The sequence below is a fragment of the Chiloscyllium punctatum genome, chromosome 45 (genome assembly GCF_047496795.1).
Source record: "Chiloscyllium punctatum isolate Juve2018m chromosome 45, sChiPun1.3, whole genome shotgun sequence".
Lineage (NCBI taxonomy): Eukaryota > Metazoa > Chordata > Chondrichthyes > Orectolobiformes > Hemiscylliidae > Chiloscyllium > Chiloscyllium punctatum.
Window position 1 is genome coordinate 18,499,163 of NC_092783.1, and position 144,179 is coordinate 18,643,341.

The 144,179-nt window shown below is 45.4% G+C and overlaps 1 protein-coding gene across 3 annotated transcripts; it reads right to left on the reverse strand.

Annotated features, from left to right (window-relative positions):
- Positions 1-2,683: 2,683 nt before the first annotated feature.
- LOC140467195 (ras association domain-containing protein 8-like) lies at positions 2,684-119,647 on the reverse strand. Of its 3 annotated transcripts, XM_072563380.1 has the most exons (6): positions 119,597-119,647; positions 118,630-118,790; positions 52,643-52,902; positions 46,023-46,927; positions 26,771-26,897; positions 2,684-5,094 (listed from the first exon to the last, which is right to left on the reverse strand). In XM_072563380.1, the coding sequence occupies exons 3-6, from the start codon at positions 52,743-52,745 to the stop codon at positions 4,985-4,987; spliced, it is 1,245 nt and encodes a 414-aa protein (XP_072419481.1). In that variant the 5' UTR covers positions 52,746-52,902; positions 118,630-118,790; positions 119,597-119,647; the 3' UTR covers positions 2,684-4,984. The 3 variants fall into 3 exon arrangements, with proteins under 3 accessions (XP_072419481.1, XP_072419482.1, XP_072419480.1); XM_072563381.1 differs by lacking the exons at positions 118,630-118,790; positions 119,597-119,647 and adding an exon at positions 85,428-85,723 and having other exon boundaries at positions 46,134-46,927; XM_072563379.1 differs by lacking the exons at positions 118,630-118,790; positions 119,597-119,647 and adding an exon at positions 85,428-85,723.
- Between the last annotated feature and the right edge of the window lie 24,532 nt (positions 119,648-144,179).

Sequence of the window (144,179 nt, forward strand, 5' to 3'; positions counted from 1 at the left end):
TGGTAATCCCAGTAAATGGAGGTCCTCTTTTACGTTACTACATCGCTGCAGAGATTGAGGCTGGATCAGCAATGCTGTTCGCTGGTGCTCTATAATTGCTCATGTTGTTTCTTTAGCTGTCATTGAACGTGACTGCTGTCACAAACATCTACACCAGTGGCTCTCATCAGGCTCCCGCAGCAATTATGCAGCAATCTGTCAGTCAAGCATGTCTCAGCTGAATGCAGGCCACTTGTGCACTGCTAATGAGGGCTGCTCAAAGCTTTTCCTTCAAACTGAATGGCAGCAGCCTGCCCCTCAGCAAAGACCTTAAACAAGAGCTGCTTTTAAATGTGAGCCAACTGCAGAGGTGTTGAGACCTCTGCACCTTGACAGTTATTGTGCAAGTGAATGAGCTAGATCTCCAAATAATATCTCTGCAGACATTTTCTCATACTGTGAGTGTCATTATCTCAGTGCCCAATAGTCCTGGCATTGCACATGATTCATTCATTGAAATTTAGCCATGTATGCCCAGGTTGCTTGTAAGCACACATATGGTCACAGAGCTATCATTGAACATAGAACTCAGTTGTGGTTGAATACTCTGCTACATAATCTACTGATTGTTCGAAAAGTAAGGTGTGTACATTTATGAAAATACGGGAAGTTAAATGTACATTCAGTTCCCTTGCCAGATCAGATGATGTTTCTCAGTATGTCCAGCAAAAGTTTAATTAAGTCTTTGTTTTGGGGAGTTGAGTTCAGCCTTGGCACTTAGATTCTGCTTTCAGTGAGGGACCAGATGTCTGGTGATGGGTAGCATCAGGTAAGGGAATTGGACAGTCCCATTGGGTCTTTCAGGTACAGGGAATGTTGTCATGGTCAGGTTGGAGAGGAGCAATGCCAGAGTGACATAGAGAGTGTTTTGAAGTAGGAGCAGCCTGAGGCCTATGGGAGTGCCTGGGGACTAGATGAGGAGAACTGGAGTAAGAATCCAGCTGTAGAGATCTACAAGGAGTGTCCAGACAGATTATGGAGTCATCCTGAGTCAAGAAACTAGAGATAGTGTTTGTGATCTAAATAGCAAGGGAAAGTGTTTCATGTGTTTAAAGAGAGTTTGGCATTTAGAATACTAGGAGTATGATACTCTCAATTTTATTGTTCCAGAGTGTCTCAAGTCCTGTTTTAAAATCAAACCCATGTGTAAATAATGAGGACACAAATAAAGGGAAAAGCTCTGGAATCATAGCCCATCATCCTTATTGACGCAAGGTGTACTGACTATTCTTTAATGAGCAAAATTGAGAACTTGGCATTCTCAATTTTGTTTTTGGAGATTTTCAAGATCAATCAGCAAAATGGTTTTCTGATGTGCTTTGTAATTTTTTTTTAACATTTTAGGTGTACTGACTATTTTTTAATGAGCAAAATTGAGAACTTGGCATTCTCAATTTTGTTTTTGGAGATTTTCAAGATTAATCAGCAAAATGGTTTTCTGATGTGCTTTGTAATTTTTTTTAACATTTTAGCATACATGCACATACCATGTCATGTCATGTCTTTATGTTTATTAGCGGTCACAATATCACAGATTTACGCACAGAATCTGGATTCTATGCTTACTAGGCTTACTGTACACATTGCTGACTGTGTAAAGACACTGCACTGATTCCATTACAGAAAGAATGACGATAGATGAGGTATGTACCTTTATACTAGAACATCATATGTTGTGATGCCAAGTCTCAGGTTTAAAGGTACAGGCCTGACTGATCCACAGTCTATGCCATAATACAACATTGTACATTGTGAGAAACTTCATTCGTTTGAGCTAAGCTTTTACGTTAGTGTATTATAAGTTTAATACTGGTGGAGGAAAGATCACTGTGTTGGAACTTCTGTTCTTCCATACTGCATTATATACTGAATCTTCCTTACGGTTCAACTTGGATAAGTAATGCAGCATGAATTTACATAATATTTATTAGGACCAATCCCTAATATTCAATTAGTTTTTTCAGCTACAGCGCAACAACTCCTGGAGGATTGCACTGACGCTCTGAGACTGAATATTTCTATTGCACTGTTACAGGTACATGTGCCAGTCCAAAACAAAACTTCTGGGCTTTTCACTTTTCAAGGCAAGATCTAACATTGCTGGAGATCCTTGGAGACACTTTGGTTACTCTTTAGGGTGCCCGGGGGGGTATCTTTGAGGAAGTAAGATGCTCTTTGGGAGAGGTATGGCACTCTTTGGGAGACATCACACGTTTTTGGAGATTATTAAAGGTAGACATCAATGTGCATGAGAACTGAATAAATTCATTGAAACTGTCAAACTGTCAAAAGAACTTTCCTGATGAAGGGCTTTTGCCCGAAACGTTAATTTTCGTGCTCTTCAGGTGCTGCCTGACCTTCTGTGCTTTTCCAACACCACACTCTTAACTCTAATCTCCAGCATCTGCAGTACTCACTTTCACCCTGTCAAAAGCACTGTCAAGTTGTCAAAGAAACTATGAAATTCATTGGAATGTCAACCTGTCAAGGGAACTGACAAGTTGTCAGAAGAACTGTCAAGCTTACTGAATTAAGTAACTGAATGAAGTCAAATGTAGTAAATGCTTTTTGTTCAATGGGAGTGCTTCCTAAATGACAAATTCACGATCAACACTCTAGAACTTTAAAAACTATTTAGGTTCAGCATGGGTGCGGCAGTCTGCCCATATTGAATATGTGGTGAGTTGGCATAGTGGGTACAAAGGGTGTTGCCTGGGGAGGTCCTTGGTTGGCAGGAGATAGTACTAAGTTGGCATGGAAATATGAAGAGATACGGTTGGCTAAAGGGCTATGGGCAAGCAAGGAGGTCATGAAAGCCATGGAAGTGGGTGGGAAACATTAGGTGGCATGGGTGGGACATAGGGATTATGTGACGGGTGAGAGCTGGAAGAATATTTTTTTTTAATGCAGGGACAAACTATTGAAGCACTGAAGCTGGCATTTCAGACAACCTATTTCTACACACAATAACAGATTGCCTCCAAACTCTTGCTGGGGTGCCATCCCTGGCACCAGCAATAACCCTTCCCCCTGGTGCCCTGAACCAAAATCTGACAGTCCAGAGCAATTTTGAAATTTGTAACTTTTTCAACTCTGCACTTGCAACTAAAATAATGAAAATTCAGGCTTTGGCATGTGTGAGCTCACTGAATTCACCTTCTCTCCCAAATCCATACTGAGGACAGCCAAGAAATTCCCAACATTTGTTAGAGCAACAGCAATGAAAATCAGAAGGCAGGTGAATGGAATAGAACCATTTCACATGAAGAGATTTATGGATGTTTTATACATTCCTCAAAGTTTCATCACATCATCTCCTAGTTCCTCCCACACAACCTTTTTTTCTTCCAGTTTCATTGTTATTGTAACTAATGATGGTTATGGGGTAAATGATGAAGGGCTTTTGCCCGAAACGTCGATTTCGCTGCTCTTTGGATGCTGCCTGAACTGCTGTGCTCTTCCAGCACCACTAATCCAGAATAATGATAGTTATGTTCAAAGCATGTATTTTGATTAATCTGTCAAAGAACTGATGGATGGAATGGCCTCTTTCTGTGCTGTTATACGACTTACACATAAAGGAAGACTCCAGGACACTCTTAGAGTGTTTCTAAACGCACAGTTCAGGAAGACAGGCTAGGTTGATAGAACAGTAGCTTTAAGAATGAATTATACTGACATATGCTTCAATATTTCACAGTTAAGCAATCTGAAATGATCCAAATTGTTTTCATATATCAAAGAAATTGCTGGTAAAATGATCATGTTTGAGCTTTTTTGCTTCCTTTGGATGTTCATCTATGTATTTTTTGTGTCATTAGCACTGAGCTTTCAACTGCTCTTGTTATAGAATGGATTAACCTTTGGAGTTAATCATGAGAAAAATAAATGTTAACTAATTATTCAGTACATTTTAGCATTTGCGGTGTTTTTATATTGCCTATCCCCTGCACTGGTTTTACATTTCATGTGTTGACGAGATTTGAGCTGATTGCAATGATGTGCAGTGAATAAGAAAATTGAAGCCCTGTAAGTCTGAAAATGTGGCTTTCTGTCTGAGTACGTGATTTATATACATGCACAGGAACTTAGTAAACTGCAGGAGAACAGTGAACCTTCAGTTCCTGATACTAACACATCTCTGGGTATTCATGTACTACATGTATCCTGTTAGCCTCAGTTTCTGCATAACAATTATAAGAAAACAGTTAATAGACAGACTGTGTTAATGCAATAATGTAATGTTTGTCCTTTCATAAATACAACTTAGAGGACCCAATGGACTAACAAGGTACACACAGTTTCAGATGTAAATGCACTGTATAATTACTTAATAGTCAAATATACACCATGTGACCTGCTATCCCATATCTGTGCACTGTGCTCAATAGAGGCCCCTCTCTATATTTATAATCTTCTCTGTAACCCTCTGGACATCAGCATTCATCTAATTCTGACCCCATGAACTTCCTGATTCTAATTTCTCCACCATTGGTGGCCATGCTTTCAGCTTCTTTGGGCCAAATGCCTAAGTACATTTCATTTAATTAAAGTTATTTTATAAATACAAGTTATTGCTGTAGTTGACCCAGTACAGTGCACAATCTCTGTACTGTACTGGTGACAAATGCATTGTACCAGCTTCAATATTATAAGTGTTACATTCAGATTCATTCTCACGTCTTTCTGGATGTGATTGAACTGCACTTAGGGTCGTGCCCATGCTGTTGTGTGTCCAGGCCAGCAACATCCACTTACAAGATGCAACTGGATGCAGGTTACCTTCATGAGGCAGAAGTCTTAAAGCATGTCCCCTTCTAAAGTTTCCAATGCTTCAGTTATGCATCTTATTTGCCTGGAACCTATCAGCAGTATCAGAGCCAAATCTGCTATCACAGGCCATGCATGCGTTGGAGTGATCTGTTGGACTCATATGAGTCCAAAGTTATACGTAGATCCCTTCTTGGTTAAAACTGGAGACCATTAAATACTGGAGAACCTTGGCTTTGGCAGGGAGTATTTCATTTTCAGGAGAGTTTTGATGCAGCTGAGACTCTGTGGAAGGAGAAAACAAACATGGATGAATATACACGTTAACACTAATGTCAGGATAGAACAAACAATGACCAAAAGAGGGAAATGCCAGCATCTTTCTTGTCTAGTATCAGCAATTTAAATGGAAATAAACGTAGTGCCATGGGAGCTTACATTATTCTGAAGAAATGCAAGAAGCTCTGATGTCTTGGTCAATATTCAAAAGATATTGCTGTGAGTGGTAAACAAAGGCTGCCTGCTCTTTGGTAAATGTGTATTTTCCTGTCGAGCGTCTATGGAGTTTTGAACTAAAACAAAAACGCTGGAGATCATAGTGGGTCCGGCTGCACCCATGGAGAGAAAGCAGGCCCTTCTATGGACTTTCGCTGAACAAATTGCTACCAGGAAGATATCAAGCAGCATGGTGCTCTCTCCAGGGCTTTTGGGGCCTGTGTAATTAGGGAAAGTAACTATGTATTTTAAACAAAAATAAAAATTGCTGGAGAAACTCAGCAGGTCTGGCTGCACCTGTGGAGAGAAAGCAGAGTTAATATTTCAGAAGAGAGGACACTGGACTCGAAACATTAATTCTGTTTCTCTCTCCAAGATGCAGCCAGAGCTGCTGAGTTTCTCCACCAATCCCTGCTTTCCTTTCAGATTTCTAATGTGCACAGTTCATTGTTTTATTATACAATGGCATATCTTCCTACTGACGCTGGTGACTGTGAGCAACTACACACATGAGCTAATTCAGGCGTGTGCATGCGCACGGTTCCAAACTCTAACATCATCACATAGACTTTAGACATGAAATCATGTGTAAATGCAGCACTCTGCATGCTCACGGAAACATGCACATGTTTGAATTGGAGTTAAGCAGTGAGGTTGGGGACGCAGGACAGAAACCCCAGAGTGAGAAGAGAAGCTGGTAACAGAGGGAAGTAACAAGGAGAACCAGTTGCCATTGTAAGCAAACACTGCTGTAGAAAAATCATTAAAGAGCTGCACAGGTTCTGAACTAGGAAGTGTAAGTGAGAATAATTAGGTGAACATCAGATCAAACAAAGAAAACGTAACAGAGAGACAAGGAAGCAACGGATTAATAGATACATAAAATCGACAGAAAGAAGAGAAATAAAAAAAGAACATCTTAAAATCTCTGGCATCAGTTAAAACTGATTGAATGGGACTTAGAGCCTGAAGAGTCATATTGTCATTCAGCATGGAAACAAGTCCTTCAGTCCGATCAGTCCATGCCAACCATGTTCCCAAACTAAACTAGTTCCACCTACCTGCATTTAGCCCATATCCCTTCAAAATATTTCTATTCATGTGCTTATCCAAATGTCTTTTAAACATTGTAACTATACCTGCATCCATCTCACATGCATAAAATATCATTTTGAAGTCCAGAGGTTCATTAATTGCTTATCTGCCAGTATTTGTCTGTGGGACCTTGATATATGCAAATTAGCCACTGTACTTAGGTATTCAGCAATAGAGATTACAGCTCAAAAAAAATGTGAAGCACTTTGGAATGACCTGAGATGTGATAAGGTGCTACATGGATGCACTTCCTCTGAAAGTACATAATGGGCGTGTGCTCACTTTTCTCAAATCCAAATGCTAACCATGCGCATGTCACCATGAGAAAATTAGGCAGATCCAAGAGAGGGGATTGGGAGAAATTCAAAGATTATGGACATGGTAAAAAAAATGTAGCTAATGTGGTTCAAGAAGAGTGATCACATGAATCATCATAAATCTGTTATTAAAATATATGCAAAGACAAAAGGTTACACAGTTCAAGTAAGACAAAATATGTCACCTGTAATACAAAAATATTAACAAACATTATCACATTGCCTCTGCATTGAACTGTTACAGCTTCAATGTCATGCTCAATCCTCTGGAATGGCCTTACATCTTTTGAATTCAGAAGCAAGACTGCAACCACTATGCCAAAGTTTTACTCACAGTGTATTGCAATATAGAAAATGTTTATACTCTTCAGAAAGTCATTGCTTCAGAGCTAGCACCAGACGTTGAAGGTGACAGATTACTTCGGCTAGTGGACAATCATTAGTTGTCGAGGATTGATTGGTGAAACTTTTGATGAACTGCTGCCTGCAGGTTGATGTATGGAACTTCACACAGCCATCGATTTTGAAGCAAGGTGTCAATGAATCAAAGGAAGAGTGTGAATATACCATGAGTACATGCTGTTCTGACTCTTGAGTGAGTCCTTGAAGTGATGATAACTGTTTTGAAACTTTGAACTCAATTCGCTTGCAGATGACAGCTGCAACTTTGGAGCCACCTCTTACATGGAATCATTCAAACTGGTTGTCATGCAGAACAGGCCAGGTTATATTAATACACAGGTCAAGGGCCTTCTGAGCAACTCTCACCTTCCTCACCTCATTATCGGTGACCATGCTTCAGCTTTCTAGACAGTAATTTCGGATTTTCCTTTCTGCCCCTCCACCTCCTCCTCTAAGGCTCTGTTTAAAACCTACCTTTTCAACCATGCATGAAGTTATTGGGCCTCAGATCACTCTCTTTGGCTTGGTGTCATTTTTTTGGCTGATTTACACACCTAAGAAGTGCTTTGGGATTTTGAATATTGCAAAGCTGATTTGCAGTGTACCTTTAGGGTGGGAACACTTGCTCAGGTTCCAAGATCGAAAATGGTGAGTCTGATTATCGTAGGTGAGGAGCAAGTTTCCCAGGACAACATGTACATGAAAAATTATCCCCTGCCCCCAATTCCCTTTAAATATAGAGTCACTGGTATTAACATCACAGGGCATCGAGTAGACTAACATGCCAATGCTCGCCCTTCAATGAATTCTATATAAGAAGTGGATCAGAGTTGCAATTTAAACAGCAGCCAACTGTATCATAACCACTGGTTGTGCATTTGTAACTTATCAATGAACATGATGATTCTGAAAACCCCCTCCATTTTGGAGTAATTATGCTGTATTTGGAACAGATGGACATATCCAAATTTGTTGGTGGCTTTACTGTTTGAATTTGGGGGAGCAGTCTTCAGTGCTGGGCATCAGTGAAAGAGAAAGGGAGAGGTAGCGCTGTCTGCCGAAGTCTTGGCCAGTTTCGCCTCTGTAGCTACACAGAACACTGGGGTTCTTCAAAGCATAGAGCCAGTAATGACCGAAAGGCCAGGCTCCTGAGGGCAACCAATTCCAGGACTACTTTGGTAAGCTCTAGAGGACCTCCATGTCCACGCCGGCAGGGACTCCAGTGTTTGGGCTCATTTGTCAGCTCTCCTGGTGGCCATTCAAAATGCACTCACCCAATTTGTACTTCGAACACAGGATAGAGACACGGCTGTGATCTGCCAGTAGGTGGCAGACCTGCTCACCCATTGTCACGGTGACGAGGCGTTTCTCCAGCGTAATTTAATTTCCCGTACTTTGACATGGATAAGTCCTGCCCCAAAACAGAGCTTCATTTTCATGTTGGCCTGTACCTAATTTAAGCAAATTGAGTCTATGTAAAGCCCAGAATAATTGTTTAGATAGGGGACACTGTATTAATATACAGGCATTCTCTTCTTCATTCAAAAGGCTCCATCTAGGTTTCTAGGCTGCAGTGTCCATCTCTCCTGGCTGCAGAGCTCCTGGACAATTGTAACTCCATTACTGCCCAAAGAGTGTGCAATGCCTCAACAGGAAGTTTGAACAGTTTGCTGGGGTTCCTACAAGAGTGGGACTGGAGGATTCCTGCTGATCCAAGAAGGTGATCGTTCTGCTTTATTAACTTGAATGTTGCTTTTTGGAAGATGCCCTCCCTCACCTTCTCATCCCCTAATCTCTTCCACAATCTTTCTAGAATTATCAGGTGGCTATTTTTTGACCAGCATGGACATGATGGGCTGAAGAGCTTTTTTCTGCCCTGCAGGTTTCCAAGATTCTCATTGCTCTTCAGTTAATGATTTCAATTGTGTGTTGTCGGGGTGGGGGAGGGGGTTTACTCTGTGAAATTGACCCCACCCTAACTTCAACAGGATGATGTCATCTGTTGGAAGGAAACCAACACCATCGTGACCGAAAACCCATGCTTCATTATTCTACTGAAGTTGGGCTAGTGTGCAGGCAGTCTACAAATAGAAAGTACCAAAATTTGATGACCTTGCAAATTTTCCATATTCCCTTTTTTTAACTGGAGCTCCCATTTCAATACCTGTCACTTAAAATGTATACTCTAACGTACACCACATGAGCGTACAACCTACAAGCAGCAATAGACTATCTGATCCCTTGAATGTTTTCCACTATTCAAGAAGATCATGGCTGTTTAGATTATCATCTGAACTCCATTTTCATGCCTACCCTGATGCCCTCAGTTCCGTTGGTAGTCCAAGAACCTCTTTACCTCTGCCTTAAGACTATTCAATAACCCTGCCGCTGCGTGTCTGGAGGTTATATTAGTTGTACAGCCGAACAAAATAAATTCCAATGTGCACAACACGTGGTTTCACGTGGTTAAATATCCCAATGCACATCAGACCAACCTTATTAGGTGAATGATATTTAGACATTCCTGGAGATATTAAGGGGGAATAACCTAAAGCCTGGATCAAAGATGTGAGGTCTGCTCAGCAGAGACTGAGCCATTGAACATCTTCAAGGTGGAGTTTTAAAATGTGGTCTTTTAAAAAAAAAGGAGAGAGTTTGGAAGATTTAGGGTAGGAATTCCAGAGCTTAGGGCCTCAGCACTTGAAGGCATGGCCACCAATAGTGAAAAGATGAAAAGTAAGAGTGCACTACAATTGGCGCTAGTTTCATTTCCCAAATAATAATAATTGATTTGTAGTCATGAATAGCATGAGCGATAACTTTACCATGGAATATATTACATCCGAGTACAATGTAGATCCATACAGTGCAACAACCCATAGACTATGGCCATGTTTGATGTCTTGTCCCTGCCCCATTATCCAAAGATGCTGAGGTTATTTATAATACTCATGTTATCATATAATTCAGCACAGGAAAAGTAGGGACATGGAATAGTCAATATTAGTACAGTTAATATTAACTGAATTAACAATTTTGAAAGAAGTGCTTTAGTTAGGTGGACCCCCTTTTAGCATGATGGGATACTTGACCAAGGGCAGTCTACAAGCTTTAAGTTTCATAACTTGAGTAAATATGTTATCCAGGTCGAGAGCTGAGATAACAAGGGACATCTGCTGGGCTTGCATAATTCAGTTTGTTGATTAAATTATGGGCTGTAATGTTGTGGTTGATAATGAATGACCATTCCAAACATTGTAGTAAAACCAGGACATTATGAGCTATAAATATGCGCTGCACACTCCGTATCATTGAGGTGTTCTTTGAGTGACCAAGACCTTTTCCTTTGCTTGTACTCAAATAAAGGTCTTTGCTTGCTTAGTGCTATACATTTAAGAGGGGTCTTTTTTCCCCTCACAACAACAGGCAGTTTACTGAGTTTAGGGTTTTCCTAGTCTCTGTAGTTCAGTGCCAACTTTTGCTCATTTTCACAATGAGCTGCTGCTTTCTTTTTTCAGAGGGTCAGTCAGGATGGTGGACACTGTGGAGCTGAAGCTCAGAGAAGATTAGCCATGATCTTATTGAATGGTGGAGAAGGCTTGCCAAGCCAGATGGCCTACTCCTGTTCCGAGTTCTTATGTTCTTTTTAATCAAGTCCAGACCATAAACCTGAAGAAGAAAGGTTGAGCAAGTTGAGTTTGGATTCATTGGAGTTTAGAAAGATGAGAGGCCACCCTACTGAAATATCAGAGATTCTGAGAGAGCTGGACAGGGAGAATGCTGAGGTGACGTTTTCCTTCATAGCAGACTCTGGGACTAATTGGAACAGTTTCAAAATAAAGGGGAGGAGGAAGGCTGGAAAATAGAGTTGCGTCTATTAGTAGATCAGCCATTATTGAATGGTGGAGCAGGTTTGAGGGGATAAATAGTCTACTCCTTCTTATGTTTATGTCCCAGTTAATATTAAAGCATAATGATGCTATTGACCACATTTTATTGATCGTATGGATTTATTCTGGTGAAAACAGCAGCACTGGCTGGATTCAGTATGGATCTGGGACCTCCTTCATCTAGTTACATAGAATTACAACTCAAAAACAAATTGCTCCATGAAATACTCTGAATTTTGCTTAGCTCCCCGTATGTCTTTAGGTCCCTTTCATCCAGCTAGAAATGGTCTCAGCTTCAATTAGTGACATTCCACAGATTTATGCTCCTTTGTATAAAAGGCTTCTTCTGCTTTCACACCAATTGATGGGAAGTTGATAATATACAAGGCTATCCTGCAGCCAGCTATCCTGTCATGTGACAGAACCAGGAAGTATTATGGTGCAGACCAATGTGCCGGTTTTGGTCTCTCGGCATCTTAACATAATACCAGTCTCCTGTCTTTTCTCCAGAACCCCACATGTTAGTTCTATTTTAGCAATCATCCAATGCCCTTGAATGCCTTAATCAACCTGGCCTCCACCCAAGCTTCCAGGCAGTGTATTCCACAACCTAGAAACTCACTATGTGGAAAAAACCACCTTTCCTTACCTCACAATTTGCTTCTTTTGCAAAAACTTTAAAACTGGCACTCTCTATCTTATGAAAATGCTGTTCCTTTAACAAGATTATTTTGTCCTTGATTCCTTTTCAGAGGGGTCATAAAGGCAGAGGTTCTGATGTGTCTGGTTTGTGTGGGTTTTAGGGCTAATTTAATTATAACTAACAGGTACTGCCTCAGGAAAATGGTTTCCAAGTTTCTTTAAAAAAAACACTTGTACAATGAAAGGGGAGAGGCCAGTTCTCCCAACTCACCTTTTTTGTGGTTTGTTTTGGTTTTTTGCCGTCTGGCTGTTCAGAGCTACTGGTCAGTTTAAGCTGAGGAATCCAAAGAAACAGTCACAGGGGAAGGATGTACCATGTTAAATCTCTCTGCCCTGTCTCTCTCTCTCCTGTCAGAACCTGTGCCTGATTTTACCTTTTTGCCAAGGGGGTGTTTATGGGAATTTGCAGGCTTTTGGAACAGCACCATTAAGTTGGGATCGTCTGTTAGATAGGTTAAGTTATTCTATACTCTGTTCTCTTTTGTTTGTGTTTCAGTTGGTACTCTGTAAATAAATTCTGTTTTGTTTAAAACCAAAGGGTTTTGACCAGCTGCATCGTTCCTGGAATATCTACTTTACACCTGCTCAAAATAACTAGAGAAGTTAAGGTCTGGGCCTTCTTCTTGAAACGTTTTGAGGGGGTCTGGCCTGGTCCATAACACTCTCGAACAAAAGAGAATCTAACTAAATTCCCTTGTTATTTGATGCATTGCTGTTACAGACTTACCATCACATTCTAAAGAATCATCATTGACCAGAAATGAACAGCATCAGCCACATAAACACTTTTACTACAAGAGCAGGTCAAAGGCTGAAAGAAATGTGCTTACATTGAAGGTCTCACAAGAGATGGTGATGCAACTAAGATGTAGGTGTAATTAACTAGCTCATTAAATATTATGCAGTAACTGTATGGCTATATTTCCCCATCAGTAATATAGACTGATGTCAATAAGGAGGATAAGTATCAGTCATCTATTCAAGGCAGCTCAGATGGTTCTACTGGTGATGACCAGATGAGGGACAGATGATGGTGTAGTAGGAATGACAATTGACTAGTCATCCATTGGGGCAGGATTATACTCTGGGATTAAACAAAGACCTGCAGATTCTGAAGATCTGAAAGAAAAACAGATATTGCTGGGGAAATTCAGCAGGTCAGACAGCATCTGTGGAAACCTGCTGAGTTTCCCCAGCAATTTCTGTTTTTGTAACACACTGGCATACGAGTTCAAACCCAAACAACACTGTAACTGAGGAGTTTAAATTCCGTTAACGAACCTGGAAGTGAAGGCTAATTTCGGTAATGATGACCATGATAACTATCGATTTTTTAAATTTAAAAATCCATCAGGCTTGCTATGATTTTTTGGGGAGGAAGTCAGCCATCCTCACCCAGTAAGGCCACCTTCTGACTTCAAATGTGGTTACTCTTAACTGCTCTCTGAAATAGCACTGGCAAGCAAACCCATGTTAAGGACAATAAATTATGGACTAGCTAGTGAAATCCACAGCCCACAAAAGAAAAGAAAATTGGCTCTGATATCAATTTGCAACTTCTCCATTACTTGTAGATCTTCATTACAATATGGAGGGCAGAGTTTATTGTAGCAAATCAATTACAAACATTAAACTTCAAAGGAATTCAATTTCATGTGAAACGCTGTGGGATTTTTCCAGGAAATCTATTAAGATTCCATGCACACTATTTTATTTTCATTTTCTATCCTGCGCATTGTAGAAGCAGCATCGTAATCAAATTAAAAATGATGAAGATAGCATTAATCAAGTTGGAATTTGGCTGTGATTCTTTATCTTTGGATTTCAGCAGCAAGGTGGTTGCACTGTTCCTTTAAGAAGCCCACAGCCCAAGGAGAATATCTACTAACAGAACAATATATCATTGACCCTGTTCCTTTAAGAAGCCCACAGCCCAAGGAGAATATCTACTAACAGAACAATATATCATTGACCCTGCTGGCAACATGAATATTAGAATAGGGAGAAAGAACGACCAATCAAGGCGTGTAGCATGTAATCAGCTGAACAGAACTGTGATTGCATTTATTTTTCACACTAGGCCCTAAATCACGTTGGTAAGATTTTCCACACTCGATTTGACATGACCTGAAAGGAAAAGCATAGCGTGTTACAATTGTAACATGGTAATGTTGAGTTGTGTTGGAATAGGCTTGCGCTTTTCCTCTTCACTATTGGCATAATTTTCTTTCAACAGAAGTAGACTGAGTTGAATGGTTTCCCAAACTGCAACCCCTCAGCTTTGTTAAGTCTGCCCTGAAAGCTTCGTTTTACTCATTGATCGCAGTGTTTGTACTAAATGTGTCAGTAATGTGGTTACAAGTTACTGGTGCTAAACGTTGTGAATTTAGTGTCCGGACCTGGAATTCTATCCAAGTATCACAGCTTGGTACAGCAACTGCTCTGCGAGGACTGTCAGAAACTACTGAGAGTGGTGAACACAGCCCAGTCCATCATGCAAGCCAACCTTCCATCCACTGACTCCATCTACACTTCCTGCTGCCTTAGGAAGGCACCCAACATCATCAAAGACTCCTCCCACCCCAGTTCCAATCTCCTCCAACCTTTTCCATTGGGCATAAGACACAAAATCTTAAATACACGTACCAACAGAGTCAAGAACAGCTTCTTCCCCGCTGTTATTAGGCTTCAGAATGAACCTCTCAAATTTCAAATTTAATTCTGGATTAGTGGTGCTGGAAGAGCACAGCAGTTCAGGCAGCATCCAAGGAGCTTCGAAATCGACGTTTCAGGCAAAAGCCCTTCATCAGGAATCCTGATGAAGGGCTTTTGCCCGATACGTCGATTTCGAAGCTCCTTGGATGCTGCCGGAACTGCCGTGCTCTTCCAGCACCACTAATCCAGAATCTGGTTTAAAGCATCTGCAGTCATTGTTTTTACCTCTTTCAAATTTAATGTTGATCTCAATCTTTGTGCACCTTCTCTGCAGCCGTAACATTGTATTCCTCGCTCTGCTCTATTTCCCTATAGACTTCGTATAGTGTGATCTGCCTGTACTGCAAAACAAAACTTTTTACTGTACCTAGCTACATGTGACAATAATAAATCAGATCAAATCAAATCAAAACTAAACGTCAGTTATGTGTGCACATGTGCATGTTTTAGTTGTGATTAAGAGCAACTGATATTAATTGAGTAAAGGTTAGGGGCACGAGGGGGCTTTTGTAGCATTGTGGTAATGCCTCTACCTTGGGTCCAAAAGCTCTGGGTTGAACTTTGATCTGTCACAAAGAGACTTGTCATAACATGCCTGAGCGTTTTGATTAAAAATAATCATTTTCAAGTGATTACGGCGATGGATTTCACATCCATTGGGGTCTCCCTGCTTAGATTTAACGACAGTTGTAAGCATTCTGATTTAAGCGGTTATTATGGCATAGTGCTAGTGTTCTCATCTCCCAGGCCTAGACGTCTGGTTCAAATCCTACCTGCTCTGGAGGTATATCATTACATGTCCAAATGGGTCTCACTGGATCAGCAGTAGTGCCTACACTGGAAGACCCAGGTTCGAGTCCTACCTGCTCTGAAATTGTGTCATAACCTTATGCAAACAGATTGGTTTAAAATGTATACAAAAGCTAAGGGATGTGCTGCCACCTCTGGCTCGGTGATTCTGGGTTCAAATCTCGCTTGCTATGGAGGTACTTCCTTCATCCAAAATGATTGATTATTTTAGTTTCCCAAAGGGACAGTCTGTTTGCTGGCTTGAATGGGTTATTCAGCATAAACTTATAAACTGGCTCCTGTCTCAGACTTTGCCAGATGAAAGTTTAGCAGGATAACCCTTGTTGTTTTGATTTGGCTCTTAACCACCTGTGCAGATGACATTAGGTTAGACAGCAAGTTCTACAAACTCCAGACAGAAAATGAAGATAAAAATACAACACAGTTTACCACAGAATTCCTCTAAGAAGATGGCACTGTACTTGTGGCTGGGGCAGAATATCGGCTACGAAGAATCATGGGTTGTCTTTCCTGTGCATAGGATGTCACATGTCTGCCCTCATCAGAGTAAACAACACCTCACCGATAGTGGTTAGCAAACTCTGTGAGCTTGGATCTGTGATGACAGACAATCTGTCTTTAAGTGCAGCACTGTTAGATGTCTGGGGAAAACAGCTACCACCTTTTGCTGAGTGATGAACTGTGCCTGGAATAACATCCAGGCTGACTGTTAGGACCAGGGCAACTGTGCTTCAAGTAGCTTAAGGCATGACGGTGAAACATCGGTGACCCACAGCTATTGAGAAAGGAGGCTCAGCAAACCCTATCTCCGCTGTCTGTGCTTCATTCTCTGCACCTTATTAAAGGACAGCATTGCAAATATGGCAATGTCTCTCACAGATAAAACTACCACATACATGGCCATTCATCAGATAGTGGTCAAGTGCCAGTAACTGGGGTGGGGGCGGGCATAATTTTAAAGTCAAAGGCAGGAGGGTTAGAGGGAATTTAAGGAAAGACCTTTTCACCCAGAGGTTGGTGGGGGTTCTGGAATGCACTGCTTGAGAGAGTAGTTGAGATGGGAAACATCAAAACTTTTTTAAAAAAAAGTATTTGGATGAGAGCTTAAGTGTTGTAACATTGAAGGCTTTGGGCCTAGTATGGGAAAGTGAGACTAGTATAGGTAGTAGTGTCTTTTTTGGGGTACAGACTGGATTGGTCAAAAGACCTCTCCTGTACTATATGATTCTAGGGGCATTTCTGCAGGATGGAAGGCAGATACATTCCCAAGGATATTCTGTAGGAAGTAAGGAAGTAGCTGGAGCCAGAAGTTCAGTGGGATACCCCAAGCTCCACTTGACAGTGTGACATGAAGACACAAACATTGAACCTGGAAGAACCTAGCCGACCACACAGTAAAATGGTGAAGTTACGTGGACACCAAGCGAGAGACCATGAGATCACTGGCTACAGCAGCTTGTCAGCAGGCACCAGCACTGCCCACAGTGATACCTGATCACCACTAACAGTATACGCAGCAGAGCCCACCCCTCATCGATTAGGTTTCTGCACTTGACAGCAAAGCTGCATCATATGAGGTTGCACCAAGTCTGGCAGCTTGACTTGTTGCAGGACCATCACCTAACATTCAAAGAAGGATACCAAACAGTGAGACCACCAGTATTTTCCAAAGCTCCAGGCCCAAGCGGTCACAAAAAAAAATTAACTATTCTGATTTTTCTGAACACTCAGTTGCCCAAGTTCAAAGGACATCGAACAAGATTGGCAGCTCTCCAGTTCTGTAAAGCTTTCCTGAGAATTTCAGATTAGGTAAGTCTGAGTAAGTGAAGCAAAGGAGATTGGTCTTCCTGTTGGGCCTCTACAAAGTACCACACTTGGACCAATCCATGAACCCTTGCTGATTGGATGGGGCCCAGTTCTTGAGCCACTTTAGAATTTCGAAGTTCTATCAGGGCCTATTGTTATCTCAGATTCTCAAATGAAGGTAAAGTTGTCATTGAAATTACCTGGGAGAGGAAGTGACTTTTCAGTCAGCTCCTGAACAGGAACAGGGCGCTTCAGATATTCACTCTATTAATTTCCTTTACTTCCCAACCATGATACTCCTGCAGAGAAATCTGTGCAGCTTGAGCCATGTCACTGAGTTCTGCTACTTCCACTTATGGACCTGCATTCCCCAACACAACAGACAGACAAACACAGACACACACACTCCCCGAAGTCCTACTGGAGACAGATTTTGCAAAAATTCATTAGCCAAGCTCAGGCAACCCACTTCTAATTGTAATTTTTTTATTTTTCAGAGATGTGACCATCATCGGTTGAAGCCTTGAGAAGGTGGTGCTGAGCTGCTTCTTGAACCACGACAACCAACTGGGTTTGGAGACCCACAGAGGTTGTTGCTGTGGCCAATCCTCTACATCAGAGAGATTGAACGCAAACTCGCAGTACAGTTCAAGGAACATCTCTGGTCCATATGCACCAACCAACCCCACTTTCCTGTGGACATCCATTTCAACCCCCCTCCCATTACCCTGAGTACATACCCATTCTGGGCATCTTCCACCACCTACACAAGGCCACCCACAAACTGGAGGAAGAACAGCCCATCTTCCGCCTCGGGAGCCTACAACCACATGGCATGAACATTGAATTCACCAATTTCCATACCTCCCCTCCCCCCACCCCATCCCAGGTCCAACCCTCTGATTCAAGTCCACGCCCTTGACCTGACCTGCCTGTCCATCTTCCTTCCCACCTATCTGCTCCTCACTTCCCACTGACCTATTGCCATCACCTCTTACCTTCACACATCTACCTTTCCCCTAGCCCCACCCCTGCATTTATTTCTCAGCCCCCTCCCCCCTCTGCAGTCTTGAAGAAGGGTCCTACCTGAAACATCGACTCTCCTGCTCCTCAAATGCTGCCTGACCTGCTGTGCTTTTTCCAGTGCTATGCTTTATCAACTCTGGAATGCATTGCCAGAGAAAGTGATGGATGCAGATAGAGTTACAAAGTTTAAGTAACATGAAAAGGAAAGGTTTGGAGGGATATGAGCCAAATACAGGTGGGTGGGACTAGTTTAGTTTGGGAACATGGTCATTGTGGACTAGTTGGACCAAAGGATCTGTTTCCGTGCTGTATGACTCCATAACTTTATAAATGTTTACCCAAGTGTAACAAAATTACCTCCACAATCAGAACTCTGGAGTCAACCAAACTCTGTGTTCCCCTGTTAACCAATCCCCAATCTCCACATTTATCTGAACTATCTTCACACTCCCCCCACTCCATGTCCTAAACTCTTGACAGAAATGTTTTTTCAGGCATTGTCAAGATGAAATATTTTCCAGGCATTCTCAGGATGAAAGAGAATGATCTAGAAAGAAACCTTAGAAGATGGAAAACATAATGGTAAAAAATTCTGTCAGAACTTCAGGGATAAAAGGGCAATCAATGAAAGCAAAAAAAATAATAAAAGATTCAAATAGACTTGAAAGAACATGAGCAGAAGTTATTTAATATTCTGAATGAAAATGTTGTCTGAGAATTCCTGAAGGAGGTTTTGAGCAACGTGCTCTTTCATATAAATGGGCCTGAAGTTGAATTAATCGCTTCAATAGGAAAGAAGATAAAAGTCCTAGACTGCATGAAAGGGCTGAAAATATAACTTTAGACTAGTATTGTCTCTTCTTTACCATAAGACTCTCAGTATGCTTCAGGGGAAAATTCTAGAATTATTAAAGAAGCAATTAAATTCTGCAATGGAGGCAGCTGGGGTGTAGATCATGATGGATTGAAGAATTAAGATGGACCAAATGGCCTTCCTTATCATGTGACCAAGAGCTGAATCTTGCCATATTTTAGCAAAGCGTCATTTTCATTGAACTTCTTCAAAGCTTTCATTCCAAGTTATCTCCAACTCTGAACTCAAACTCACCTCATTGACTGTCTACCACACCTCTGTCACACTTCCCATCTGATGCTAGTCTGATTCTGCCACTTCCTTGCAGCTGGATGCACTCATCAGCACTGGGATATCTCAGATATACTGGCATCACTTGTTTTGGCATTGTCTTTGATCCTCAGCTCTATACCCAGTCAAGCGTTGGCAGTCCAGAGTTGCCCCTCACCACTAATGTAGTGACACAGCATTGACAAAACAATGCTACCTCATGCTCTCACGAGGAAGTTGAACAGTTCATCCACTTTACTAACACCTTCCACCCCAACCTCAAATTTACCTGGACCATCTCAGACTCCTCCCTCCCCTTCCTAGACCTCTCCATTTCTATCTCGGGCGACCGAATCAACACGGACATTCACTATAAACCAACCGACTCCCACAGCTACCTAGATTACACCTCCTCCCACCCCTGCCCCCTGTAAAAATGCCATCCCATATTCCCAATTCCTTCGCCTCTGCCGCATCTGCTCCCAGGAGGACCAATTCCAATACAGAACAACCCAGATGGCCTCCTTCTTCAAAGACCGCAATTTCCCCTCAGACGTGGTTGACGATGCTCTCCACCGCATCTCCTCCACTTCCCGCTCCTCCGCTCTTGAACCCCGCCCCTCCAATCGCTACCAGGACAGAACCCCACTGGTCCTCACCTACCATCCCACCAACCTCCAGATACATCGTATCATCCGAAGTCATTTCTGCCACCTCCAAACAGACCCCACCACCAGGGATATATTTCCCTCCCCTCCCCTATCAGCGTTCCAGAAAGACCATTCCTTCCACGACTCCCTCGTCAGGTCCACACCCCCCACCAACCCAACCTCCACTCCCGGTACCTTCCCCTGCAACCACAATAAATGCAAAACTTGCACCCACACCTCCCCCCAACGCCCCAAGGGATCCTTCCATATCTGCCACAAATTCACCTGCACCTCCACACACATCATTTACTGCATCTGCTGCACCCGATGTGGCCTCCTCTACTTTGGGGAGACAGGCTGCCTACTTGCAGAATGTTTCAGAGAACACCTCTGGGACACCCGCACCAACCAACCCAACCACCCCGTGGCTGAACACTTTACCACCTCCTCCCACTCCGCCAAGGTCATGCAGGTCCTTGGCCTCCTTCATCACCAGACCATGGCAACACGATGCCTGGAGGAAAAGCGCCTCATCTTCCACCTAGGAACCCTCCAACCACAAGGGATGAATGCAGATTTCTCCAGCTTCCTCATTTCCCCTCCCCCACCTTATCTCAGTCCCAACCCTTGGACTCAGCACCGCCTTCTTGACCTGCAATCTTCTTCCTGATCTCTCCGCCCTCACCCCCTCTCCGGCTTATCACCCTCACCTTAACCTCCTTCCACCTATCGCATTCCCAATGCCCCTCCCCCAAGTCCCTCCTCTCTACCTTTTATCTTAGCCTGCTTGGCACACCTCCTCTTTCCTGAAGAAGGGCTTATGCCCGAAACGTCGATTCTCCTGCTCTTTTGATGCTGCCTGACCTGCTGCGCTTTTCCAGCAACACATTTTTCAGCTCTGATCTCCAGCATCTGCAGTCCTCACTTTCTCCTAACATTTCTTATGGGATTGACACTCCCTTCTATACACACCTATCACTGTTGAAGCACCAGACCATACATCTGAGATGTCCTGAGCCACATCCTTTCTTATCACCCTCTCTAAGTCATTGCTGTTCCTTCCCTAATGTCCACTGTAGCCCAGCATCTTTTCGCTGTTTAATGTGGGACCATCACATACAGGGGCACCTTTGGTCACCTCAAATTCAGTTTTCTTTACAAATACTGAGTAGAAATCAAACAGATTACATTAGTCTCTTGGATCAGAAACAAACTCTGGGCATGTTGAGCACCAAGGTGTTTCCAGTCAGCAAGTGATCACTGCCCCCAGCTCTTATCTACTGGAACAAGGTGCCTCTAAGATCCTGTCTCGTTCACAGTGCCTGATGCTGCTGCGCTCCATCTTGCACAACACGATGTTCCTCCTGTTCAATCTCCTCATCCTCCTCCCTGGAGACTGCTCTCCACCCTCCTCCTATTTCTTCAGCTTCCATCACATCCTCTTCTTTACTGCCCTGTTATACAGAGACACTATGTCAGCATCATGAGGCACACTCTTTCTGGAGCGAACTTCAAGCAACCAACCCTCCCATCTCCCCACTTCAGATCCATCAACTGATCTACGCAGCTGAACCTTATCTTCAGGAGGCCTATCACCTGCTCCATGATGGCCCCGACTGACGAATGGACTGCACTGTATATCGGCCCGGCCTCGTTTGGGGGTGGGGTATGGTTTGTGTACCAGCCACCAGATATGGCTGCAGTTGTCTCCCAGTAACCAGCCTGGACCCTCCAACACAGCAGAAACATGAGACCTCTGATAGTTACAGGCATCATGGCAGCTCCTGGGGATCACGCACTCACCTCTGTAAAGTTGTTCTGATGATCACTTGCACGTTGATAGAATGCAGCCCTATCCTGTTGATGAACTCTGCTCTGTTATGCTGTGACCTTCTCAGCACGATGTGTGTACGGTCTATCACACCCTGACCCTGGGGGAAGCCAGCTAGAGTGTGGAATCCCACCACCCGGGATGCAGCACTGACCCCGTCACCGAGGATATGTGATGGGATGGTGTGATGTGGCATAAATCGATCACAGTCTCGATGTGTTTGTGGCTGGATGATTTACAGATCCCACACGGATCTCCAGTGGCTCCTTGGAAGGGGTTCATCCCATGAAAGCCACCTAAATGGTCACTGGGATCAGATGGTCACTCGCTCCTCGAGGTCACAGGTCTCAATCCAGCAGTTGGCACAGCGCTGTGACAGTATCCTGGTGAAAACAATGATGGCAGATGCTGGAAACCAGAGTCTAGATTAGAGCATCCGAGGAGCAGTTTTACTGCTGAACTGCTGTGCTTTTCCAGCACCACTCGAATCTAGACTGTGACAGTATCCCAGGTTATCCTCAGTCTGCGGAGACACTGTGTCTCATCCATCCAGAGGAAATGGCATCAAGGATGATGGACGCTGAGCCGTTGTTCCTCTGCATCATGGGGACACTTTAAACTGAGACTTAGAGAGGGACTGGGTGCAACTACTTGCAGGAAAATCAATCCAGAACAGCGAGAAACATTCTGAAGGGTAAGATTGCAGGGCTAACATGTTCCTGTGAATGTTAAGGCTGGTTCCAACAAGTGCAGGGAATCTGAATGCCAAGGGAAGTACAGGATTAGATTATGAAAAAAAAAGCTTACGGCAGATACTGAGGGTTCAACAGCAGATGCCCTTAAGGAGTATAGAAAATGTGAGGATTGTTTCAACAAAGAAATTTATGGGCAGCATGGTGGCTCAGTGGTTAGCACTGCTGCCTCACAGCGCCAGGGACCTGAGTTCAATTCCAGCCTCAGGTGACTGGCTGTGTGGAGTTTGCATGTGCTTTCTGTGTCTGTATGGATTTCCTCTGGGTGCTCCAGTTTCCTCACACAATCCAAAGATGTGCAGGTTAGGTGGATTAGTCATGCTAAATTGCCCATAGTGTTCAGGGGTGTGTTAGTTAGGTGCATTAATCAGAGGAAATGTAGAGTGGTAGGGGAATGTGTCTGAGTAAGTTACTCTTCAGAGGGTCGGTGTGGACTTGTTGGGCCAAATGGCCTGTAGAGATTCTATTGTATTCTAAAGTGAGAGAGTGAAAAGAGAACATGGAAGAACTGTGATGGGTGACAATAACGAAAATACAAAGGCATTTTTGAAGTATATTAGAGGTAAGAAAACAATCAGAGAAAGAGTAGGGCCCATTAGGCACCAAAATGGCCCTCTGTGCGTGAAGCCAGAAGACAACACTGGGGTTTAAGCGCGTACTTTGTGTCTGTATTCTCTCTTGAGAAGGACAATGTTAGATATAGAAATCAATGAGGGGGACTGTGGTATACTTGAATGAATTAGTATTGAGAGGGGGAAGATAGGAATGATTTTAGTCACAAAGAGATAGTAGGAGACTATAAGTGCTATATGAGCTCCACCTCACTCACTAAAAACACCCGGGTATATAGGAGAGTCTTTCATGTTTCCTACAGATCAGGGAGGGAAGGAATCAGTTCCATATCTTGCCCTTCGGAAATGCAGACATTGACTCTGCTCAGAGCTGAAAATGTGTTGCTGGAAAAGCGCAGCAGGTCAGGCAGCATCCAAGGAACAGGAGAATCGACGTTTCGGGCATAAGCCCTTCACCAACACCATAAACATCTGTTGGGAAACCTTACTTATATTTCTGATTTTGAGGTGCCGGTGTTGGACTGGGGTGTACAAAGTTAATAATCACACAACACCAGTTTATAGTCCAACAGGTTTATTGGGAAGCACTAGCTTTTGAAACGCTGCTCCTTCATCAAGTGGTTGCAGATTATAAGATCTTAAGACACAGGATGCATAACAAAAGTTTACAGTGTGATGCAACTGAAATTATATATTGAAAAAGATCTGGATTGTTTGTTAAGTCTCTCATATTTTAGAATGACTATGGTGGTTTCAGTTCTTTCATATGTAAGTCCCAGAAATTTTTTAAAGTTACATTCGCAAGTCAATTTTAACAACAGGTGCCATGTTGGCCCAGATGATGCACTGAAGGTGTGAGGTGCCCTGTGTGAGGCAGTCAGTGCACCAGTGTTCAGGCTGATTCTATTTCTAAAAAAAGGGATTTACAGAATCTCACATGGATTCATGCAGTTTTTGTGCAAAATAAAATGTAATTCCGCAAATACAAATTCACCCCACAAACGCGTGCGTGTGTGTGCGTGTGCATGTGCGTTGTCTATCCTATATGCTGCAGGCAAGGATGCCCTGAGGCATGTAAATTGGCAAGACCGAGCAGAGGCTATGGCAATAGATGAATGGACACTGCACAACAATCAACAGACAGGAGTATTCTCTCCCAGTTGGAGAACAGTTCAGTGGTCTGGGACATTCGACCTTGGACCTTCAGGTGACCATTCTCCTGGGCGGACTTCAGGACAGACAACAATGCAAAGTGGCCGAGCAGGGGCTGATAGCCAAGTTTGGTACCCATGGGGCTGGCCTTAACCAGGACTGTGGGTTCATGTCACACTATAGGTGACCCCACTGCACAACACACACATACACGTAAGGATGTGGAGTGAGTTTGTACTTGCAGAATTATATTTTATTTTGCTCAAAAACTGCATGAATCCATATAAGATTCTGTAAATCCTTTTTTTAGAAATAGAATCAGTCTGAACATTAGGACACAGACAGCCTCACACAGGGCACCTCACACCTTCAATGCATTAACTAGGCCAACATGGCACCTATTGTTGAAGTTGACTTGAGAATGTAACTTTAAAAAAGTTCTGGGATTTACATATGAAAGAACTGAAACCAACATAGTCATTCTAAAATATGACAGACTTTTTTTTCTCCTTTTTTGTGAAAGTCACATCATCTCTGCAGAGATGTATTGCCTTGTATGTCACGTGAATGTATTCATTAGGGATTAAGGGGACACAGTTTAATTTCAGAATATAGCTTAGTTGTTAACCAGTTTTATCAGCTGTTTAAATAATAAGTTATATTTATTATAAACAAATCATTTTTGAGTTTCTTTAATCATTTTGGTGGAGGTCTCTTTTATTCTGGATGGTAGTAATAATGGGAAACAGTTTGACCATTTGATTGATTGATTTATTGTTGCCACATGTTCCAAGAGACAGTGAAAAGTGTTGTTTTGTGTGTTATACAGGCAGATCATACCATACAAAGTGCGTCAGGGTAACAGAACAGATTGCAGAATACAGTGTTACAGCCACAGAGAAGGTGCAGAAAGAGAGAGAGAGAGAGAGAGAGATCAGAATTAATATTTGGGATGTCTGTTCAAAAGTCTGATAACAACGGGGAAGAAGTTGTTCTTGAATCTATTTATACATATGTACAAACCTATATCTTCTGCTCAACCTAAGAAGGTGGAAGTGAGTATAACCAGGGTGGGAGGGGTCTTTGATTATTTTCTTAGAATCCCTATAGTATGGAAACAGGTCCTTCAGCCCAACAAGTCCATACCGACCCTCCGAAGAGTATCCTACCCAAACCCATTCCCCTACATTGACCCCAGCCAGTGCACCCCTGAATATTATGAGCAATTTAGCACGACCAATTCACCTAACCTGCACATCTTAGGACTGTGGGAGGAAACTAGCACAGACACAGGGAGAAAGGGCAAACTCCACACAAGTCACCCGAGGCTAGAATCAAACCTGGGTCCCTGGTGCTGTGAGGCAGCAGTGAGCCACCGTGCCGCCCCAGTTATGTTGGTTGTTTTTCTGAGGCAGTGGAAAGTGTAGATGGAGTCAGTGGAAAAAGGCTGGTTTGCATGATTCCTGTCTGAAGGCTTTTACAGTCTTCGGCAGAGCAGTTGCAATACCAAGCTGTGATGCGTCCAGATACGATGCTTTCTATGTGCATCTATAAAAGTTGGTAAGAATCATTGTGGACATGACAAATTTCCTCAATTTCCGGAGAAAATAGAGATGTTGTTGTGCTTTCTTGACCATTGTGGTCCAGATTGTTGGGGATCATCATTCCCAGGAACTTAACATTTCAATGATAAAATTAAAATATTGACAATAATTTGCCTCATAAAAAGTGTGGCTTGATAATCAAGGCATTCCTCCTGTCAGAAACATGACAGATTTATCTTGTACCAAGTCCCCAATCCTGGGACATTATGCTCCTCCATGTGCTGATGATGGTTACCTTCAGTCGGTGCACTAGTGGCTTTTATTTTGGAGCTACAGCAGACTTTGAACTCTCGCTAGAAAAGGTCCGTGCCACTGAACAGTAATTGGGGAAAATGAACCCGCATAAACCAGACATACGCTGCACAATTCACGTTAAAAATAGATAGCAGAACGCCTGTTCAGTAAACAGATGGCCTAGTTAGAATAAAAGTAGGCAGCTTGCAACTCAAAACACGCCAAGTCACTCGCTAATCACAATGCTCCTCACACCCAGCACGGCTGCTTTGTTAAGATTGAGCAAGTGCTCTGTCACACCTTCACAGCAAGATAATGTAACCGTTGCTAAGGCTCCAAAGTTAGTTGCTCTGGTGAATTTAAAAAACTACAGCTTCTTTGTAACTGCTGTGTTTCTTCGCTCCAGTCGAAATTTCAACTTGAAAAATGGTGAAAAAGAGTTTACGCAGAATTTACAACAGGGCTGCAGTTCCCCTTTAATTGGGCTCACTGCTTTCTGGGATATTGCAATTATCTGGAAATGCTGGGCCCCTCTCTAATAGCACTAAAAGTAGGCAGTCCTTCCCTACATCCCAAGCAAGCCTGCAATTCAAGAAGGCAGCTCCCCAATACCTTCTCCAGGGGCATTTGCAGTAATTACTAGCCCAGAATGCAAAGCCAACATCCTGAAGGTTTTGTTTTGGATCACGGCTTTTGTCTTGCCTACTTATAAGTGTGATTTTTCTGATGGATTACATGGAAAGAGGAGTGTTACCTGTGGAGAGCAGTAACCTGTAGTTACTCACCAATAACCTGAGCAGGTCCTTCCTGGGCTGGGAGAATGGTGACCTTTGTCCCTGTCTGCTGAATGAACTGGAGCAGGTTTACCTGTCGTAGCTCTCTTGTCAAATCTTCCAGCTCACAATGTTTCCTCTGGATGGGGAAAAGATAAATAGCTTGTTTTACATCTATTCAAGTGGAAGGACGTGGTTATCCATAGTCCGACATCCAGTAGTGTTCAACTGTTCATGTGCTTGACTGTGTGAGCATGTTTAATATTGATGCTCACCGTGTTTGATTGATTAAGCTTGTGTGTAGAATCAGGCAAAAGTGAACAAACTCACATAACCAGTCACAGAACTAATGAGCATTACAATCAGCAGAAAAGTACTAAGATTTGGAGAGTTAATTTATGAAAACAAATTGTACAGGTGTGGGTCATACTCCCTTGAGTTTATCAAGGGTAGGGGGAGAGTAATGATTACGGCATTAGAGTTTTATAAGGATTGGGTGTGGTAGATATGGAGAACCTGCCTCTTCTTGTGGAGGAATAGATAGAATCTTCAAAGTAAAGCCAATACACTCAGGTGAGAAAACAAAAAGCACTCTTTCACATCAAGGAATATGGAGTAGCTATGCACACGAGAAACATTAGGAACTTACAAGCTTGAGATATATAGGTTTTTATTTTATTCAGTAAAGGTATTGTGGGATTGGTTGTAAAAAAAAACATACGGAGTTGAGATGCAGATTAATTAGGGTCTAATTGAATGGTGGGACATGCTTGAAGGGCTGGATTGTCTTTTCCTGATCCTACGTTACTATCTTCTTTCACTGATTTGACCCAATGGACAGTACTTAATGTTTCCTAGAGACCTGCAATGAAAGCTCATCCTTAGTCGTGCATTCCAGGCAGTTGGCATAACTAAGACTTGTCAGATTTTTTAAGAATGGCCATCTAAAGGCAATAGGGCTAAAACTATTGGTTTGAAACCAATGACAGAGAATGAATTGGCAACCTGTTTGACACCGTGGCCAAGTTTACATGGAACCGATGAAGACAAGAGGAGGCCTTTGAGTCTCCTCTGCCATTCAATATGATCATGACTGATTATTGAACTCAGTCCCCATTCCCATTTTCTCCTCATACCTTTTGATTACATTAGCCCTAAGAACTAAATCTAACCCTGTCTTAAAAATATCCAATGTTTTGGCCCCAACTGTTTTCTGTGGCAGAGAATCCCACAGGCTCATCAGGCGATGAGGTTTCTCCTCATCTCAGTCCGAAATGGCCAACCCCATACCCATGGACTGTGACCCCTGGTTCTGGACTCCCTGGTCATCGGGAACATCCTTTCTGTGCTCCCCCCAACAACTCATCTAGAATTTTACAGGTTTCTATGAGATTGTCCCTCATTCTTCTAAACTCCAATGAATGTATTTTCTAAGCAAGCCATAGCAAACAAACTGAATGGCAAAGGCTATCAGGATGGGCAGGAAAGTGGAATTGAGATCGCAGTCAAATCAGCCATGACCATATCAAATGGCAAGGCAGGTCAATGAGGGCAAGTGGCCTACTTTGGCTCTGAAATGTTCATGTGGGTCTTCTTCACTGGCCACTCTAGTGAGTTTACACTGGTGTTTGTCAGTTCACATGGAAGAACCACACAATTGCATCATGTGAGATACAAGCGTCCACTAATGTCAACGTAAAACCAGCTTAGTGCCGAGCTCTGACAATCTCTTTGTATGAAGCAAACCCAATGGCTACAGCCCAGAGAGATAACTGGGTGAAACTGATATTTTTGTTGAAGACAGTGACAGGAAATGGCAATTCCCAGGATTTGACCAGACACAAACAAAAAGGGCATTTCTACTGAATCATCACAGAGCCTGCCATTGGATTGTTAACCCTGCTTGGATTTACACCTGACAATTCATCACTTGGGCCTTCTAAGTATCTCATTCATTTGAATAGCCATTTATCCTGTCTCTAACATTTTTACAACTAAAAAGAAATGAAGTTTTGTTTTGTAACAGAAAGAAGCACCTGACAGTGTAAAGAAGATTCATTTTTGATTTCTGGCAATTTTTGAAAAGTCCTGGTGGGAAGTAATTGTGAGTTACTCACATCCATTTCAACAGTTCATTCCCTCCATATCAAATAACAAGAACAGATAAGGACTGTGAGGAAGGATTAAAATCAACTTTCTAATATATCATATTGCTGCGGATGATTGATACAGAAGACCTCTATCAACTCCTTCGACAAAGTTCAGTCCACAATATTAGCAATTGAATGTTACAGGAGAAATCCCAAATGTTACAGCAGAAATAGGTTTATGTATTGCTAACCCTGTACATTGCAAATTATCTTTTGATCATTTATGAACTTCCTGCTTTAAAACAGACAGCTTAAAACCTTACATGTGAGAAAGTATTATTTAAAATGAAGAAATATTATGGTGAAGGTGCAATAGTCATAAGTGTCAACTCTACATTTTTGAAGTCTGTAGACTGTAAGATAAAGATTACGAAGGTGAAGACATTTTGCTTTGAGGACTTACAACCTTCTCCAGTGCTTGATTCTGGATGAGGACAAGCCATTAAGCCCACTCACACCAATTAGGAGACCAAATACAGTCATCAACAACCTTATTTGGAATTGGTCTTCTTCACTTTTCTAGTTTTCAAGGACCTGCATGCTACAGACCAGCTCCAACAGAGACAATGATGGGGTCAGCTGTAAGTTAATATACAATGCGTTTTGCATTGGTATTGAAATGCTGAGCATAGAGGCCCTCGGCCATTATATGATTTTAACATAATTTAATTGAAGCAATATATCACCAATCTATGGGTACCCAGACATTCTATAACCTCTGAACTGTGAGATGTGTTCATTTTAGCATTTTTATGATGTGGAGGTGCTGGTGTTGGACTGGGGTGGCCAAAGTTAACACAACACTGGGTTATAGTCCAACAGATTTATTTGGAAGTAATAGCTTTCGGAGCATTGCTCCTTCATCAGGTAACTAGTGGGGCAGGATCATAATTTATAGCAAAAGATCAGAGTGTCGTGCAACTGATGTGATATATTGAACAAACCTAGACAGCAGTGTAACTCCCCACAGGAGCACTAACCTTGTGTTGGAAAATTTGACCAATAATGTTGCAAAGAGTAATGGTAATTCTTAGAATTCAGAATGCTTCAAAAACAGAAAAACACAGACAAAAAAAGAATGATGAAAAGGAGTAAATAACTCAAAAGTAAACAAGGCAGGAATATAAAAATTATTTGTGAATTCTTGAAATACTATATTAAAAGGAGGAGGGTAGCTAACAGAGATGAGGAGAAACTTCTTCACCCAGAGAGTGGTGGCTGTGTGGAATGCTCTGCCCCAGAGGGCAGTGGAGGCCCAGTCTCTGGATTCATTTAAGAAAGAGTTGGATAGAGCTCTCAAAGATAGTGGAATCAAGGGTTATGGAGATAAGGCAGGAACAGGATACTGATTAGGAATGATCAGCCATGATCATATTGAATGGCGATGCAGGCTCGAAGGGCTGAATGGCCCACTCCTGCACCTATTGTCTATTGTCTACAGTAAAGATTGATCCCTTCGAAACAGAGACATGATGAATTTGCAAGGGTACTGAAATCACAGAGATGTTGAACAGATATTTTGTTTCCATCTGCACAACAGCAGAAACAAATTACATAATGGAAGGCAAGGACAACTGAAGGCCTCAGAATAGTGAGGTACTTTAGGGGATTCATATCAGTAGAGAAAAGGTATTGAAGAAATCTAAGGAACTAAAAACCAAAACAAAGTCCCACAACTTGAGAGCCTTCATCCTAGGGTTTTAAAAACTGCAGACATTGTAGGTGGAACTGGTCATGACTTTTACAAAATTCCCTAAATTCTAGAATGGTCCCAGAAGGTTAGAAATGAGCTAATGTAACATCAGAATTCAAGAAAGGAAAGAATAAGAAATAGGTGCCACAAGTTGTTTATCCTGACACTAAATTAACAGGGAAGTACGGGAATCTATTCTTGACGGAATTTCAACATTGCGCTTGGAAATTCATAGTGTAATCGGAGTTGGACAGTATTCCAAAAGAGAAATTTGATGGAAACATGAGCAGGAAGGAGGACACAAAAAAACTGCAAATAGATGTGGATGGGCCTCTTAAGTAGTACCAAAATGCCAGATGGATTATAATGTGGGGAAACATAAGGTTACTCTCTGTGCTGTGAAAAGACATGGAACCTTTACAATATTGATGCTCTGAGCCATTTGTGTGCACTCATCTAAGGAACACAGGAAGTTGGCATGCAAGCAAGTACATCAGGCAATTAGGAAGCCAAATCACATGCTGCTCTTTCTTACAAAGGGATTGGAGTACAAGGAAGCCTTGCTACAATGTGCAGGAGAATCATAAGCCCATCATCAGGAATGTTATGGGGCAGGGAAGCAGGCTGAGAGATAAATAGGAGGTTGGGCTGGGGTTGGGGGAAGGTAGTTGGGAAGGTGATAGGTAGATGGAGGTGGGGGGGGTGGTGATAGTGATAAGTCAGAGGGGAGGGTGGAGCAGATAGATGGGAAGAAAGATGGACAGGTAGGACAGTTCAAGAAGGTGGTGTTGAGTTGGAGGGTTGCATCTGGGGTGAGATGGGAGGATGGGAGATGAGGAAAATGGTGAAGTTGACATTGATACCATGTGGCTGAAGGGTCCCAAGGCAGAAGATGAGGAGTTCTTCCTCCAGGTGTCGGGTGCCTTGGATTTGGTAAGGAGGAGGTGCAGCACTTGCATATCCTTGGCAGAGTGAGGGGGAAGTTGAAGTGATCAGCCACTGGGCAGTGGGGTTATTTGGTGCATGTGTTCCAGAGATGTCCCCTGAAACATTCCGTGAGTTGGTGTCCTGTCTCCTCAATGTAAAGGAGAACACATTGAGAGCAACTGACACAGTAGATGAGGCATTTAGATGTGCTGGAAAGTCTCTGCCATTTGTGGAAGGATCCCTTGGGACTTGGATGGAGGTGAGGGGGAGGTGTAGGCACAGGTTTTACACCTCTTGCGGTAGCATGGTAGGTGCCGGAAGTGGAAGGTGCATTGGTGGGGGCTGTGGACCTAACGAGGGAGTCACGAAGGGAACGGTCTGTGCGGAACACAGATAGGGGTGGGGAGGGAACTACATCTCTGGTAGTGGGTTCTGACTGTAGGTGGTGGACATGACAGAAGATATCTAAAGATTCGTGAGGTGAAAGATGAAGACCAGGGCGGGGTGGGGGGCTTGTGGGGTGGGGTTTGGTGATGGGGTGTCCTATCCTTGTTGCTGTTGGAGGGGTGTGCTTCAAGGGCAGAGGTGCGGGGTGGAGGAGATGCGCTGTGGGCATTGTTGATTATGTGTGAGGGGAAATTATGGGATGCTGCCTGACCTGCTGTGCTTTTCCAACACTAACTTTTCGATTCTGATCTCCAGCATCTGCCGTCCTCACTTTCTCCTACAATTGCGCAGGCTTTGGTCAGAGCAGAAATACAGAGTTGAGTCCAGTATTGATCTCCATATTTAAGGAAGATTTCCTTGTCTGGGAGGGGTGAAGCAAGGGGTGATTACACTGGTTCCTGGGATGAGAGCATTATTCTTTGATGACAGGCTAAGCAAACTGGGATAATATTCTCTGGAACTGAGAAGGACAAAAGTTGATCTCAATGAAATAAATAGAGCTTGAAGGCACTTGAGAAAGTGAGGACTGCAGATGCTGGTGATCAGAGCTGAAAATGTGTTGCTGAAAAGCGCAGCAGGTCAGGCAGCATCCAAGGAACAGGAGAATCGACGTTTCGGGCATCGAAGAATGGCTGATGTCCCGAATAGACAGGCAGGAATGGCTACTAAGCTGGTTAAGACATTTGGCTGAGTGCCAGAGACGTTTCTGGCAACCAAGTAAATTTTTGAGGTAAGTTAGCAGAACACCCAATGATCTGTATGCATCCTATGGTCTTTGTTTACTATGACCAGCCTGTACTTTTTTAGATTACATTACAGTGTGGAAACAGGCCCTTCGGCCCTACAAGTCCACACCGACCCACCAAAGTGCAACCCACCCATACCCCTACATTTACCCCTTACCTAACACTAGGGGCAATTTAGCATGGCCAATTCACCTGACCTGCACATCTTTGGACTGTGGGAGGAAACCGGAGCACCCGGAGGAAACCCACGCAGACACGGGGAGAACGTGCAAACTCCACACAGTCGGTCGCCTGAGGTGGGAATTGAACCCAGGTCTCAGGCGCTGTGAGGCAGCAGTGCTAACCACTGTGCCACCGTGCCGCCTACTTCTCGCAAACAAAAGCTTTTCACTGTAATTAGGTACATGTGACAACAATAAATCAAATTAAATAAAAGGATTTTTTCAGGAGAGATCTTTGAGACCAACATTTCAGAGAAACGTGGCCTGAAGTTATCTTCAGAGAAGACAGAGAACCATGAAAGAAGATCTACATAGAGAGCAAAGTTGGCCACTTCACTCCAATTGGGGTAGTATTTGATTCAAGCTAAACTTATAAAGTAAGATTGAGGGCTAAATATGAATTGAGTTGAAGCTAAGATAAAGTGAGCTAAATGAGGTGAGTTAAAGTTGAAGTTAAGATAGAGGAGGTAAGGAGGAAATGTTGCAATGAATGTTTTTATATTGCGTATTATAATGAGAGTTAAAATAATGAAGATTTGTTTAGTTAAATTCTGAGTCATTCCTTGCTTTTTGTCTGCCACACAAGGGAAGAACACCTGAGTAAAAGGTTTAATTACTCCTTTTCGGGCAACAATATCTTGTCCAAGTATCTCTTGCTTAGGAGAAAGTGAGGACTGCAGCTGCTGGAGATCAGAGTCAAAAAGTGCAGTGTCGAAAAAGCACAGCATGCAAGGAGGAGGAGAGTCAACGTTTTGGGCATAAGTTCTTCAGCCAGGGGGCTGAGAGATAAATGAGAGGGGCTTGGAGCTAGGAGAAGATAGCTTGGAAGGCAATAGATAGATGCAGGGTGGGGAGTGATGGTGATAGGTCAGAGTGGCAGGTGGAGTGGATAGGTGGGAAGGAAAATGGACAGGTAGGACAATTCAAGAGGGCGGTGCCAGGTTGGAGGGTTGGATCTGGAATGAGGTGGGGGGAGGGGAAATGAGGCAACTGATGAAATCAACATTGATGCCATGTGGTTGGAGTGTCCCGAGGCGGAAGATGAGGTAATCTTCCTCCAGACGTTGGGTGACTTGGATATGGCAATGGAGGAGGTCCAGGATCTGCATGTGGGAGGTAGAGTTCAAGTGGTCAGCCACAGGGCAGTGGGGTTATTGGGAGCGTGCGTCCCAGAGATGTTCTCTGAACTGTTCCACAAGTTGGTGTCCTGAGTCCCCAGTGTAGAGGAGACCACATCGATAGCAACAGACACAGTAGCTGAGGTATTTGGATGTGCAGGAAAATCTCTACAAGATGTAGAAGGACCCTTTGGGGCTTGGTGTCAATTTCAATCCGCACAGGGAGTTTTTAATATGTTACAGGTGCTTTACAAATGCAGGTTATTGCTATCCATTTGAATACAATGTAAATGCAGAGAGGAAAGAGCAAGCAAGGAATTGTACATTTTGAACATCTGGGTAAGAGAATTGAGGAAAGCTCTGACCAGGCTGATACTGATAGGAGACAAAAAGATTGATATGGGCTTTACAACTCAAATTGAAACCTCATTAGCATTTGCAGACTGCATGTTCATAAAGTGCACAATAACGCCCTGATTGCATTACCATTTAACCGAATGTTAAAATGGCCTCAATGACAGCACGTACACCATGAATAGAGACCATTAGAGTAATGAGCACCTGAGAATACAACACCTCTGAACTAATCAGCTGAGTCCGTTAATCTCCTTTGTAAACCATTCATCTTATCTGAAGTGCCTTAGGGTTAATTTTCACCTGCGAGGATATATTAAGGAAAGAGATTTGAAATCTTGTGGTAATTATAGATCTGTTGCTGGGCTCCTTGTAGAATGGCAGAAACCGCTAATGTGGTCCTTTGTTCTGAAAGACTGTATCAAAGAGGTCAGTGCCAAGCTATTTACCCTGACATCGGTGATACTTAGAGGAGCCAATGGGCGGCTGATTATTAATGTATTTTCAGGCAAGGAAGAAGCATTGAGATATACAAGAAAATGCAACTGCCAAAACTCCTGGTGGGGAAAAATAGTCTCGTTTTAGCACTACTAAAGTAAAGAGGAATTGAATTTGAAACGTTGGAACTTCTGTTATGAAAATCAAGTGAGATCATAGTTTAAGCTACTGCAGAAACAACGTTTTACCTCATCCTATCGGGATTCTCAGATAGTTCACAGCCTGTGAGTTACATCTGGTAAGGAGGGACTGCAGGCGTAATTAACAATTTAACAGCAACAGTGAAAAGTAATCATCCATTTTTTGACTGCAGGAGAAATATTGGCCAGAATGCAGGGAATACACTCCCAGCTCTTCATAGGAAGGTTCAATCTTTTATATCCACCTGAAAAAGCAGATAGTCTGCTGTTCAACATTTCATTTGGAACAGAATAATACAGCACTCCACTCATAATCATCGAAGTTTACCTGATCACCTCTGTAGTGTAGAGTAACTGACAAACCTCTGACTTAGATACCGACAGAGTGAGCAACTGAACACACGCTGAGTATTAACTCCAGGAAAGAAACAAGTGAAAGGCTACACAATCAGAGCCTGATTTTGACCTTCCTTGCCCAGTCGGAACTGACATTGACAATATAAATGAGATATTCTAGCACCTGCCACATAAAATCAATGGCACCTTTTTTAGGTTGAATACTTATTCCCATAACGTCTGTTATATAAAGTAGTGGCTTTGAAGGGGTTAATATTCATGTTAAATTGACTCTTCCATTCTGCTGATGTCACACTGTTATGATCCAGGACCAGATTGCCAAATTTATGCTACAATCTGGTTAGGAACCATTGCGTTTATTTTTAAATTAGACAAAGGATGGGATTCGGGGGATTTATTATGAGAATATGCCTCAAGATTTCATCGTTTTGAATAAACAACAATAAGCTTTACTTTACAATGTTAGAACAGTCACAATCTACAGTACATACGTAGCTAATTGCTAACACCCAAAAATAATATGCAGTAAATGTCGATGATAAACTGATTAAACACTAGGCACATCAAATAGCAAATGCAATGAACCCTCTTCAATGACCCCCCAAACTGTATTGAAAAATTGCAATAAAACTCTCCCCTTTTGCTGACAGAATTCAATATTGCCACCTATTAACAACTCTCAGCACTGAGCAGACTGCTGGCTTGCTCAATACAAACAGGACAAACCCTCCCAGAAGATTTCATCACACATCTCATCTTGTGGGTGGAGGCAAGGAGTTCTACTCTACTTTCGGAGGAGCAGATATTTTTGTTATCAGCCCCCTAAGGTCCGAGTAACTATGACTAACCAAATGTAGCTGTACTTCTTGCTGTCATTCAATAACCCTCCTTGCACTATCTAAGAACAGTGTCCCTTCTTTGGATATTCCTAGGTGGTGTGTTGTCTACCACTAAATATTGCATTGGTTGAAGACAGAGAAAAGACAAGAGAGAATTGGAGGCAGCGTACCACCTCAAACAACTCTCACCCAGTATCTGGGTATAAACCTTATCAAAAACAAGAAGATAGAAACATAGAAATTAGGAGCAGGAGTAGGCTATTCAGCCCTTTGAGCCTATCCGCCATTCAATGTGATCATGGATGACCATCCAACTCAGTCCTCTATTCCTGCCTTCTCCCCATACGCTTAAGTCCCTTTAGCCCCAAGAACTATACGGTGGGCGGCACGGTGGCACAGTGGTTAGCACTGCTGCCTCACAGCGCCGGAGACCCGGGTTCAATTCCCGCCTCAGGCGACTGACTGTGTGGAGTTTGCACATTCTCCCCGTGTCTGCGTGGGTTTCCTCCGGGTGCTCCGGTTCCTCCAACAGTCCAAAGATGTGCAGGTCAGGTGAATTGGCCATGCTAAATTGCCCGTAGTGTTAGGTAAGGGGTAGATGTAGGGGTATGGGTGGGTTACGCTTCGGCGGGGCGGTGTGGACTTGTTGGGCCGAAGGGCCTGTTTCCACACTGTAAGTAATCTAATCTAATCTAAACTATATCTATATCCTTCTTGAAAACATTCAGTGTTTTGGACCCAATTTCTTTCTGTGGCAGAGAATTCCACAGGCTGATCACTATCTGAGTGAAGAAATTTCTCTTCATCTCAATCCTACATGGCCTACCCTGCATCCTTAGCTGTGATCATGGGTTCTAGATTCCCATGGTCATTGGGAATATCCTTCCTGTGTCTATCCTGTTAGAATTTCATAGACTTAGGAGGAATGGTCACCTGGGAAAATACCAGTTTCTGACCAGTATTCAATCCTCAACCGATGTAACTAAGATGTGGAGGTGCCAGTGTTGGACTGTATTGGACAAGGTCAAAAATCACACAACACCAGAATATAATCCAACAGGTTGGCTTTCGGAGTGCTGCTCCTTCATCAGGTGCTGGTGAGAAAGGAAGACCTTTGACACAGACTTTATAAGGAAAAGGTCATACAACTCATGCAAACAAATGGCTCTTAAATCTTTATTCAGTTAGAATTGACGTGCAGGTTTCGATTGATTAATGTGCAAATCTGAGAATTTGCATTTGCAGATATATTGTATTTTGTTCAGAAAGCACACAATTCATAGACAGTCGGTCAATGTGGCATTTTATAAACTCCTACTTTGGAAATAAAACCAGACTGACTCCAGGTTAAGACACAGACAGAATCCAAACAAGACCTCGCACCTAAAAATACATTCTCTGACCGGAGGTGTCACCTTCTTTATAACACCTTACCTCAGGGCAGTGACTTGAAAGAAATTCTGGGATTTGCATATTAATTAATCAAAACCTGCACCTCCATTCTAACTGATTAAAGATTTAAGAGCCATCTTAGGTGTGTTAAATTTGTTTGCATGAGTTGTCTGACCCTTTGATCTTTTCCTTATAAATTCTGTGTCTGAGGTCCTCCTCTCTCACTAGCACCTGATGAAGGAGCAGTGCTATGAAGGCTAGTGTTTTCAAATAAACCCATTGGACTATGACCTGGTGTTGTGTGGTTTTTGACAATGTAACTAAAGCAGATTACCTGTCCACTCTCATACTGCATGAGTTTGCTGTTCACACTGTTTGTTGTGTTGTCGCTTCAGAAGTGTTTGATTGGCTGTAACATACTTTGAGACACAATGAGATGCTAAAAACCTTCCGATCTTATTTTCAGTTGCGATTCAAATGTACAATACTGGAGCATAGAAATAATGAATAAGATTGAGGTTCTTTAAGGCTGAATGTACTCACTTGAAAGTCTTTTGTCTTTAACAGATGTAGTAATCCATTTTTTAAATTCATTCATGAGGTGTGGGTGTTGCTCGCTGGGTCAACATTTATTGCTCATTGCTGGTTGCCCTTGAGAAAGTGGTGATGAGGTGCCTTCTTGAACTGCTGCAGTCTATGTGCTGTACGTAGACCCACAATAACAATAGGAAGGGCATTCTAGGATTTTGACCCAGTGACAATGAAGGAACAGCGATATATATCCAAGTCAGGATAGTAGTGTCTCAGAAGCTAACTTGCAAGGAGGTGGTGTTCCTAATCATCTATTGTCCTTGTCCTTCGAGATGGAAGTGGGTTTGAAAGGCATTGTCTCAGGATTTTTTGTGAATTTCTACAGTGTAGATAGTATACATTGCTACTACTGAGCATCGGTGGTGGAGGCAAGATGTGATGCCAATCAATTGATGCTGTCAAGACTCCACAGCGTTATCGCTACACACCTGTAAATAAAGGATTGGCCATTGGCTGGTGCATTCACCAAGGCAATGAGTCTACCAATCAGTGTCCAACAGCTGACTAATTAGCACCCTCTTGCAGTGTTTTCTTTGGGGTTTGTTATTCTTGCATTCCTGTCCTGATGAGTGCAAGATGAAAATCTTCAAAAAGGGAGGAAAGGACATAAAGGAGGAGAGGAGATAAAGGGAGGGAGGAGAGGAGAGAAATAGTGGGGAGGTGAGGGTGGGTGAAAGGATTATGGGAGTGAGGAAAGAAGAGATGGAGAGGGAGTAAGTGAGGCGAGTGTGAGTTGGGGTGGGTGAGACTGAGGATGAGGTGGGTGTGAAGTGAATGAGGAGAGGGTAATGAAGTGGGTGTGAGGAGAGTGTGAGGTAAATGAGGTTGGTGTGAGTGTGAGGTGGGTGTGATGTGAATAAGTTGAGTGTGAGCGGGAGGGCCCAGTGAAGGGAAGAAATGCTATTTTCAACAATCCAGTCAGTACAAAAGTCCTCAAAAGCTTTAGTGATAATAGAATTCAGGAGGTGATGTCTGTAAAGAATGATTGTTTTGATGACTGAAAAATGAAACATAACTTTATTTACATAGAAAGGGGCTATTACAGGAAACTTGTCATGTACAAACAGACTCATACAGAATGCAGCAATAAACGGTAGCTGACATTATACATCATTACCAAGAAACAATTGTGTGTTAATTTGAACTGTGTTGATCATACTGTGAAAGCAGCTGAAAAGTGTGGTGCTGGGAAAGCACAGCAGGTCAGGCAGCATTCAAGGAGGAGGAAGAGTTGACATTTCGGGCATAAGTCCTTCATCAGGAATGTGGGGGGGGTGGGGGGGGTGGGGGTGGCGGAAGGGGGCTGAGAGATAAATACAGGGGTGGGTGTAGAGCTGGGGGAAAGGTAGGCAGGAAAGCAATAGGTGGATGCAGGTGAGGGGTAATTGTGGTCAGTCGGAGGGGAGGGTGGAGCAGATAGGTGGGACGAAAGCTGGACAGGTAGGACAGTTCAAGAGGGTGGTGCCGAGTTGGAGAGTTGGATCTGGGATGAGGTGGGGGGAGGGGAGATGAAGAAACTGGTGAAATCAACATTGATGCCATGTGGTTGGAGGATCCCAAGGTGGAAGATGAGGCGTTCTTCCTCCAGGTATCAGGTGGCTTGGATTTGGTGTGAAAAAGGCCCAGGACTTGCACGTCCTTAGCAGAGTGGGAGGGGATGTAAAAGTGTTTGGCCACCGGACGGTGGGGCTGTTCAGTGCTTGTCTCCCAGAGATGTTCCCTGAACAGCTCCACGAGTGTGCATCGTGTCTCCCCGATGTAGAGAAGACCACACCAAGAGCAGCAGTCACAATAGATGAGGTGGGTCGATGTGCAGGAAAATCTCCACCAGACTTGAAATGATTCTTTAGGGCCTTGGACAGAGATAAGGGAGGAGGTGTGGGTGCAGGTTTTACACCTCATGCAATGGCAAGGGAAGGTGCCAGGAGTGGAAAGTGGGTGGACCTAACGAGGGAGTCACAGAGGGAATGGTCGCTGCGGAATGCAGAAAGAGTTGGGGAGGGAACTATATGTCTGGTGGTGGGGTCTGACTATAGATGGCAGAAATGGCGAGGGACAATGTGTTGTATCCGGAGATTTACAGGGTGGAAGGTGAGGACCAGGTGGTTCTATCCTTGTTGCGATTGGAGAGGTGGGGTTCAAGGGTGAGTTAAAGGAAGTGGAGGAGATGTGCTGGATGGCTTGGTTGATCATGTGGGAGGGGAATTTGCAGACCTTGAAATAGGAGGCCATCTGGATGTTCTGGAATGGAATTGCTCTTCCTGGGAGGTGGAGAAATTGGGAGTAAGGAGAAGGGGAGGGAGGAGGTGTAGTCCAGGGAGTTGGTGGGTTTGAAGTAGAAGTCCATGTTAAGTTGGTTGCTGAAGATGGAGACGGAGAGGCCCAGGAAGGCAAGGCAGGTGTCAGAGATGGTCCATGTGAATTTGAGGGGAGGGTGGAAGGTTTTGGTGAATCATTCAGCTTCCTTGTGGGAGCATGAGGTGGCGCCGATGCTGTCCTCAGTGTAGCAGAAGAAAAAGTGGGGAATGGTGCCGGTTTAACTACGGAAGATGGACTGTCCCACATACCCAATGACAAGGCAGGCATAGCTGGGGTCCATTTGGATGCCCATGGCTACCCCCCCCGGTCTGTAGAAAGTGGGAGGATTCGAAGGAGAAGTTATTGAGGGTGAGGACCAGTTCTGCCAATTGAATGTGTATCAGTGGAGGGGTGACTGGTTAGGTTGGCAGGAGAAGAAGAAATGGAGGGCTTGTAGGCCTTGGTCATGGGGGATAGACGTTTATAGGGACTGGATGACCATGGTGAAGATGAGGTGTTGGGGCCGGGAAATTGAAAAGTCATGGAGGAGGTAGAGGGCGTGGGTGACGTCCCGAATATATGTGAAGAGTTCATGGACCAAGGATACGGGACGGATCTGAGAAGTGAGGAGGTGCCATGAGTGGGCAGGCAGAGACAATCAGTTTACCAGGGCAGTCATTTTGCATAACTCCTGAGGTGATGAGTTTGTGGACGGTCTGGGAGGTGTTAGTTTGGTGATGGGAGGTGAGGTCGTGGTCGAGGGGGCGGTAGGAGGAGGTCTCAGCGAGTTGACACCAGCGGTGTAGAGATCAGTGCGCCAAACTACCACTGCGCCCTCCCACTTGTCCGCTGGTTCGATGGTAAGGTTGGGGTTGGAGCAGAGGGAGTGGAGAGCTGCACATTGTGTGGGTGAGAGGTTGGAGTGAGGGGGGGGGGGGGGGGGGGGGGTTGACAGGTTGAGGTGGTCTATGTCACGGTGGCATTCGGAGATAAAGAGTTTGAGGGATGGTAAAAGGCCAGCACGGGGTGTCCAGGAGGAAATCATACAGTGAAAGCCATTCGGTTTCTGGTAGTACCGGGTGAGATCTAGGAAAGCTGAACTTGTCTAGATTTAGTCTCTGAAATCATATTGCGGCATCTAAACCCTGGGGGGATAGTGAGGAAGACAGGGAACAAGGGTTGTGTGGTACAGCTCAGTGAGCACAGCTCGATGCAAGGCAAGCAAAATAAAATACCTAGTCCCTGTTTAGTTTAAATATGTTTCCACAAGGATACTTCCCATCAGCATGGGCTGGTCACTCAGTGGTTAGCTCTGCTGCCCCACAGCGTGTTTTCAAGTAACTCAGATTCGATTCTGGCCTCGGGCGACTGTCTGTGTGGAGTTTGCACGTTCTCCCCGTGTCTGTGAGGGTCCCCTCCGGGTGCTCTGGTTTCCTCCCATAGTCCACAAAATGTACACGTTAGGTGGTTTGGCCTTGCTAAATTATCCCCAGTCATAGAATCCCTACAATGTGGAAACACACCCTTTGGCCCAACAAGTCCACACCGACCCTCTGAAGAGTAACTCACCCAGACCCATTCCCCTACCCTACTACTCTACAGTTACCCCTGACTAATGCACATAACCTATACATCCCTGAACACTATGGGCAATTTAACATGGCCAATTCACCTAACCTGCACATCTTTGGAGTGTGGGAGGAAACCGGAGCACCCAGATGAAACCCATGCAGACATGGGGAGAATGTGCAAACTCCACACAGACAGTCATCTGAGGCTGGAATTGAACCCAAGTCCCTGGTGCTGTGAGGCAGCAGTGCTAACCACTGAGGCACCATGTGTAGGCTCAGTGGATTAGCTATGGGCTTCAGGATGCTCCAGGTTTGGTTGGCCACAGAAGCCAGCTACTGGTGCTGGCATGCTTGGTGCCAGTCTACAACCTGGATACATGGGGAAGGTGGGCAAGAGGAAAAGTATCTACCACTTGCTAGGTCCACAGAACGAAAGCGGACCAGAATTGTGGTGATCCTATATAACATGGGATAAGCCATGGGAGAGGGGCATTTCAACACAGCAAATTGAACAAGGAGCACACTAGTACCAAACCTTAAAGCTCTATCAAGCCAAACCAGAGAGGGCAGGGCAATTGCAGGTCAATCATTATTCCTGCCTCAACTCAGGTCAGGAAATGAAAATGGAAATAAGTGTTCCTGAGCAAGGGAGTGGGTGAGGATTATGACAAAGCTACAGATTGAAGTCCAGAGATCAGGACTGGGAAGGAACGTGAACAATAGCTGGAGGGTCAAGGTACAATGTGTGCTTCATGGTCAAAAGACCTATTGTCCACATTCATACTGTGAGTGATTGCAGATTGTTATGGAACGTCAATCCAATACACTCCCCCACCAACCCTCCCCCCCCAATAGAGCAAAGAGAGGGAATGGAAGAGGCGGAGAAGGATGGGAAAGAGGGAGGGAGTGTGGGAGAGAGAGAAAGGAAATCATAGACACCCCACAGTGTGGAAGCAGGTCATTCAGCCCATTGAGTCCAAACCAACCCTCCAAAGAGCTTCCCACCCAGACTCACCCCTCCCCAACCTATCCCTGTAACCCTGCATTTCCCCATGGCTAACCCACCTAATGGGAGGGAATCGGAGAAAGAGACGGGAATGGGGAACACACACAGACTGAAAGGTGGTGTTCAGACCACACCCAATCTAATGTAATGGCAGAGCATTCTTGATGGACTGAATGGCCTACTCCTGTTCCTAAGACCTTTGTTTTTATGTTCAAGACTTCGTGCAAGTATGTGCACTCATCAAGCATCTAGCAATGTAAAGCCATTTAGGTTTGTTGTTGTGTGAGTAGACTCCTCCCATAGCTCAGGAGAGGAACATTGTGCTGTGTGCTACTGGAATGTACAGGAGCTCTAGGCTGACTGTCGGAGCTGGTTAAATCCTCTCAGATAAGGCTGAACACTGTCGGGTTGCACTCCACCCTGACAGGCCTGGTATCCTGATCACCCTAAAACAGTGCCTCAATTGAGTAAGGAAAGAAAGGACAATAAAACCAGAAGAAGCGTTATCTTTTGTTTCCATTTTCCTTGAATACTTTTGCTTTTTATTCATCCAAATACTAGAGGGAGGGAGAGAAATAATTGGCTGTCTTCCTGTCAAGAATCAACCAATTGAACAACAAAAAGAGTCTGCCTACGTCTTGTTTCTGGGAAGAGAGTGTGCCATGAGGACAGGAATGTTGAAGGGTCAATGAGTAGGGTGGTTGGAGGCAGGAAGTCATGGGATGACGCCTTCCTGAATAACTCCAGAGTTGGCAACTGCAGGTATAGGGGCAACACTTGGCCTCCAGACTGAATACATGAAAATACATGACTATAGTATTGAACGGCAGAGCAGGCTAGAAGGGCCAAATGGCCCATTCCTGTTCCCATTTGTTCTTCTGTGTTTAGTATAGACCCAAAGGCTGGCATTTATTTAAATGTGGAACCCCACCACTAAGTCCCCATGATGACTGAACAATGCTCTGAATACCAAGCACATGATTGGCCCACTAACGTTGTGACAGGCACAGGATCCAAGGCTGCTCGCATTAGCAGTGGAATCAGTGTGTACATCGCACCACACACGAGTTCATGTTAATCTGTGACTGGGTCACACTGTGTGTGCTATCATGCTCTCTGAAATACACTCAACAGCTTTCCGGAATCAATATTGAGTTCAACAATTATAGGGCTTGAGGCACCTTCTCCCGTGACCTTACCCCAACCCCCACCCAACAGGCCTTGTTATCACATGGTCTGCTACTACACACAACCCATTGTTAGCCGCCAATTATCTCCATTAGCATCCATTCATTCTCCCAGGCTGACCGTTTCCAACCCTTTTCCGTCTAACTATTCTCTCTCTTTGGGTTCCATCCCCACTTATTTACTCATTGCCCCCAACTGCCACCCCATTTTCTCTCTAAAAAAAAAGCAACTTTTTCCTAGCTACCATCAGTTCTGAGGAAGGACTCGCTGAACCCGAAACGTTAACTCTGATTTCTCTCTACAGATGCTACCAGACCGGCTGAGTTTGTCCAGCAACTTCTGTTTTTGTCTCTGACACACAGTAAGAATCTGGTAACCCCGAGATAACATGCTAAAGGTTTTTCACACTTAAAACTCTCCCACATTGAACAAATCCTGTCCTTTGAGATTATTTTTCTGATGCTGATTGTTTTGGAATGTTAGGTTTGAACCAGAATGGAGCCACTGGTGATAGCTGACTGGACAAGAGGCAAACACAGAAGCCAATGCTCCCCCTATGGGTATTGCCAGGCACTGCACTGTACCACTGATCCCCCAAAGGAAATTTCCTCAAGATGCCTGTTCCCCCACTCCCTCTAAAATGTGAAACATGCTGACTCCTACCTTCCAATGAGATCACAGTGGGCTCACTGGTTAGCACTGCAGCCCCATAGTGCCAGGGACCTTCAGGTGACTATCTGTATAGAGTTTGCACATTCTCTGCGTGGGTTTCTGCTGGGTGCTCTGGTTTCCTCCCACAGTCCAAAGATGTACAGGTAAGATGGATTGGTCATGCTAAATTCCCCAATGTGTGCAGGCTAGGTGAGTTGGCCATGGCAAATGTGAGGTTATGGGGATATGGTAGGAGGAATGGGTCTTCGGAAGATCTGTGCAGACTCAATGGGCTGAATGGCCTGCTTCCACATTATAGGGATTTCATGATCAGTTCTGGTTAATAACAGGATTAGGGAGTGTGTGTGTGGTCAGAGATCAGCACAAATTGAAGGTGATCAGGTGAACAGCTGATGCACACGTCGGGCCCTGTGATCTCCTAGGCTGATTCTCATTTGCCGAAACAGGTTGAGGGGTACTATCCTAGGGGGCTTCCTCCCTTTATTGGTCCCATCTCTCAGGTCATTTATAGCTTTGTGTGTTTGGAAACAGAGAGTGGGAGATGGGATAGAAACATTTAGTCTGGGTGTTCCTGTCACTCGGGATGTGGCACAGGTTTATCAGGCCAGCTGATCATTTCCTGGTGTTATTGTAATGGGTACAGAGCCCAGCTCCCAATGCAGAGTTTCCTAATTCACTTCCTTGTTCTGGGTAGGGGCATTTGGTGTCATGAGTTGGACCCTCATTATTGGTGGAGCTGGTTGAGTCTGGAACTCAGTGGTGTGTGCGTGTGTGTGTGTGTGTGTGTGTGTGTGTGTAAGATAAAAGACCATCAAGAATCTTTGGGAGAGGATGGGATTAGCTTGGGACGTGTTTTCAGTTGCCCCTTTGATGTGGCACAGTCACATTGAGGGTACACCTATCTTGGGTACATGTGGACACAACATGTTTATTTGCCAAAAAGTCCAGCAAAAACAATATCCTTTCCACAGCTCTTTAGTCTCTCAGCAGTGACAAATTATTCATACAAACACAAAAATGTCACTGGGATTGTCCAAACTCCTCCTACAGACTGACCTGAATTTCATTTTCCACCCTCTCAATGACCTTCTCCACCAGCCTTACATCCTCCTCCAGTCGTACAGCTTTCTGAGATTTAACAGTTATTTCCTCTTTCAGTTCCTCTACCTTGATCCTGATGTCATGGCAGGATTTGGCCTCTTGCTGTTCCCTCTGAGACCTGACCACCTCCAGGTCGGCCGCCAGACCCTGGGCTTTCAGCAAGCAGTTCCTCAGTTTCTCCTCGCATTCCTCCAGCTTCTCCTTCATTTCTTTCAGCTGCTCCCGGAGTTCTCCCCCGTGGAGCTGCTCGGCCTTTAGTTCATTCTCCCAGAATTCCACCTCTTCTGCCTCAGCACTCCTCTCGTCTATCAGCTCCTGGATCCTGATGATCTCAGTGTGGGTGCTTGGTTCACGGTCTTCCTGCAGCTTTGCGATTTCTGCTTCACTCGCCTCCAGCTCAGCTTGAAGACTGGTCAGCTTCTCCTGCTGACGCTGGAGTAGCTGGTTCAGCTCCTCTCCCGGACGGTGGTCAGAGTTTGAGGCCTTCTTTTCAGGCTCGCTGTCTTTGCCTTTGACTTTTCCTTCCTTGCTCTTCCCGAACGACCCCAGCCACTCTCGAGCCCCTTCAGCAAAATTAAGGGACTTCCTCTTGGCTTCCTTCCCGTGACTGTTTTTGTCACTTTCATTCTGGAGTTTTGCTAACGGGGGAAGGCTCTGTCTGTGAACGTTCCTCTCTGGTCCTCTGTGTTTGTCTGATACAGGCCGCAGGTTGAGGGAAGGCCCAGTGCGATTTAGTATCAGCTGAACATCCTTAGTTTTCTGGCCCCATTTACTGAGGGATGGCAAGAGTTTCTCCTCTGGTGTGAAATGCCTTTCAATATCCTTCCACTTTTCCTTCAGAGTGTAGCGTCCAGTCCGGCCTGCAAATTAAATGGAGAAAGAGAGTTGCTAATGCCAAGTTTCTGTAATATGAGGAAAGTGAGATGCGGCTCACAGTTTTCAATACAATAGAAAGAAAGGAATCTGCATCTTTCACAATTTGCATTTATATAGCAGCTCAGTCGACCTAAGGCTGGATAGACCAGCTTGCAGGCAGTTTATCCACCCCCTGTAGGTTGGCATGAGGATGGTGGCTAGTCACCCTGTGATGTCTGAAGACAGCAACAGAGTTAACATTATGAGTCTGATATGACTCTTCTTCAGAACGGAGGAAGACCCAGTTCTGAAGCAGCCATGCCAGATTTAAAGTTTCACTCGGTTTCTCTCTCCACAGACACCACCAGGGTCCACTGAGTTTCTCTGTGCTCGTTTCAGATTTCCAGCATCAACAGCACAGTCTGTTCTGAGATAACACGCGTTTCTTCAACGCGAATTGACTTTAACGGGATTGAGGAATCTAGACCGTTATTTGTAGAATGTGAACCTTCCTTACCTGCATTGGCTGTAACACTATACTGGCCCCATTAGTCTAAATGGCATGGCTATTAAGCGATTTCTTATAACATGAAATTGTGTGAAACCTGAACTATTTGTGTTATATCAGGATCGACTGTATTTTGCCTTTACCCACCATGTTTACTCTCTCCTGCCAAGAACATGCCTTTGTTGGGAGGGGGATATTGGATGAGGTCTGTAAAATGCAGCCTCAGATCGCCAGTGTAAAACTCAAAGCTGACACTGTCTGAGATGCTATCTTTCAGATGGAAAGTTAACCACATCTGACCTCAGGTCTATCTTAGAAGCCCTATAGTATCAAACCAGGTCATTTGGCCCATCAGGTCCACACCAACCCTCCAAAGAGCATCCCACTAAACCCACCCATCCTTGTAACACTGCCATTCCCACGACTCCTCTTCTTAACCTAACCCATCCCCGGATACAATGGGCAACTTAATATGGACCATCCACCTAACCAGCACATCTTTGGACTGTGGGAGGAAACCAGAGCACCTGGATGAAATCCATGCAGATAGGCACTGGAAGCTTGGAGGTTGGCTAACGTGGTGCCACTATTTAAGAAAGATGGTAGGGAAAAACCAGGGAACTATAGACCAGGGAGAGCCTGACCTTGGTGGTAGGCAAGTTGTTGGAGGAAATCCTGTATTTGGAAAGGCATGGACTCATTAGAGAAAGTCAACATGGCTTTGTGCATGGGAAATCATGTCTCACAAACTTGATTGAGTTTTTTGAAGTGATAAAGAGGATTGATGAGGGCAGAGCGGTAGATGTGATCTATATGGACTTTAGTAAGACGTTTGACAAGGTTCCTCATGGGAGACTGGTTAGCAAGGTTAGATCTCATGGAATACCGGGAGAACTAGCCATTTGGATACAGAACTGTCTCAAAGGTAGAAGACAGAGGGTGGGGGTGGAGGGTTGTTTTTCACTGGAAGCCTGTGACCAGTTGAGTGCCACAAGGATCGGTGCTGCATCCACTAGTTTTCATCATTTATATAAATGATTTGGATGTGAGCAAAAGAGGTATAGTTAGTAAGTTTGCAGATGACACCAAAATTGGAGGTGTAGTGGACAGCAAAGAAGGTTACCTCAGAGCACAACAGGACCTTGATCAGATGGGTCAATGGGCTGAGGAGTGGCAGATGGAGTTTAATTTAGATAAATGTGAGGTGCCGCATTTTGAGAAAGCAAATCAGAGCAGATTTATACACTTAATGGCAATGTTCTGGGGAGTGTTGCTGAACATGGAGAATTTGGAGTGCAGGTTCATAGCTCCTTGAAAGTGGAGTCGCAGGTAGATAGGATAGTGAAGAAGGCAGTTGGTATGTTTTCCTTTATTGGTCAGAGTATTGAGTACAGGAGTTGGGAGGTCATGTTGCAGCTGTACAGGACATTGGTCAGGCCACTGTTGGAATATTGCATGCAATTCTTGTCTCCTTCCTATCGGAAAGATGTTGTGAAACTTGAAAGGGTTCAGAAAAGATTTACAGGGATATTGCCAAGTTTGGAGGATCTGAGCTATAGGGAGAATCTGAATAGTCTGGGGCTGTTTTCCCTGGAGCGTCGGAGACTGAAGGGTGACCTTATAGAGATTTATAAAATCATGAGGGGCATGGATAGGATAAATAGTCAAGGTCTTTTCCCTAGGGTGGGGGAGTTCAGAACTAGAGGGCATAGGTTTAGGGTGAGAAGGGAACGATATAAAAGGGACCGAAGGGGCAACTTTTTCACACAGAAGGTGGTGTGTGTATGGAATGAGCTGCCAGAGGAAGTGGTGGAGCTGGTACAATTACAGCATTTAAAAAGCATCTGGATGGGTACATGAATAGGAAGGGTTTAGAGGGATATATGGCTACTGCTGGCAAATGGGACTGGATTAGGCTAGGATATCTGGCCGGCATGGAAGAGTTGGTCGGAAGGGTCTGTTTCCATACTGTACACCTTAATGACTCTATGTGGAGCCGGTATGCAAATTCCACACAGACAGTCACCCAAGGGTGGAATCAAACGTGGATCTTCGGTGCTGTGAGGCAGCAGTGCTAACCATTGAGTCACCATGTCTCTATTAAAGATTGCATGACACTATATTTTGAAGAATAGCAGGGGAGTTAATATATACAAAATTTGCCTTTCACTTAATATTGCAAAAAGTGACAAGGCTATCTGATCATTATTACGCCTGTAAGAGATGGCTGGGTGTAAACTGTCTTACAACAGTGACACTGCTACATTGGCTGTAAGGTGCTTTGAGCCATCTGGTGGTTGGTGAAGGCAGCTATATAAATTCAAGTTTTTTATGTTGGTCGGGCTGGACTGTGAGACAGTAATCATATGGGCTGTTATGCAGGAACACATTCCTGATGACTTCATTAGCTGGACCATTATACAATGGCTGAGAAATGACCAGTGATACTATCAGCAGACCAATACCAATAGCCACTTTGTAAACTGTTTCTTTGTCCATTAATTCAGCTGATGTGAGGATATATTTGAAATAAACCTATAATAATGCCTGTGTTAAATTGTAGCCTGTGGAATCCATTACAATTATGTCAAATGTTCCTTTGTCTGCTGTTGGTGTCCAGAACAATTCTTCTCCTTGGTTAATTGTTCAGTTTAGCTTCCAGCTCGGGTGCTCTGATTTTGTTGAGTAAGCTGCAATGCCTGCTGTTTCCAGCAGATGGGGCAGTCATCATCTTCGTTGACCACTGTGCTGCTACATTGGACTAAAATGGTAATATTGGCAGCGAGGGGTTAGTATCAATTAGCAGAAAGTGAGGACTGCAGATGCTGGAGATCAGAACTGAAAAAGGTGTTGCTGGAAAAGCGCAGCAGGTCAGGCAGCATCAAAAGAGCTGGAGAATCGACATTTCGGGCAAAAGCCCCTTTTTAGCGAGGGGTTAGTGTCTTGAATCCCCTCTGACAGTCTACTGTTGCGCCAATCTAACTTTGTCAGAAATATGGAGGAAGGTTCAAGAGAACTCAGGATTTCGGGGACGGCTTTTACTTAAACTGCACCAGAGAAACTAACTGAATAGTATCACGTGTTTGACTTTTTATTAAAACTTTCCATTTAGGTTAACCTCTTCTCAGTTTAAAGGCTTGTCTCTCCGAAAGAAACAATATTGACAGCTTTACTATGAATATTCATTACAGTCTGTTTCTCAACATATAAAGAAGGGCACACATCATCTTCCTGACAGTAGGCCTCAGGCTTCATTTCAGTAACTGGAATAAGCTGCTAGTCTCCCCATAGGCAGATTGCCCATTTGAATCCATCCAGTCTGGGCAGCCTTCTGGTAAATTCCTTGGTGGGGGGGGGGGGGGGGGGGGACGGGTATGGGGAGAGAGAAAAAGAAAGCAGGGATTGTGACAAGGTCAGTAGATCCCAGGTAAGCCCCAGGGTAATCAAGCCTGTCCTACCTGCCAATCTTCCTTCCCACCTACCCGCTCACCATCCTCTCTGACCTATCACCTTCATCTCCACCTCCATCCACCTATTGTACTCTTGCCTACCTCCTCCCCAAGCCCATCCCCTCCCTCCCATTATCTCTCCACCCCGGAGGCTTCCTGCTTCCCAAAGGGCTGATGAAGGGCTTTTTCCTGCTCCACGGATGCTGTCCTTTTCCAGCAGCACTCTAATCCAGACTCTGATCTCCAGCATCTGCAGTCCTCACTTTTGCCTAATCAAGCCTGTGTTAGTTATGGGGAGAGAATATCTGCTCCTCTTAGTGCTACATGACCAGGTGGTTGGCCATGCCAGAATTAGAATTCCCCAATTTCAAAAAGGAGTTGTATAACAGGGAACTATTATAAGCAGGAAACCAAATGACAATTTTTAAATGTGTCCAGGGGCCTGGAAAATAAAACAATCCAATAAAATGTGTCACTTAGGCAACTTTTTGACTTACACTTTATTCTCACAAAGTTGTCCTTTTTTGTTTCCATTTTGTCATCCTCCTTCAGCACGGCGAAGGCAGAATAATTCCCCCTTTAAAAACCAAAGATTTTATTGCCCTCTATTGCCAGTAATGTGTAAAGATGAAGCCTCTTTCATCTCCCAACACTGTGTTTTGGAAGGAGTAAAACCATCAGAGAGAGTTATCAGGGAAGTAGCTCCATTTTGGAAGCACCCCATCGGACAGAGATCCCTCCAACTTTCTGAGTGTGTCTCTCAGAATTGCAGTTCCTTGGCTTTATAATCTGAAAGGGGTCAGAGTCAGGGGCAAAACCCACAATCACATCTCTTCCCATCCCCCACAAAAATGGTCCACAGTAATTGTGTGAATTGAGAAGACCACAGAAATAAATGTTAAATGTAGGAAGTGGACCATTGAGTCCGCTCTACCATTCACTGAGATCGTGGCTGATCTAATAGTCCTCAACTCCACTTTCCTGCTTTTTCCCCATAAGCTTTGATTCCCTTATGGATTAAAAAATCTCTTGATCTCAGCCTTGTATATACTTAATGACTCAAACTCAATAGTTCTCTGCCAGAAAGAATTCCATAGATTCATTACCCTTTGAGCAAAGAACTTCCTTCTCAATTTGGTGTTAAATCAGTAATCCCTTATTATGAGCTTATGTCATAGAATCCCTGTAGTGCAGATCAAGGCCATTTAACCTATCAAGTCTGCACTGACCCTCTGAGGAGCATCCCATCCTATTCCCATAACCCTGCATTTCTCATGGCTAACCCACCTAGCCTGCACATCCCTGGACACGATGGGCAATTTAGCATGGTCAATCCACCTTGCCTGGACATCTTTGGACTTTGGAAGGAAACTGGAACACCCAGATGAAACCCATGCACATACGGGAAGAATGTGCAAATTCCACTTACTTAGTCAATCCCGGTTTCTGGCACTGAGGCAGCAGTGCTGACCACACAGCCACTGTGCAAACTGCTAATGATCCTGGACTCTAACCTCTCAGTATCTATCCTGTCAGGCCTCTGAACAATCTTAAATGTTTCTTTAAAGCCAATTCTCATACTTCTAACCTCCAGTGAGTACAGACCAACCCCACCGCCCCCCCCCCAACACCCAACACCTAAATCCCAGATACGACGAGGGTGATCCTGCCAGTTCTCATCTGGAATAAAGTCAGGATGTTGAGGGATATAGGTCAGTCCTCCCAGATACCACCCAGCACCAGACAGAGAATACTTTCCTTACCCATAGCCTGTGCCAGGGCTATGACCACCTCCTGGCACGTGGTCTTCTCATTGACTCCACAGACCACTCGCTGGACCCCATCCACCCACACCTTCAACTCCATGGTCCAGCAGGAGATGTGGGGGTGTGGGCTGAGGTGGCGAGGGGTGTGAAGAAGGGGAAAGAGGGACCCACCCCAATGCTGAACCTTCAAGATGACATTCGATGGCCACTCCTTAGATGGACACTGAGCATGTGTCTCACTGGGATGAAGACAGAACCTGGGAAAAGAAAGTTGAAATCAGAACTTTGTAATGGAAGAAATACATCGCCTTTCACTGCCAAAATCACAACAGACAGCTTTAATGTGATGGTTTACAATGGCTGAAAATTATTGAATGGACATCCTGTCTCCACCATTTTGCTCGCTATAACCCCAATACCAAGTCACAGAATCATAGAGTCAGAGATGTCCAGCACGGAAACAGACCCTTCTGTCCAACCGTCCATGCCGACCAGATATCCCAACCCAATCTGGTCCCACCTGCCAGCACCCGGCCCATATCCCTTCAAACCCTTCCTATTCATATACCCATCCAAATGCCTCTTAAATGTTGCAATTTTACCAGCCTCCACCACATCCTCTGGCAGCTCATTCCTTCCATGTACCACCCTCTGTGTGAAAAATTTGGTCCTTAGGTCCCTTTTATATCTTTCCCCTTTCACTCTAAACCTATGCCCTCTAGTTCTGGACTCCCCGACCCCAGGGAAGAGACTTTGCCTATTTATCCTATCCAACCCTTTGCTATTCTCAATTACATCCATCTCATGTTTTGTCTTGAACCCCCTTTTGCAGCTATGAGAAAACTGGAGTCCATAAGAACATAAGATGTCAGAGCAATGGTCGGCCATTCAGCCCATTGAGTCTGCTCCACCATTCAAAGAGATCATAGCGGAAGGGGCATGGGGCGGACCGAGAGCCAGTAGGGGCAGACTGACTTAGAGTGGCCGGAAGGTGAGAGGGATGGGGGGGGGGGCTTGCTGGGTTGTTGGCTGGGTCTGTATTTTATGCTTCATTCCTGAAGGGTTTATACCCAAAACGTCGATTCTCCTGCTCCTTGGATGCTGCCTGGCCTGCTGTGTTTTTCCAGCACCACATTTTTCAACTCTGTATTTTGTGCACTTTTTAAAATGTAATTGGACTGTCTTACATGTATTTGTCATTGTTACTGTTTTGCGATGACTGCAAGTGGGATTTAAGGTTTATCCTCATTTCCCTGAAAACAGTTTGAACGGTAGGGTTTGGGACCTAGCTTTGCGGCTCCTCTCCCTTGTAATTTGCTGTTACTCTGGATACAGCTGTTAATGTTAATTGTTTTGTAAATTGTGTATTGTTTAATAAAATAAAAGAAAGGAAAAAAATCAAAGCAATCACGGCAGATTGGTATACTCAATTCCACATTTTGCCCAGTGACATTGACTTCCTTATTGGTTAAAATCAGAAAACAATTTCTTTTCCCCAAAGGGTATTGAATAGTGAGATGTTCTTGTAGATGCAGTGGCTAGCATCCCCACCTCTGAACCAGAAATTCCAGGTTCCAGCCCCAACCTAGGACCTGATGACCAAGCAAAGTAGTTTCTTAACACAGCCAGATCGAGTTTCAAATTGTGAATCTTTCCAACTTGCACCAATGACAGATGATAGGAGGAGAGAGATTCCTGGTCAACCATATGGTGGGAGAAAATTGGAGCCTCTCCCATCACTGTCCATAGCTTCAAGCTACAACATGCAAATAAAAATGCACATTGCCATAGCAACTCTGAATCCTTTTGGTGGGTGGGGTGGGGAGAGTGGGGAATGGGGCAATTGGCTGGGTGGCCTGTGAGGGTCATTAAGTGCTAACAGTGCAGGGTTCGATTCCATATTCCATCCTTCTTCATCTACCCATGTTGGAGATTTGTGTGGGACCTGTCACTGGGCAGGGAACACAAGAGGGAAGACTGAACGACTTGACCTTTCAAAGGTTGTGATTGTGTTTTGTGGGTGGAGGGTCTGGAAAGTTGTGGAGCAATGTGAGTTGATGAGATTGAAGTGTAGATTAACCATGATCTAATTGACTTGCAGAATGGCTAACCTCCAGTCTCATATTCCTTCTAAGTTTGTTATAATGCTGTGCATTTCCAAAGCATTCTCATGTTCACCTCAGTCATAGAGTCATACAAAAGGGAAACAGACCCTTCAGTCCAACTAGTCCATGTCTACTATGTTCCCAAACTGAACTCATCCAATGTGCTGCAATTCGGCCATATCTCTCCAAACATTTCCTATTCACAAACTTATCCAAATGTCTTTTAAGTGTTGTACCTGTACTTGCATCCATCACCTTCTCCACACGCGAACTATTCCGTGTTTAAAAAAATTTACCCTCATGCCCTTTTCAATTCTTTCTATTCTCACCTTAAAATATGCCCCTTAGTTTTGAACTCCCCCATGCTAGGGAAAAGACCCTTTTCATTCACCTTATCTGCACCCCTCATGATTTTATAAACCTCAATAGGGTCACGCCTCAACCTCCCATGCTCCAGGGAAAAATGTCCCAGCCTAACCAGTCTATTTTTATATCTCAAACTCTCCATTCCCAGCAACACCCTGGTAAATCTTTTCTGAACTCTCTCCAGTTGATAATATCCTTCCTATTATAGGGTGACTAGAACTGCACACAGGACTTCAGAAGAGGTTCACCAACATCCTGTATAACATCAACATGATATCCCAACTCCTACACTCAAAAGGTCAGAGCAAAGAAGGCAGATATATTGGTCATTTCAAGAAGTACCTGCTGTCTCTTCCTAAGTTTCAGATATTTGAGGTCAGATTCCATGGCTGGTGTCAGCATTTCACTCAATAAGAAAACACAGTACCTTGTCCATCACAATTGACTGTAACACACACAACAGAATACTGCTGGCGGGCTCAGGGAAATGAAATAACAGGACTGAGGCCAATATCGCATCACCAAGTCACCCTCTATTTACACGTGGAGAGTTAGACACTGATCCTGCTCCATCAGAGCCAGCTCTCAGAGTGAACAGAACCTCTGACCTTCCTGTTTGTACCTGTCAGCCATGGCTCCCTGATTGGACCAGGTTAACAGCCCCAGTCAGGGAACACATATACTATGACGTCCCCCGGCTGACCTTGTCACAATCACTGCACGAAAGGATACAACTGAAAATAAAAATACAACTATGTGTTTGATTCATGTCTACGATCAGGACAGAATCACAAATCAATGACTGACCACCTGGAAAAAAGTAAGAAAAAAAGGTTTGCGGGAGATCCAAGATGGTGGCGATGCAGTAGGTCTGTGTCTTCAGTGCTCTGCCTAAGACTCGGGCAAAGTGAGGCGCCCATCTTCACCTCACCTTTTAAACCATTCAAGATAGCTTTTGTGCAGCACTCTTAGTCATTTTGCATCAAACTTTAACAGTTTGGTGCTTTTTAAAAAATGACTAAGGGCAAAAACTCCCGCAGCTTACTACAGCATGACCGAGAGATTGAAAAACTCGAGCAGTGTGTCGGAGGGGCGGAGCAACGGGCCGCGGCCTCAGAGACTGCTGCTGAGTCATCCTTGAGTCAGGTCCAGGCCCTAGAGTGGCGAGTCCGGACCCTTGAGGAGCACATCGACAACCTCAGAAAAATATTCGGTTGCTGGGCCTTCCCGAACTGGAAGAGGAAGGCCAGTTTGTGGATTTCTTGTAGTGATGGTTCCCACAATTATTGAAGTTGGAGTCGGAGCTGGGCCAGGTGCAGGTGGAGTGGGCCCACCGTGTTGCTGTACGCAGGCCTGGGTCGCAACAGTGCCCACACCTGGTTCTAGCCCAACTCTAATGTTATAAAGAAAACCAAATGCTCCTAAAGGCCTCGAGAGTCCTGGAGAAAGATCCCCAGGCCATGATGTACAAGGGCTCCAAGATAATGCTGTTTCAGGACTTCTCTCCAGTCGTGGTCCGCAAGAGGAGGGCATTCGATGAGGTGAAGAAGTGATTGAGAGACTTAAATATTCAATACTCCATGCGATATCCGGCAACGTTGCACTTCAGCCATGGAGGATCCGTTTATAACTTTGGATCACTGGAGAAAGTAAAAGAATTTCTGGATGCTCTCAGATAGACTGCGGGACTTGAACTGCATGGATAATGACTTTATTTTGCAATCCCTTTGTTTACCCTTTTTTCTTTCTCCATCTCTCTTTTACACATCTTTCCCTGAGGATTGAGAGGGGGAGCCTGTTCTTTATTCTTTCTTTGCTCTCCTTTTTCTAGCTCACGCAGCTTGTGTGATTTGTGGGGGAGTTTTTTTTAAGATTAGATTACTTACAGAGTGGAAACAGGCCCTTCGGCCCAATAAGTCCACACTGACCCGCAACCCACCCAGACCCATTCCCCTACATTTACCCCTTCACATAACACTACGGGCAATTTAGCATGGCCAATTCACTTAACCTGCACATTTTTGGATTGAGGGGGGAGACTGGAGCACCCAGAGGAAACCCACGCAGACACGGGGAGAACATGCAAACTCCACACAGAGTCGCCTGAGGTGGGAATTGAACCCGGGTCTTTGGTACTGTGAGGCAGCAGTGGGGTTTTGAGTGGGTTTTTTTTCCTTAGTTGCCTAATATTTGCTGGGATTGTAATTTTGTAACTTTATATATTTCTGTTTTGTATTGTTTTATTAAACGTATCTAGGTGTTGGTGTGGGGGAGGGCGCGGTGGGTAATTCACTTTTAACTCTGGTTTTATAAGACACTTAAATTTATTTCCTCCATTTTGTAATGCCTGGGCCAAGAGCAGGGCCTTAGCTGAGAGAGGTTATGGTGGGGTTATTGATAGGTGGGAGCAAGGGGGAAAGTCTTTCAAATATATTTTAGGAGTAGTTCTTAATTGTGTTGATTTAATTGTTTTAAAGAGCTTTTTTTGTGTGTGAATTTTCTGTGGTCTTTATTCAAGGTCTTTTGGGTGGGGTTCTTTCGCCTGGGGGGTCTCAGCCCTGCCTGGGCGATCATGGCTAGCCATTCATTTAGGAGGTGCACCTGGAATGTCAAGGGGAGCCATTCACCAATCAAAAGGAAAAAGATATTATCAAGTCTTTAAAAATAAAGGGTTCATGTAGCTCTTTTACAGGACACACATCTACTTGATAAGGAACACTTGAAGCTACAACGGGGTAGGTTTGATCAGGCTCTCTTTTCATCTTTCAGCTCAAAAATTAGGGGGGTAGCCATTCTTATTCGGAAAAATCTTCCTTTCCAAACGTTAAGCCAGATAAAAGATGAGTCTGGACGTTGTATATTAATCAAAGCCCTAATATACGGAGAGGAATATGGAATTTTGAATCTTTATTGCCCCCAGGCACACCTCTTAAATTTGTAATGGAAGCCTTCTAAGTTAATGGCTTTCGGGGTCCGCCATACAATTATAGGGGGAGATTTTAACTGTATTATTGACCCAGAGACGGATAGGATACCTAGGAGCACTACGGGTATATCTCTGAGATCTAGGCAACTAGCGGATCTGAATAAGGAGCTAGGACTAGTAGATGTGTGGAGGTGTCTTCATCCCCAGGGCAGAGACTTTACTTTCTGCTCTAACCCACACAAGTGCCATACAAGAATTGATATGTTTTTTGTCCCCTTGATCCTTTTGAATTCGATACTTTCTTGTAAAAAAGGTAATATAACTATTTCTGATCATGCCGCAGTATATATGGAAGTCAAGACTAGGGATGATGGGATAAGCCCCTGACATTGGCGAATGGATCCTTTCTTATTGAAGGATAGCAAATTTATAAAGTATTTTTCACAGGAATTCAAAACTTTCTGGGGTATCAACTCAGGTCCGGCCAGTAACCCATCGATGATGTGGGAGACCACTAAGGCATATGCACGAGGCCTGGTCATCTCATATTCTGTGACCCGGAAAAGACAAAAGAGAGAGCAACAGCGCCTGTTCAAGGCTCGCCTCAAGGCAGCTGAGACCGCGTATGTTGACAGGTCCTCTATTACTAAGCTACAAAGGATCACAGCCCTTAGGGCAGCCTTGAATACCGCACTTACCCAAACAGCAAAGAGGGAAATATTATTCGCAAAACAGAGATTATTTGAATACGGCGACAAGCCTGGCTGATATCTAGCGCACCTTGCCAGAAAGAAAAAAGGTTCCCCAAGCCATTACAACCATTAGAGAATGTGCAGGTACCCTGACTTGTGGTCGTAAAAAGATCAATACAGCCTTTAGTAAGTTCTATTTTGAATTATATAAGTCGCAGGACTGTGAGGATAGAACTGGAAAGATGGAGTCTTTCTTTAAAAATTTGGCCCTTCCGGGCCTAACCTCAGAGCAGGTGATGCTCTTGAATGCTCCCCTGACAACCCAGGAAGTACAGGACATGGTTAGGCAGCTTCAAGCAAAGCCGCCCAGACCAGACAGATTCCAGGTTGAGTTCTATTAAGAATTTATAGGGGAAACTGGCCGGGCCACTCATAAATACGTACAATTACTCACATAGTCAGGGCTGCCTCCCACCTTCATTGAGAAAAGCAAATATTTCTCTCATTCTTAAGAAGGGAAAGGCCCCAGAAGATTGTTCTTCATATAGACCCATAACCTTGTTAAATGTGGATTTTAAAATTCTTTCAAAAATGTTAGCATTAAGGCTGGAGAGAGTTTTACCATCCATATAAAAGAGGACCAGATGGGGTTTAATAAAGGCTCGCAGGTCAACTAATAACATTAGAAGGGTCTTAAATATGATACAAACCTGCCAGCATGGAGCGATACTGGGATTAATTGTCTCTCTAGATGCAGAGAAGACATTCAATCAGGTAGAATGGTCATATCTCTTTTATATTCTGGAACGGTTCAGTGTTGGAGAGGTCTTTACTAAATGGGTTTCAGTATTATATAATGATCCCAAAGCAGTGGTGATTCCAACGGCTTCAGTTCGGATAGCTTTAGTGTTAGCAGGGGCTGTTGTCAGGGATGTCCTCTTTCACCATTATTATTCACGCTCGTGATTGAACCACTAGAGAAAGCTGTACGAACTGACATTAACATAAAGGCTCCGAGGGTTGGATCGGGCAAGCACAAAATCACTCTCTATGTGGACGATGTCCTTTTCTTAACTGATCCTTTGACATCCGGGCCCCACTTAATTCAAGTGGTCAATCTATCTGGTATGTTCTCAGGTTACAAAATCAATTTTATGAAATTGGAGGCCATGCCGTTGGGAGGTCTCACTAATGTATCCAATTTACCGGATGGATGTTGTTTTCCCTTTCGTGGTCATTAGAAGGTTTTCTATACTTATGTGTTTTTATTACGTCAGTACTTGGTCAGCTCCGAGGTTAGGCCCGGAAGGGCCAAATTTTTAAAGAAAGACTCCATCTTTCCGGTTCTATCCTCACAGTCCTGCAACTTATATAATTCAAAATAGAACTTTCTAAAGGCTGTATTGATCTTTTTAAGATCACAAGTCAGGGTACCAGCACTTTCTCTATAAAGCCAATTGCGTACACTTATTAGAGGAAATAAGGCAGGACCTTCAATGCTGGGGAGATCTCCCAATATCCAGGTTAGGCAGAGTAGCCTTAGTTACGATGAATACCCTACCTCGTCTTCTATATCCTATGAGAATACTCCCCTTGATGCTGCCAAGACAGGTGTTGTGTAAGCTCTACGGCTGGTCTCGGCTGTATTTGGAATCGTAGATGGCCCCTTATCAAATTAGAAAAGCTGCAGCTCCAACAAGCAAGAGGAGGACTGGACATTCCAGATTTCAGGAGGTATCAATTGAGCTCCTTATTATCCTATGTAGCTGATTGACTGTGGGTCACAAGAGACCCAATCTGGTTAGATATTGAGACCTCCCAAGCAAAATGCCCCTTCATCAATCTATTATTTATGGACAAGATGAGTGTTATTATGGACTATTGTAAAAACCCTATTGTACTAAATACAATTAAAGCCTGGAGGATAATGTGACAAGATGAGGGTAATCTGCAAAAAACCTCCCCTTATACCCCTATAGTGGGAGCATCGGGTTTCCAGCCAGGGCTGACGGATATGACATTTAAAATTTGGGAGTCCAATGGTATCTCCTCCTTGGGAGACCTGTTCGATGGGGAGGTCATGATGTCCTTTGAGCATCTGCACCAGACGTTTGGACTGCCTAACAGGGACCTCTTTCAGTATTTCCAAATACAAGACTTTATACAAAAGAAGACCACACTGATAGTCAATCCTTACAAATCGGATAGGGAAAGGAGAGTGCTATGGCCGATGGGGCCGCCCTCAGTCAGTACTCTTTATCACTCACTATACAATAAGGTCTCGAAGGACATGGAACAATTATATAAAACCTGGAACCAAGAATTAGGGTTTGAAATCTCTTTAGAAATGTGGGAGGACATCTGGGAAAATGCCAGAAAGATCTCTATTTGTAGCAGAACTCAGGCTACTCAATTAAAGATACTTCACAGGGCTCACATGGCACCTGAACGACGTGCAAAGTTCAAGGCAGGAGCATCCCCACTGTGTCCTGAATGTAAAATAGAAGTTGGCACTCTCACGCATGGTCTATGGACATGCCACAAGATCCGTAGATATTGGAACAGAATAGCAAATGCCTTGACAGAGATTTTGGGTACGGAGATTAGATTGGATCCAACGTCCCTACTTTTGGGCTCTCCAAATTTTCCCTCCCTGGACGTATACAGGAGGAAATTATTTACTATTCTCTCCTTTTCTGCGAGGAAAAATATTTTAGTGAATTGAGCAACTGAAGGCCCCCCAGGACTTTCAAATTGGCACAGGGTAGACATGGAATATATCCCCCTTGACCTCCTCACAAATATGGTGCACCAAAAAATGGAATTATTTTCTAAAACATGGCAGCCCTTTTTGAACTACATCAACATAGACATTTCAGCCATATTGTCCAGGGCTTTTGTTTAGCTGTGGTAATGGTTCTGGCTGGTTCGGGGACCTCCAGGAGGAAGAATTCCATGTAAATACGGGTTCTATTATGACTGGATGTAAATCTATTTTGAGCATGTATCTAATTATTTAATGACTTTGTTGCTTACTGTTAGTAATGTATGATATCCTATTTTATGTTTTGGTTGTTTGTCGAATAGATTAGTAGCTAGTTGGGTTTCTTTTTCTTTTTTTAATTTATCTAATTTTATATTGGTGTTGTTATCATATTGTAAAGTGGAATACACTAGTTTGTATTATTTTTGTAATTTTGTAAAAAATCTTAAAAATTTTCTTTTTCAATAAAAATATCTATATAAAAAAAAAAGAGGTTTCATTTACAACCAATGAGGTTATTTTTAAACACGTAGCCCCTGTTATAATGTCAGAAACGTGAGAGCCAGTTTTCACTCAGCAAATTCTGACCAACAACATTGAGATTGAGCTCCTTATCTAAGGAAAGATATTGTGGTATTGGAGGCAGTCCAGAGATGGTTCAATAGGTTGGAACCAAGCCCTCCTCCACTACCAAATCAATGCCACCCACCAACTGGAGGAAGAACACTTCATCTTCTGCCTTGAGACCCTTCAACACCGACTTCACTAGTTTCCATATGTCCCTTCTCCCCACCTCATCCAGATCCAACTCTCCAACTTGGCACCACCGTTTCAATCTATCCTACCTGTCCATCTTTCTTCCCACCTATCTGCTCCGCCCTCCCTACTGACCTATCACTATAACCCCCCCCACCACCTGCATTCACTTATCATTTTGCCACCTGCCTCCCCCAGCCCATCCCCACCCGCCCATTTATATTTCAGCCCCCTTAATCCCCACCACTTTTGATGAAGGAGTTATGCCCAAAACACTGATTCTCCTGCCCCTCGGATGCTGCCTGATCTGTTGTGCCTTTCCAGCACCACACGTTTAGTCTCCCACCAGGTAAGGAAGACTCTGGTTTTGAGGGAGAGATTGAGTAAGTGGGGCCTGTGCTCATTGGAGTTCAGAAGAATGACGCCTTATTAAAACATACAAGATTTTTAGGGGACTTGATAGGGTGGATGTGGAGAGGTTGCTTCTCCTTGTGGGAGAGTCTAGGATCAGGGGACATAATCTCAGAATAAGGAGTCACATATTTAAGATAGAGATGAGGAGGAATTTCTTCTCTCAGATGGTAGTGAATCTGGGCAATTCTTTACCACACAGGGCTACTGAGGCTGGGTCACTATGCACATTCAAGGTTAAGATAGAGAGATTTTTCATCATTAAAGGAATCAAGGGTTATGGGGAAAAGGCAGGAAAGCGGAGTTGAGGATTATCAGATCAATCATGATTTAATTGAATGGCACAGCAGTCTTGATGGGCTGAAAGGCCTATTTCTGATCCTATATCTCTGGTCTTATGGGGATAATGACCAGCTAATCTGATTGAGTGATGTTGGCTGAGGGATAAATCTTGGTAAACAGGGGAACATGGGAGATTTCCCTTTGTCTCCTTCAGAACACTGCAATGTCCACACAAGAAGGTGATAGGACTTTGACTGAGTGTCTCAATGGAACGATGGTATGTTCTAACGGGTGGCACCCACTTTATGCTGCAACGGACCTCGATTGTGTGCTCACACCTCCGGAATAGGAATGAAACCCACAATTGAGTGATTCCGCATTACTGACTAATACACATCCATCAAACATCAAAGTACAAAATAAAAGACAAAGCAAACTCCAGCGTTCTTCTTTCCAACTCTGCTCTGGGAAGAAGATATTCACAAGCAGCTACCCTTCGATAGAATCTTTCCTCAGCAGCTGCCTTCAAATGTGCCAATATATGTCTCTAGCTAATGTGTGGTGTACTTTTAAAAGACCTGCTCATGATAGCATGACTGTATCATAGCATGTGATTTGAAGCTATAAAGATCTCTGACTCCATCTTAAACTTGGGCCACTTGAAGCATAACACATTGTTTGTAACCAAATAACCTGAATATTAATTCTGACATTGAAGTGCCTGTGGCTATAATTCTTATACTTAGCAAGAACTGTAATAAACATCTATTCTAAGATCACGTTACCCGCATCTAGGTCTTATGTTATGGAGACAAATGGAAACATTGCCACATCAAGAACAAATACCCTGCTGAAGGCAAAGCCTGCATCTCACTGCTGACTTCAGGTTTCCCACATGAAGTGAAATAGAATCTATTTGGAAATTGGAAACTGGAAACTCCAACTACTCTACCTGGTACTTGGTTCTGACAGGAGATTCCCAGGAGAGTGGAAGTGCTTTCAGGATGTCTGGACCCCACACATCAGCCAGAGTCTTCATGACTCTGTGAAAATCAAACAGCACTATCAGAAAAACCTGTTCTGAAGAAGAACCAGGGAGGACTCCCTGGGATCCTGCCAAATATATATCCCTCATGCCACTAACAAGTCTATCCCATTGCTCCTTGCAGTGTATTTTTTTTATTCATCCATGGGACAAGAGCATTGCTTGCTGGGCCAACATTTATTTCCCATCCCTAACTGTCCAGAGACAACCACATTGCTGGGGTCTGGAGTCACATGTAGACCAGACCAGGTGAGGATGGCAGATTTCCTTCGTTAAAGGACCAGAAGGATTTTTATTTCCCCTGGACAATCAGCAATGGTTTCATGATTGTCATTGTCCTCTTCTTTCCAGATTTTTATTGAATTCAAATTTCACTATCTGCCATAGCAGGATTTGAACCCTCCCCTAGAACATTACCTGGGTCTCTGGATTAATCATCTAGCAATAACACCACTAGGCCATCACCTACCGTTAAATTACAGTCTATGGCTGTAATATTTATGCTTACCAAGAACTGTGATAAATATCTATTGAATATTCTCAGACCATGTTACCGACATCTAAGTCTTCTATTATGGAGGCTAACACAAGCATGCTACGTTAGGAACAAATATCTTGTTGAAGGGAAAGCCTGCATCTCACTGCTGACTTCAGGTTTGTATGCACAACTTCAACTGCTGTGTCTCTATCTCTAACTACACATAGTAACATAAACATAAACGCAAGTCTTTCTTACCATGGCTATCAAAAGACAAACTAGTTTTATGAAACAATTGGTTGATTCTTGGTCAATGTCCCCATCCTTTGGGAAATATCCTTAATGCATCCTGGCTGAGATCTTATAGGAGATCCTGTGCCAGGCTAGACTGGGAAAGGCACATTTGAGAAGTTAGCGACCACATTGGGCGACTCCAACGGGAATGTGCAGAGGGAATGCAAAAATCGTACATTGAACGTTTCAGCCATTACAGAACCCATTGAAGGGAGGTCCAAGCAAGTCATCCCAAACCTGAAGAGCTGTCCAAAAAGGAGAAGGACTCCTGTCCTACTTGGAATCAGAAGCTTAGAGGAAACCTTATTCCGACCATGTTATTTTAGAATCTCAAATATTTGTAAGGTAGTGTTGAAGAACAAAGAGACCTAGGAGTGTGGAGACATAATTCTTTGAAATTTTCATCACAGTTAGATTGTATGTTTAAGAAGGCATTTAGCACACTTGCCTTCATTGCTCAGATCTTTGAGTGTAGGAGTTGGGGCATTATGTTGAGACTATACAGGACTTTGATGAGTCCTCTTTTGGAGTACTGTGCCCAGTTGTGGTTGCCCTGTTATAGGAAGGATATTATTAAACTGGAGAGGATTCAGAAAAGATTTATCAGGATGCTGCTGGGAAGGGATGGATTGAAACATAAAAATAGACTGAAAATTCTGGACCTTTTCCACTAGAGTGTAGACGGTTGAGAGGTGACCTTTTTGAGGTTTATAAAATCATAATGAGCACAGATAAGGTGAATAACAAGGGCTTTTTTTCCGTATGTGGGGAGTTCAAAACTAAAGGACATATTTTAAGGTGAGAGGAGAGAGATTTAAAAAGGACACAAGGGGCAACTATTTTACCACAGAGTAGTTTGTCTGTGGAACGAACTGCCAAAGAAAATGGTGGATTCAGGTACAGTTACAGCATCTAAAGGACATTTGAATAAGTACATGAATAGGAAAGATTTGGAGGGATATGGGACCAACTCAGGCAAGTGAGACTAGTTTGGGAACATGATCAGCATGGACTGATTGGACTGTTTGGTCTGTTTCTATGCTGGATGACTCAGAGTCCATAAAATGAGCAATGCACACAATATTCTTAAATTGTTCGCTGGGTTGATTTTTCTAGTGTCCAGGATGTTAGTAATAGCTTGTAGATCCCATGTGAAGTGATTGGTTGATGTTGAGAGATGGGGATTCGCACTCCTGACAGGATATCTAGTGCATGACTGTGCTATTAGGACAGTAACCCATGGTAAATGTATCTATGTGAATTTGCTTCAACAAAACACATGCTTCATTTATGTTGCCCTGACCAACAGATAATACAAAGTCTCTGAGGTAGAACTGCATTGAGTGATGGCGCATTCCCACGACAAACTGGCACTTGGTTAGAACTAATTGGAGATAGATCTTAGGAGAGAGTGCTGCTCACTCCTTTAAAGGAGATTCTCTCCAGATAGGAGCAGCGTTGACTCAGTGTGCTCTGAACTCTTCCTCCTCCGCACCATGCTTCAGAGAAAGATTGTCCAACAAACTCGAGTGTGGATTCACAACCATGACTGACTTCACTAGACTGAATGTTTAGCATGAAAAATCTAGAAGAGATGCTATATCCCATTGCCAACAGTGGCACTGGCAGAATTCTGTGACAGGGTCTATTTCCAAGCTAAGGCTGTCACTAGAAACAATTATGTTTGCAAATAGTTATGTTAGTTCAAACCCACTCTGCTCAGCCAAGGCACTGCATCCTGATCTCTTGAGAACAGGTATTCGACTCTACAATATCAATTTGATTTATAGGGTAGGGGGGATGGGTCTGGGTGGGTTACTCTTCGGAGGGTCAGTGCGGACTTGTGGGGCTGAAGGGCCTGTTTCTACACTGTCGGGATTCTATGATTCCAATGTGATGACATAACAACCTAAGGAATTTGCCTGTACCAAAAGACTGGCAACACCATTACCTGCAGTCTCTTGTTGTCTAACAGTTCATGGTTAATAATTCTACATTTGTCAAAGGTCAGAGCATAGTACTCTGAGTTAGAGGTCAATCAAAACTTCCATCAGGAGATGCTCCTTTGGTCAGATTTTGAACAGCCAAATACTCAGTTAAACACCATGCTATATAATAGTTTATATATCTTCTATACTACATCCAGTTAGTATCTACAGCACTCCTTGTAAAATTTAAACATAACTTTCATCATAATTTCCAATGGTAATATACTATTACTAGACTAATTTGCTAATTCAAAATTTACAATAGCAACTTGCATTTCTGTGGTGCCTTAGGACTCTGGGTAATCCAAGGTGAATGATGGGAAAAAAGTTGTGGATGCAACAGCTGCTCCTCTTTTTTTTTAAAAGGTATTTTAGGTGTTGGAGCTGATTTCCTTGATTTCCAGGAGGAGTAATTACTGCTTCATAATCTGTTGCACTGTTTTGGAACTTTGGGGGAAAAAAAAGACCAAAACAACAGCACTTTATAAAAGGAGGAAGAGAAACAAAAGTAATGACCACATGGACAGCGAAACAGAGAGAGAAAGAAACTTACACTGCTGTCTGACACAGGAGTGAATCTGCACAGTTACTGCCTCTGCTGTTTGAATTCGAGTATTTCTGGCCATTGGGATGCATCAAAGAAAAACTAACAGACAGCGAAATTCACAGCTGACCCTTGGAGGTGCCTGTGTGGGTGAGTTCACAGCACAGGAACAGATAAATGTATGGTTTTTAAGTGTAACCTTGCTGTCTTTTTTTAAATAGTGAGTAGAGTGGATTCTTTTTGGTTATATGTTTTATTAAGATCTGTCTCTTCACTATAATTTTAAAAGAGAAAACTTAGGTGCTAAGTTAGCCCGGAGCAGTGTTTTTTTTTTAAGAGCAGTAAGACTGTGCTATTTTCTGGGTCTGTAGATTGTTACGGTGCCTCTAGTAGAGTGATGTGCTCTTCCTGTTGGAGGTGGGAGATTAGGGAGAGTTTCAATGCTACTGATGATTATGTCTGCAGGAAGTGTCTTTGGTTGCGAATCCTATCAGATAGCATGGACTGGTTGGAGCAGCAGTTAAAGGAAGAGGAATTTATAGGAGCTGGGGATGTGATACATGGCAGTTATGGGAAGGGAGAAAAATCACAGATTCGGTTAGGTAGATGGATTACTGCCAGGAAAGGTAGGAGAGGGAGGCAGGTAGTGCAGGATTTCCTGTGGCTATCCCCATCTCAAACAAGTATGCTGTTCTGGAAAATGTAGGTAGTGATGGAGTCTCAGGGGAATGTAGCACAAACAGCCAAGTTTCTGGTACTGTGACAGTCTCTAATGTAACGAGAGGTACATCAGGTTCCAAGCGATCAATTGTGATAAGGGAGTTTCTAGTCAGAGGCACAGACAAACGTTTCTGTGGCTGACAGCGAGAAATCAGAATGGTGTGTTGCCTTCTGGTGCCAGGATCAAGGATATCGTGGAGAGAGTGCAGAATGTTCTCAAAGGGGAGAGTGACCTACAGGAGGTCATTATACACATTGGGACTAATGACAAAGGAAGGGAAAAGGATGAGATTCTGAAGGGAGAATATAGGAAGCTAGGCAGGTATTTAAAAAGAATGTTCTTGAGGTTAGTAATATCTGGATTACTCCCGGTACCACCAGCTAGTGAAACTAATAGAATTATGGTCTCTGGTCTGAAGGTGCTCCCCACTGACACCTCAGTCACCTGCCCTGTCTTATTTCCCAAGAGTAGGTCAAGTATTGCACCTTTTCTAGGAGGTACATCCACATACTGAATCAAAAAATCTTCTTGTAAACACTTAAGAAATTCTTCTCCATCTACACACTTAATACTATGGCAGTCCCAGTGTATGTTTGGAAAGTTAAAATCCCCTATCATTACCATTCTATTATTTTTGTAGATTACTGATGTGTGTGTGTCTGTACATCACACTGTACACTTTTGCTATAAATCCTGTGTGTTACAATTGTGTCCTCCACAACCACCTGAAGGAGCAGCACTCCAAAAGTTAGTGCTTCCAATTAAACCTGTTGGACTATAACCTGGTGTTGTGTGATTTTTAAACTTATAGAAATTGAGGTTTTGGTTAAGAAAAAGAAGGAAGCATATGTTAGGTATAGACAGCAGAGATCGAATGAATCCTTAAAGCATAAAGACAGTAAGAGTATACTTAAGAGGTAAATTAGGAGTACAGAAAGGGGACATGAGATATCTTTGGCAAATAGAATTAAGGAGAATCCAAAGGGATTTTAATCAATACATTAAGGACAAAAGGGTAACTAGGGAGAGAATATGGCGCCTCAAAGATCAGTAAGGCAGCCCATGTGTGGAGCTGCAGGAGATGGGGGGGGGGGGGGGGGGAGGGGGGAAAGAGAGAGATGGGTGGAGATACTAAACGAGTATTTTGCACAGTACTTACTGTGAAAAAGGACATGGAAGATATAGAATATGGGGAAATAGATGGTGACACCTTGAAAAATGCCCATATTACAGAGCAGGAAGTGCTGGATGTCTTAAAATGCATAAAGGTGGATAAATTCCCAGGACCTGATCAGGTGTACCCTAGAACTCTGTGGGAAGACAAGGAAGTGATTGTTGGGCCCCTTAATGAGATATTTGGATCATCGAGTCTCACAAGTGAGGTGCCGGAAGACTGGAGGTGGGCAAACTTGGTGCCACTATTTAAGAAAGGTGGTAAGGACAAGCCAGGGAACTACAGGCCAGTGAGTCTGACATTGGTGGTGGGTAAGTTGTTGGAGGGAATCCTGACAGACAGGATTTCAATGTATTTGGAAAGGCAGGGACTGATTAGGGGTAGTCAACATGGCTTTGTGTGTGGGAAATCGTGTCTCACCAGCCTGGAGTTTTTTGAAGAAGTAACAAAGAAGATTGATGAAGGCATATAATGTACTAAAATAACAACAATTCCATTAAGTGTTAGTCACTGTACAAAGTGAAGCATTCCTATTTATTGAATGAGGTAAATGTTATTCCCGGTGTGACTGTACACAATTCTCTTTAATCAGCAGAATAAGGGTTACTCATTGAAATCAATGTATTGTCAGATGACTTTAGATGATTACAGATTACACCAGAACACTGAGGACCTGTCAAGAGGACTGAATAATTCAAAAGGTTACTTAGGTCTCTGAGAAAGGTCATTATTCATCAAGCCTGCAGCAAGACCCCTCCCCCGTTTGGGAATTGATGAACTGAAGAAGCTCTCTGCTGACACAATCTGGCTTTTCCACACTTCCAGTCCAGGAATAAAGCACAGACATCTTAGAGCTCAGTAAAAACATTGCCTTCTCTCTAATCTGACATCTACAACATGGATCCTCTTTTTAGAGATGTAGATCATTTAACAGCAAATGATTGGAAACATTTCCGAATGCTGATTACATCCTTTCACAGCTTGAGCTTGCAATATGATTGAGAGATCAGCAGGAATAGGTCACTGATCTGCTCACGCTTATTCCATTAAACAATAGTTCATTTGTCCACCATTCATCCAATATCTGTCAATACCCTATGCTCACTAAAAAAAAATCGATCAAACTTAATCTTGAAAATGATGGTTGACCCTCATCATTGAACATTTTTTGAAACAGTGAGTTTTAGACTGACACAGTATTTTGTGCATAAGAATCTTTCTTTAAGTAGTGAATATACCAGATAGACAGGACGTCACACTGACGCAGTGGAATATTGGGAGTGCATCCTCAGCTATTGACTGGCTGTGTATAAAAGCTAGGGCTTAACTTGTCAACTGGGCCCACATTGTCTAACTGATAACCACCCCATGCTGCTTTCTGTGACTCTCCAATATTTGAATCCTTTCTTCATGTCCAGAGTTGCAAACAAAACCATAGAGGATTTAAATCCTTTCTTTTTCTTGCCAGCTGTCAAAAGATTAACAAAGGAAGGGCAGTGTTGCTTTGTGCTGACTGACCTTTACCTCACTAAGCTTTCTGTCTCTTTGTGCTACAAATTGTAAATCGCTGGGATTATGAGTATGAAAGAAGTGCCAGAACTGTAATACTGTGACTATCCAGAGGAGTTAAAGCTTTAAAGAGACTTTGACATCAGCTGGGAGAGGGCAGAGACTAGACTTGTCCATCATTCCAAAGTCTGAGGTAAATTTCTCCCAAACTCTCTATTACTGGTCTTACTCATGACAAAGGATTTGTCTGTTTGGTTTTATGTTCTTTTAATTGGAAAATCTGGTTGAAGACCCAAGGCCCTCAGTACAGCCCTCAAATTAATGAGGGGTAGATTGCCAGGGTGAATAAGCACAGAGCTGAAAATGTGTTGCTGGAAAAGCGCAGCAGGTCAGGCAGCATCCAAGGAGCAGGAGAATCGACGTTTCGGGCATCAGCCCTTCTTCAGGAATGAGGAAAGTGTGTCCAGCAGGCTAAGATAAAAGGTAGGGAGGGGGGACTTGGGGGAGGGGCGTTGGGAATGCGATAGGTGGAGGGAGGTCAAGGTGAAGGTGATAGGCTGGAGTGGGGTGGGGGCAGGAATAAGCACAGAGTTCAATGAGCCTTTGAATTAGTAATGAGATGGAGCGAGTTCCTCAGTGTTGCCATCCCATGGAGGAATGAGTTGGAAAGGCTGTCTATACACTTGGGGTTAATTTTCAGTCTATCTTTTCACCCCTGGGGCTTCTAGCCTCATTCCTGATGAAGGGATTTTGTCCAAAACGTCGACTTTCCTGCTCCTCAGATGTTGCCTGTGCTTTTTCAGCACAGCTCTCTCAAGGTTAATTTTCAATGGCAAGGCATTGTCATAGAAAGCCCTCCAAATGAAAGGAAAATCGGGAGGTTTTCTATAACCAACAACTAAACTGCAACATTGGTGTTATACATGAGGTCCCATCCGCTGAGAGCCCCTGGAGGAAGTATAAGCTGAGTCAGCCTCCTGCAGAGGCCAACATCTTTGAAAACAGTGCAGTCATTTTCACATCCCTTTCCACAGACAGGATCCAAGAAATGAAACCTACTTTGTACAGATGTGCCTTTTCACAGATGTGAATTGGTTGTGAATTAACAGGAGAGTTCCCAGCAGGAGCTGTGATGCGTTCGATTGCTGATATGGTCGTGTCTCACAAGATCTACTTCTGACAGATCCAGCTGGAGGGAGGTGAACATGGGAACTGAGCAAAGCTGTCAATCTGAACTAAAGAGATTGAGACGGGGACAGTGGTTTAAAGTCAGTTCTAAGAGAATATACTGACAGAACCCCAATACCACAAATCAGTCAGACATGACCAGTCTGGCTGAGTTTGGGGTGATATAGGGGTTCAGTGGTTAGCACTGCTGCCTCACAGCGCCAGGGACCTGGATTCGATTTCAACTTTGGATGACTGTGTGGACTTGGCGCGTTCTCCCAGTCCCTCCTCAGGGTTTCCTCCCACAGTCCAAAGATGTACAGGTTAGATGGATTGGCCATGCTAAATTGCCCCTAGTGTCCAGGGATGTGTACATAGGGGTGGGTTGGCGCTGGTGGATGCAGGGATAGGGGGCTGGGTGGTTCTGGGTGGGATGCTCTTTGGAGTGTCATTGCAGACTCAATGGGTTGAATGGCCCGATTCCATACTGTAGGGATTCTATGACTGAACCAATCGTAACTCACAGGATTGTAAAATACATTGGTCAGCTCTCTAAACCCTCCATCCTCCCCAGTCACAGACAGGCTCTTCAGTCAACATCTGAGTTGTGACCATGTGGCCCAGAGGAGATGAGAGTCATTCAGCAACAGGCATTTGGACCAGCTGAGGGCAGACCGGACTCATAAAAGTGGGCAATGTCCTCCACTTGCGAGTTTTCCAGAGCAGAGGAATTTCATGGTGACCATTTATGACCACCTAGCAGTTGGAGAGAGCTTTCCAAAACCTGGGCAATTCACCTCATCTCTGGGTTTGTAACCAAGAACCACCAACCCCCCCACCCCGAGTCCATTACAGAGACCCCAGCCGTTATTGAGCAACAGAGGATAACAAGAGGAAGGTGGGACGATTAACTGTATTGTAGTCCAACTTTGCATTATATTCTGTGTTTCAAGATAGCACCAGAACATGGCAGCACTTTGCGTTTTGCACTTGAGAAAACACTTTTCACTGTATTTTTATATGCAAGTGGCAATAAATGAATCTAAATCTAGATTTACACTATTGAGGCCAGGTGCAGGAGATGGGCTCAGGATTACGGTCACATTACTAATCCACTGGCTGTGTTCATGTTGGGAAACAGCATGAGATCTAACGTTTCCGCTATCAATCATTATTCTCTTTTGCTGCAATGTTGGCAATATCAGTTCTTATATATATTTTGCAATTATTCATTCTCGATATCACTGTTTGGGCCAGAATTTATTCCCTATCCCTTGTTGCCCTTGAGAAGGTGTTGATGAGCTGCCTTCTTGAACTGCTGCAGTCCTTGGCATGCAGTTAGACCTATGAAACTTTCAGGGATGGAATTCCAGGATTTTGACACAGCAACACTGAAGGACTGAAGATATATTTTCAATTCAGGATGGTGAGTGGCTTAGAGATAAATTGCAAGTGGTGGTGCTCCTATGTATCTGGTGCCCTTGTCCTTCTCGATGGAAGTGTTCATGGGTTTGTCAAAGGATCTTTGGCAAATTTCAGCAGTTTATCTTGTAGATAGTACACACTGATGCTCAGTAGCATCAGTGGAGGGAGTGGATGTTTATGGATGTGGTGTTTAATCAAGTGGGCCACTTTGTCCGGGATGGTGTCAAGCCTCGAGTGTTGTTGGAGCTGCACTTAACCAGGTAAGTGGGGAGTATTCCATCACATTCCTGACTTTAGCCTTTTAGAAGGTGGATAGGCTTTTGGGAGTCAGGGAGGTTAATTACTCACCGGATTATTCCCAGCCTCTGACCTGCTCGTGTGGCCATAGTATTATGTGGCTTGTCCAGTGTAGTTTCTGGTCAGTAGTAATGCCCAGGATGTTGACATTGGGGATTCATTGTTGGTAAAGCCATTGAGTGTCAACAGCGTGACAGTTAGCTTGTCCTTTAGTGGAGGCAATATTGCCTGGCACTTGTGTGATATGAATGCTACTTGCAACTTGTTAACCCAAACCTGGCAATTACCCAGTCTGAGCCGCATTAGACATGGACAGTTTTAGTATCTGAGGAATCATGAATGCAGTCGCTAAACATTGTTCGCCGATGATTGCACATTCCCACTTCTGATCTTGTGACGGATGGAAGGTCATTGATGAAGCAGCTGAAAATGGTTGGGCCTTGGACACTGCCCTGAGGAACACCTGCAGGGATGTCCTGGAGCTGAGATGACTGACCTTCATGACCAAACCATCTTCCTATGTGCCAGATATTAGTCAAACCAGCGGATATGTTTTTCCTCCATTTGTCCTTGACTCTAGAATTTCTGGAACTCCTTGATGCCACAGCTCAGTCAAACATAGCCTTGATGTCAAGTGCTGTCACTCTCACCTTGCCTCTTGGAATTCAACTCTTTTGTCCATGGTTGAACCCGGGCCATAGTGAGGTTAGAAGCTGAGGGATCCTGGCAAATCCAAAACTGGCATCAGTGAGCATGAGTGGGCATCCGGGAGTGAAATGAATTGACTGAAGACTAGTATCTGTTACGCTGGGAACCTCTGGAGGAGGCTGTGATAGATCTTCCACTTGGAAATTTTATCTGAAGATTGCTGCAAATGCATCAGCCTTATCTTTTGCACTGATATGCCTGGGCTGTTCCATCATTGAGGATGTTATATTTGTGGAGCCTCCTCCTCCAAAAGAGTTGTTTAATTAGCCAACACCATTCACAACTGGAAACTGATAGGACTACAGATCTTGGATCTGATCCGTTGGGTGTGGAATCACTTAGCTCCATGGCTGTTTGGCACGCAAGTAGTTCTATGCTGTAGCTTCAACAGGTTGACATCTCGTTTTTACGTCTAGGTGCGACTCCTGGCATGCCCTCCTGCACTCTTCATAGAACTAGGGTTGGGGAAATTCCAGAAGACCATGAGACATAGGAACAGAAGTTAGGCCATTCAGCCCATCGAGTCTGCTCTGCCAATTCAATCATGTCTGATAAGTTTCTCGTCCCCATTCTCCTGCCTTCTCCTCATAACCCTTGACAATCAAGAACCTATCTATCTCCGTCTTTAATACACTCAATGAGTTGGCCTCCATGGCCTTCTGTGACAGTGAATTCCATTGATTCACCACTCTCTGGCTGAAGAAGTTTCTCCTTACCTCCAGCCATGAAATTGCAGATTGTGTGTGGAGTGCTACTAATGGCCCAAAGTGCCGAAGGGTGATCAGACTTGAATTTCTAGATCTGTTTTAAGTTTGTCCCTTTTAGCACAGTGACAGTGCCATGCAACACAATGTATTGGTTATATGAGTGTGGGACTTGGTCTCGACAAGGACTATGCTGTGTTCACTAATATTGATCCTGCCATGGACACATGTACATGCAGCAGATAGGTTGGAGTGGATGAGGTCAAATATGTTTCCCCCTCTTACTGGTTCCCTAGCCACCTGCCACAGACTCAGCTATGTTTTTTAAGACTCAGACAATGTAGCATTGCTGAGTTACTGTTGGTGCTGAACATTGAAGTTCCCCACCCAGTGTACATTCTGTGCCCTTGCCACCCTCAGAGCTTCCTCCAAACTGCGTTCAACATGGAGGGGTTCAGCCAAGGAGCCTTCCTGCTGATGAGATTTCCTGGGGGTCTAGAATCAATATTGAAGTCTCCCAGGGCAGTCTCCCTCTTTACTGTACACCACTGCGCTGCAGCTTCTCACGGATCTGTCCTGTTCCTACTGCCTTTCATCAGGAAAGGTGAAAAGATTTATAGCCAATTGTGAACGCACTTTCCACAGCCAACAGATGGAATGTGAGCCTCAGGCTTGAAGGCCACTTGAGATACAACCACTGCGTCACAAGACCTCTTTATTACCTCAGGCCTCATTTATTGCTATACTTCCAATCTATCCTTTGATCCTCCAATCTTTATACACATGCGTTTTACTAAAACTCTGCTGTCTGAATTCTAACTCGTACAAAGTCCACATACTCACTGACCTATATTGGACACCTGGTTCAGTAAGTTCTCAATTTTAAACCTCTGTGTTGGTCTCATCTCCATACCTCCAGCCCTCATACCCTCCAAACTGCTCCTTCAATTCTAGACTCTTGGAACGTCCCTGATTTTACTTGTGACGCCTTCAGCAGCTGGCCTTTCAGCTGCCGAGACGCTGAGGTATGGAATGCTCTACCTAAAACTAGACTCCTCTCTTTTCACTCCAAGAAGAAGGTCCTTAAATCCTACCTCATTAACAAAGCACTTGGATTTTTCTAGAGATGAGCGATGCAAAGGCTGCACGGGAAGGTTTATGCTCCTCCTGCTTTTGGCCGAGGGCAAGTGGAGCAGCCTCTGGTGGCAGCAATGCCAGGATGAGCTGGGCATAGCTCCACCCCAGCCTGGGGTCTCCAGTCAAGCAAAGAGCAGATCCTGGGCTGACTTAACCTGCCCAGACTCTCAGGCCAGGCTGAGGCTTTCCGTCTGCAGCTAGGCCTGAAGGAGGAGAAAGGTGGTCTCGGCCTAGTGTGGCTGTCTCCCGGTGTGGTCGTCTACTCATGTGGCCGCCTCCCGGTGTGGCTGTCTGCCGGCGTGGCCACCTCCCGGTGTGGCCATCTACCCATGTGGCCGTCTCCCGGTGTGGCCGTGTACCCATGTGGCGTGGCCACCTCCCGTAAGACACAGAATTTATAGCAAGCATTTACAGTGTGATGCAACTGAAATTATATATTGAAAATAGATTGTGTGTAAAGTCTCTCATCTTTTAGAATGACCATGTTGGTTTCAGTTCTTTCATAAGTAAATCCCAGAACTTTTTTTGAAGAAGTTACATTCTCAAGCGAACTTTAACAATGGGTGCCATGTTGGCCCAGATGATGTATTGAAGGTGTGAGGTGCCCTGTGTGATGTTGTCTGTGCCCCAATGTTCAGACTGATTCTATTTCTGAAAAGGGATTTACAGAATCTTACATGGATTCATGCAGTTTCTAAGCAAAATAAAACATAATTCTGCAAAATCACCCCACAAACATGTGTGCGCATGCAGGTGGGTGTGTGTGGGGGGGGATATGAATGTCTGTGAGAGTGTGTGTATGTGTATGAGTGTGAGTGTAAAAGGGGTATAAGTCTGTGAGAGGGTGCATGTGTGAATGTGGGAGTGTATGTGTAAGCATATACGAGGAAGAGTTTGTGAATGAGAGAGAATCTGTAGGAGTGTGTGTGATTAGTGCAGTGGGGTCACCTGTAGTGTGACATGAACCCAAGGTCCTGATTGACGCCATTCCCATGGATACCGAACTTGGCTATCAGCCTCTGCTCGGCCACTTTGCATTGCTGCCTGTCCCAAAGTCTGCTTTGGAGGGCAGTCACCCGAAGGTCCAGGGTCGAATGTCCTGGAACGCTGAAGTGTTTTCCAATTGCGAGAGAACATTCTTGTCTGTTGATTGTTGTGCGGCGTCCATTCATCTGTTGCTGTAGCCTCTGCTTGGTCTCATCAATGTACCATGCCTCAGCATATGAGATAGACAACATTGGCTAAGTCACACAAGTACCTGCCACATACATGGTGGGTGGTGTCCCCACATGTAATGGTGGTATCCATGTTGACAGTGACAAATCTTGCAGCATCTGCCATGACAGGGTTGTATGGAATTGTCCTGAAAACTGGGCAGTTTACTGCAAACAATTATCTATTTGAGGTTTGGTGGTTGTTTAATGGATTTACATATGAAAGAACTGAAACCAACATGGTCATTGTAAAAGATGAGAGACTTAACAAACAATCCAGGTTTTTTTCGATATATAATTTCAGTTGCATCACACTATAACCTTTGCTATAAAATTCTGTGTTTTACAATCTTATTCTCCACAACCATCTGAAGGAGCAGCTCTCCGAAAGCTAGTGTTTCCAAATAAACCTGTTGGACTATAACCTGGTGTTGTGTGATTTTTCACTTTGAACTGGGACAGAGAGGGTGAGGATTGCCATCCTGAATGGGGCCGAGGGAATCTGGAATATCAGCATGGGCTGGGGTCGACGTCCCTTGAGCTGCACATAATCCATGGCACTGGACCAATGGGGCTTACAGCATGATGTGAAATGAGAAGGGAAAACAATAATGGAGCAGTAGAGATGTCCCAACAGTAGTCCTCCTTGAGTCGGTATTTTCAGGAGAGGATCTGCACTCCAGTATGTTAGGGTTGCGAGTCAGTGTGTTCAGGTGTATCAGCACTGAAAATGCAGCTCAGGCTCAAAGCACAGTGGATGTACAAAGTGAAGCAGCTATTTAATACATCACACTGTTGTATAGAATGCAATTTTTTTACAGCATGAAGCATAATATTGCTAGCCAAAACTCACTGCAAACTGAAACAGCATTTAGCTAAATGTCCTGAGCTTGCAGTTCAGTGCTCTCTGAATAGCCTCTCTGAAACAGGGGCAGGTCCTTTGGAACTATCTGCTAAACACATCAATTAAAAGCTTATTTGTGCATTGATGTTGTTTTTTCTTTCTCCCCTCAGTTCTATGTGTGATGCACAGCCCTATTCCAGTGAGAATGAGATTGTTCTGTCTGACTGTGCTGTCTGAGGAAGTGCCTGAGACAGAGATTATACAGCCCTCTGCAGAGCTAATGGTTGTTTATTTTAACACTGGCTGCTACTTTGGACTTCTGTCTTCATTCAGAACTTTCAAATAGCGCTGATGATTTTGACAGATCTTTGGTAAGAGCCCATATAAATCACAGTCCAGCTGACAGTAAGCTGCTGGTCACCTGAATTCTCCTCATTTTCACGATAGATTCTGAGTGGTGCTGCCTCTCCAATTGTTTAACAAAGTCCCGAGGAACAGAAGTGGTTCTCTAATGTAATTGGGCTATTGAAGAGACAGGGTGTGTACAGCTGCCTTGCAGATTGTGTAGAAACCAGCAAGTGCCCAAAAGGTGCAGATGGTATTGTCTGTAGACAAATGGGAACCTGCTGCTTGTAACGATAATATAAAGAGCTGAACAAATGAACAGAATGACATTAGAGTGCCACATGCTTTGAATTGAATTAAAGTCAAAGACTGCGGTGCTGGAAAAGCACAGCCGGTCAGGCAGCATCCGAGGAGCAGGAGGGGCAATGTTTTGAGCGTAAGCTCTTCATCAGGAATTGAATTAGCTTTATTGTCACATGTACTCAAATGAATACAGTGAAAAGTTTACCCTTATGGCGCCATCTTGAGTACAAGGTACAAGTTCTTAGGGCCATCAATCTAAGAAATTCCACTCCCCCTGGAATTTCCACGCCACCCTCCTCATTTTTGAGGGGTTGAGTCCTGCTGGGATCCTGTTTGCCTTGTCAGTTTATTTTTGCTGTTTTGCTCATCTGCAGTACATCTCTGTGAATAGCCACGTTTCCTGCTGGCTTGCACTAACAGCTCTACCACCGTCACACCTCCACCCCGTACACTGACAGTTCCCGTACCCCTGAATTCCCCCACCCCACTTCCCCCCACCCACTGCCCTCCTGTCAGTCCCAGCAGCATTCCTCTCCTCCCCTACTCTTGTTCAGATGCCAAAGTGCTCCTTAATTTTAGTATCTAAGTGTTGGTGACATTGGGCTTCTCAAAAGAGAATAATCAAAAAAGTTACCCTCAAACACTTTACAGACAGTGAAATTCAAATGCATTGTAGTGGCTGTTGTAATGTAAAATTCACAAAAGCAGATCACAGAGTACTGATAGAATAAGGAAAGCCATTTGTCTCGCCTCAGTTGAACCATTCAGAAAGACCCTAATGTCTTCCCATTAATCCACTAATTGTCTTTCAAATGATTCCGGATATTTTGCTTCCATTATTCTATCCTAAGTGTCTCCATGCATTGATCACTCTCAGACTGAAGAACTTCCTGATATCAGATGTAATAGTATAAATTAGTACTTTGAATTCATGTCTGTCCCCAATTCCATATTAAACTACAGTAGTAGTCTGGATAATCTAGTCCCATATTATTTTACTACATTTATGTTTCATCACCAAGACATTGAACAGTGTCTGCTGATTCTCACCTTTCTCCTCCCTGTTAATTCAATGGGGACCTAACTAGTGAACAGCTTAGGAATGGAGTCCTACAGCACCAGCACGTCACTTAGTTTTGCTAACCAGAACTAGTTAATTAACAAGGCTAAAAAATGAGATTTCCAGCACCTGGAGTTCTTCCAATTTTTATTAAGCTAAAAAAGGAGTTAGATGGCACCTATAACCACAAGCAGCAGATCTGCAATGGTCATTAAAAGGAAACCTGCAAGACAATTGACAACTATTTACAGGAACAATAAGCACAGGAGTTAACAAGGGCTGAAGAACTCAATTGCCCCAGTAAAAATAAAAACCAAAAGAACTTCAGATGCTGTAAATCAGAAACAAAACAGAAGTTGCTGGAAAAGCTCAGCAGGTCTAGCAGCATCTGTGAAGAGAAATCCAAGTTAATGTTTCGGGTCAGAGGAAGGGTCACTGGACCCAAAATGTTAACTCTCATTGCAATCGCCCCAGTTACAGCTTATTGTAAAACAATGCTTTTCAGGTCTTTAGCATAGACAATTATTAATGCACTTGTGGTCTGTTATTCTGTTAGATCATTGACCTGAGTTAGCAATCGAAATCCCAAAAGTGATGAAGACATAGAGTCATAGAGATGTACAGCATGGAAACAGACCTCTCGGTCCAACGCATCCATGCTGACCAGATATCCCAACCCAATCTAGTCCCACCTGCCAGCACCCGGCCCATATCCCTCCAAACCCTTCCTATTCATATACCCATCGAAATGCCTCTTCAATATTGCAATTGTACCAGCCTCCATCACATTCTCTGGCAGCTCATTCCATACACGTACCACCTTCTGCGTGAAAAAGTTGCCCCTTAAGTCTCTAACCTTCACTGTAAAACTGTCTATGAGATCAACATTGACCAGGGATCAGACCTGGGCACTTTCCAAGGTTCCACAAGCTCAGCCACTGGCTCATGAGTCATAGAGTCATTTAGCACAGAAACAGACCCTTCAGTCCAACTATTCCACGCCAACCAAGTTTCACAAGCTAAAAACTAATTTCATTTGCCTGGGTTTGGCCCATATCCTTCTAGACCTTTCCTATTCATGCACCAGTCCAAATGTCTTTTAAATGTTGTAACTGTACTCTCCACTTCCTTTGGCAGATTAGATAAAGTTGATGTTGTACCACTGTCTGCCAGTTTGACAATTGTTGATAGCTTCTAAGTGTCTTCCTGAATGTTGGCAGCACACTGGGTTGCAAAATCTGATGCTTAACATCAAGGAAATTTCACACAAAGAACAATTGTAGATCATTTCATATGAGAAACAATGGTGTGTATTTGATAAATTATTTCATGCCTGTTTTTCACTAGTGAAATCATATTTCATATTTATACTAATATCTGTGGGATATAGCGCACATTATAGTATATACAAGGTCAGACAACACCATGCTGCCCCAAATGAAGGAACTTCATTCAATAGAGCCCAGATTATCTATTATTAATGCAGGTCCAGTCACTAATAATATTAAATGGAGTCTGTCATTTATTATAATATTTACAAACCCTATCTTTCTCTGCAATATACAGAGGTGCTATTATTGATTATAATATTGTGGAGGATCTGTCCTTCCACTATAATGTATACAGAGTGTGTCACTTACTGTAATATATACAGGACCTGTTTTCCTGTAATATAGCAAGTCAGATTATTCACTGCAATATCTATTGGGTATGTTACTCCTTATTACATATACAACATCTAGCATTCACCAGAGTATGTGCAGATCCTGTCACTCAGTATAATATTATCGAGAGTCTGTCATCTTTATTTATACAAGGCTTGTTATTTCCTGCAAATAGAGCCTGGGATCTCTCAAGTGTAACATTTCTGTCGTGTAACTTGGTTGATTTTTGCCAGTTTGATGTCAATTTGCAATGCTGCGGTTGGAGAGAGCAGCAGGAGCTGGACAGAGTTGGCATGTGAACAGGCAGTCATTCCAACCATCATTCTGGATGCTTTGTGACCTACATTATTGGGTATAATACACACAAAGGCTGATTACTTGGGCACTCAGTGCCAGTGCTGACCTTGGCTCTCCCACAGCACGGGTCAGGAAATAGCAGGCATGCAGCTGACAGCTCTTCACCCACGGTGGGCGGAGAACAGTTTGCAGAGCAGCCACATGTATAAGCAATGGGAGGGGTTGAGGGGAGGTTGGTGGTGCAGGCTGCCCACCAGAACTGTGCAGTCAGAAAGTCAACCCATAAATGTGAAGGGACCGCTCAACATGGCATAGAGTCATAGAGATGTACAGCACAGCAACAGAATCTTCGCTCCAACCTGTCCATGCCGACTAGATATCCCAACCCAATCTAGTCCCACCTGCCAGCACCTGGCCCATATCCCTCCAAACCCTTCCTATTCATATACCCATCCAAATGCCTCTTAAATGTTGCAATTGTACCAGCCTCCATCACATCCTCTGGCAGCTCATTCCATACTCGTTATACCCTCTGAGTGAAAAAGTTGACTCAATGTCTCTTTTATATCTTTCCCCTCTCATCCTAAGCCTATACCCTCTTGTTCTGGACTCTCCCCATCCCAGGGAAAAGACTTTGTCTATTTACCTTATCCATGCTCCTCATGATTTTGTAAGCCTGTATAAGGTCACCCCTCAGCCTCTAACGCTTCAAGGAAAACAGCCGTAATTCAATCTCTCCCTATAGCTCAATGCACCAGAGGAATAAGTTCCCCTCTGGACATGCTTGGCCATACCTCAGTGCCCTAACAGATATTGCACAAGTGACAGAATTTTACTTGGAAGAGTATAAAAGGCTGACTGCAGCAACTCTTACCCTAACTTTGGTGGAAACCCCTCTCTAACAGCATTGTGGTTGTACCTACACTGCAATGAGAGATGGGCAGTAGATGCTGCTCTGGGCAACAATGCCCATATTAAAACTGACAGGATGCTAGCCTTGCTTGTGCTCTGCCTTTATTAAGCATGTCACAGAATATCTGCCTGCGTCATGGCAGGGGTCACTTGACTAATGTCAAGCCAGGAAACACATTAGTACATTTTCCATCCAAATAGACCACATCCTGTGTAAAAAAAAACTTTAAAACAACTTTGGTGGAAACCCTGGCCAATTTTGAACATTAGTGTGTTTTCTCTAGAGTGCACAAGAGTTGAAAAAATATTGACCTACCCGACACTAGTGTTATCCAAAGTGTCAATGAGCAGACCCTTCCTTCCTACCTTCGGCTCCCATGTTATCTGCACTTGTCTCTTACTGAAGATACCACATGACATTAGCCAAACCACAATTCCCCACCCAACCCACTGCACAATAAATATCCCCAGTCTGTATCTATTCAGATCTCTTTTGGATCCATTTCAATCCCCTGACAAACAACCCCTGGTGCAAAATACCTCTTATTTTCTTTTGTCAGAGCATTGTCAGCTGTTATTGTTTAATCAGATGTACTATTGAATTTCAGCCTATCCAAACTCAATGCCAATTTGCAAACCTCATGAAAACTTGAGCCCATAATCCAGGCTGAAAAGACCAGTCCCATACCAAAGGAGTGCAGCACTGCCGGTGGTCCCCTTTTTCAGGTTAGAGTGCTCTCTCAGCTGAACATAAAAGAACCCAAGGTAGCATTTGGAAGAAGTGGAGGAGGAGGAAAATTCTCCACAATATCCTGACCAATTTTATCCCTCGGCTACTATAACTGAAGCAGATTATTTGGTCATTGTTTGTGGCAGTTTGCTGTGCAATTTATACTTCCTATGTTTGAAAGTGGCTACACTTCAAAAGTACACAATTGGCTCTGAAGGACTTTGGAGCTGTAAATGTACAAGGCACTAAGTAAATGCACATTTGCTGTCTTTGTTTATGGTCCCTTCTGAGACCACCCTCTCCTTTGTTCTTCACTGTTCCCAAGATCCATTTAATGATCATTAGAATTAAGGAAGCCAGGCTGTGATTCCATATGACTCAAGGAGTATCATACGGTCAGATTTGAACCTGAGTATTTTTACCTTGGTCTATTTTGGTACCACAGGTATGGATGGGATTTTTCAGATGGAGGTGTTTCCTGCTCCACCCTTCAGAGAGCTGGCCAGGTATGTAACCCCATCAATACAAGTTACCTCACAGCCATTAAAAACCCAATGGGGTGTGAACTGTCTCAGGATGAGCCGATCTGCCCTTAAGTGAAGAGGAAATCACACCTGACAGATTTGCTGGTCAATCTCTCTATCGTCTCCACAGTGCCAGGTTTTAGCAGTGGACACTGCTGGGACTCCAGGCACACCCAGAATTTCATATGCTGAAGAAAAGTCTGAGATAATGGCAGGACTTGGCAGACAAGCTCCAGGGTGAAGCATCAAAGGGCCAGGATATAAAGGGCAGCGGAGGAGGGTTAAAGGAGGAGGAAGGGCATGTTCTTGATGGTTGAAGTTGCTTCCAATGGACACTGGGGACTTCAAAAGTAAATGTGCCACCCTTTGCCAGCCTACCCTACCAAGTTGCTCTTTTGACAATGGCCTCTGCTTGCCACTGATCAATGAGTAGACAGGTGAGATAAGGAATTTGAGTGGCCATTAATTGGTCACTTAAGGGCCTCAATAGACCTCAGGGTGAGTGAGCCTCCCAAAGTTTTCAACATCCCTATAGAACGTGAGATGGCTCAGGGGCTGGTGGGCCAAGCCATAAGCCCCCTCCTTTCAAATACTTGGCAAAGGCATGTGAAATCTCGCACCAAGTCACCATCATGGTCAACCTCACTGACTGTGTTTACTAGCTCCTGAACAGCAGCCCTGGTCAATCTGGCAGGTATTCACAACACTTCCAGAAACAGGAAGTAGCCCACTTCTGCAAGGTAAGAGGGGATTTGTTCACCTCCAGCCCAGACAAACAGCAGGCGGTCCATATCCACGTCCACTGCAGAAATAGGTTTGCCTCCTCTGATCCAATTATATATTTGATGGGAACAAAAACAAGGAACTCTCACCCATTTACACCAATCACCAGCAGATATCTAACCTCTTCCCCCCCCCCCCAGGCTTCACCAGCCCAAATAACGTGGCGCCAATTATGTTTCCTTTGGGTACATCATTGACCTCCATTGACCTTTGCTTCCTTAAGACATAACATGGATAAAGATTGTGTCCCATTGCTGCACAATTAATCAATCAGGATGGGATCACACCGTATCCCATTGTTTTCCAATCAATCCACACAGAAGTCAGACTGTTGCACCATTTCCCAAAAACACAGCATGTGCTTCAGACTATCACATTGTAGTATGCTGCTGAGGATTTTATACCAGTAATCAGCATTATTCTAACTGTGCCTTCTCAACCATGCTAAACATTTCATAAGAAAACTAGATATCAAACATGATAAAGCCATTGATATGTTGATGACATTTTTAACAGTAATAGGAATACTAACTGTTAAATCCTGCTCAATCTGCATTCCTATATATCACTTACTGTAGTGAGTAGACTTTATAGGTATTTCCTCTGTACTTACCAGAGTGCTGTGGATCCCAAAAGAGGTTTCTTCCACAATGTCACGCAGTCCAGCCAGTGCACAGAATAGAAAGGGCTGGCCTTTGGCTGGGACTTTCTCTCTCTCTCTCTCTGTGTCTATCTCACTGCAGGTGTTTCCGACTGTTCCACACCACTTACTGCCAGGAATCTTCAATGCAGCAGTGAGAATCCCAGGACCCAGCCATGATTGATGACAGGCACCAGCCTCCTTAGTCACTAAGAACCTGTGCTTTTAGCTCAGCTTTGTCTGTACTGTGGAGTAAGGTGGCTCCTCAGGAGCTGATAGTCAAAAGAGAACTATCTGAACTGATTGACTGTTGTGCCTGGGGCTGGGGCAGGGGAGGTTTGTTGGCTTTCAGCCAGATGCACGCACTCAATCCAGTGACAGTGGTGGGTTGGCCCACAGGAGTAATTAACAGGAATTACTGATTGAGAGAGCTCCCTACTGCAGCCTAAACAGAAATAAATGGCCTTAACCCATTAAACAATCTGACAGTGCTTTATCAGTAAAATGAGGAGGCTGTATTGTACACAGTCATTAACTGTTTCTGCTCTGCTCCTTTCTGGCACACAGCAACTGCAGGGAGATTAAGTATCACCTTTTAAATAATAATAAAAACACATTATCCACTTAGTTCATTGTAGGGGTATGAGTTTGCTTTGTCAGCTGTGACTCAATAGGTATAACTCCAGCATTTGAGTCAGAATGTTGTAGGTTCATGTCCCAGATAATGAACCATAAAATCCAAGTTAACTTTGCAGTACTGAGGGAACGCTGCCTTGTGGAATAAACTCTTTTCAAATGAGACACTAAAACAAAAGTCCCACCTCCCTTTTGCCGTAGATGTAAAAAAAATCTTATTGCATGTTTGAAGAAGTCATAGGAAGGAAATTATTAAACTGGAGAGGGTTCGGAAAGATTTACCAGAATGTTGCTGGGAATGAAGGGTTTGAGCAATAAAAATAGTCTGGAAAGACGAGGCCTTTTTTCACTGGAGCGTGGGAGGTTGAGGGGTGACCTTACTGAGGTTTATAAAATCATGAGGGACTTAGATAAAATGAATGACAAGGGCCTTTTCCCAAGGATAGGAGAATTCAAAACTAGGGGCCATATTCTTTAGGTGAAAGTATGAAGATTTAAAAGAGTCACAAGAAGCAACATTTTTACCCAGACGGAGATTCAGGTGTGGAGTAAACAGCCAGAAGAAGTGACAGATGCAGGTACAGTTACAACATTTAAAAGACATTTGGATAAGGACATAAATGGAAAGCTTTGGAAGGATATGAGCCAAATGCAAGCAGGTGGGACTAGTTTAGTTTGGGAACATGGTCAGCATGGACTGGTTGGACTGATGGGTCTGTTTCTGTGCTGAATGACTCTATGACTCGACATGTACTCCTCAACTAAGATAATTAAACCTGATTATCTGAGCATTATCTTATTGCTGTTGGTGGGAGCTTGCTGTACACAAATTGGTTGCCATATTCCTGACATTAAAACAGCAGCTGCATTTCAAAGGTGATTTATGAGCTGCAAATACTCCTTTTAGGTGACACATGAACACATATGAACAAAGAGACACTTTACATTGTTCTTCAGCAGCTGAAAGCAGCAGCAGCCAGTGTCAAAGACAGTGTTACTAGAAACTCAGAGGAAATAGTTTCAGCTGAAAGTCATGGTAATCCAGGACTTGGAGCTGAAGATAATCACTGGACTGTTCCTGTTGCTTCACACGAGGACCTAAAGCACCTGTTTCGCTCTGTGAACAGAGTGAAACCTGAACCTGTAAGGTTGCAATTTTAAGACTGGTGTAAAGTGCTCATTTTTCAATTTAAAAATTTGCCAACCAATCAGAACTATCCTCTCAAACAGTATAAACATTGTTTTCCCTTTACTATGCCCCTGATGACAGCCAGATGAACAATGTCAATACAGTATGCCTCTTTTTTTTCTTCAAAAGCAAGTCCAATATTTACCTAAACTGAAAATGAAATACTGTAGAAGCTGAAAGACTGAAATGAAAGTGATATTGGGAGACAGAGTTAACATTTCACATCCAAAGGGCTCTTCTTCTAATACATTAGGGGATGGTGGGCATATGGTGGCTCAGTGGTTCGCACTGCTGCCTCACAGCACCAGGGACCCAGGTTTGATTCCAACCTTGGATGATTATATGGATTTTGCATGTTCTCACTGTGTCTGCGTAGATTTTCTCTGGGCACTCCCGGCTTCCTCCCATAGTCCAAATCTGTGTGGATCAGGTGGATTGGCATGCTAACTTGTCCATTGTGTCCAGGGATGTGCAGGCTAGGTGGGTTAACCATGGGAAATGTAGGGTAATGGGGATAGGGTGGGGGAGCTGGCTCTGGAAGATGCTCTTTGCAGGGTTGGTGCAGACTTAATGGGCCTAATGTCCTCTACCTGCACTTTAGGGATTCAATGAAATATGCCAATAATTATATCTAACTGATGCACACTGAAAAAGGGAGAAAAACATTCCAGCTCTGTGGGGGAGTTGAACTAATTAGATCGGTCGTTCAAAGAATTGACACAGGCTCAATTAGTCAAATGAATTTCTGAGTTCTTTTGATTCAGTGTGGCAAAACCAAGGGCCTGTCTCAGGACAGATAAGTTGTTCTTTGACTTGTCACTGCCATCAAAGGAAGGTTGTCAGTGCTACAAGGGAAGGGAAACACTTAGCAAACATTAGTACCAGTGCTAGTGAAAACAGGCTCAAATTTCCATTGCCTGGGCTGTGGGATTTAACCCATGGCTATTGAAAAGCAAAACACTCTAATGACCTTTCCATACCCCATTTAGGAATTTGCATTTGAAAAGGTGCAAATGGACTGATTAACCTTCTTCTTGCACAAGTGAGGGGACAGCCAATATCCTGAACACAATTGGCCCTTTTAAGTTATACTCAGAGGCCTTAAGCAGACATGGTTCGACATTCTTTATGTCTGTGCTCGACAAGACGTACATGGTTAGTATCCCCGGTTGCATGTTTCTCCATCCAGTGGGAAAATTGAGGAAGAGATTGGTAATAATAGGAAAAAAAACTCAGCACCAAGAAGCATAAATTTCTAGGAAAAAGAGGCTGATTTGTCAGAAGCAGTGGTGTTGTCGTAATGTTGAATGGACTAGTAATGTAGAACCCAAGGCTAAGGTTCTGGGACCAAAACAGAAATACTGGGAAAACTCAGTAGCATCTGAGGGGAGAAAGGAGAGTTAACGTTGAGGGTCCAGTGAGCCCTCTTCAGAACTTTGCTTTTTTTTGTCTCATGTTCTGGGAATTGGCTTTGAATCCCACCAGAGCGAATGGTGAAATTTGGATTTGGTAAAAATCTGGAATTATAAAGCTAGCCCAATGGGGTAAAAATCCACCTGCTTCACCAATTTAAGGAAGGAAATCTGCTGCATTTGAACTGGCCTACATGTCACTCCAGACCCACGGCAATGTGGCTGAATCTTAACAGTTAGGGATGGGCAAAAAATGAGTCTAATCAGCAATGCCCAAATCCCATAAAGGCATTATAAAACGCTCCAAGACGTCACTGGAATATAAAGGGTAGTGAGTTAGTAGGTTTGTAAATGAGACCAAAATTGGATGTGTCGTGGACAGCAAAGAAGATCATCTCAGTGTACAATGAGATGTTGATCAGATGGGCCAATGAGCTGAGGAGTGGCAGATGGATTTTAATTTAGATAAATGTGAAGTGCTGTATTTTGGAAAGGTGAATCAGGGCAGGACTTATACACTTAATGTAAGGTCCTGGGGAGTGTTGCTGATCAAAGAGACCTTGGAGTGCAGGTTCATACTTCCTTGAAAGTGGAATCCCAGGTAAATAGAATAGTGAAAGAAAGCATTTGGTATGCTTGCCTTTATTGGTCAGTGCATTGAGTATAGGAAATGGGAGGTCATGTTGAGGCTGTACAGGACATTGGTTAGGCCACTGGAATACTGTGTGCAGTTCTGGCCTCTGTGATATAAGAAGGGTGTTGTGAAACTTGAAAGGGTTCTGAAAAGAGTTACAAGATGTTGCCAGGGTTGGAGGATTTGAGCTATAGAGAGAGGTTGAATAGACTGAGAATATTTTCCCTGGAGCTTTGGAGGCTGTGAGGTGATGATATAGAGGTTTATAAAATCATGAGGGACGTGGATAATAGACATGGTCCTTTCCCTGGTGTGGGTAAGGAAGTCCAAAACTAGATGGCATAAGAAGAAGGGAAAGAGTTAAAAGGGACCCAAGGGGCAACTTTTTCACACAGAGGGTGAAATGTATGGAATGAGCTGCCAGAGGAAGTGATGGAAGCTGACATAATTATAACATCTAAATGGCATCTGGATGGGTATATGAATGGGAAAGGTTCAGGGGGATATGGGCCAAATGCTGGCAAATGGGACTTTATTTAGCATATCTGGTTGGCATGGACGAGTTAGACTGAAAGGTCTGTTTCCATGTTATATATGTCTATGACTCCAAGTGATGAAACACTTATACAGGGGTTTAGTCAGATTTCATCTGGAACTGTGTTCAGTCCTGACACCAAATGTCAGGAGGAGTACATCAATCTTGAGGGCTGTGGTGCAGATTCACCACAATAATATTGGTACTGAAAGGATTAAGTTCTGAGGACAGTTGACATAAACATGGCTTGTAATGCCTTTTGCATAGATGTTTGGGGGCTGATCTGATTGTGGTGTTTAAAACGATGAAGCGATAAGAAAAGTATGAGGAAACTATTTCATCTGGTGCGGGAACAAGGACAACAAAATCCCAAGAGTAGAAATAGGTCATTGACGAGGCACATCAGGAAGCACGTTTTCCACATAAAGGGCAGGAGGAATTCTTGCCACTGGATGGTTGGCTGTGGAGAGGAATTTTCGAGAAATATATCGATTCTGAGGGATAAGGTATTCAAATGGAGCAGAAATGGAAACTGAAAATGACGGAAATGCCCAATGAGTCGCAGCACCTGTGGAGACAGAAACAAACCACTGGCCACCTCAGACCTGAAATGTTAATTTTATTTCTCTCTCTCCATGGTTGCCATGGATGCTGAGTATTTCCAGCAGTTTCTGATCTCCAGCATCTTCAGTATTTTGTAGCAATGGGGAGTGGAGGTAGCTTTGATGTGCATTACATATCTGAACGGATGAATGGACTCAAGGGGTCAAATGATCTGCCTGCATTCCTTATGTTACTTTGTCAAGTGAGTTATTAGCTAGTGACGTTTTCAATACATTTTCAACAATTGCAAAATAAACCTCAAAAATTAATCCCAGACCTTGCACTTAACAAGAACCATGTCTGCACATGAGCGGGAGCTCTTTTGACATTATGGATAATCATTCTGATTGCAAAGTGGTTGAAGTGCACATTGAAATATTATAGGTTTGTAAGAGGGACTGGATAAATTCAAGTCTTCTTTTTGCTTTTGCAGGATTCCTCCTGATAAATATCCTGCTTACCAGAGATGGAAGTTACTTCTAATATCAAGCTCACCGTCTGTGGTATGTTTTTAAGACCAATCTGAGGCAATCAATGCCAAATGGCAGTTACTAAAACCAGCCAAGAGGTAAGAGCCAAAATGGCCAAGTAGTATTATCGCCGGGCTTTTAATCCTGAGGCCGAGGTAATATTCTGAGGACTTAGGTTTGAATCCTGTCATGGCACATGGTGGAATTTGAATTCAATAAAAATCTGGAATTAAGAGTCTAATGATGACTGTGAGTCAATTATTGGAAACATCCATCTTGTTCACTAATGTTCTTTAACTGTCATCCTTATCTGGTCTGGCCTACAGGTGACTCCAGACCCACAGTGATGTGATTGGCTCTTAACTGTCCTCTGGGCAAATAAGGATGGGTGACAAATGCCAGCCTTGCCAGTGAGATCCTCATCCCATGAATGGATTTTTTTTAAATACCATTCAGCTCATCGTGTCCTTGCCTACTGACAACCATAATGCACATTCCACTTCATGCATCACCTCACAGATCACAGCTCTTCCTCTTCCTGGAATATCCAACCCCTTTTCCTCTAAAAGTAAGCCCTGCATTTCTGTCGCATTTTTCTTGACCATCAGCTGTCTCAAAGTCCTTTCCAATGTTTACAACTTGCTTTATCCTACCTATCTTTGCAGAGTCAGCAAATCTGGCTGCAATACACTTGGGTTCCCTTATTCATGGAGCCATCACCACCGCCTGCAGGCCCTCCTCCAAGTCACTCACCATTCTCTATTGCTGGAACTCTATCGCTGATCCTTCTCTCCTGCTGGGCCAAAATCCTGAACTTCCTTCTGAACAGCATCATAGCTATCTGCAGCAACACCCTACTCCCTGCCTCCACCAAACATCCCCCCCCCCCCCACCCACCCCAAAATCTGCTGTGATTGATGAAGGCAGCTCACCACTACCTTCACAAGTGCCTTTAAGGATGGGCAATAAATAGAGTCAAAGAGTCATAGAGATGTACAGCACAGAAACAGATCCCTCTCTCCAACTTGTCCATGTCAACCAGTATCTAAATTAACCTAATCTCACTTGTCAGCATTTGGGCCACATCCCTCTAGACCCTTCCTATTCATGTACCCAACCAGATGACTTTTAAATGTTGTAACTGTACCAGCCTCCACCACTTCCTCTGGTAGCTCACTCCATACACGCACCACCCTCTGTGTGAAAAAGGTTGGCCCTCAGGTCCCTTTTAAATCTTTCCCCTCTCACCTTAGTTTTGGACTCCCTAGTCCTGAGAAAAATACCTTAGCTATCCACCTTATCCATGCCCCTCATGATTTTATAAACCTCTTTGAGGTCACCCCTCAGCCTCCGATGCAGTAGGATAAGTAGCCCCAGCCTATTCAGCCTCTCTCTATAGCTCAAACCCTCCACCCCTGCAACATCCTTATAAATCTTTTCTGCATCCTTTCAAGTTTAACAATGTCTTTCCTATAAAAGGGAGACCAGAAGTGAATGCAGTTTTGCAAAGGTGGCCAAACCAGTGTCCCATATATACATATTATCATGATACTATAATATATCCCAAAATAATAATAGAAGAGAAAAGTGGTAGGAATTATCTGAATGGCCTAAACATTGTAAAGGACCAAAGGGTCTGTTTCTGTGCTTTTTGTCTCTATGACTCTATGACATATTTGAAGGATCAGATAGTCTTTTCCTGAGCCTCATGTGTGCAAAATCACCCAGAGCAATGAGAATTTCCTCACACAATGGTTTCCCTCATCTTGTTGAGAGGTGGCAGTGCAGCATGTGACAATGTGCACAGCTACTGTTGACTCTGTCCACCATTACACCCTGGCACTCTTCACTTGTTCATGTTGTGATAAACCTCTGGTGAAAGTGGGACTAGTACTCTGGCCTTCTGGCTCAGAGGAAGTGAGGACTGCAGATGCTGGAGGTCAGAGTTGAAGACTGCGGTGCTGGAAAAGCACAGCAGGTCAGGCAGCATCGGAGGAGCAGGAGAATCAACATTTCAGGCATAAGACCTTCATCAGGAATGAGGCTTGTGGGCCAAGGAGGCTGAGACATAAATGGGAGGGGTGGAGTGGGGCTGGTGGAAAGGTAGCTGGGAATGCAGATAAGGTTGAGGATGAAAGTGATAGGTCAGAGAGGAGGGTGCAGCGGATAGATGGGAAGGACGATGGACAGGTCAGGAGGGTGGCGCCAAGCCAGAGGCCTGGGACTGGGATAAGATGGGGGAGAAGAAATGAAGAAACTGGTGAAATCGACATAGATCTCATGTGGTTGGAGGGTCCCAAGGCGGAAGATGAGGCATTCTTCCTCCAGGCATCGCGTGGTTAGGGTTTGGCAATGGAAGAGGCCCAGGACCTGCATGCCCTTGGTGGAGTGGAAGGGGGAGTTGAAGTGTTCAGCTACGGGGCGCTAGGGTGGGTTGGTGCGGGTGTCCCAGAGATGTTGACGTTCCGTCTCCCAGATGTATGGGAGACCACATCGAGCATAATGGACACAGCAGATGACGTGTGTGGAAGAACAGGTAACTTTCTGTTGGATGTGGAAGGATCCGTTGGGGCCTTGGATAGAAATGAGGGGGGAGGTGTGGGTAGTGGGTTCACACTTCCGGGAGTAGGGGTTGGACTGGTGCAGTGGAGTGGGGGGGGGGGTGAAGCGGGGGGGGGGGGGGGGGTGTGGTTTGGTGGGAGCATGGATCTGACAAGGGAGCTGCGGACGGAATGGTCTCTCTGAAACATAGGTAGGGGGTAGGGGTGGGGAGGGAAATATATCCCTGATGGTGGCATCTGTTTGTAGATGGCAGAAATGGTGAAGGATAATGCGATGTATCCAGAGGTTGGTGGAGTGTAAGGTGAGGACCTGGGGTGGGGGGTTTTCATCCTTGTTGCATTTGGAGGGGAGGTGTTCAAGGGTGGAGGTGCGGGAAATAGAAGAGATGTACTGGAGGGCATTGTCTACCACATATGAGGGGAAATTGCTGTCTTTGAAGAAGGAGGCCATCTGGTGTGTTCTGTGGTGGAATTGATCTTCCAAGAAGTGGTGGAGGTGGAGGAATTGGGAATAAGGGATGGCGATTTTATAGGAAGCAGGGTAGAAGGAGGTATAGTCCACGTAGCTCTGGGAGTCAGTGGGTTTGTAGTAAATATCTGTGTTTATTCAGTCGCTGGAGATGGAGATGGAGAAGTCCAGGACGAGGAGGTACGTGTCCTTGATGGTTCAGGTGAACTTGAGGTCGGGGTGGAAGGCATTAGTGAAGTTGATGAACTGTTTGAGCTCCTTGTGGGAGCACAAGGTGGTGCCGATACAGTCATCGATGTACTAGAGGCACTGATGTAGCCTGCTCCTTTGATGCTGACTGGCCTTCTGTGCTTTTCCAGCACCACACTCCCGACCTCTGGTTCAGAGGTAGAGGCACTATCAATGTGCTGCAAGAGGCCTGAATCTGCTCTATATGAAACAGAGTAGTTTGGTGACCCTTTCACCCTTTGCTGTTCTGCAGACAACTCCTGTGGTCTCAAAGGCTGAGCGCGCACTTTTCAACTTGAAAGTTCTCCATCTTTTACCTATGTGGTGACCCACTCGGCATGTGAAGTGTTGAATACCTTAGAGTATGAAGAAAGCACAAACTATCTCGGGAGAAAAGCTACGAAAGAAGCAAATTTAATACTTGATCAATCTCAGCAAAGAATTTTCTGGAGAGAATGATAGAGGATATGGAACTTGCTTTTGGAGATGACCTCTCACTGCTTCTGGATGTCTTAAAGCAGTTCACAGCCAGTGAAACACACAGTGAAACACAAAGTTTGGTTGAGGTCTATTCAGCCCAGGTCAACCTGTGGTGAGCTAAACCAATCCAAGGAACTTTGAGAAGGGAGATGCAAGCGAGCTAGATGCTCATGTTCACACTTGCAGCTGTAGAAATTGCCTGATGAGTTACTTGGGTTTGGCTGTGATGCATGTTGCAGTTGAATAGTTATCAACACTGAGCATCCAGTCTTGTCAACAAAACGATAGTCAGGTCAAACTGTTGGGGTACTTTCACAAAAATGAAATTTAATGGTCAGTGGAAACTTGAAAACTACTTTGAAATTTTATAAAAATGAACATTTAATATCATTTTCCAAGGTGACAGTGACCAAGCTGACAAAGAACGGCTATTTAGTGTAGAGAACAGTTAACTGTCGAAAACTTCAAGAGATTTGGAGTCTCCCTGTTCTGCTCGATTCAGGGAACTTACATCATCTCTGTACTTCAAAGTGTGATATCCCTTTAAACTGCGGCAGCAAATGTCTAGAGATCTATGTTTTTTCTTCAGGACATGAAAACAATAATGATGCTGTATTTAACCTTTTCATCAATTGCAATCTGAAAATATAGTAACAGCTGGAATAGCTAGAACAAGGTATTGCAAAATGTTGACAGTCAGATTTCTAATTTAAGAAAACACTATGACATCTCAGTGATTAAGGTGAGAAAGTTTTCCAGCAGAATGTTGTTGTGTTCATTAGTGAGTCATTACTCATACTGAACAGAAAAGGCACTTACCTTGTAATTAGTCATTAAGGAGCTACTTGAGCAAAGATTAATGTCTTTCTTGAGGTAATGAATGAAAATTAATGACCATAATTTGACATCACTGTGAATTGAAGTTCTCCCAAGCTGAGCACTGTCAAGCTGTTTACAACAAGATGCCATTGTCAACCAATTTAAAATTCTTGTGGTGAAATAAGATATGCCAATTAATCAGAGTGTTTGTGCAAATGCGAGGACTTTCTTTTGCTGCTTTCCCTCATTCCCATCTCTCCGTTCAAACCATCCCTACAAAGAGTTACGGATGTTAGAGATCCATGGATGTTAGATACTCCCACATCTCAGTGTGAGCTACCAATCTTTAGCTGCCAACTTCTAGGTAGTGGATGACAGAAAGGATTATAAAACAAAGAACTATGGATGTTGAAACAGAAACAGAAATTGCTGGAGAAATTCAGCAGGTCTGGTGGCAACTGTGGAGTGCAAGCAGAGTCAATGTTTTGATTCCAGTGTCATTTTGAAATGTTAACTCTGCTTTCTCTCCACAGATGCTGCTGGACCTGCTGAGTTTCTCCAGCACTTTCTGGTTTTTGTTACAGAAAGGATACATTGGCCTTGGAGGTAATGCAGTCCAGATTCAGTGAATACCCTTGCCAACTTTTATAGGTGCGCCATCGAGAGCATTCTGTCTGGATGTATCACTACCTGGTATGGCAACTGCACCATTCAAGATCGGAGATGGTTACAGAGAGTGGTGAACTCGGCCTGGACAATCACAAAAGCCAACCTCCCATCTATAGACTCCATCTACCCGGCCCTCTGTCAAGGAAAGGCTGCCAGCATTCTCAAAGATCCATCCCACCCTGGCAATGTTTTTCTACAACCCCTACCATCGGGGAGAAGGTACAGAAGCCTGAACACACGCACACACACACACCAGCCAGTTTCAAAATAGTTTCTACCCTACTGTTGTTAGAATACTGAATGGACTCACAAACTCTTAACATTCACCTGTACCTGTGTTTTTATTTTTGCCACTGTTTACCTATTATTTACTTATCTATGCTACTTAACTCTGTGATCTGCCTGCATTACTCGCAAGATAAAGCTTTTCACTTTGCCTCAGTACACATGACAATAAATTCAATTCAATTCAGATTCACCAGAGTTCTAATGGTAAAGTGTGATTATGTAAAATTGGCTTTTATTTCTTGACATTTCAAAAGTTAGGGTAAGATTTTGGACAGGTTTTAAAGGGTGGAGACAGGAAAGCTTTCTGCTGCAGTGGGGAGTCCAGGTTAACAGGACTTACACCTTAAAATCTGAGCAAAATCAGACAGCAGTGAAGGAAGAAAACACTTCCTAAGTAGAAATGTGGCCTTCTCTACCACCAAAATCAGAGTATAAAGTCAACTGACAAAAAACCTGAAAGAACTGCGGATGCTGTAAATCAGAGCCAAAACAAAACTTGCTGGAAAAGCTCATGACGTCTGGCAGCATATGTGGAAAGAGGTCAGAGTTAACATTTTGGGTCAAGTGACCCTTCCTCAGAACTGATGGTAGTGAGGAAAGGTTGGTGTATATGCGGAAGCTAGGTTGGATGGAGAGGGGAAAGAGTAAATGACAGGTGGGGATAGACACCTAAGAGAGAGAACTGCAGCTGGACAAAGGAGTGGACAACAATCTCACTAGGAGGGTGAATAGCTGTTAATGGGGACTGTTAGCTGCTAACAATGAGTGGTATGTTATAGCAGACCATGTGATAACAAGGCCTAGTGGTGGGGTTTGGAGCAAGATCATGGGAAGAGCTCCAGCCCTAAAGTGATTGAATTCGATATAGAGTCCTGAAGGTCGTAATCCAATTAGCTATGGTTTTATATCATGGCAGGATTAAATGGTTTTTTTTTCTAGTAATGTATGTAATGGCTGCCACAGACTGAACACGAAGGCACTTGCAGCAGAAATAGTGGTCACATGATACGACAAGCCAGCCAATACACTAAGTACAGTTGCATTCTTCCATTTTTATAAAAAAAAGTATGCATTTTCATTTGCAATTACAGATTACTTATATTATGCAATATACATAGTCAACAATGAAAATTGTCATTTATTAACAAAACTATGTATTAAACTAAGTTTCACTTCTGTCAGTTCCTGCACATATATGACATAGGTAGCCTTTAAATCCTGCAGGCCTTCTAATGACATGCATGCACATCGTCATCAACTTTCATCTGGTGTGTGGTCATTCCTGGGGGAACGTTGCTTCTCTGAGGAGTGTTATTCCTGTGTGAAGGTTGTTGCTATGTTTACTGCTGTTGCTGATGCATTTCTATTGCTGGAGAACAGTGGATCTCTGGGACTGTTGGTTGTTCCCTGTGTAGGTGGTGAGATCACATCTTCTTAATCAGTCATCTCCAGTGAACATATAACTTCTCTATTTGAATATAGATGCAAAGTTGCAAAGATATATCGGGTCATTCATATTCACTGCACATGATTGGCATGAAAATTGCTTAATGCAAGTCCCAAACTTTCACATGGGCTAACTCTTGTTAAGAGTGTTGAATGTTTTCACTCTGTCTGGCTCTTCAATGCATGATTTTGACAACGACTGGGCAGTTTTACCAAAGTTAAGTTTGGTTTTCTATTCTTTCATCTTGATTTTATTACTCATGTCATAGAGTCATATAGCAGAGAAACAGGCCCAACAGTCCAACTAGTCCATGTCGAATATCATCTCAAACTAAACCATTCCCACCTGCCTGTCCTGGCCCATATCCTTCCAAACTGTTCCTATTCACGGATCCATCCAGATGTCTGATACTATTTCTGGTTTCAATATTCACAATTGCAAGGGTGGGTTGGGTGTTGTCTGACATTTGACTTTGGAATGGACTACTTTCCATCCCTTCAATGGGTGTGTTTCTCCCATTGCTTTGATCTTGCTTTGTTCAAGTCTGTGCTGGATTTGTTCAATTTTCTTATAACCCCTTTGGCAATTTGCATTGTCCCCTCAGCCTTCCCATTTTACTGGGGATAATGTGGAAATGATATTTGGTGTTGAATTTCACCATCTTTTGTGTAGTCCCTAAATTCTTCACTTGTGGATTAGATTCCCTACAGTATGGAAACAGGCCCTTCGGCCCAACAGGTTCACATTGACTCTCCGAAGAGAAACCCATCCAGGCCAATTCCCCTACCCTACATTTACCCCTGACTAATGTACCAAACTCTATGGGCAATTTAGCATGGCCAATTCACCTGACCAGCGCAGCTTTGGATTGTGGGAGGAAACCAGAACACCCGGAAGAAACCCACGCAGACACAAGGAGAATGTGCAAACTCCACACAGACAGTTGCCCAAGGTGGGAATCGTACCCAGGTCCCTGGCATTGTGAGGCAGCAGTGCTAACCACTGAGTCCCTGTGACATTGTTGCTCATCTCAAAATCTGAAATGTTGCAATTACTAAATTGTGCCTTCTGTTATAGAGTCATAATCATAGAGACACAGAAATGTACAGCATGGAAACAGATCCTTTGGTCCAACTCATCCATGACGACTAGATATCCTAAATTAATCTAGTCTGATTTGCCAGCACTTGGTCCATATCCCTCTAAACCCTTCCTATTCATGTACCCATCCAGATGCTTTTTAAATGCTGTAATTGTACCAGCCTCCACCACTTCCTCTGGCAGCTCATTCCATACATGTACCACCCCGTGCATGAACAAGTTGTTCCTTAGGTCTCTATACTCCCCTCTCACCCTAAACATGTGCCCTCTAGTTCACTGGTAGTCATTGACATCAGCTGATCTAACTCTAGTCGTCAGAATAGTAGTCAATGGTGACAAGGTACTGTAATCAGATTCTGTGAGGGTGGCAAGATCTACGTCAAGAATTGCATTGCATGTTATGTGTCATAAGTGACTTTTTGGCTTGCTTATCTTGGTATTTGTTGCAAGCATTGGACTGTGGTCCTTCATTTTGTTGCTCATATTTGGTCAGTACAGTTCTTCTCGTGCCCTCCTCAGACTAGACTCAATTCCTTGATGACTTTCATGGATGCACTTCAGCATCATTTTGCTCATCTCCTCAGAGTAATGACCTATCTCCTGTGTACATGATGCTATAGTGGATTATTGTTTCATCTCTGTATGCTCAATAACTCCCCCTAGTAACAGGTCTGTTCTTGATGCCTTCAATCCTCCTTTTATCATCTCATCCTGCAAAACATGGGAAGTTGCATCTCATTAAATAGCTTGCTTAATTTGAACGAGACAACTGAATTTAAAAGGCAATGTCTGTGCTGGCTTGGTGACTCTCAGAAATTTCAAGTTGTTGCTTCTGATTGAATCTGGAAGCTTTCATTCTTCCCCTTCGCCTCAACTTTGTTTGTAGGGAAAGCTGCTCGTGACAGCACTTTGACAATGTACACGTGCTTCCTTTGATTATTTGTCACATCCAGCTGCAAACAAGAAAAAACCTTCTTTGAAGACACTTTGGAGAAGATAGGAGCAGTTTCAGAAAGACATTTTGAAATGATTGTGCTCGGACTCCACTGTCACTTTGTCCCTCCCAATCAGGTACTAATTAAAATGCTCACAACAAATAAATAGACTGCAACTCGTTCCCTGATTGTAGCATTGTTCAGGTTGCATTAACCCTGAATGTAAATACAATTGAATTCACCAGTGGTAAGGATTTGCACTAAGATCACGCTGCTGCACTATGAGTTTGATAGAAACCAGTGTTTTGACTGGAATGTTTTACTCCAGCTCATATCTTTTGCATTTGTCATAAACATCCTCACCCCTTATTCTCCCTTTTAAGGGGCAAAAAGGTGAGAGAATCTTCCCTTGGCGTTATGTCCTGAAAAACGATGAGATCAAAATTGGTCAGCTGGGCTGTGTTGGTCATGTTGATGGATTTATGGAACTGCAGTGAGAAACATTCACAGTTCTTCAGGTCCTGCTGCAGTTGCTAAAAGATGTCTTTGGACAATGATTCTACTCATCTCGCTTCTTGCTGGAAGCACCAAGTGGCAGCTTTGGATTGCCGTTATTATTTTGTCATTGTTCCTCAGGTCTTTGGATAAAAAGTCAGCGGTAACAGTCGTTGCTGCTTTAATTACTTTGTCTTCCATGAATGACAGTTTCTTGTGTTTTGCCAAGAGCTGGAAATCGCAAAATGATGCTTCCGTGCAGGTATTTGCTTTTGCTATTGGTTCAGAATAAGATAACTGTTGAGCTTTCAAAATGGCCATCGACCCACCAGTTTACCAGTGTGTGGTGTCATTCTAATGCCCACTTTTTAATAATTGATGTACTTTGGGGGCATGTTAGCCAAGTGCTCTTATCTTTTACAATCATGAACAGGAATGAATTTCTCCATTCTGTTTGGAAGTGGTATATTTTTGGTTTCTATTTGGATGTTCCAGGCTCACCACTCATCATTATTGCTTCAGCTTGTTTTTTCACGATGTCACTAGGCTGCAGGTTGGTCTCTAGATTTGAAATTTGCAGATTTGTTAGATAAGCAGCTGGAGGAACAAAATACAGGGTTCACTGCCCACAGAGGAAGGGAACAGGAGCGGGACTAGCTGAGCTGATTTTGCGGAAGTCTACCTGGGACATAATCAGCTGAACAGCCTCTTATTTCTCTAATGCTGTAATATACCAGCTTCACACATCAGTTCCTAATACATTTCTTATTAATTTGCTTGCACTGCCACCACAAAACATACTTTAATCTGCAAAGATAGATCTCTAGACCAAGCTGAAAGATGATACAACAAATAACTAAGACTGTCAATAGTGTGACAATCGCTGTGCACAGGCAAGGGATGAGACTCAATAATTGACCAGTTGATCACTATCTAGGTGTTGGAGGCAACAGGTGTAGAATAATCTGTCAGAATTATTGGGTGACCTGTCTCCAGCAGCTTTATTCTGCTTCTGTCCAGCTAAGTATTTGCATGTGCAAAAAGAAATTAAGCTTCTTACAGTTAGGGTACTACTTTTCCCCCACTACTCAGGCCTCCTTTTCTTTTATTTGGTGGTCTCTGTGATATTTCCATCCTGCCCTCTGTCACTGATCTTTCCACTCTCTCTTCTACAGATATTTCTCCATTTTTCCAATATATTGTTCTCATTCAGCCTGGAATGTCTTTGGTCCAGCTGATGAGTTGCAACCTGAGAGCTTCTGCACATATTGATAGCTGTCTTGAGAGTAAATTTCCCCACTGTCAACAGGTGTTTCTCACTGCAGGATCTCCTATGCTGAAGACAGTCCTGTCCCTGATGAGATCATCTTACTATTGTCCAAGTTCTCAGCATTCAGCTGGATATATCATTGTGGTCACATACTGATCTCCTATCCCCTTGAGCTCTCATGTTGAACACCTACTGTTCATAACATTAATCTGAAGCTTAAAAAATTTCTCTTGTCTTGCTTTTCTGCTTCTTCATGAGATTTCTGTTGCAGTAGAATTTGTAACATTCATTTCTCTGTACCAGTAGAAGAGTTACAAGGCTATTATGCTCAAGTTGTAAAGTAATTCTATTTCCATTTCAAAGTTTTGCCACTGTGTGTGGAAGAAATCTAATTTTATCTCAAATCTCCTTTAATAAGATTGTAACATCCTTATGTGGTATTCAAATCCCTCCTTGGGCACCTTTGTTCTCTAGCACTATATTCCTGTCCAAGCCTAGATCCTGCTCAGAATCCCGAGTTCCTCCCATTCTGTACATTCGTGCATCCCAACATCCGTTGCCCTATTTGTCCTTCAGTAGTTTAAGTCCTAATTACTTCCCTAGACCTTGTCACATGTTCATCTCCCTCTGTTACATTAAACTGCTACTTAAATCCTAGTTTTCAGAGCAAGTATTTTGATCAAGTCTTGAGCTGACAGGCACTACTCAATTACAGTGCAATGTAAATAAATCCCTGAGGAGTTCCAGCACATTTGTTGTATATATTTCTATTTCTATCTATCTAGCATGGAACAGACTCTTCGTTCCAACTGGGGCGGCTCAATGGCTCAGTGGTTAGCACTGCTGCATCACAGCTGCAGGGACCCGGGTCTGATCCCAGCCTCAGGCATCTGTCTGTGTGGAGTTTGCACATTCTCCCTGTGTCTGCGTGGGTTTCCTCTGGGTGCTCTGGTTTCCTCCCACAGTCCAAAGATGTGCAGGTTAGGTGAATTGGTCATGCTAAATTGCCCGTAGAGATAGGTGCATTAGTTAGGGTGAAATGGGTCTGGGTGGTTTACTCTTTGGAGGGTCAGTGTGGACTAGTTGGGCCAAATGGCCTGTTTCCACACTGTCGGGAATCAAATCTAATCTATACCAACCATGTTTCCAAACCAAACTAGTCTCACTCGCTTGCATTTTATCCACACCCCTTCAAACCTTTTCTAATTCAGGTATTTATCCGAACACCTTTTAAATATTGTTACTGTACCTGTATCTATCACTTCCTCTGGCACTTCATTCCACACACAAACCACTCTCTGTAAAAAAAAAAGCTGCCTGTCATGTTCTTTCTCAATCTTTCTTCTCTCACTTTAAAAATATGCCCTCCACCCCCGTTTTGAACTCCCCCACCCTCGGGAAAAGACCTTTGCTATTCACCTGAACAATGCTCCTCATGATTTTATAAGCCTCTAGAAGGTCATTCCACAACCTCCTATACTCGAGGGAAAAATGTCCCAACCTATCCAGTTTCTCCCTATAAGTCAAACCTTCCATTCCTGGCAACTTCCTGGTCATTTTTTTCTGAGCCCTGCAGGATCTCCTATGCTGAAGACAGTCCTGTCCCTGATGAGATCATCTTACGATTGTCCAAGTTCTCAGGATACAGCTGGATATATCATTGTGGTCACATACTGATCTCCTATCCCCCTGAGCTCTCATGTTGAACACCTACTGTTCATAAGTAACATTATAATATAATAATATCCTTCATATAGCAGGGTGACCAGTCTTGGGAAACTTTGCCAAACTGCAGTGCAGGTCAGCGAATTCAGTTACCTGCAGAGCTTTGCACACCAATGCTACAGGCTAGCTCGCTTTCTCTTTCCCAGAAACACTTACTTATTCTGGCATCACCTGAAAGCATTGGCTTCTCCAGTGCATACCCATTGGACTCTCCAATTTTCTGTTACAAAAACCATAACTTACTGAAAACGGAAACCCAACAGTCTCACCTCATTTTGGTAGATTTCCACTGATTCTTTTCCCCGCAGCATGCTGAACTTAACATCTTTTCTCCTTCTCTAAAATTCCCTGTAGCCCAAAGCCACTGAGGTCAGTTATAGAGCTGCTATCACTCTTTCTGTGAAGATGTAACTGTCCAAACCCTCCAAATTTGGCCCATTCCAACATGACCATCCTTGGCCTCCTCCATTGCCAAAATGAACCACGCACAAATTGAAGGGTCAACACTGAGTTCTCCAATTTCAAATAAACTCTCTCCCCATCCCCCGATTCCCAGTCCCCCCCCCACTTCCATTATTCCCTGCTACCAACCGGATTCATTCCTTCCATTGACTGACCAGGTCATACCCTCTACTTGTCTTCACCTATTCCCATTTCACCACCCTGCCCCCTGCCCCCCCCCCCCCCTTTTATCTGCATTTCGCCCTACACCCACCCTAGTCTTGGAAGAAGGGTTATACCCACATCATCAAGTTTTTCACTTCTTGATGCTGCCTGCATTGTTGTGTTCTTCCAGCCTCCTATTTTGGATTCCAGCATCTGCAGTACTTCTGTCTCTTGATAGAACCGACGCAGAGAATGTGGCCCCTGAGCCAATCAGGACAGACATTAGCCTTTTCAAAATATCTCCAAACTAAACAGGATAAGCAGCATAAACAAGTTGAGTGTTACTCATCTAGTCCATTAGGGTGGAACACAAACAGGATGTAGTATTGGCCAGAAACAAGGAAGTCCAACATTAGTGCTAATTACTCTGAGGTTCGCTGTTAGTCAGAGATACTGTTGATCTTTGTGATGTGAAATGCCGTAATGGGGAGGTCAGCATAGGCTGAACTCAGTTCAGAATGATAACCTACCATGTGCTCCCACACAGCAAACACAAACTCAGTGGCTTGAGTGGGTTGGGGGGGGAATCAAAAATAAACTTGCAACATAAAGATAAAGTCAATTATTTCTAATTCACTTCCTGGCTCCAGGGCAAATGATGCAAGTTTCCTAAGTCCCCAAGACTGAAGCAACTGAGGGACCTTTCTAGCTGTGGAGTTGGGAACATCGCCACCTGTAGGTAGGTATCGGTATCTGCGAGTCGTGCGTTTGCTTTTTCAATGTATTGTGTTCCCAACTCCACAGCTAGAAAACTGTATTACTGCAAATCCTGAGGAAATGACACAAGACAGGTGAAATTAACAAGACTGGCTCCCAAAGAATGAAACCAGAAGGATCCAACTCATGCCGCTTCTACGGATTACCGAAGATAAATAAACAAGAGACCAACCTCAGACCCAGAGTCTCACTTCCCAGTATACCGACATACAGACTAGCAAAGGAACTGCAATGCAAACTGAAACACCCAGGAGAAGACTCAACCCACTCCATCCACTCCACCAAGGAATTCCTTAACATTGTCAAAGACACCAAAGTAGAGGATGACGAGGTCATGGTTTCCTTTGACATGATGGCCATCAATAAACATCAGCCTCACCAAAGAAACATTAGCCTCACTACTAGATGAACTAAGGACTCAAACGCCTGACAGCACCAACTCCATCAGCAAGGACGGCATTCTCAAACTAGTAGGCCTGTGCCTCACAATCCACTTCAGGATGACAGTCATGTGCCTTTTGTCTGCAGGTAGGATTACGATATTTCTATCTTTTCTGAGTCCTTCCAGGGCTTTCCTTTCCAATGTATTGAGGGTGTACCCTTCTTTCTTTCTGCTTAGTGTTGGTGCTACTGTCTGTCTGATGGCCTGCTTTAATCTGTTGTATTTCAGGGTGGATTCCAGTGCTGCTAGCAAGTCCTTTTTATCCGTGTCCCTGTGGTTGAAGCTCATCCCTTGTACTAGGATGGCTTTTTCCGTGTCTGTGAGTGATCAGTCAGACAGGTTCTGTATCCAAGATTCTGAATTGTCCATGTCCTTGCTGTATGTGAGCTTGGCCAGTATTTCTTGCAGGGCTAGTCTTTTCTTTGTCTTGGTCTGCTGTTGTTTAGTGTTAATGGCTCGTTCTAGTGTACGCGTCCATTTATAGTCAGCCACATTAGTGTACAGATAAATAGCAAGCAGGACAGAGCAGCGATGCTTCTCTGGAGGATCATTGATGATATTTCCTAACGTGGTGACGAAACGTCTGAGAGCAAGTCCACCAGCTCAGCAAACAAGCTTACAATCTGATGCACAACCTGAGCTACAAATCTTCACCAAAATCTCACCCTAACCATGTGGCATCATTCGTTAACCTTTGAGAAGAAGAGTAGTAAGAATCACCGGCAATGATGGTGTTGGGACAGTGGGCGGCAAGATGGTATTATTCCACATTGAGCTGAAGAAGAGCTTTCAATTGAATTGAATTGAATGTATTGTCATGTGTACCGAGGAACAGTGAAAAGCTTTGACTTGTGAGCATTACAGGCAGATCACAGAGTTAAGTAACATAGATAAGGAAATAACAGGTAAACAACTGCAAAAACACAAATGTAGGTACAGGCAAATGTTAAGAGTTTGTGAGTCCATTCAGTATTCTAACAACAGTAGGGTAGAAACTGTTTCAAAACTGGCTGATACACGTGTTCAGGCTTCGGTACCTTCTCCCTGATGGTAGAGGTTTAGAAAAACATTGCCGGGGTGGGATGGATCTTTGAGAATGCTGGCAGCCTTTCCTTGACAGCGGGCCTGGTAGATGGATTCTATAGATGGGAGGTTGGCCTTTGTGATTGTCCAGGCCGAGTTCACCTGTCTCCGATCTTGAATGGTACAGTTACCATACCAGGTAGTGATACATCCAGACAGAATGCTCTCGATGGTGCACCTATAAAAGTTGGTAAGGGTATTCGCCGTCATGCCAAATTTCCTCAGCGTCCTGAGGAAGAAGAGACGTTGTTGGGCCTTTATAACCAGTGCGTCCACATGGAACGTCCAAGAAAGCTTGTTGTGGATGATCACTCTCCACTCTTGTCAGGATCTTGACACTCTCCACTCATTCCACCTCTGTGCTGTTAATGTGTTGGGGGGCATGAGTAACATTCCTTCAAAAGTCAATAATGAGTTACTTGGTTTTGCCAGCACTGAGAACTAGGTTGTTCTCAATGCCCCATTTTTCCAGGTCTTCCACCTCCCATCTGTAGTCTGTTTCGTCGCTATCTGAGATTGATTCGATCGACTATGGTTGTGTCATCAGCAAACTTGTAAATGGCATTAGTCTGGTATTTGGCAACGCAGTCATGGGTATACAGTGAGTACAGTAGGGGACTGAGAACGCACCCCTGGGTCACTCCAGTGTTGAGTGTTAATGAGGATGAAATATTGTCCCCAGTCTTCACTGATTGTGGCCTGTGGGTCAGGAAACTGAAGATCCAGTTGCAGAGAGTGGGACTTAGTCCGAGATCACTAAGTTTAGTAATCAGTCTAGTGGGGATAATACTGTTGAAGGCTGAACTGTAGTCAATGAGTAGGATTCTTATGAGCTTTCAGTCTCCTTCATGTGAAAGTTAAGGAGCGTTATGCAGTCTGTCCATTGGAAGGCACTAGGGCTGTATTGAGAGGACATGACAGCAGCAGGAAGGGTAAAAACATTCCTGTATCAAGGAGGAGCTCACCAGGTCTCCTCTTTCTCTCCAAAGGTGGCTGCAGGCCACAGCTTTCACTCAACACATGAGCAGCTGGATAATGACCAATTGCTTCCTGACACTCACACACTTTTTTATCCTTTTCAAATATTTATTCAATTCCTTTTTGCAAATTACTATTGAATCTGGTTCCACCATCATTTAAGGTCACAGTAAGATGGTTTCATGAAAATCATTTCCCCATGAGTGTTTTTGTCAATATTCTGTATCCTCTGCTTACTGACCTTCCTGGAAATGGAAATAGATTTTCCTTACTTCCTTTAGTAATCAATCTTCATTAGGTTGAACACATCTATTCAATTTCCCCTGAAGCTTCTCTGCTAAGGGTAGCTATCCTAGTTTCTCTAAACTTACTACATAATTGACATCCTCATCCCATAATTCTGGTAAATCTCTTCTGCATCCTCTCCAGGCCTTGACGTAGTGATAACCAGAATGATATCTACCTGAGGCCCAATCAATGACTTATAAAGAGTTAATATTTTATTTGAACTTTGTTCTTTTCTGTCCCACAATTAAGGAACACTGACAGTATCTCTCTACTATTCCCCAACTAAGATCGGCAAATCAACACACTTAGTAATTGAATCTAGGGTTCTGTAAAGTGTATTCATATATTGGTCCACCAGGGAACCTAGTTCAAATCAGTCATAAATATAAAATGAAGCAGTAGACATCAAATACTTAGCCAAGATGTTGTGTTGGTACTGGTTCCATACTTTTTGTCATTTAGGAAAATGATTTGGATGTGAATATAGGAGACATGGTTGGTAAGTTTGCAGATGATACCAAATTTGCAGGTGTAGTGAACAGTGAAGAAAATTACCTCAGATTAAACAGAACCTTGATCAGATGGGCCCATGGACGGAGGAATGGCAGATGAAGTTTGGATTAGATTAGATTACTTAGATTAGATTACTTACAGTGTGGAAACAGGCCCTTCAGCCCAACAAGACCACACCGACCCGCCAAAGCGCAACCACCCAGACCCATTCCCCTACATTTATCCCTTCACCTAACACTATGGGCAATTTAGCACGGCCAATTCACCTAACCTGCACATTTTTGGATGTGGGAGGAAACCGGAGCACCCGGAGGAAACGCACACAGACACGGGGAGAATGTGCAAACTCCACACAGAGAGTCGTCTGAGGTGGGAATTGAACCCGGGTCTCTGGCGCTGTGAGGCAGCAGTGCTAACCACTGTGCCACCATGCCGCCCATTATGCCACCGTGCCGCCCATATTTAATTTATTTAAATGTGAGGTGTTGCATTTTGCTAAGGCAAAGCAGGGCAAGACTCATACAGTTAATGGTAGGGCCCTGTGGAGTATTACCGAGCAAAGAGACTGAGGGGTGAGGGTAGACAGGGTGATGAAGGTGGTTGATACGCTTGCCTTCATTGGTAATTGCATTACGTTTAGGAGTTGGGATCTCATGTTGTGGCTGTACAGGACATTGATGAGGCCACATTTTGAATACTGCATTCAATTCTGGTCTCCTTGCTATAAGAAAGATATTACATAGCACATTCCAGCACCGACCTGTAAAACCAATCTGAATCACATCTAACCTACACTATTCCATTCTTGTCCATATGCCTATCCAATGACTATTTAAATGTCCTTAAAGTTGGTGAGTCTACTACTGTTGCAGGCAGGGCATTCCATGCTCCTAATACTCTCTGAGTAAAGAAACTACCTCTGACATCTGTCCTGTATCTATCACCCCTCAATTTAAAGCTATGTCCCTTCCTGCTAGCCATCGCCATCCGAGGAAAATTGCTCTCACTGTCCACCCAATCTAACACTCTGATTATCTTATATGTCTCAATTAAGTCACCTCTCAACCTTCTTCTCTCTAACGAAAACAGCCTCAAGTCCCTCAGCCTTTCCTCATAAGACCTTCCCTCCATACCAGGCAACATCCTAGTCAATCTCCTCTTAACCCTTTTCAAAGCTTCCACATCCTTTCTATAATGTGGTAACCAGAACTGTACGCAATACTCCAAATGTGGCTGCACTAGACTTTTGTACAACTGAAGCATGATCTCATGGTTCTGAAACTCAATCCTGTTACCAATAAAAGCTAATACACCACATGCCTTCTTAACAACCCTATCAACCTGGTGGCAACTTTCAGGGATCTATGTACATGGACACTGAGATCTCTCTGCTCATCTACACTACCAAGAATCTTGCCATTAGCCCAGTACTCAGCATTCCTGTTACTTCTTCTAAAGTGTATCACCTCACACTTTTCCGCATTAAACTCTATTTGCCTCCTGTCAGCCCACCTCTGCAGCTTATCTATGTCTCTCTGTAACCTACAACATTCTTCATCACTATCCACAACTCTACTGACCTTAGTGTCATCCACAAATTTACCTCCCAACCTTCTATGCCCTCATCCAGGTTATTTATAAAAATGACAAACAGCAGTGGACCCAAAACAGATTCTTGTGGTACCCCACTAGTAACTGAGGTCCAGGATGAATATTTCTCATCAACCACCACCCTCTGTCTTCTTTCAGCTAGCCAATTTCTGATCCAAATTGCTAAATCACCCTCAATCCCATGCCTCCGTATTTTGTGCAATAATCTACTGTGGGGAACCTTATCAAATGCCTTACTGAAATACCTATACACCACATCAACCACTTTACCCTCATCCACCTGTTTTGTATTCTTCTCAAAGAATTCAACAAGATTTGTGAGGCACGAATAAGGTTTGTTACGCTTGAAAGGGATCAGAAAAAGATTTACTAGGATGGTGCTGGGATTAGAGGGTTTAAGCTATAGGCAGAGGCTGTAAAGGGTGGGGTTATTTTCCTGAAGCATTGGAGACTGAGGGATGACCTTATAGAAGCTTATAAAATCATGAGGGGCATGGATAGGGTAAATAACCGAAGCCTTTTTCCAGGGTCAGGGAGTCTAAACTAGAGGGCATAGGTTTAAGGTGAGAGAGAAAAGATTTAAAAGAGACCTAAGGGGCAACATTTTCATGCAGAGGGTGGGGTGTGTGTGTGTGGAATGAGCTGCCAGAGGAAATGGTAGAATGTGGTACAATTACAAAATTTAAAAGACATGTGGATGGGTGAATGAATAGGAACGATGTAGAGGGATATAGACCAAGTGCTGACAAGTGGGGCTAGGTCAGTTTGGGATGCCTGGTCAAGGACGGTTTGGACCAAAGGGTCTGTTTCCGTGCTGTATGAATTTTTAACTCTATGACTCTCTCTCTCCACAGTTGCCACCAGGCCTGACGAGCATTTTCAGTATGTTAACACCAAAGAAATTATAGGACATTATCGCATCAGTCAGGAACACCCTAAAGCACTTCACACAGAATTACTTATTCCGAGGTATGTTCTGTTTTCATCCGTTGGTAAATTCAGCTGTTTTGTAAACTGTCATGGTGATACATCAGAGCCTGAAGTACTCATCAACATGTTCAACCATTAATTATATATTTAAAAAAAAACAGTTCTGATATTTGCAAAGGATGACTACAGATAGAAATCCAGTGGCTGAATGCAGAAGAATTCATAGAATCATGGAGTCCCTAAAGTGCAGGTCACTTGACCCATTCAATCCACACTGACCCCACAAATTCTTGAATATTTTACCTAAAGGTATTGAAGAAGCTTTAATACATTGCAAAATTGATTAGTAATCTCTCTGGGTTATCTTAGACTGTGACTTTAACAGGGAAAATACAGTAACCTGGGTGCGAGACTGGAGTACACAGGGACAGGATTTAACATTGAGTTTCAGACCTGGTTTCTGTGTGCCAAGTGGATTGGGTGTGCTGGTGGGATGAGATACTGCGTGAGTGTGAACAGTGGTGTGCTGCAAACGTTATAGTGGAAGGAACATGCACTAGTAACCCTGACATTGCAGCTAAAGGGAGGTATCGTTCTGAGTGCTGGAAACTAGTTAGCAAGCCAGTCCAAACAGGTCAAAGAAATTTCACTTAAACTGCAAGGGCAACAATCTCAAGATTGACTGCTCAATGTTCACTGCTCCACTATGTTCATATTGTGACTGATCTTGATGCACATCCAACCATCTTCTGATTTTAACATTTTTTGGACTCACTTTCCACTTCTAATCTGTGTTCATGTGCATTACATCCTAATTTCTTTTCGTGTTTCATAACTTATAAACCCACTCTTTTGTTAAATCAATAAAGGTCCATTAAAATTGGCTTTTCCTTTTAAAACTGAAATTCATTTGGTCTGCAGGAAAGGTATTCAAGAAGGAAGGGATATTTCTTTGATTACCTTTGCTGTGACCAACTAAGGGAGAGGGTGAATAAAGTCCTTCCCTCCTCACCCTCCTAAACTGGTAGTTTAATGATTGGGGGTGTCTCGTATGAAAGCAAAATACAGTGGTGAACCTCAGCTGGGACTGGTCACAGATGCGTAGGATGGGAAAGGAAACTGCAGAGGATGGGCACAATTGAAATGTGGAGCTTGTTCAAGGAGCAGCTACTGTATGTCCTTGATAAGTATGTACGTTTCAGGCGAGGGGGAAGTGGTTGAGCCAGGGAGCCGTGGTTTACTAAAGAAGTTGAATCTCTTGTTAAAAGGCTGATGTTAGGATGAGACGTGAAGGCTCGATTAGGGAGCTTGAGAGTTACAAGTTAGCCAGTAAAGACCGATAAAGAGAGGCAAGAAGAGCCAGGAAGGGACATGAAAAGTCATTGGCAGATAGGATCATAAAACCCTAAGGTTTTCTTTTGATATATCAGGAATAAAAGAATGACTAGAGAAAGATTAGGGCCAATCAAGGATAGTAGTGGGAAGCTGTGTGTGGAGTCCAAGAGGATTTGGGGAAGTGTTAAATGAATGTTTTTTTGTCAGTTTTCACACTGGAAAAAGACAATATTGTGGAGGAGAATAGTGAGATGGTGCCCAAACATGAGGGTAAAGTGGTTGATGTGGTGTACATGGATTTCAATAAGGTGTTTGACAAGGTTCTCCACAGGAGGCTATTGCACAAAATATGGAGGCTGGGATTGAGGGAGATTTAGAGGTTTGGATCAGAAATTGGCTAGCTGAAAGGAGACAGAGGGTGGTAGTGGATGGGAAATGTTCATCCTGGAGTTCAATTACCAGTGGGGTACCACATGGATCTGTTTTGGGTCCACTGTTGTTTGTCATTTTTATAAATGAGCTGGATGAGGGCGTAGAAGGATGGGTTAGTAAATTTGCGGATGACACTAAGGTCAATGGAATTGTGGATAGTGCTGAAGGATGTTGAAGGTTACAGAGGGACATAGATAAGCTGCAGAGCTGGGCTGAGAGGTGGCAAATGGAGTTTAATGCAGAAAAGTGTGAGGTGATTCATTTTGGAAGGAGTAACAGGAAAAAGGAGTACTGGGCTATTGGTAAGATTCTTGGTAGTGTAGATGAGCAGAGAGATCTCAATGTCCACGTACATAGATCCCTGAAAGTTGCCACCAAGGTTGATAGGTTTGTTAAGAAGCCATATGCTGTGTCAGCTTTTATTGATAGATGGATTAAGTTTCAGAACCAAGTGGTCATGCTGCAGCTGTACAAAACTCTGGTGTGGCCACATTTGGAGTATTGCGTACAGTTCTGTTCACTGCATTACAGGAAGCTTTGGAAAGTGTTCAGAGGAGATTGACTAGGATGTTGCCTGGTATGGAGGGAAAGTCTTGTGAGGAAAGGCTGAGGGACCTGAGGCTATTTTTGTTAGAGAGAAGAAGGTTGAGAGATGACTTAATTGAGACATGTAAGATAATCCATGGAGTCAGCGATTACAAGGGGGCATAGCTTTAAATTAAGGGGGGGTAGATATAGGACTGATGTTAGGGGTAGGTTCTTCACTCAGCGAGTCGTAAGTTCATGGAATGCCCTGCCAGTAGCAGTAGTGGACTCTCCCTCTTTATGGGTATTTAAGCGGGCATTGGATAGGTATATGGAGGATAGTGGGTTAGTGTAGGTTAGGTGGGCTTTGATCGACGCAACATCGAGGGCCGAAGGGCCTGTACTGCGCTGTATTCTTCTATGTTCTATGTTCTATAATCAGATGGTAAGATAGGGTGGACAGTGAGAGCCATGTTCCTCGGATGGCGATGGCTAGCACAAGGGAATATAGTTTTAAATTGAGGGGTGATAGATATAGGACAGATGTCAGAGGTAGTTTCTTTACTCAGAGAATAGTCAGGGCGTGGAACGCCTTGCTTGCAACAGTAGGAGACTCACCAACATGAAGAGCATTTAAATGGTCATTGGATAACCATATGGATGATAATGGAATAGTGCAGGATAGATAGGCTTCAGATTGGTTCCACAGATAAGCGCAACAACAAGGGCTGAAGGGCGTGTACTGCGCTATGATGTTCTATCTTCTATCTTCTAATTTTAATGGGTTTTTTTGGACTCACTTTCCATTTCTAATCTGTATTTATTCGTGTTATATTCTCTTTTTTCTCATGTTTCATAACTCATAAACCCACTCTTTTGTTAAGTCGAAAAAGGCTTGTTAAAATTATCTTCTTTTTAAAACTGAAATTCATTCGGTTTGGAGGAAAAGCATTAGGAAAGGAAGGGAATCACACTTTGATTACCTTTGCTGTGACCAACTGAGGGAGAGGGTAAATAAAGTTCTTCCCTCCTCACCCTCCTGATCTGGTAGTTTAAGGATTGGGGGGTTGTCGTATGAAAGCAAAATACAGCGGTGATACTCAGCTGGGACTGGTCATAATGACAACAAGGTTCCTCAAGTCGGATTGTGGCAAATCACCAATTGTGGTCAGAATGTCAGAATGTAATCTCAAGATAACAGTTAGGCTCGTCGGTATTCTGCACTAATTATTTGCAAATGCCGTGGCAACTTTAGGCAGGGGGTGGATGTCGAGATTATACAAGAAAACCAAGTATTGCATTTTCCTCATGAGCTTCGTGAAAACTGAATAATTGGCCTAAACGGGAACGTAGGCATCAAAATGGCTGCCAACTGGCCCAGTGACCTTGGTTATTGGTGACTGTCACCTCTAAACCAGAATACAGCTGTGCATGTGGAGGTCACTGTTGTAACAACCTTTGTGCCCCATAATGTCACCGTCTCGGTACATAAACGTGCTCTGATCGTGGCTGAATTTCTGTACGTTCTGGAGGGCCTGGGACTGAGAATCCGGGAGCAGGGGGAAAAAAAAAAACTAATGGAGGAACAAAGGCTGGAATTGGAGGCAAATGTTAGTAAAGTAGACCTGGAAATTGAGTAGTGAAACCAGGTAGCTCCTCAAGACAAGCAAGCTCTGAGCTTAATTTAGACCTCGCTTGGGGGGTGGTGGAGTGGGGTTTAAAGTGGGTGGAGTGCTAACATCACTGCCCAGTCTGGTTAAATACACCTGTTTTCCAACAGGAAACCAGCCTGCCAAGTGGAGTGTCTGTGGTAGTTAAGCAGGAGGCTGGAAGAACACAGCAAGCCAGGCAGCAGAAGGAGGTGAAGAAGTCAATGTTTCGGGTGTAACCCTTCCTCCTTCTGCACTGTAGGGATTCTATAATCATTGACCTCCTTTGTGCACTGCTCGGCATCCAGTCTCACCTGGTACACAGTATTGACACAGCAATTTGGATCCAAACTCCCTGGGCTTATTAAATGTGATGTAGCCTTCTGTGGCAGTCCACAGGGAAAGAAAGACTGTGATTCTCTCCACCAATGTTCCCAGTTCCGTGTCTATGAAACAGGGAGTGAACATTCCTCTGAACCAGGTCCCTCAGTGATAAACTCAAGCACCACAATATGAAGAAGGCCAGTTCCTGGTTTGCAGCATGTAACATAAGTATTAAGTATAGTGGCAGCAGCGTGAATACCAGAAAGAGCTGGCATTGGTCTGCATTCCCACCTCCCTGACCACACAATTCCACAAGAAGAGGAAGTTGGTTGCATAATAAACGCAGTGAAAAGTCGAAGGCTGAATGAGCAAATTCAGTCTGAGCCATGGCAGACAAAACATCATCAATCTCACTCAGCAACAACTGAACTGCAAGTGGGAGAATTCCCACATCCATGTCAAGATTAAGTGTGTCTGCTTCATCTCAAACTAGTCAGCACTTCCCACTGACGCCCAAATCCAGATTTCTTCAATCTACCTTTCTCACTCTATCTTTTTAAATGTGATGCTCAAATTCTATTGAGGAGTCAAAAGGGATTTGCCTGTGAAGCTCTAAGTGCTTTTTCCCTGTGAACTTTATAAACAGGCTGGAGTTGTTGAATGGCCTTTTAAACTCAGACCTGAGGTACTGGGGCTGGTATCTATGACCTTACCCCCAGCAAGTCAGTGCCTTCAGAAAAGCGAAGGGCATTTAAAGGAGGTTGGCAGGTTGGCTCAGTGGTTGGCACTGTTGGCTCACAGCTCACAGCCTCAGGTCACTGTCTGTGCGGAGCTTGCTATTTCTCACTGTGTCTTTGTGTGGATATCCTCTGGATATTCCCGTTTCCTCCCACAGTCCAAAGACATACAGTTTAGGTGGATTAGCCATGGGAAATGTAGGGTTATAGGGCTGGGCCTGGGAGGAATGCTCTTCAGAGGATCAGTGAGGACTCAATGGGCCAAATGGCCTCTTTCTGTGCTGTAGGGATTCTATAAGAGTTGGGTTTTTGTCTCATTCTATCAGTCATCATATTGAACCCCCATTTATTGTTCAGCTTTGTTTTCCAGCCACCTTTGTGGCCAAGAGGACTCTCATTGGGGTATTCGACTTCTTCAGAAATCCAGAGATTCACCATTTCAATGCACAGGTTGCCCCGGATCTACAGTGAGAACGCCTGAGTCGATAGTGCAGTACAGCACTGTCAGAAATGTGGCCTTGTAAATGAGACATTCAACCAACATCTTGTCTATTCCTCACAGGTAGAAAGTAGACGGGCAAGAGGCTGGAATAACACAGCTACCAGGCAGCATCAGGAGGTGTGGAAGTTGACATTTGGGGTATAACCCTTGGATTGGGGCTGTGTATACAGGGAGCTGCAGATAAAGGGGATGGCAGATTGGGGAGGTGAAGTGGGAATAGGTGAAGACATGCAGAGGGTATGATCTAGTTGTTCAATGGAAGGATAGATTCTGGATTAGTGGTGCTGGAAGAGCACAGCAGTTCAGGCAGCATCTAAGTAGCTTCGAAATCGACGTTTCGGGCAAAAGCCCTTCCTCAGGAATAAAGGCAGTGAGCCTGAAGAGTGGAGAGATAAGCTAGAGGAGGGTGGGGGTGGGGAGAAAGTAGCATAGAGTAAGAGCTTCAGGGCAGAGGAAATGACCTGGGAGTTGCAGTGGGAGAGGGACTCCCTGAGATTCTTGTAGAGAGAGGAGGAAAACTTCTTCAAGGCAGGCATCCTTGCAAGAGGATTCGCAGTAGGGTTAAAATCAACGAGGTAAAAACAATGACTGCAGATGCTTGAAACCAGATTCTGGATTAGTGGTGCTGGAAGAGCACAGCAGTTCAGGCAGCATCCAAGTAGCTCTCGAAATGTCGATTTCGAAGCTACTTGGATGCTGCCTGAACTGCTGTGCTCTTCCAGCACCACTAATCCAGAATCTCGTTTCCAGCATCTGCAGTCATTGTTTTTACCAATGGAAAGATAGAGAATCTGGTTGGTGGCTGGGAGGAGTGGCAGTGAGGAGGAGGGGCTGGAAAGGGAGTCGGGGGATGGAGAAGGAGGTTATTTGAAATTGGAGAGCTCAATGCTAGTCCTCTGGGCTGTAGGGTGACCAGGCAGAAGATAAAGTGTTGTTCCTCCAATAGGTGCTGTGGTTTGTTTTGGCAATGGGCAAGGCCAAGGATGGTCATGTGGGAGGAGTCTCCCGCCACCCCCCCACCCCCTACCCACCCCCAGTCCTGAAGAAGGGTTACATCTGAAACATCAACTTCTCCACCTCCTAATGTTGCCTGGCTTGCTGTGTTCTTCCAGCCTCCTGCCTGTCTACTTTGGATTCCAGCATCTGCAGTTTTTGTTTTGCCACACACTTCTCTTGGTAAACTGCCCAATATTTATCCCTCAACTGATAGCGCTCAAACATATCTGACCATTGATGCTCATGTGTTTGTGTGATCCAATTGGCTGCCATACTTTCTCCAAGGTAATAGTAATTATACTTCAACTGGTATTTCCCCATTGGAGGAACATTCAGACATCCTGAGTTCTTGAGTTGCAACAAAATTGCAATTCCTTCTTTACCAATCTGTTGATTTTGGTGCCTTTAAGGTGTAAATTACACTTGCTAAGTGAGTGTAAGGATTTAGTCTGGGAGTCTTCACACTTGACTTGCCGATGACACTATTGCAAGCTGCAATCAAAATCAAAACTGCTCCTAGGAGGATCAGTTCCAATACCGTACAACCCAGATGGCCTCCTACTTCAAAGACCGCAATATCCCCCCAGACGTGATCGACGATGCCCACCACCGCATCTCCTCCACTTCCCGCTCCTTGGCCCTTGAGCCCCGCCCCTCCAACCGCCACCAGGACAAAACCCCACTGGTCCTCACCTACCACCCCACCAACCTCCATATACAGCATATCATCCGCCATCATTTCCGCCACCTCCAAACGGACCCCACCACCAGGGATATATTTCCCTCCCCTCCCCTATCAGCGTTCCGAAAAGACCACTCCCTCCATGACTCCCTCATCAGGTCCACACTCCCCACTAACCCAACCTCCACTCCCAGCACCTTCCCCTGCAACCGCAAGAAATGCAAAACTTGCGCCCACACCTCCCCCCTTACTTCCCTCCAAGGCTCCAAGGGATACTTCCATATCCGCCACAAATTCACCTGCACCTCCACACACATCATTTACTGCATCCGCTGCACCTGATGTGGCCTCCTCTATATTGGGGAGACAGGCCGCCTACTTGTGGAATGTTTCAGAGAACACCTCTGGGACACCCGGACCAACCAACCCAACCACCCCGTGGCTCAACACTTCAACTCCCCCTCCCACTCCACCAAGGACATGCAGGTCCTTGGACTCCTCCATCGCTAGACCATAGCAACACGACGGTTGGAGGAAGAGCGCCTCATCTTCTGCCTCGGAATCCTCCAACCACAAGGGATGAACTCTGACTTCTCCAGTTTCTTCATTTCCCCTCCCCCCACCTTGACTCAGTCAAATCCCTCAAACTCAGCACCGCCTTCCTAACCTGCAATCTTCTTCCTGACCTCTCTGCCCCCATCCCCACTCCGGCCTATCACCCTCACCTTATCACCCTCACCTTAACCTCCTTCCACCTATCGCATCTCCAACGACCCTCCCCCAAGTCCCTCCTCCCTACCTTTTATCTTAGCCTGCTGGACACACTTTCCTCATTCCTGAAGAAGGGCTTATGCCCGAAACGTCGATTCTCCTGCTCCTTGGATGCTGCCTGACCTGCTGCACTTTTCCAGCAACACATTTTCAGCTCTGATCTCCAGCATCTGCAGTCCTCACTTTCTCCTGCAATCAAAATCACACACATACAATCACGCAAAAAATAACAGAGAGGCAAAAACAGGTAATATCAAGGCGGTTGAGATAAAATGACATTTTGTTGAGTCCCTGACTGGCTCATGTCCCAGTGTAATTTGACAGGTGACACAATCCTCTGAAACTGGGATAGGAAGCAGTTTGTCAGCAAGGATCAGTTGAGAGACAGCAGACAGCTGCTTCGACTCTGCTCTATGAGTGCGTTGAGCTTCTGTCAGGGACTATTGACAACGTACATGCTCGAGTTCAGGAAGCCGGCGTTTGTTTTTGTTCTGAGCTTGTCTGTGTGGAGCTTCCTCATCAAGAGGCAAGCATCACAGTGGGAACTGATGGGCAGGAATGAGCCTGCACGCTCACTCCTACAGACTACTTCTCATTCCCTCCTACGATGCTGATTCTTTGAAGCAGTGCTCAGTGGAAAGACTGCAGCTTTGAGTTGTTTTGCTAAGGTTATGGGAGCGTGACGGGGGCCAAGTTTCCCATCAAATATGACAGGCTTGACAGGCAGCTCTCTCTGGCAAAGCAGCCTTCTGTTTCTTCCTGGCCCCTCTCTGGGGTGCTCAGCACTCAATCAAGCAGCCCCCTTTTTTTTGCCCTGCTGTGACAGGCTAATCAAATCAGATGCGCCATCGAATTTAACATCATCTTTGAAACATGGAAAATCTGCCCAGAGGATCGAATGATATCTATCTTCTGTGTTGCTCTTTGCTGCGTGTATCTGGGGATGCACTCCAACCGTTCATTGAAAGGAAACTCTGTGGCCCTCCCATACCCACCAGCGAGGAGAACGAGAACAGCGATGTCATGGGAAAGCTCTCACCTCCGAGTCACACACTAGGCTGACCTGGAATCCTACACAATTCAGATTTCTGAACAAGCAGCAAGCCGACCAACAACACTCTCTCTGTTCACCAAAGAGGCCCACCAGCGTCCTCTGGGGGCTGCTGTGATCATTGCAACCTTGCCAGCCCTACCACACACATCCCGCGCACAAAGTTGAAAATCACACAACACCAGGTCATAGTCCAACAGGTTCAATTGGAAGCACCAGCTTTCGGAGTGCTGCTCCTTCATCAGTGGTTTTGGAGCAGTGTTTCGAAAGCTAGTGCTTCCAATTGAACCTTTTGGACTGGTAACCTGGTGTTTTGTGATTTTTGACTTTGTACGCCCCAGTCCAACACCGGCATCTCCAAATTATGACTACCTGTGCTCAAGCAGTGTAGAAAAAGAGCAGACAGTGCTGGAGAAACTCAGCAGGTCTGGCCGTATTCGTACAGAGGAAGCAGAGTGGGGCCCACTGACCCTTCTTTAGAGGTTGCAATCGATTGTTTTCCAGGTCTGCTTTTATTTTGGCTGAAGGGGAATCATTTTACCAAATTGAATGCTGCGAAATCTCAGTGGTATTTGTTTTATTAATTCAGAGGATGTGGGCGTCTCTGGCATTTATTATCCATTTCTAATTGTCCAGAGGGCAATTTAAGAGCAAAACTCATTGCTGTTGGTCTGGAAATACATGTAATCCAGACCATGTGAGGTGGGAGAGTTCTTTCCCCTAAGAGGCCTTGGTGAACCAGGTAGGTCCTTACAACAATTGACTGAATTCTTGCAGATGTAAAGCTGGGCACCACTTCAGCAGCTGTGTGCCCGCTGTGGCCAGCTGCTGCGGGTATTTTACCTGTATGTGCTGAGTAACTGTGTGACTGTGGGTCAATTGCGGCATTGAGGAGCCCTTCCTTCTGCCCCTGGGACGTTATCCCTGAGGAGCATGTGCCAGGGCCAACTCACAATGCACCAGAATAATCTGAGAGGACTGGCAATCTTGTTCCCAGCTGCTAACAGAGAATTACAGTGATGTTACCTGGATTGTGAGGGTCGACTGCTCAGGTCTGAAGCCATATTTAGCCTATAGTCTACAGGATGAGCATCAAGAAGCAACAGCAAAAGAAAATCTGCATTTCAAACCATAAATTCTCAAAGTAATTAAAAGTTTAAAGTTTATCGCTTCATTACACAACCATGTCGAAGCTGTATTTCAACTCGGTGTTGATTGTGCTTTGTTATATTCGAGTTGGTCTTTATAATGATGCTGCCCTGCTCCTTTCTCTGTCCCTTCCTCACCTTCCTATATTTGATGTTTCAAAGCTCAGATTCTGGGGTTTGTGCATGTTTTCCCACATTAGCCGTGCTCCTTCACCTTAACATTACTGGGAACATACAGAGAGATCCAGTAATAGCTAATCCAACACTTGGTCAGAACACTGTGCCTGCTTGCACATCACAAACTTGGACTTATATCACATTGTTCAACTTGGAATGGGAAGGATGTTTATGCGTTTATGAAAGAATGATTTACCATCATATATACCTCAGGAGAAACAGTGAAAAGTGTCCTGTCACTACAATGTTGCACCAATTTGAGGTACAAAAGAGTAAAAGGAAACTACTTAAATTCATTGGCTAGGAATCAAAATATGGCTCCAGGACTGTTCCAGGTTTATGTTTTTGGCCTACAAAGCCAGGGGTCCTGCTCTGGTCACTGCTGACACAGTTCCAGTCTCCCTGACACATCAGGAAGATAAAGAAAGGAAAAAAAGCTGAAAAGCAGAGACAGAAAAAATGATGCAGCCGGCTTTGAGTGGACGCACCACCCTGCCAGTGCTGTCATCCTGAATATTATTCAGTTGGACAGGATTCAGAAAAGATTTACCAGGACATTGTCAGGAATGGAGGGTTTGACTCTGTAACTCGATGTCAAGATGAGAGTGGTGCTGGAAAAGTTCAGCAGGTCAGGCAGCATCCAAGGAGCAGGAAAATCAACGTTTCGGGCAAAAGCCGCTCATTCCTGATGAAGGGCTTTTGCCCGAAACGTCGATTTTCCTTCTCCTTGGATGCTCCCTGACCTGCTGTGCTTTTCCAACACCACTCTAATCTTGACTCTGATCTCCAGCATCTGCAGCACTCACTTTCTATAACTCGATGTGCTGAGACACTTCAGAGAAGCAAAATCTGACCAAAAAAATACAAAGACTCAAATAATGTTGGGAGGAACTGAAACAACTTTTAAAGAGGAGCTTAAGGGGGGAGAGAGACAGGGAAGTTCAGAGCTGAGTGCCAATGTGACTAAAACAGGGCCCCACCAATGGGTAGAGAACTGAAGTAGTCAGTGCACAAGACAACAGAATTGAAGCAATGGAACCGATTTCCAACACTGTCATAAATCTAAAGATGTCCACCCCACCTCCCCCCCAACCCTCATTCAGTTTCTTCACACCTACATTTGGGATTCTTGGTTTCCCATAAATTCCAGTTTTCTGGTGCTTTCCACCTTCTCTTCATACCTCTCCGTATCTATCCCCCATCAGGATGGTGTCTGCTCCTTCCAAATAAAGAGGCCTGCACAGTCTCTACCCGTCACCACTTTCCTTTGCCTGGCTGAGCTCATTCTCACTTTGAACAATGTCAGTTCTGAAGGAGAGTTGCACTGGATTCAAGACATTAACACTGTTTCTCTCTCATCAGTTGCTGCTACACCAGCTGAGTTCTCTGTGTTTTATAGAAACACAAGGCATTACAGACTGATAAGGTTATAGTTGAAGTGCAGGTAGACAGTTCATTATCATGTGGAATTATCAGTCTTGTTTAAAGTGATGGAATTTTAGTTTCGATGTCAGATGGCTTGTATCCAGAGGCCTGATTCCATAATCCAGGATGACCAACAGGAAAGAGATTTAAACTGGTCATTGAGGCATACAGCATGGAAACAGACCACGCAATCTAACCTTTCCATGTCAATCACATTTCCCAATCTAAACTAGCCCCATTTGCCTGTGCTTGGTCCATATCTCTCGAAATCTTTCCAATTCATGCACCTGTCCTAGGGTCTTTTAAATGATGCAACTTCCCAGCATCTACCACTTCCTCTGGCAATTCATTCCACATGTAAACCACCCTGTGTGTGAAAAGGTTACCTCTCAGGTCCTTTTTAAATCTCGCAACCTCCCCCCCCCCCCCCCCAACCTCTCCCCCATCCCCCCCCACTCCACCTCACTTTAAGTATATCCCTCCAGTGTGGAAGCAGGCCATTTGGCCCATTGAGTCCAGACTGACACTCTTAGGTGAATCAAACCAGACTACCCCGCCAGCTTGTAACTCTGTATATCCTGTGGCTAATCCACTTAATCTGCACATCCTTGGACATTATTGATAGTTTAGCATGGACAATCCATCTAACCTGCACATCTTTGGACTGTGGGAGAAAACTTGAGCACTCGGAAGAAACCCACCCAGACACGGGGAGAATGTGCAAGCTCTACACAGACAGTTGCTTGAGGCTGGAATCAAACTTGAGTCCCTGGAACTATGAGGCAGCAGTGCTAACCACTGAACTACTGGGCCACTATAGATTTGAACTCCCCTATCCTAGGGAAAAGACCTTTGCTGTTCACCTTACCTATACCCCTTATGATTTTATAAACTTCCATAAGGTCACCTCTCAATCTCCTACGTTCCAGTGAATAAAGTTCTAGCTATCCAGCCTCCTCTTATAACTCAAATCCTCCAGTCTGGGTAACATCCTTGTAAATCTTTTCTGTACCCTTTCCAATTCAATAACACCCTTTCTATAGTGGGGTGAGCAGAACTGTAATTTACTCCAGAAGAGGTCTCACCAATATCCTGTACTGCCGCATCACGACATCCCAACTCCTATAATCAACGGTCTGATCTATCCTTTAGCCCTTTTGCTGTCAGGTCGGATTACCTGAAGGTGCTGGGAATGTGATTCAGAGGAACCAGGCCGTGTGATAAAACCTGGAAGGTGTGGGTAACCATGATGAAACTGCAACTGGGATGTGGGAGTGACATTCCCTCTCCAGTGGAGTTAAGAACCTAGTCATCAGATGGGAGATGCTCTCTTTATTTCTCAGTGTGGTGCACTTTGGCCCATACTCCACTCCTGTACAGCGGAGGTCAACTGAAACATCCTCTACTTCTTCTGGAGTTCAGAAATAGACCACGTCTGTTAAGACACCATTCAAATTTGTTGATACAGCAGTAGGAAATGTACCCAATACACCCCTCATTGGATACTCATGGAATACAAATGTACAACAAATTGGAGGCACCCCAGTCTGTTGTAATACTTGACAAAATGCAAACCTACGGCTTTATCTCTGCACCACAACCCATCACTGGAAATTTTAAAAATTCATACCCGGCCTAATTCAGCCACACTCCCAGCATGTCTCCTCAGTTCATCAGAAGAGTCATAAGTCTTGGCCCAGAAGTTTCAAAACATTAACTTTATTTCTCTCTCCACAGATACTGCCAGACGTGCTGAGGTTCTCCAGTACTTTCTCATTTTGTTCCACTATCTGCTCTTGCAGGTTTCATGATATCCCTCTGACATTTCTGCTTTTGCTGCAAACAAGGCAGTCAGTGTTTCTCACTGTCACTCAGGAGTTTGCACAGAATGATTGAAATGAGTTCCTTCAAGTGAGATCATTAGAATTTCCACTTCCCCTGCCCTGTCAGGCCCTTCACTGAGGTGTCTTTGGCATAAGATGGGCCCAGCACTTCTCAGTTGTATTTAAAAGATCTCAGTGCACTGTTCCCAGAAATGGAGGGGAATTCCTCTTTGTCCTGACCAATGCTTATCCTTCAACTAACAGTTAAGGTGCTCATTGTGTAGCTTTGTGCAAATGATTTGATACCTTACAGTAAAGATTCAATCCATTAGGTACAGAGTGCTTCACAACATCTCAAAGGCAAGTAAGACTCTACACAACAACATAAGACCATAAGATGTGGCAGCAGAAGTAGGATATCCAGGCCCTCAACTCTACTCCACCATTCAATGGGACCATGGCCCACCTGATATTTCTCATCTCCACCTTCCTGCCTTTTCCCTGTAACCCTTTCTTTCACTCACTGATTAAATATCCATCTCTGCCTTGGCTATACTAAGTGACCCAGCCTCTATAGCCCTCTTGATTAACTTGTGTCTTCTCATCCACCCTCCCACTGCGGAGCTTCCAAATCTCCAGGGTTTTGAAAAGTGATCAGAGATATCTCACGAGAAGTGTTCATGTCTTTTCCAGTGACATTATCATCGGGATGCTGAGCAATGAGAAAATCAGCCATCATTGGTCAACACCATTCTCTGAATGAACCTCCAATGGGTCAGAGGAGGGAAATGTGAATATGGGATAGGCCAGTTCACAAACAGGCTTCTCCCAGCCAAGCTGAACACATCAAACTATGGAGATCTTTGTGTCTTTAATGCAGGAACGAGAGATCAAGCCCAATGTTCCAGTCACTTGCCATTTCAATACACTCTCCGACTCTCATGCTAACACTTCTGTCAGAGTGAAGCCCAAAACAAGATGGAAGAAGATGTTTACAACCTCCAGGATTCGACGTGGAGATCAGGAGCTTCAGACCATGAACTCTACCCTCCATTTTGATTTTCCTGCCCACCTCCAAACAGCAGACTGTATTTTATGTAGTTTAACTGATTGCTGAGTGTCTAGGATTGTACAAAGTTAAAAATTACACAACACCAGGTTATAGTCCAACAGGTTTAATTGGAAGCACTAGCTTTCGGAGCGACGCTCCTTCATCAGTTGCTTCCAACTGATTGGGTTGAAAATGTGTTGCTGGAAAAGCGCCGCAGCTCAGGCAGCATCCAAGGAACAGGAGAATCGACGTTTCGGGCATAAGCCGGAAATCTTTAGGATTGGGTTGGGTTGGCATGTTCAGATCAGAAGCTGAGGCAGTTTATCGGTGATGGATTCTTGACATTAGGCTTGAGGAGTCGGAAGTTTGGTTCAGTGCTTTATCCAATGAGAGCATATTTGATGATGCACTGTGAGGTTGCTTGTCGCTGAAATGCATATCGTGACCCCTAGACCTTGCTGCACATTTGCCCTGAAGGCAGACCAGACTGTGTTCACCATGAGAACAAACAGGTCACTCACTATGCCAGAGGTTTCAAGTTAAATGTCTCCCACTGAGCACATTGCTGGGACAGTTTAACTATTCAGCTATAACAAAGCACTGACCACCAGGGACCACTGCAGAGTAATGTGGCTGATTAACATTCCCCAGCCATTCCATGGGCTGATGAAAAGAGCTGTCTGCAAATTTGTCAGACTTCTTGTGAAAAGACATTGTTGAGTTGTAAATTATGTTAAATAGCTCTTAATACACCATCCTTTCAAAGGAATTGGAAATGAAGGTGCACATCCACTGAAAAGTGAACCTTCACACTTAGTCTGTGTGGGTGTGTTTATGTGGGTGTGAGGGATGAGGTGTGTTTGTATGTGTAAGAGTGAATATTGGAGTATGTGATGGTGTAATGATGTGTGTCTGGGTGTTAGGGGGTGTGTGGCAGTGATAGGGAGTGTGTCTGTCAGTGTAGCAGAAAGTGAGGACTGCAAATGCTGGAGATCAGAGCTGAAAAAGGTTTTACTGGAAAAGCGCAGCAGGTCAGGCAGCATCGAAGGAGCAGGAGAATCGACGTTTCAGGCATAAGCCCTTCTTCAGGAATGAGGAGGGTGTGCCAAGCAGGCTGAGATAAAAGGTAGGGAGGAGGGACTTGGGGGAGGGGCGTTGGGAATGCGATAGGTGGAAGGAGGTTAAGGTGAGGGTGATAAGCCAGAGAGGGGGTGAGGGCGGAGAGGTCGGGAAGAAAATTGCAGGTCAAGAAGGCGGTGCTGAGTCCGAGAGTTGGGACTGAGATAAGGTGGGGGGAGGGGAAATGAGGAAGCTGGAGAAATCTGCATTCATCCCTTGTGGTTGGAGGGTTCCTAGATGGAAGATGAGGCGCTCATCCTCCAGGCGTCATGTTGCCATGGTCTGGCGATGGAGGAGGCCAAGGACCTGCATGTCCTTGGCGGAGTGGGAGGGGGTGTTAAAGTGTTCAACCAACCCAACCACCCCGTGGCTGAACACTTTAACTCCCCCTCCCACTCCACCAAGGACATGCAGGTCCTTGGCCTCCTCCATCGCCAAACCGTGACAACATGACACCTGGAGGAAGAGTGCCTCATCTTCCCCCTAGAAACCCTCCAACAACAAGGGATGAACTCAGATTTCTCCAGTTTCCTCATTTCCCCTCCCCCCACCTTGTCTCAGTCCCAACCCTCGAACTCAGCACCACCTTCATAACCTGCAATCTTCTTCCTGACCTCTCCGCCCCGACCCCACTCCGGCCTATCACCCTCACCTTAACTTCCTTCCACCTATCGCACTTCCAATGCCCCTCCCCCAAGTCCCTCCTCCCTACCTTTTATCTTAGCCTGCTGGGCACACTTCCCTCATTCCTGAAGAAGGGCTTATGCCTGAAACGTCGATTCTCCTGCTCCTTGGATGCTGCCTGACCTGCTGCGCTTTTCCAGCAACACATTTTCAGCTCTGATCTCCAGCATCTGCAGTCCTCACTTTCTCCTTTTGACTCTAGAGAGCACATGGTACTGAGCTTGTAAAATGTAGACAGAACTTAGCTGCTAAACTTTGCAGTTCACCATCAAATAAGATGCAGCCCTGATCTAAAGAGTTCTACCGACCTGCAAATCTGAAAATACTGACCATCAGTCCTGCACCCACAGGCACAATGTTCCTGGTCACCAAACTGTAAAACAGACAAATGACATGTCTCAGCCTTCGATCAGTATTCTTGTCAATTATTTATCCTCCCCTGCTTTTATCCAAAACTGCGTTGGGTGTTGCCAACGGAAATCTACCACATGAAAGAGATGTGACAAGGTCTCTCAAGGTTCAGTGGACAACTGAATGCAATGGTACTATACTGAGCCACACACAATGAGAATCTAACCTCCTCCAATACTCAGTATGGGCTCAGCTACCCAAGGAAGTGCCCCTCGCTGGGAGAGTGCTCACACACGCACACAAACATAAACACTGCTCTGGGTAGAGCCACTCATTGGAGTACCGGTCTCTGGGGTAGTGCTCTCTGCAGTAGTGCCCCTCCCTGGGAGTGAAAAGAAGGCATTTCTGTCAGTGCTTTCACAAACTCAGGGATGTCTTAAAGTGGAAACTAGCCATTGAAGTATCTTTGAGATATCCTCATTGTTCTGTTGTGAGAAAACCTGTGGCTGGTTGGTGCATACCAATTCCCACAGACAGCAACGTGATAATAATCAGTGAAGGTATCTCACTGATGTGGGTTGAGGATTAATATGGCAAAATCACGGAGATAACTTGCTGCTCTCCTTTGAAATTCTGTGGGCTGTTTCACACCCTCCAGAATGGGGAGATAGAACCTCAGTTTTTAATATCTCTCCTGAAAGATGGCATCTCCCAGCATTCAGCAGCATACCCTCAGTATGACGCAAGAATGTTGTCGAACACTAGAACATCTGGAGCTTACCCTCCTGATGATTGTGAATACAATTCACTGTACTCATCTCTCATCAGGAAACCTCCCAGCCCAGAGATGAAGCCTCTACCCCTAATATTGTTCAGACTGAATATTAATTTGTTCCCAACTCCACACTCTCAACAGTCGCCCAGGATAGAAATGGAGAGGTCTAGGAAGGGGAGGGAGGAGTTGAGACAGTCCTGGTAAATTTGAGGTCGAGCTGACGTTTAGCCTCGCGGACACCTCTTCCTACTGCCCCCTTGACCATGACCCCCCTCCCACCACCAAACCATCATCTCCCAGACCATCCATAACCTCATCACCTCAGGGGATCTCCCATCCACCGGCTCCAACCTCATAGTCCCACAACCCCGCACCGCCCGTTTCTACCTCCTGCCCAAAATCCACAAACCTGACTGCCCCGGCCGACCCATTGTCTCAGCCTGCTCCTGCCCCACTGAACTCATCTCTGCATACCTCGACACGGTCCTGTCCCCCTTAGTCCAAGAACTCCCCACCTACATTCAGGACACCACCCAGCCCTCCACCTCCTCCATCATATTCGCTTTCCCGGTCGCCAACGCCTTATCTTCACCATGGACATCCAGTCCCTATACACCTCCATCCCCCATCACAAAGGACTCAAAGCCCTCCACTTCTTCCTTTCCCCCCGTACCAACCAGTACCCTTCCACTGACACCCTCCTTCAACTGACTGAACTGGTCCTCACCCTGAATAACTTCTCTTCCCAATCCTCCCACTTCCTCCAAACCAAAGAAGTAGCCATGGGCACCCGCATGGGCCCCAGCTATGCCTGCCTCTTCGTAGGATATGTGGAACAATCCAGCTTCTGCAGCTACACTGGCCCCACCCCCCACCTTTTCCTCCGCTACATCGATGACTGTATCGGCGCTGCCTCGTGCTCCCACGAGGAGGTTGAACAGTTCATCCACTTTACCAACACCTTCCACCCTGACCTCAAATTTACCTGGACCGTCTCAGACTCCTCCCTCCCCTTCCTAGACCTCTCCATTTCCATCTCGGGTGACTGAATCAACACGGACATTTACTATAAACCAACCAACTCCCACAGCTACCTAGACTACACCTCCTCCCACCCTGCCCCCTGTAAAAACGCCATCCCATATTCACAATTCCTTCGTCTCCGCCACATCTGCTCCCAGGAGGACCAATTCCAATACCGTACAACCCAGATGGCCTCCTTCTTCAAAGACCGCAATATCCCCCCAGACGTGATCGACGATGCTCTCCACCGCATCTCCTCCACTTCCCGCTCCTCTGCCCTTGAGCCCCGCCCCTCCAATCGCCACCAGGACAGAACCCCACTGGTCCTCACCTACCACCCCACCAACCTCCATATACATCATATCATCCGTCGTCATTTCCGCTACCTCTAAATGGACCCCACCACCAGGGATATATTTCCCTCCCCTCCCCTATCAGCGTTCCGAAAAGACCACTCCCTCCACGACTCCCTCGTCAGGTCCACACCCCCCACTAACCCAACCTCCACTCCCGGCACCTTCCCCTGTAACTGCAAGAAATGCAAAACTTGTGCCCACACCTCGCCCCCTTACTTCCCTCCAAGGCCCCAAGGGATCCTTCCATATCCGCCACAAATTCACCTGCACCTCCACACACATCATTTACTGCATCCGCTGCACCCGATGTGGCCTCCTCTATATTGGGGAGACAGGCCACCTACTTGCGGAACATTTCAGAGAACACCTCTGGGACACCCGGACCAACCAACCCAACCGCCCCGTGGCTCAACACTTCAACTTCCCCTCCCACTCCACCAAGGACATGCAGGTCTTTGGACTCCTCCATCGCCAGACCATAGCAACACGACAGCTGGAGGAAGAGCACCTCATCTTTCGCCTAGGAACCTTCCAACCACAAGGGATGAACTCAGATTTCTCCAGTTTCATCATTTCCCCTCCCCCCACCTTGTCTCAGTCCCAACCCTCGAACTCAGCACCACCTTCATAACCTGCAATCTTCTTCCTGACCTCTCCGCCCCCACCCCACTCCGGCCTATCACCCTCACCTTAACCTCCTTCCACCTATCGCACTTCCAATGCCCCTCCCCCAAGTCCCTCCTCCCTACCTTTTATCTTAGCCTGCTGGGCACACTTCCCTCATTCCTGAAGAAGGGCTCATGCTCGAAACGTCGATTCTCCTGCTCCTTGGATGCTGCCTGACCTGCTGCGCTTTTCCAGCAACACATTTTCAGCTCTCTAGGGTCAACCATTTTGAGCCAAGTGCCTTTCAGTTCAGTAGCAGCTTGGCTTTCTCTGTAATCCGATCTCTTTTCCCATTCTTTCTCTTTCCCATTCCTGATCAGCTCCACTGACTTCAACTGGGCTGCTCTTGCACAGTAACGAACCAACGGGCAGGAACAGAAAGACAGGCATGTCTTCCTCATTGAGGGGGCAGGGAGGAGGTGGAGAGTGTGATAGAATGAGATTACGTATTCACGATTGGTTAATACTAAAATAACAGCCACATACTATCCAACGCTGAGTAAAGTGGATGCACTAACCAGTGAAGGGCTGGAATATCAGTGATCTCTATAACAGTATGTAAATAAAAGAAACTCAACAGTTCTGGCAGCATCTATGGAGAGAAAAACAGAGTTAACATTTCGAGTTCAGTATGGTTCTCCTTCAGTACCCACTGGGCTTCCAGCGTTTTCTGTGTTTATTACAAATTTCCAGCAGAAGTGTTGTTTGGTTTGATGTAAGAGTTTCCTGACACATCAGAGAGTTAGACACACTCATTCTTAGATAAAGTTAAAAATCACACAACACCAGGTTATAGTCCAACAGGTTTAACTGGAAGCACTAGCTTTCGGAGCACCGCTCCTTCATCAGGTGGTTGTGGAGGACACTATTGTAAGGCACAGAATTTATAGCAAAAGTTTACAGTGTGATGTCACTGAAATTATACATTGAGAAATACCGAGATTGTCTGTTGAGTCTTTCATCTGTTCGAATACCATGATAGTTTCACTTCTTTCATGTGTAAATCACAAAATCCTTTTTTTATAAAAAAAAGTTGCATTCTCAGGTTAGCTGTAACAATGGGTGTTAACTAGACAATATGTTGAAGGTGTTGGCCCCCTGTGTTCTCTGTCTATGCCATGATGTTTAGATTGATTCTAATCTGAAAAGTGAGGTAACAGAGTTTTACATGAATTCACGCAGTCTTTGAGCAAAGTACAAATTCACCCCACAAAACATGTGTGTATGTGGGTCTTTGTCTATTTGTGTGTGTGTGTGTCTGTCTGTCTGGGTTGGGGGTTGTGAGTATGAGCGAGAGTGTATATGTGTGTGTAGTGAGTGTAGAGTGTCTTAAGTCTGTGAGGGGGTGCATGTCTGAGTGTGGGAGTGTGTGTGCGTGTCTCGGATGGGGGTTTTGAGAGTGTCTGTGGGAGAGAGTGTATATGTGTGTGCATGAGTGTAGAGTGGTCTAAGTCTCTGAGAGGATGCCTGTGTGAGTGTGGGAGTGTGTGTGCCTGTAAGGGTGTGTGTGAGTGTCTGTGTACATGTGTATGTGTCCGTGTCAGTGTGCATAGGAGTGTCTGGGTGTTTGTATAGTGCAATGGTGGTCACCTGTAATGTGACATGAACCCAAGGTCCCGGTTGAGGCCCTCCCTATGGGTACCGAACGTAGCTATCAGCCTCTGCTTGGCCACTTTTCACTGTTACCCGTCCCGAAGTCCGCCCTGGAAGGTGACCATCTGAAGGTCCGAGGTCGAAAGTCCTGGACCGCTGAAGTGTTCTCCAACTGAGAGGGAACCCTCCTGTCTGTTGATTGTTGTGCGGTGCCCATTTATCCGTTGTTGTAGCCTTTGCTCGGTTTCCCCAATGTACCATGCCTCTGGGCATCCTTGTCTGCAACGTATAGACAACGTTGGCTGAGTCACATGAGTACCTGCCACGTACATGGTGGGAGGTGTCCCCATGTGTACACTCTGACACGTCTTGCAGCGCCTACCGTGACAGGGTTGTATGCAGTTGTCCTGAGAGCCGGGCAGCTTGCTATGAACAATGACTTGTTTGAGGTTTGGCGGTTATTTAAAGACAAGCAGTGGAGGTTTGGGGAAGGTCTTGGCGAGGTGCTCATCCTCATTGATAACGTGTTGCAGGTCATGAAGAACATGGCATAGTTTTTCAGCTCCTGGGAAGTACTGAACAACGAAGGGTATCCTGTCAGTTGCAGCATGTGTCTGTCTCCTGAGGAGGTCATTACGGTTCCTTGCTGTGGCACGTCGGAACTGGCAGTTGATGAGTCGGGCATCATATCCCGTTCTTGTGAGGGCATCCCTGAGTGCTTCCAGGTGCCCGTCACGTACCTCCTCATCTGAGCAGATCCGGTGTACGTGTAGGGTTTGTCCATAGGGGATTGCTGTTTTAATATGTTTTGAGACCACTTTACACTCATGCACACACATATACACTCTCTCTCACAGACACTCACAACCCCCCACCCCAGATACGCACACACACACTCCCACACTCACACATGCACCCCCTCACAGACTTAAGACACTCTACACTCACTGCGCGCACACACACACTCCCACACTCACACATGCACCCCCTCACAGACTTAAGACACTCTACACTCACTGCGCGCACACACACACGCACACACGCACACACACACACACTCTCACACTCACAACCTCCAACCCAGACAGACACATACACAAACAAAGACCCACATGCACACAAATACTTTGTGGGGTGAATTTGTACTTGCAGAATTACATTGTACTTTGCTCAAAAATTGCATGAATTCATGTAGAACTCTGAGCTCAAAAACTGCATGTTATCTCACTTTTCAGATTAGAATCAATCTAAACATCATGGCATAGACAGAGAACACAGGGGGCCAACACCTTCAACATATTGTCTAGCTAACACCCATTGTTACAGCTAACCCGAGAATGCAACTTTAAAAAAAAGGATTTTGTGATTTACACATGAAAGAAGTGAAACTATCATGGTATTCGAACAGATGAAAGACTCAACAGACAATCTCGGTATTTCTCAATGTATAATTTCAGTGACATCACACTGTAAATTTTTGCGATAAATTCTGTGCCTTAGAATTGTGTCCTCCAATTGACCTGCTGCACTTTTCCAGCAACACATTTTCAGCTCTGATCTCCAGCATCTGCAGTCCTCACTTTCTCCTCCAACATCACACTGATGAAGGAGTGGCGCTCTGAAAACTAGTGTGCTTTCAATTAAACCTGTTGGACTATAACCTGGTGTTGTGTGATTTTTAACTTCGTACACCCCAGTCCAACACCGGCATCTCCAAATCATCACTCTTAGATAAGGTGGGGACAGATGGTCAATAGACTCAGGGCAGGGGCTGTGTAGTTGAAGATGGCAGTCTCTAAATAATGTAGGACTGAATGCTGACACCTTAAACTCACAGCACTGAGAATCCATGAGCAATGACCAATGAGGGGCTGTATTCACAGACGTAGATCAGTCAATGCTGTCAGCTCAAAGTGAAACCACACCGAAGAGACTAGTACAAACAAACAGCTTTACAGCAACAACGGTGTTGCTGAGCATTCCTGCAAAAATCTCCAATTCTTGGGTGCAGAGGCTCCGCTCCGGGACTGGGTGCAGAGGCTCCGCTCCGGGACTGGGTGCAGAGGCTCCGCTCCGGGACTGGGTGCAGAGGCCCCGCTCCGGGACTGGGTGCAGAGGCTCCGCTCCGGGACTGGGTGCAGAGGCCCCGCTCCGGGACAGGGTGCAGAGGCCCCGCTCCGGGACAGGGTGCAGAGGCCCCGCTCCGGGACTGGGTGCAGAGGCTCCGCTCCGGGACTGGGTGCAGAGGCCCCGCTCCGGGACTGGATACAGAGGCCCCACTCCCAGCCTGAGTACAGATAGCCCACTCCTGGCCTGAGTAGAGAGGGCCCACTCCCGGCCTGAGTAGAGAGGCCCCACTCCTGGCCTGAGTACAGAAGGTCCATTCCCTGACTGAGTTCAGAGGCCCCACTCCCTGACTGAGTACAGAGAGCCCACTCCCAGCCTGAGGACAAAGGCCCCACTCCCAGCCTTAATACAGAGGCCCCACTCCAGGCCTGAGTACAGAGGGCCCACTCCGAGACTGAGAATACAGGCCCCACTCCCAGCCTGAGAACAGAGGCCCCACTCCTGGCCTGAGTAGAGAGGCCCCACTCCAGGCCTGAGTAGAGAGGCCCCACTCCAGGCCTGAGTAGAGAGGGCCCACTCCCGGCCTGAGTAGAGAGGCCCCACTCCTGGCCTGAGTAGAGAGGCCCCACTCCTGGCCTGAGTAGAGAGGCCCCACTCCTGGCCTGAGTAGAGAGGGCCCAGTCCTGGTCTGAGTACAGAGGCCCCACTCTAGGCCTGAGTAGAGAGGCCCCACTCCAGGCCTGAGTAGAGACGCCCCACTCCAGGCTTGAGTAGAGAGGCCCCACTCCAGGTCTGAGTAGAGAGGGCCCACTCTAGGCCTGAGTACAAAAGGTCCATTCCCTGACTGAGTTCAGAGGCCCCACTCCCTGACTGAGTACAGAGAGCCCACTCCCAGCCTGATGACAATGGCCCCACTCCCAGACTAAGTACAGAGGCACCACTCCCGGCCAGAGTACAGAGGCCCCACTCGCAGCCTGAGTACAGAGGGCCCACTCCGAGACTAAGAATAGAGGCCCCACTCCCAGCCTGAGTACAGAGGCCCCACTCCCGGCCTGAGTAGAGAGGCCCCACTCCAGGCCTGAGTAGGGAGGTCCCACTCCAGGCCTGAGTAAAGAGGGCCCACTCCAGGCCTGAGTAAAGAGGGCCCACTCCCGGCCTGAGTTCAGAGGTCCCACTCCAGGCCTGAGCACAGAGGGCCCACTCCCGGCCTGAGTACAGAGGCCCCACTCCCGGCCTGAGTACAGAGGCCCCACTCCCGGCCTGAGTACAGAGGCCCCACTCCCGGCCTGAGTACAGAGGGCCCACTCCCGGCCTGAGTACAGAGGGCCCACTCCCGGCCTGGGTACAGAGGCCCCACTCCCGGCCTGGGTACAGAGGCCCCACTCCCGGCCTGGGTACAGAGGCCCCACTCCCGGCCTGAGTACAGAGGCCCCACTCCTGGCCCCAATCCTGGACTGGGTACAGAGGCCCAACTCCCGGCCTGAGCACAGAGGTCCCACTCCAGGCCTGAGCACAGAGGTTCCATTCCAGGCCTGAGCACAGAGGCCCCACTCCTGGCCTGAGTACAGAGGGTCCACTCCCGGCCTGAGTACAGAGGGCCCACTCCCGGCCTGGGTACAGAGGCCCCACTCCCGTCCCCAATCCTGGACTGGGTACAGAGGCCCAACTCCCGGCCTGAGTACAGAGGGCCCACTACCAGACTGAGTTCAGAGGGCCCACTCCCTGCCTGACGACCAAGGCCCCACTCCCGGCATGAGAACAGATGCCCCACTCCCAGCCTGAATACAGAGGCCCCACTCCAGGCCGGAGTAAAAAGGCCCCACTCCCAGCCTGAATACAGAGGCCCCACTCCAGGCCGGAGTAAAAAGGCCCCACTCCCGGCCTGAGTACAGAGGGCCCACTCCGAGACTGAGAATAGAGGCCCTACTCCCGGCCTGAGGACAATGGCCCCACTCCCGGCCTGAGTACAGAGGGCCCACTCCGAGACTGAGAATAGAGGCCCCACTCCCAGCCTGAGTACAGAGGCCCTACTCCCGGCCTGAGGACAAAGGCCCCACTCCCTGACTGAGTACAGAGAGCCCACTCCCTGATTGAGTACAGAGGGCCCACTCCCTGCCTGAGGACAAAGGCCCCACTCCCGGCCTGAGTACAGAGGGCCCACTCCCAGACTGTGTACAGAGGTCCCACTCCCAGACTAAGTACAGAAGCACCACTCCCGGCCAGAGTACAGAGGCCCCACTCCCGGCCAGAGAACAGAGGTCCACTCCCAGAGTGAGTCAGAGGGCCCACTCCCAGCCTGAGTAGAAAAGGCCCCACTCCCAGCCTGAATACAGAGGCCCCACTCCAGGCCAGAGTAAAAAGGCCCCACTCCCGGCCTAGGTACAGAGGGCCCACTCCGAGACTGAGAATAGAGGCCCCATTCCCAGCCTGAGTACAGAGGCCCCACTCCCGGCCTGAGTAGAGAGGCCCCACTCCCGGCCTGAGTAGAGAGGCCCCACTCCCGGCCTGAGTAGAGAGGCCCCACTCCCGGCCTGAGTAGAGAGGCCCCACTCCCGGCCTGAGTAGAGAGGCCCCACTCCAGGCCTGAGTAGAGAGGCCCCACTCTAGGCCTGAGTAAAGAGGGCCCACTCCAGGCCTGAATAAAGAGGGCCCACTCCCGGCCTGAGTTCAGAGATCCCACTCCCGGCCTGAGTAGAGAGACCCCACTCCCGGCCTGAGTAGAGAGGCCCCACTCTAGGCCTGAGTAAAGAGGGCCCACTTCAGGCCTGAGCACAGAGGTCCCACTCCCAGCCTGAGTACAGAGGCCCCACTCCCGGCCTGAGTAGAGAGACCCCACTCCCGGCCTGAGTAGAGAGGCCCCACTCCCGGCCTGAGTAGAGAGGCACCACTTCCGGCCTGAGTAGAGAGGCACCACTCCCGGCCTGAGTAGAGAGGCCCCACTCCCGGCCTGAGTAGAGAGGCCCCACTCCAGGCCTGAGTAGAGAGGCCCCACTCCAGGCCTGAGTAAAGAGGCCCCACTCCAGGCCTGAGTAAAGAGGGCCCACTCCAGGCCTGAGCACAGAGGTCCCATTCCAGGCCTGAGCACAGAGGTTCCATTCCAGGCCTGAGCACAGAGGCCCCACTCCAGGCCTGAGCACAGAGGCCCCACTCACAGGCTGAGTCAGAGGACCAGCTCCTAAAGTGAGAACAGCGAGCCCATTCCCCGACTGAGAACAAAGGCCCCACTCCCCGACTGAGAACAGAGGGCCCACTCCCAGACTGTGCACAGAGGCCCCACTCCCTGACTGAGTACAGATGCCCCACTCCAGACTGAGTACAGATGCCCCACTCCAGACTGAGTACAGAGGCCCCACTCCAGACTGAGTACAGAGGCCCCACTCCCAGCCTGAGTACAGAGGCCCCACTCCCGGCCTGAGTAGAGAGGCCCCACTCCAGGCCTGAGTAGGGAGGTCCCACTCCAGGCCTGAGTAAAGAGGGCCCACTCCAGGCCTGAGTAAAGAGGGCCCACTCCCGGCCTGAGTTCAGAGGTCCCACTCCAGGCCTGAGCACAGAGGGCCCACTCCCGGCCTGAGTACAGAGGCCCCACTCCCGGCCTGAGTACAGAGGCCCCACTCCCGGCCTGAGTACAGAGGCCCCACTCCCGGCCTGAGTACAGAGGGCCCACTCCCGGCCTGAGTACAGAGGGCCCACTCCCGGCCTGGGTACAGAGGCCCCACTCCCGGCCTGGGTACAGAGGCCCCACTCCCGGCCTGGGTACAGAGGCCCCACTCCCGGCCTGGGTACAGAGGCCCCACTCCCGGCCTGAGTACAGAGGCCCCACTCCTGGCCCCAATCCTGGACTGGGTACAGAGGCCCAACTCCCGGCCTGAGCACAGAGGTCCCACTCCAGGCCTGAGCACAGAGGTTCCATTCCAGGCCTGAGCACAGAGGCCCCACTCCTGGCCTGAGTACAGAGGGTCCACTCCCGGCCTGAGTACAGAGGGCCCACTCCCGGCCTGGGTACAGAGGCCCCACTCCCGTCCCCAATCCTGGACTGGGTACAGAGGCCCAACTCCCGGCCTGAGTACAGAGGGCCCACTACCAGACTGAGTTCAGAGGGCCCACTCCCTGCCTGACGACCAAGGCCCCACTCCCGGCATGAGAACAGATGCCCCACTCCCAGCCTGAATACAGAGGCCCCACTCCAGGCCGGAGTAAAAAGGCCCCACTCCCAGCCTGAATACAGAGGCCCCACTCCAGGCCGGAGTAAAAAGGCCCCACTCCCGGCCTGAGTACAGAGGGCCCACTCCGAGACTGAGAATAGAGGCCCTACTCCCGGCCTGAGGACAATGGCCCCACTCCCGGCCTGAGTACAGAGGGCCCACTCCGAGACTGAGAATAGAGGCCCCACTCCCAGCCTGAGTACAGAGGCCCTACTCCCGGCCTGAGGACAAAGGCCCCACTCCCTGACTGAGTACAGAGAGCCCACTCCCTGATTGAGTACAGAGGGCCCACTCCCTGCCTGAGGACAAAGGCCCCACTCCCGGCCTGAGTACAGAGGGCCCACTCCCAGACTGTGTACAGAGGTCCCACTCCCAGACTAAGTACAGAAGCACCACTCCCGGCCAGAGTACAGAGGCCCCACTCCCGGCCAGAGAACAGAGGTCCACTCCCAGAGTGAGTCAGAGGGCCCACTCCCAGCCTGAGTAGAAAAGGCCCCACTCCCAGCCTGAATACAGAGGCCCCACTCCAGGCCAGAGTAAAAAGGCCCCACTCCCGGCCTAGGTACAGAGGGCCCACTCCGAGACTGAGAATAGAGGCCCCATTCCCAGCCTGAGTACAGAGGCCCCACTCCCGGCCTGAGTAGAGAGGCCCCACTCCCGGCCTGAGTAGAGAGGCCCCACTCCCGGCCTGAGTAGAGAGGCCCCACTCCCGGCCTGAGTAGAGAGGCCCCACTCCCGGCCTGAGTAGAGAGGCCCCACTCCCGGCCTGAGTAGAGAGGCCCCACTCCAGGCCTGAGTAGAGAGGCCCCACTCTAGGCCTGAGTAAAGAGGGCCCACTCCAGGCCTGAATAAAGAGGGCCCACTCCCGGCCTGAGTTCAGAGATCCCACTCCCGGCCTGAGTAGAGAGACCCCACTCCCGGCCTGAGTAGAGAGGCCCCACTCTAGGCCTGAGTAAAGAGGGCCCACTTCAGGCCTGAGCACAGAGGTCCCACTCCCAGCCTGAGTACAGAGGCCCCACTCCCGGCCTGAGTAGAGAGACCCCACTCCCGGCCTGAGTAGAGAGACCCCACTCCCGGCCTGAGTAGAGAGGCCCCACTCCCGGCCTGAGTAGAGAGGCACCACTTCCGGCCTGAGTAGAGAGGCCCCACTCCCGGCCTGAGTAGAGAGGCCCCACTCCAGGCCTGAGTAGAGAGGCCCCACTCCAGGCCTGAGTAAAGAGGCCCCACTCCAGGCCTGAGTAAAGAGGGCCCACTCCAGGCCTGAGCACAGAGGTCCCACTCCAGGCCTGAGCACAGAGGTTCCATTCCAGGCCTGAGCACAGAGGCCCCACTCCAGGCCTGAGCACAGAGGCCCCACTCACAGGCTGAGTCAGAGGACCAGCTCCTAAAGTGAGAACAGCGAGCCCATTCCCCGACTGAGAACAAAGGCCCCACTCCCCGACTGAGAACAGAGGGCCCACTCCCAGACTGTGCACAGAGGCCCCACTCCCTGACTGAGTACAGATGCCCCACTCCAGACTGAGTACAGATGCCCCACTCCAGACTGAGTACAGAGGCCCCACTCCAGACTGAGTACAGAGGGCCCACTCCCAGCCTGAATACAGAGGCCCCACTCCAGGCCAGAGTAAAAAGGCCCCACTCCCGGCCTAGGTACAGAGGGCCCACTCCGAGACTGAGTACAGAGGCCCCATTCCCAGCCTGAGTACAGAGGCCCCACTCCCGGCCTGAGTAGAGAGGCCCCACTCCCGGCCTGAGTAGAGAGGCCCCACTCCCGGCCTGAGTAGAGAGGCCCCACTCCCGGCCTGAGTAGAGAGGCCCCACTCCAGGCCTGAGTAGAGAGGCCCCACTCTAGGCCTGAGTAAAGAGGGCCCACTCCAGGCCTGAATAAAGAGGGCCCACTCCCGGCCTGAGTTCAGAGATCCCACTCCCGGCCTGAGTAGAGAGACCCCACTCCCGGCCTGAGTAGAGAGGCCCCACTCTAGGCCTGAGTAAAGAGGGCCCACTTCAGGCCTGAGCACAGAGGTCCCACTCCCAGCCTGAGTACAGAGGCCCCACTCCCGGCCTGAGTAGAGAGACCCCACTCCCGGCCTGAGTAGAGAGGCCCCACTCCCGGCCTGAGTAGAGAGGCACCACTTCCGGCCTGAGTAGAGAGGCCCCACTCCCGGCCTGAGTAGAGAGGCCCCACTCCCGGCCTGAGTAGAGAGGCCCCACTCCAGGCCTGAGTAGAGAGGCCCCACTCCAGGCCTGAGTAAAGAGGCCCCACTCCAGGCCTGAGTAAAGAGGGCCCACTCCAGGCCTGAGCACAGAGGTCCCACTCCAGGCCTGAGCACAGAGGTTCCATTCCAGGCCTGAGCACAGAGGCCCCACTCCAGGCCTGAGCACAGAGGCCCCACTCACAGGCTGAGTCAGAGGACCAGCTCCTAAAGTGAGAACAGCGAGCCCATTCCCCGACTGAGAACAAAGGCCCCACTCCCCGACTGAGAACAGAGGGCCCACTCCCAGACTGTGCACAGAGGCCCCACTCCCTGACTGAGTACAGATGCCCCACTCCAGACTGAGTACAGAGGCCCCACTCCAGACTGAGTACAGAGGGCCCACTCCCGGCCTGGGTACAGAGGCCCCACTCCTGGCCTGGGTACAGAGGGCCCACTGCCGGCCTGGGTACACAAGGCCCACTGCCGGACTGGGTACAGAGGGCCCACTCCTGGCCTGGGTACAGAGGCCTGACTCCCGGCCTGGGTACAGAGGCCCCACTCCCGGCCTGAGAACAGAGGGCCCACTCCCAGACTGAGTTCAGAGAGCCTACTCCCTGCCTGAGGACCAAGGCCCCACTCCCAGCCTGAAAACAGATGCCCCACTCCCGGCCTGAGTACAGAGGGCCCACTCCCGGCCTGAGTACAGAGGGCCCACTCCCGGCCTGGGTACAGAGGCCCCACTCCCGGCCTGGGTACAGAGGGCCCACTCCCGGCCTGGGTACAGAAGCCCGACTCCTGGCCTGGGTACAGAGGCCCCACTCACAGGCTGAGTCAGAGGACCAGCTCCTAAGGTGAGAACAGCGAGCCCACTCCCCGACTGAGAACAAAGGCCCCACTCCCCGACTGAGAACAGAGGGCCCACTCCCAGACTGTGCACAGAGGCCCCACTCCCTGACTGAGTACAGAGGGCCCATTACAGGCCTGAGTAAAAAGGCCCCACTTCCGGCCTGAGTACAGAGGGCCAACACCAAGACTGAGAACAGAGATCCCACACCCGGCCTGAGTACAGATGCCCCACTTCCAGACTTAGTATAGAGGGCCCACTCCCTGCCTCTGTACAGAGGCCCCACTCTCAGCCCAAGTACAGAGGCCCCATTCCCGACCAAAGTACAGAGGCCCCACCCCCTGCCTGAGTACAGAGGCCCCACTCCAGACCGAGTACACAGGCCCCACTCCAGACTGAGTACAGAGGGCCCACTCCCGGCCTGGGTACAGAGGCCCGACTCCCGGCCTGGGTACAGAGGCCCGACTCCCAGCATGGGTACAGAGGCCCGACTCCCGGCCTGGGTACAGAGGTCCCACTCCCGGCCTGGGTACAGAGGCCCCACTCCCAGCCCCAATTCTGGACTGGGTACAGAGGCCCCACTCCCGGCCTGAGAACAGAGGGCCCACTCCCAGACTGAGTTCAGAGAGCCCACTCCCTGCCTGAGGACCAAGGCCCCACTCCCAGGCTGAAAACAGATGCCCCACTCCCGGCCTGAGTACAGAGGCCCCACTCCCGGCCTGAGTACAGAGGGCCCACTCCCGGCCTGGGTACAGAGGCCCCACTCCCGGCCTGGGTACAGAGGCCCCACTCCCGGCCTGAGTACAGAGGACCCACTCCCAGCCTGAGGACAGAGGGCCCACTCTCTGCCTGAGGACAAAGGCCCCACTCCCGGCCTGAGGACAGATGCCCCACTTCCAGACTTAGTATAGAGGGCCCACTCCCAGACTCTGTACAGAGGCCCCACTCTCAGCCTGAGTACAGAGGCCCCACTCTCAGCCTGAGTACAGAGGCCCCACCCCCTGCCTGAGTACAGAGGCCCCACTCCTGGCCTGGGTACAGAGGCCTCACTCCAGGCCTGAGTAGAGAGGCCCCACTCCCTGCCTGAGTACAGAGGCCCCAGTCCCCGAATGAGTAGAGAGGTCCCACTTCCGGCCTGAGTAGAGAGGCCCCACTCCAGGCCTGAGTAGAGAGGCCCCACTTCAGGCCTGAGCAGAGAGGCCCCACTCCCAGACTGAGAACAGAGGCCCCACTCCCGGGCTGAGCGGAGAGGGCCCCGCTCCTGGCCTGAGCGCAGAGGGCCCCGCTCCCACCTGAGCGCAGAGGCCCTGCTCCCAGACCAGAGTACGATGATGTCCCTAAAGCCAAGTCCTTGGTCATTGGCTGTGGCTTTATTTCCTTATTCCTGACCCTTGGGCATGAGACAATCCACTGTCTCTCCTGAGTGAGGTGATCAAATATGAGGAGCGAAAAGAAACTGTGATTCAGAGCCAATGAGTGAGAAATCCTCAGTCAATGTTTGATTGGAGATCCCGTTAATGTGTGAGTGATCTAATCTGTTGGAGGAGATCCTGTGAACTTGGGCAAATGGGGACCAGTGCTAGCGACAGAAGTTGATGCAGTCAATGGGGAGGGAGATCTAGTCTTTGGGTCAAGGAAGGTCTATCCATGTGGTGAGAGGGAGTCCAGTAACAGTGAATGGGAGGAGATCTACTCAGACAGTGGGACGTAACCTTTGAGGTGAGCCTTGACCCAGTGGCTGGTCATTCCTTATTCATGGGGGAGTGGCAGGTGAACCAGATCTGGCTCTATAAACTGACAGTGCTGTATCTGCACAGTAGCTCAGGCAGAGTCAGTGGAAACATTGATCAACCTTCAACACATGAAAAACCATGGATCCAGGCATCAGCTCTATTTCTTTCTCTACATTAGATTTAGCAACTTGGAGATAGTGAGGATGTAGATGTTGGAAAGTCAGAGTCATTAAAGAGTGGAGCTGGGAAAAGCACATCAGGACAAGCAGCATCAGAGGAGGAGGGGAACCTTTCTCTTCTTACCTGAACCGTTGACTCCCCTATGGTTCTTGGCCTGCTGTGCTTTTTCCAGCTCCTCACTTTATTGCCTCATCAGATTTAGCAGTGTGCTAGACTCTGATTTAATGAGGTTAACTAATTTAATTGGGATCAATAACACACTGAGGATGGGTTCACTGTTAAATGTTGGAGCAGCACATTTCAGAATATAAAGCATGAGATTGTGACATTAGGTTGAATTTTAGCTGTGTTCTGGTACTATTAGTTGGCGTGATTACATTCCGAGGAGTTCCAGTATGCTCATGATTTCCATTACCGTGACACATCTTGACCAGTCAGTGTTGCCGGTAAGTTCATGGAATCATTACAGCCCAGAAGGTGGCAATTTGGCCTGTTGTTTCTGTACTGGCTTTCTGAAATCTCTGTGAAATTTGTTCCATTCTTTGTACCTCACTCCCCAAAAGATTTATTTTCAAGCATTTATTTAATTCTCACTGAGAAGTTACAAGGGAATTGGCTCGCCCTGCTCTTACAGCCAACGCATTCCCAATCTTAACAACTCACGATTTAACAATGTATTCTACTCATCGCCTTCCTGGATCTTGTGAGAAGGCTATAAAAATATCTACGAAGTAGGTTAAGTGAGCCCACAAAAACATTGGCCGACACAGTATAATTTGGGAGAAAGTGAGGCTTTCAACTTGGGCAGGATGAATAGAAAAACATGTGATTGTTTGAACACTGCAGAGCAGATGGACCTGGGTGTCCTTGAATATGAATCACAAAATGTCAGCCTCCAGGTAAAGCAAATGATTCTGAAGGCACACAAATATTGGCCTTTATTGTGAAGAGACTGGGTGATAATAGTAAGGAAGTCTTGGTACAATTGTACAGGGTATTGGTGCACTCATACCTGGAGCACTGTGCACAGTTTTGGTCACCTTACGAAGAGAGGTATGGTATTAACATCGGAAACAATCCAGAGAAGGTTCATGAGGCTGATTCCTGGGATGAAA

Bases quoted from the DNA above. Each gene is read 5' to 3' on its own strand.
- LOC140467195 (XM_072563380.1), bottom strand. From the start codon at position 52,745: ATGGAGTTGAAGGTGTGGGTGGATGGGGTCCAGCGAGTGGTCTGTGGA. The intron at 46,928-52,642 runs GTAAGGAAAGTA...TTTAATTTGCAG, and splicing joins AGCCCTGGCACAGGCTATGG to GCCGGACTGGACGCTACACT. The intron at 5,095-26,770 runs GTGAGTAACTAC...CTCCTTCCACAG, and splicing joins AGGACCTGCTCAGGTTATTG to AGTCTCAGCTGCATCAAAAC.